Genomic DNA, 121,748 nt, shown 5'->3' with positions numbered 1-121,748 from the left:
TTTAGCTGTACAAAACAGCTTGTTTTGCTGCTTGAAATTGCAGATTGGTGTATCTTACCATATTACTTTAATATATATTATCTTAATTATGACAAACAATGGTTTGCAGTGCAAACAGTTTTATTGTTTACTGCACATTATTCTTCTAATTATTTCCCTATAGCGGCTAATGAACCGGAAGTCTCACCCATATGCTTGCTTCCGCATTGAAGAAAATGGTGGATAGCAAAATACAAAAAAAGTATAGTATTACACATGTACAACTTTAAAAAACAAATGAAAATATACAGGAATTGTTAGATTTACAGTGTTAAAATGGTCAAAAATACCATGGGTAGTATTCAGTTGGTCACGTGGTGAAAATGGCAGCCCGCATGAGGCGACCCGCTCCATGTAAAAATGTTTGTTTTCAGGCTGCTGATACAACTGAAATCATTTCATGTATGTGCTAATACTTTCAACATATTTCTCGAAAGCACTATTCATTTCTTTCTGTGTAAAAACTTTTTAATGAACAATTAGTAAGTCGTTTTTAAACGTCTGAGGATAAGTTATTTACACTACTTTACACTGAAAATACGGCTGATACTCAAAACCTACTGGGCTGCCTACATATCAGCCTATTAAGGCCAAAAATGCTGTTTCTGTATGCAAGTTCAAATGTGTGGCTGGAATGTCATCAGTCGGTCTGTTGCGACAGAAAGGCGATGGCAATCTCAGCAGCAACAGGAGTGGCATGAGGAGGAGGAGACTGAGAAATTCAGGCACATGATGAGGATGAGAGTGACTCAACATTCAGGTGCGGCGGCCTCAGATGGGCGGATCTGATCTTTGCGGCCGCTGGGACACTGTCCGAACTTCCCCTAACACTGGATTCACGGATCCCGGTACTGACTGCAGGACTAACCCGACAAGGACCGACCAGCCAAGCAGGAACTCATGCCAAGTCTTCCGTAATTTTCCCCAGCGTGCTCGGAATATGCGGTTTAAAGTGTTTTCGGTGAGCTCTTCTTTAGATCCGAGTTTGATCTTATTATCTTGGAGCATCTGCGGCTAGTTAAGTAGCTAGCCTAGCTGCATTTCAAAACAACTCCGTAAATTACAACCGAGGAGTGGTCGAGTTCAGTAATGGACACAAGTTTAATCAAGCGGTTAAAAAAGACGGAACTTAAGAAGAAGATTAAGGCGAGAGTTCAGCTTGAGGTTTGGTTAGGATCGCGTGTTTTTACAGGTGTGTCTGTTAAATCGCTTCATATGTCTGATTATGAGTTTCTATGGACACTGACCGTTTGCTTTTAATAAAGACGCGAGGTCGCTCATCTCAGAAGGACAGTCTGTTTGTGATAACCTTTTACAATAAAGTGGATCTGCCTTTATAGATTCTCCATTATTTTCTTTCTCTTTGAATTGATTTTTAAGTACGTTTATACTACATAAGTACAGCCCCAAATAATAGTTTCGCTTTTAATTTTGGCCTGCTTGTATTCAGGAATTTAACTGCGTTGGAAGCGAAAATGCTTTTTTTCCTTCTTGCTTGATAAACGGACCTCAGCCTAGGTGTGTCAATTTCACTTCTCTTCCACGTTTTTTGTGTTACAATGATCACATGTTTAACCTGCTACCTCATTTTATAGTAAAACTGTGTTTTAATGAGAAACCTGTGCCCTCCTCGCAACGGCAGTTCAGGAAAAACACGTCCCTTCCTGTTTTCATGGAACATTTTTGGCAGTTCATTGAATCTCCAGCTTTGTCTTGACTCAGCAGCTAGTTTTGTGTGGGGTTTAGGGACTGTTTTGGTTTTAATTGTAAGGGACAAGAAGTGTGTGGGCATATATCCTGATCTCTGTACATAAACCCAAGTATAAAGCTGGTGCATGTGGTTTCGAACTGTGTCAGAGAGGTTGAAGCTAAATTTAGTGGCACAGCTGCTGTTCTGGGTAAAAGGGGAGTGTGTCTAAATTTGTACAAGATTCGTAATACCTGTCTCTTCCTCTTTTTCTTTTTTTTTCAGGATTAAGTTTTGAAGAGGACCGGGGAGTTTTCTCACTTCCGGCTTGAACCTGCATTCCTACGGTGTTTTGGAGTAGCAGTGATCTTTCAAAGTGTGGGAAGCTACCAGTCCCTGCATGCATCTCTTAAACAGTCGAAATGGGATTGTTGTGACTGAGATGCCATCTGTATATCTCGGTAATCAAGATTTGGAGACGAAACAGCTTGGATCTCAAACAAACTGCCCTGTTTTCCGGATGATTTGGTTCCTGATGTGCCCATAACTGTGCATTATGAGCGCCGTCAGCGATTAAAGAACCACTCACTTTGTAATCTGAGTCATTTGATACTTAACCACAACAATGTGGTAATGTGTTTGCACTTGGGGGCGAGGCGACAAAGAGGAAATTTCACGTAGATTTTAACTGTAGATCCCCAACGTAATGGAAATATAACTGGAAATTTAAAAAGTGTTTTAAGATGAACTGAAAATATTGCACTGAGAGTGCAAACGTGTTACAGAATCGCTGATTCATGAATCGGAAAGCACTAAAATCATACCGCTGCGTCCTTTCGCACTTGAATTTTGAGGAAAACTGGAAGATGTTCACATGATGCTCACAGTATTGCACCTAAAACCCTCTGCATTAAACAACCTGGTACTTTAAGACACAGGAAAAGTGAAAGAGGAGTGTAAAGCTGGTGAACTTGTTTCATGAGGACACATTTTGAACAGAAGAATGGCGGGAAAAGACTACCATCATCTCTTCAAGTTGCTCATCATTGGTGACTCCAGTCAGTATTTTTGTTTTTCATACACATGCCAACAAATTATCCCTCGGTTTCACAGACAAGGCTTAAGCCTAGTCCCAGACTAAAATGTTAGTCTGAGCTGTTTCAATTGAAAGAAACTTGTACAGATTGATCTTGAAATATGTCAGTGCCCTTGTTTTGTCTCAAGATGCACACCAGTAATGTTTTTTTTCTAAGTCATGTTTATAAAAAATTACTTTAATGTCCTAATTGAACTATGGCCTGATCTTGGCTTAGTCTAAGCCCTGTCTATGAAACCAGCTCTATGTCTTTTTAGCAACTCAGCTAAAGCTACTCAGTCTTAAGTAGCATGGGTATATTTGTAGCAATAGCCAAAAATATATTTCATATGGTTGTTTCTCGGCCAAATATTGTTCTATCTTAAAGGAGAAGTCCACTTCCAGAACAAAAATTTACAGATAATATACTCGCTCCCTTGTCATCCAAGATGTTCATGTCTTTCTTTCTTCAGCCGTAAAGGAATTGTTTTTTGAGGAAAACATTTCAGTGTTTTTCTCCATATAATGGACCGATATGGTGCCCCGAGTTTGAACTTCCAAAATGCAGTTTAAATGCAGCTTCAAACGATCCCAGCCGAGGATGAATACTTAACCATGTGAAACGATCTGTTCTTTTCACTAAAAAAATAAATAATTAAATGCCTTTTAATCTCAAATGCTCGTCTTGTCTTGCTCTGCCTGAACTCTGTGTTCTAACTCAAGACAGTTAGGGTATGACGAAAAACTCCAGTCGTATTTTCTCTTCTTACAACCGCATTTGGGATCATTTGAATCTGCATTAAACTGCATTTTGGAAGTTCAAACTTGGGGCACCACTGAAGTCCACTATATGGAGAAAAACACTGAAATGTTTTCCTCAAAAAACACAATTTCTTTACAACTGAGAAAAGAAAGACATGAACATCTTGGATGACAAGGGGGTGAATACATTGTATGTAAATATTTGTTTTGGAAGTGGACTTCTCCTTTCACAAAGCATACATCAACAGAAAACTTATTCAGCTTTCAAGGGATTGAAATTGACTCTTATGACTGGTTTTGTGGTCCAGGGTCACATATGGCATAAGCCTAATTATTTCTCTAGCACCATATCTGCTAAGAATGCTCAAGATGTTGGTGCTTTTACTGGAAAATTTTCATGCGGTTTCACAATTTAACCGTAAACTGTAAAGCTGAAATGAAACTAGTGTGTGTGATTGTGTGATGTCAGTCCTCATCCCTTCAGTGAAGTGAGTCATTTGATCAGTTCACCAGTATAAACTTGGGTGGGACATGTACTGTGGTGAATGTTGGGTCAGTGCTTTGGTCTGTGAAACTAGAATTCCATCATTTCACTGGAAGATCTAGTTATGACATTACGATTAAATCTTACAAGGTCAAAAACAGTAAAAAAAAAAATCGGATACATATCGTATTCATAGTAAGATCAATAACATGCATTTTAAAAACCAACAGGGTGAATTTCCAATTTCATGCCATCTTTAATAATCCAATCCTGTTGATACATCCACTTTCAGATGATAGAACCCAGTATTTGGAAGCAAATATAATTAGTGCTATGTCACAGTTCATCAAGTTTGTATTTTAACTGTGGTATTAACCACAGCCGCCTCATTCAGTCCATTATGGCCACTTACACTTTATAACTGTTCAGCTAGTAGCATTCATCTCTGTAAAGACTGAGTGCTTTGGTTAGGATTTTGGTTGGTTTTAAACCTCAGATCTCTTGAGTATTGAGACATGTTAAAAGTAGGGTTGTATTGTGTAGACGAACTATATGACCCTGGACCACAAAACCAGTCTTAAGTAGGACGGGTATATTTGTAGCAATAGCCAACAATACATTGTATTGGTCAAAATGATCCTTTTTTTTTTTATTGCCAAAAATCATTAGGATATTAAGTAAAGATCATGTTCCATTAAGATATTTTGTAAGTTTTCTACCAACAATATATCAAAACTTAATTTTTGATTAGTAATATGCATTGCTAAGAACTTCATTTGGACAACTTTAAAGGTATTTCTCAGTATTTTTATTTTTATTTTTTTATTTATTTATTTTTTTTTGCTCCCTCAGATTCCAGACTTTCAAATAGCTGTATTTCGGCCAAATATTGCCCTGTCCTAACAAACCATATATCAACGGAAAGTTTATTTATTCAGATGACCCTTATGACTGTTTGTTTATGTCCAGGGTCACATAAGAGATATTTGTTAGTGCTGTTGTGTTCGCACTATGCTGTTTTTTTGTTTGTTTGTTTGTTTGTTTTTTTTACTGTGGGGATGTTTTTAATTTTTATTTTTTTTTGTATTTATAGTTGATAATTTTATATATTCATGTTTAACTCTTATTATAATTAATGTCTCCTAATGTTATGTTTAATTAACTAACACTAACAAAATAACGAGCAAACATTACTATCATGTTTATTTAATAATATGTCTGTGCTACAGCTGAGCATTTCACAAATGTTGCTTTGACTCTCTTGCAGATGTGGGAAAAAGTAGTTTGCTCCTACGATTCGCAGACAACTCATTCTCTGGTGAGTCTGCTTGACCCAAAGGGTGTGTCTGTGTGAGAAAGACAGAAAATGAGGCAAAGGGTCTGTAAATGTATGATCTAATTCACTGTGTTCTGATGTCCAAGACAAAGTGAGAGTGTATGTTTGCTCAAATTGTTAAAGAAGTTCAAATGCCACAACAAGATATAAAAACATGTTCTTGCACTCTTCGCAGGGAGTTATATAACTACTATTGGAGTTGACTTCAAGATCCGCACAGTAGAAATTGATGGAGAAAGAGTTAAACTCCAGATCTGGGACACTGCGGGGCAGGAGAGGTTCAGAACAATCACCTCGACGTAAGCCTCGTTCCAGTCCCACTGCTTAGTAAAGATTTTGTTTGACCGCTCTTGTGATCTCTGTCAGGCTTCCTCTTACATGTTTGCTGTAATTCTCTAGGTATTACAGAAACACTCATGGTGTCATCATTGTTTACGATGTCACAAACATTGAATCCTTTGGCAATGTGAAAAGATGGTTAAACGAGATAGCACAGAACTGTGACAACGTCTGCAAAATTTTAGGTTGGTTTTTTTTTTTTTTTTTTGGTTTTTACCTTTTATTTACAGAAGTTGCATTGTGATATGAAATTAGATGTTTTGGTTGTATATTCTGAATTTGTTGGAGTATCAAAGGAAATTTTATTTTCCGAACATTTTCTATTCCTTTCCACTGTCATCCCTAACAGTTGGAAACAAGAATGATGATCCTTCTAAAAAGCAGGTGGACACTCAAGAGGCTCAGCGCTTTGGAGAGTTATATGGTGTGAGGTTGTTTGAGACAAGTGCTAAAGAGAATATCAATGTAGAAGAGGTGAGATTTTTTTTTTTTTTTTTTTTTTTTTTTGCAATTTAAATGAATTTAAACTCATTAGTTCTAAAACATCAATTTTTAAGTTAATTTAAGTCTAAATTAATTTAGAAAATCCTCATTAAGTTTCTTCTTTTAATTAGAAATTTATTAAAAAATCCACAATACTTAAGATCAGTGTTGGGGGTATCGCATTACAAGTAACATGAGCTATGTAATAATATTACTTTTTTCAAGTAACTAGTAAAGTAATGCATTACTTTTGAATTTCTAAGAAAATATCTGAGTTACTTTTTCAAATAAGTAATGCCAGTTATTTTTTTCCCCCTTTATTGATTGAAAAGTCTCCTGTTGGGAAATTGGGAGTAAACATGATGTTACTGTATTCTAGACTAAATGTGAACATGCATTAATTCATCTCACTCTCAAAAAATAGATTCAGTAGTCCTCAAAATGAATAAAAACAGTGAAATGCAAACTCAGAATATGACGCAAACCTGCAAAAATTAAATGTGTTAAACAAAACGGATATCCATTATGTATTTAATCCCATTTTATTAACTAGTGTCTTTGCTGCTGACCTTCGATTATGCAATTCAACTATACTAATAGGCAAAAAATTACTTTAGATAAACTAACATATGTGCTTCATTTTTTTTTATAGTTGAAGAGTGATCTCCTGCAAAAATGCACTTTTCTTTCAGCCTGAGGTGAATTCATTTCACTTTTGGTGTAAAAGGGCTTTTGCATTAGAATTGTTTTGTATTAAAAACAAAGAAGCAAGCCCTGCCCAGATTTAAAAAGTAATGCAAAAGTAATGTAACGCATTACTTTAAATTAAAAGTAACTAAGATAATTAGTTACTTTTTTAGGGAGTAACGCAAAATTGTAATGCATTACTTTTAAAAGTAACTTTCCCCAACGCTGCTTAAGATTATATAAGCCCAAATTAATTTAAAAGTCCTCAGTATTTTTGTTCATTGCCGCTCAAATTCATTAATAATTCTTGATATTTTACTTTTTATGTTGGCTTGACTGGTACGATTATGGAAGCCTGTTTCTGCTACTGAATACATTTTTTTTTTTTAAAAATGCTATTGCGACTTTTTATCTCACAGTTTTGCCTTTTTTTCTCAGAATTGTGATACAAATTCACAATTCTCACAAACTCACAATTGAGTGTTATAAAGTCAGAATTGTGAGATATAAACTTGCAGTTCTGAGAAATTTAGTCAGATTTGCTTGATATTAACTCAATTCTGAGTGATATAAACTTGCAACTGCGTGTTATAAAGTCAGAGTTGTGAGATATAAACTTGCAATTCTGAGAAATAAAGTCAGAATTATGAGATATATTACACAATTCTCAGAAATGAGTTTATATCACTCAATTCTGACTTTATAATTCCCAGTTGCGAGTTATATTACACAGTTCTCAGAAATGAGTTTAGAACTCGCAATTGGGAGTTATGAAGTCAGAATTGAGTGATATAAACACATTTCTGAGAATTATGAGTTATGAAGTCAGAATTGCGTGATATAAATTTCACAATTTTGAGAAAAAAGTCAGAATTTCAAGTTATTTCGCTAACTTTTTTTTCTAACTTTTCCTCGCAATTGTGAGTTTGTATCTCGCAATTCTGACTTTTTCAGAATTATGAGACATAAACTCACAACTGCAAGTTTAAAAACTCCAATTTTGAGGGGAAAAAAGACTTGCAATTGCAAGTTTAGATCTCATAATTCTGACTTCATAACTTGCTATTACATGTTATAAAGTCAGAATTGCAAGATATAAATCCATAATTCTGAGGGGAAAAAAAGTCAGAATTGTTTATATCTCACAGTTCTGAGAAAAACATGACAATTGTGAGTTAGTATCATGCAATTCTGGAAGTCAGAACTGTGAGATGTGAACTTGCGAGAACAGAAGTCAGAATTTTGAGATAAAAAGTCACAATTACGTTTTTGGTGGAAACGGGCTTGCATACATAATGGACAATGTGTCTTTCAACTTATTCTGAAAATGTATTTTGTCTTTCTGTTCACTCTGTGTGTTAAATGTAATATGTATAATTTTAATGGCCTGTATTCTGTTCTGTTTGCAGATGTTCATGGCTTTCACCCACATGGTCCTTCGGGCCAAGAAACAGAGCCAGAGTCGAGCAGAGAGAGAGAGGGAGAGAGAAAAGGACACAGTCCATATCAATTCCCACAGGGACAGAGAAAGGAGGAAGAAAGGAAAGAAATGCTGTTAGAGCAGAGGTGTTAGAAAGGACGGAACAAGGGACAAAACGAACACCTTTGCAACTTTGTTCCTTTGGGTCGAGTTTTCAGCTCGGAAATGTGACTTTTTTTGTTAACACACTGCGCTTAGATAAAACCAGGAGGAATAAAAATAACTTGCTATTATGTGCCGAACATCAGCGTTTGTTTACACAGATGTTTATCAATGTAATTTTTTTTTTTTTTTTTTTTTTTTTTTTTTTTTTTACAAAAGGGGAATTGACTGGCATGGATTTACACTGGGATCAAACGCCTGGTCCAGGAGAGACACTATACATAAACTATCTTATGTGTTCCACTGTGATTAGTGAGAGATGTTTCTTGATGGATTAAAATTGACTTGATATGTCATAAATGTATGCAAATAATAAATTAGCAATAAAATATGATTTTAAAAATCACAAACGCCACAACAATGTTCATTTATAAAATCCTGCAGTTGTGAAAGAGACATGTCTGTAAGTGCCTACTGCTGGATTGACTACACTTGTACATACAACTTGTACAACTTGTGCTAAAATTCTGTTTTTTCAGCCAGAATCGTTCCTGGGTTTATCCTACTAAATAAATAATTTCTTTAAAAGATTTCATTTGACATCTGAGTCATATTTATGACTCAGAAATCATGAACCCATGAAACTCATATCTGTTTGTCAGTCAGGAATCAAAAGTTACTTCCTTTTTCCTAAAGACAAATACAAGAACCAAAGTATAGCAAGAACCGTACTATGCAAAAAATACATTTCTCCATAAAATTTAACAATGTATCATTGTTTTTGTTATTGACTATTAAAGATTTTCATGATGACTCCATTTCCTTTAAGAATACATCACAGTTAGGCATGTGTTTTGCAAATTTGTGTTTGTGGATGTGGTATTTACCATGCAAAATATATAAATTCACAACATACTCAAACCTTTTGCTTCTGTGTGTTTAAGATCAAGAGACAGCATATAATTAACATTTCTTGGGCAAATAAAAAAACTAAAATCAGGCCAAAATTTTAAAAGACAAATTACAGGTATAGAACAAACAAAAAAGCCAAGACTTACTCATCTTTAGCACAAAAAGTGCAGTTGTTGTCGTCAATGTTCATGAATTTCGAAAAAAATGTATCACATGGGTAAACCCTTACAAAAATTAACCATGGTTTTATTACAGTAAAAGTTTTGTAACCATGTTTTTTTGTTTGTTTGTTTTTTGGGGGGCGTATTGATTACCATTTGTAAAACCACAGTGTTACTACAAATACCATGGTTAAACTATGGTTAGAATACCAAAAACCATGGTTAATTTGTAGTTACCATGGTATAAGTATAGTAACCATGTTTAACTGGTTTTATTTGTTGTAAAACCATGATTAGTTTTGTACTCGAATCAAGTCGGCTTTTTGTTGGACTTTCCATATTCGCAAATTAAAGGACTGTCTTGTAATTACATTCGACATTGGTATTCACGTTTTTAATTTCTAACACCCTGGTGAAAAAACCAGCATATGCTGGTAGGTATGTTTTGATGCTGGTTTAAGATGGTCCTTTGCTGGTTTATGCTGGTCATGTTGCTGGTCAAGGACCAGCATAAACCAGCAAAGGACCAGCTTAAACCAGCAAAGGGCCAGCATAAACCAGCAAAGGGCCAGCATAAACCAGCAAAGGACCATCTTAAACCAGCAAAGGACCAGCATAAACCAGCAAAGGGCCAGCATAAACCAGCAAAGTACCATCTTAAACCAGCAAAGGACCAGCATAAACCAGCAAAAGGGCCAGCATAAACCAGCAAAGGGCCAGCTTAAACCAGCAGAGGACCAGCATAAACCAGCAAAGGGCCATCTTAAACCAGCAAAGGACCAGCTTAAACCAGCAAAGGGCCAGCATAAACCAGCAAAGGGCCAGCATAAAAGAGCAAAGGGCCAGCATAAACCAGCAAAGGACCATCTTAAACCAGCAAAGGACCATCATAAACCAGCAAAGGGCCATCTTAAACCAGCAAAGGACCAGCTTAAACCAGCAAAGGGCCAGCATAAACCAGCAAAGGGCCAGCATAAACCAGCAAAGGACCAGCTTAAACCAGCAAAGGGCCAGCATAAACCAGCAAAGGACCAGCTTAAACCAGCAAATGACCAGCATAAACCAGCAAAGGACCATCTTAAACCAGCAAAGGACCAGCTTAAACCAGCAAAGGGCCAGCATAAAAACCATCTTAAAGAACAAAGCATAAAAGAGCAAAGGGCCAGCATAAACCAGCAAAGGACCATCTTAAACCAGCAAAGGACCAGCATAAACCAGCAAAGGACCATCTTAAACCAGCAAAGGGCCAGCATAAACCAGCAAAGGGCCATCTTAAACCAGCAAAGGGCCAGCATAAACCAGCAAAAGGGCCAGCAAAAACCAGCAAAGGGCCAGCATAAACCAGCAAAGGACCAGCTTAAACCAGCAAAAGACCAGCATAAACCAGCAAAGGGCCAGCTTAAACCAGCAAAGGACCAGTTTAAACCAGCAAAGGACCAGCATAAACCAGCAAAAGGGCCAGCATAAACCAGCATAAACCAGCAAAGGACCATCTTAAACCAGCAAAGGACCAGCTTAAACCAGCAAAAGACCAGCATAAACCAGCAAAGGGCCAGCTTAAACCAGCAAAGGGCCAGCTTAAACCAGCAAAGGGCCAGCTTAAACCAGCAAAGGACCAGCTTAAACCAGCAAAGGACCAGCATAAACCAGCAAAAGGGCCAGCATAAACCAGCAAAGGGCCAGCATAAACCAGCAAAGGACCAGCTTAAACCAGCAAATGACCAGCATAAACCAGCAAAGGACCATCTTAAACCAGCAAAGGACCATCTTAAACCAGCAAAGGGCCAGCATAAACCAGCAAAGGGCCAGCATAAACCAGCAAAGGACCAGCTTAAACCAGCAAAGGACCAGCTTAAACCAGCAAAGGACCAGCTTAAACCAGCAAAGGGCCAGCATAAACCAGCAAAGGGCCAGCATAAACCAGCAAAGGGCCAGCATAAACCAGCAAAGGGCCAGCATAAACCAGCAAAGGACCATCTTAAACCAGCAAAGAACCAGCATAAAAGAGCAAAGGGCCAGCATAAACCAGCAAAGGACCATCTTAAACCAGCAAAGGACCAGCATAAACCAGCATAGGACCATCTTAAACCAGCAAAGCGCCAGCATAAACCAGCAAAAGGGCCAGCAAAAACCAGCAAAGGGCCAGCATAGGACCATCTTAAACCAGCAAAGCGCCAGCATAAACCAGCAAAAGGGCCAGCAAAAACCAGCAAAGGGCCAGCATAAACCAGCAAAGGACCAGCATAAACCAGCAAAAGACCAGCATAAACCAGCAAAGGGCCATCTTAAACCAGCAAAGGACCAGCTTAAACCAGCAAAGGGCCAGCATAAACCAGCAAAGGGCCAGCATAAACCAGCAAAGGACCAGCTTAAACCAGCAAAGGACCAGCATAAACCAGCAAAGGGCCATCTTAAACCAGCAAAGGATCAGCTTAAACCAGCTAAGGGCCAGCATAAACCAGCAAAGGGCCAGCATAAACCAGCAAAGGACCATCTTAAACCAGCAAAGAACCAGCATAAAAGAGCAAAGGGCCAGCATAAACCAGCAAAGGACCATCTTAAACCAGCAAAGGACCAGCATAAACCAGCAAAGGACCATCTTAAACCAGCAAAGGGCCAGCATAAACCAGCAAAGGGCCATCTTAAACCAGCAAAGCGCCATCTTAAACCAGCAAAAGATCAGCTTAAACCAGCTAAGGGCCAGCATAAACCAGCAAAGGGCCAGCTTAAACCAGCAAAGGATCATCTTAAACCAGCTAAGGGCCAGCATAAACCAGCAAAGGACCATCTTAAACCAGCATCAAAACATACCTACCAGCATATGCTGTTTTTTTTTTTTTTTTTTTTTTACCAGGGCAGTAAATTTTAAGTATTTTAAAGTGTACATCTTTAACTTTCTTCAGTATACAAAATTTGTATGGATTTAATTAATATCAGAGGTCTGTGCATTCCAAAAAAAATCGCTCTAGCAGAGATTTTATGTTTAGATTGAAAAATGAATCACATATCTTTATCATAGACTGTAAAAGTGTTGACTCTGTCAGCTGACCGATGTCGTCGGTTGTTGACGTCATTGCGAACATGGCTGCCGAGAGCGAGTGAGTATTGGGCTTCTGGTAAATACTGCCAGAAGCGTGTATTTATTATGAATTCCTGTATAAATCAACATTTGTTTGTTGTATGGACTGAAATATCTCATTTGTAAGACTTAAATTATTTGAATTATAGACCACAGTTGGTTACGATATGGGAGAGCTGTCATAGGTGACTAAATAGTACGTACCGCTTAAAACTAATAAAATAACTAGTGTTTATAACACAACTGGAAAAAATCATTTGGTCCGAGGCTAACATAAAGGAATCCGTAGTTAGGTTAAACCAGCAAATGACCAGCATAAACCAGCAAAGGACCATCTTAAACCAGCAAAGGACCATCTTAAACCAGCAAAGGGCCAGCATAAACCAGCAAAGGGCCAGCATAAACCAGCAAAGGGCCATCTTAAACCAGCAAAGGGCCAGCATAAACCAGCAAAAGGGCCAGCAAAAACCAGCAAAGGGCCAGCATAAACCAGCAAAGGACCATCTTAAACCAGCATAAACCAGCAAAGGGCCAGCTTAAACCAGCAAAGGGCCAGCTTAAACCAGCAAAGGGCCAGCATAAACCAGCAAAGGACCAGCTTAAACCAGCAAAGGGCCAGCATAAACCAGCAAAAGGGCCAGCATAAACCAGCAAAGGGCCAGCATAAACCAGCAAAGGACCAGCTTAAACCAGCAAATGACCAGCATAAACCAGCAAAGGACCATCTTAAACCAGCAAAGGACCATCTTAAACCAGCAAAGGGCCAGCATAAACCAGCAAAGGGCCAGCATAAACCAGCAAAGGACCAGCTTAAACCAGCAAAGGACCAGCTTAAACCAGCAAAGAACCAGCATAAACCAGCAAAGGACCATCTTAAACCAGCAAAGGACCAGCTTAAACCAGCAAAGGACCAGTTTAAACCAGCAAAGGACCAGCATAAACCAGCAAAGGGCCAGCATAAACCAGCAAAGGGCCATCTTAAACCAGCAAAGCGCCAGCATAAACCAGCAAAAGGGCCAGCAAAAACCAGCAAAGGGCCAGCATAAACCAGCAAAGGACCAGCATAAACCAGCAAAAGACCAGCATAAACCAGCAAAGGGCCATCTTAAACCAGCAAAGGACCAGCTTAAACCAGCAAAGGGCCAGCATAAACCAGCAAAGGGCCAGCATAAACCAGCAAAGGACCAGCTTAAACCAGCAAAGGACCAGCATAAAAGAGCAAAGGGCCAGCATAAACCAGCAAAGGACCAGCATAAACCAGCAAAGGACCATCTTAAACCAGCAAAGGGCCAGCTTAAACCAGCAAAGGACCAGCATAAACCAGCAAAGGGCCAGCTTAAACCAGCAAAGGACCAGCATAAACCAGCAAAGGGCCAGCTTAAACCAGCAAAGGGCCAGCATAAACCAGCAAAGGGCCAGTATAAACCAGCAAAGGGCCAGCCAAAGGACCAGCTTAAACCAGCAAAACCAGCATAAAAAGCAAACCAGCATAAACCAGCAAAGAACCAGCATAAACCAGCAAAGGACCAGCTTAAACCAGCAAAGGACCAGCATAAACCAGCAAAGGGCCATCTTAAACCAGCAAAGGATCAGCTTAAACCAGCTAAGGGCCAGCATAAACCAGCAAAGGGCCAGCTTAAACCAGCAAAGGATCATCTTAAACCAGCAAAGGGCCAGCATAAACCAGCAAAGGACCATCTTAAACCAGCATCAAAACATACCTACCAGCATATGCTGTTTTTTTTTTTTTTTTTTACCAGGGCAGTAAATTTTAAGTATTTTAAAGTGTACATCTTTAACTTTCTTCAGTATACAAAATTTGTATGGATTTAATTAATATCAGAGGTCTGTGCATTCCAAAAAAATCGCTCTAGCAGAGATTTTATGTTTAGATTGAAAAATGAATCACATATCTTTATCATAGACTGTAAAAGTGTTGACTCTGTCAGCTGACCGATGTCGTCGGTTGTTGACGTCATCGCGAACATGGCTGCCGAGAGCGAGTGAGTATTGGGCTTCTGGTAAATACTGCCAGAAGCGTGTATTTATTATGAATTCCTGTATAAATCAACATTTGTTTGTTGTATGGACTGAAATATCTCATTTGTAAGACTTAAATTATTTGAATTATAGACCACAGTTGGTTACGATATGGGAGAGCTGTCATAGGTGACTAAATAGTACGTACCGCTTAAAACTAATAAAATAACTAGTGTTTATAACACAACTGGAAAAAATCATTTGGTCCGAGGCTAACATAAAGGAATCCGTAGTTAGGTTGCTCGGACTTAACCGGTAATCATAGGCGTTGGATTGTCAGTATCTAAGCAAACAAATGGCCAAGTGTGTTACTGCAGTTGTATTAAACGTGGCTTTGGCCCTTTGGTTATCTGATGTGTCATACTCATGTTAATGTTACCTTAAACTAGTTCTGCACGAAATTAAACTCGCATCTGTTTGACACCACAGTGTCCTTTCTGAAATTGAAGTACTGGAGTCCATCTACTTGGATGAGCTCACTGTTAATCAGAGAGATGAAGGGTAAATATTTGAGCGTTTATTACTCTTGTAGTTATTCATAAATCGCTTGAGATAATTCAGTGTTATTAACCTGTACAAAAATAAATATGTCAAATCTGTCTTAATTAGAGGGTGGACGGTCAGTCTGGTGCTTTATCCCTCCACTGCTGAGGACTGTCTCTCTCAATTTGTCCGTCTTACACTGACAATGGATCTGGACTCTCAGGTTTGTTGATCAAATTGCTATATTTTTTGACTACAGTAATGGTAAAGGTACATGCCACTTCATTACCTGCAAATTTGTGTCACTGTTGGTCTTCTGAAAGTATTTTTTTATTCACTTCCAGTACCCTTATTCATCCCCTTGCATCTCTATTCACAATCCCCGTGGACTCTCGGATGATAAACTGCTCAGGTGTTTGATTATTATTAGAAATTATATTAAAACGTTAGATTGTCTTGTTTAGCTAAATACTTTTTTTTTTTTATAGTTTTCACATGCTCCTTTTCTCTCAGTTTACAGAGCAGTTTACAGATGGAGGCAGAGTCATGTATCGGGGCACCTGTACTGTATCAGCTCATAGAGGTTTGGAGGATACATTTTTAAGAAATTAATACTTTTATTCAGGAGGGATGCAATTTAAAGGGTTAGTTCACCCAAAAATGAAAATGTTGTCATTAATTACTCACCGTCATGTCGTTCCAAACCTGTAAGACCTTCGTTCGTCCTCAGAACACAAATTAAGTTTAAGGCCCAACTTCCTGAGAGAAGAAATTGTTGAATAAAGTTATGTTTGTTTTCTGTGCTCAAAAAAGTATTCTCATAGCATCATAACTTTATGTTGAAACACTGATGTCACATTTTAACAGTGGAAGATGAACGAAGGTCTTACGGGTTTGGAACAACAGAATATTCATTTTTGGGTGAACTATCCCTTTAATGTATTATGTTACAAAATGTTACGAACGGTGTCTATTTCAAATAAATGCTGTTTTTTTTTTTTTTTTTTTTACTATTTATCAAAGAGTCTTGAAAAAATTTATAATGGTTTCCAACAATGGTTTTCAACATTGATGATAGTAAGAAATGTTTCTTGAGCAGCAAATAAGCACATTAAATGTCTTAATACTCTTAATGTTCAAAAACTTTTGACTGGTAATGGTAGTGAATGCAGCCTTTGAGAGCACTTCATTCAAAAACAAAATCTTACCAGCCGCAAGCTATTGAACGGTAGTTTATGTTTGTCTCAAACCATTTCTCTACATCATCCTCACAGAGAGCCAAAGAGATCCTGACCGAGAGCAATATTCCTCATGGAAACTGTGTCATCTGTCTGTATGGCTTTAAGGTTGGTGTTTTAATTGTAATATGCACTTAGTGTGGTTTGTGGCTTGTTTGTAAAAATTGTAAATATTAATAATTGTGCTTGTTCCTCTTCCTGTTTTCTCTTAACCATAGGAGGGAGAAGTGTTTACTAAGACCAGCTGCTATCACTATTTCCATTCTCACTGTCTTGGCCGCTACATCACCCACTCTGAGATAGAGTTGAAGGACCGTGAGAGGGAGCTGGAGGAGGATAAAACCAGAGACAGGACGGAAGAAGAGGTGGGGCTTAATTTTTGGACACCTTCATATTTCCTTTCTTCAAGCAAAATGCTACTCAGAAATTCCAGTTAACAATTTTGTGTATTACATTAATAATACTATATAATTTATGTCCGTATTACTGTGAATGCATAACTAATAACAGAACCATAAAAAGACAATGAGGTGTGCTTGAATAAAAGGGAGTGGTTTTTGATATATTAGGTGTTTTTTGTTTCATTAACAGGAGTTGGCTGTTGTTTGCCCCGTGTGTCGAGAGCCTCTCACCTATGATTTGGATGCCCTCCTTTCCTCTCCTGCTCCAGTTTTCACCCAGGTAAGACACTTGTATCATTCTCTGTGAACACGGTGTTAGCAGTTCTGTAAAGCTAAACTGGCCTGACGTTTTTCATTGTTAGAAATGTCAAGTGGACAATGTTACCCTTGTGTTCAGTGCCAAGCAGTAGATTTTTTTTAAACAGTGTGTCATTGTCCCGTGTGCAGTCTCTCTTGTTAGCTGACTATGCCAGGATGTCTAGTTGGAAAGCTCAACACCCTCATGTATGTTCACTGGTCACATGCTGTGGATACACATGAACATTGTGTTTATTATTCCTTCACACTCAGCAGGAGGATGCAGTCATTGGTGGGGAATTTAAAAAGAAATGGGCAGCACTCCAGAAGGTTCTGGAACGGCAGAAGGAAAAGGGTGGAGTTATTGACCCTGAAGCAGAGTCCAATAGATTCCTAATTCACATTAATGAGGTAAATCTTTCCTAACAAACCATACATCAATGGAAAGCTTATTTATTTAGCTTTCAGATGATGAAATTAATATATAAGTATAAAAGTGTATAAATGGAAAAAAAAACAAAACATCGTCCAACAACAACACCAGCAGGTTTACAGGAAGTCCACGTCTTTCTCACCTCCCCTGAGCCCATTGAATTTTAACAGACCCCCTAAAGTGTGCAGTAAGTTTGGTGGGGGGTAATTAAGAATGAATGCAGGAAAGCAGAGATTTTCTTACTATAGGTAGTTGAGAAGGTCTGTATTACTTACTGTTGGAGAAAGCGTAAATTGGATCACGTTTTTCGTAATAACCAATCACATTACAGCCTTGGCGCCATTGAATTTCAGAGTTGTGTGACACTCAATCACCGTTTATGGATGCCATAGGAATGAATGAAAAGTGCAGTAAGCTGAATCACACCTGTCACAAAAAGTCAGTAACAGGATTTTTGTCCTGGTAAACTGTAAAAATAGTTCAATTTAAAAGTATTGTTTAGTGTAAGACATGTTGAAGATTAGCAGATAGGCTGTTGATTCATTAAATAATAAGCCGTTTCCTCTAAAAAGCTGTTTAGTAAAGCCTTTCCTCTATTGACATCCATTAACAAAAAAACAGTCTCTGATCTCCTTTCCCACGTCCGGAAGCGTTAGCTTCAGCCGTTGCGCTTTTTCAGCTAATGGTTGCAAACTTGCCTTCTAGTGGCTTTGGGGAAAGTCACATGAGAGGAGGCAATGCCTCCATCCCTATATGATTGGATATGACTGGTTATCTGGTTATGATCGCCTGTGATTGGTTCATGCGATAAATCCCGCCTCTTGTGTTTGTGTGCGTTTGCAAATCAGTCTGAATGAACAATATAATGGCATTAACAGGAAGACTAATTTAAAAAAGTAGGTAAATTACTCACACACTTAGATATAACCGCTTTATCACGTCAAAATAATATGTAAAATGGCATGAAAACATGATCTGTGAGAGTTTTTAGTGAGTAATCAGCTTGGTGAAATTTCCAGTAAATCTCTGTCTGTGACCAATACGTACTGAGCTTTGATGACTGATGATCTGCAAAATTCAAAAATAGTTAAAAGTGAACTATTAAAAAGAATAGCTGGACGTATGTTCACAAATAAAATATATTGTTTAAATGAGTACTGTCTTGAGTTATTATTTTGGAATAAATGTAAAATGCTTATAAACATGAATGTGGGATGTGTGTTTTTCCTCAGGCTCCAGCTAATGTTTCTGACACTCCTGGAACGGATGCCTCTGGTGCCGAATCTTGTCAGTCACTCCCTTCCTCATCCCAAGATTCCACTGATGCAACCCAAGCCTCTCAAAGTCACCACACCACGGGCCAATCGCAGCGCCCTTGCGCTTATGAGAGAAGGCAGCAAGGTGATTTCAAGAGAGGTCGTAGAGGAAGAGGAGGCGGGAGAGGTGGATCAGCACGTCACACGATGCCTACACCTGGGGTAGAACGACTGGGCATGCTCGTGCATTCTTCTGATAAGATTAATCATGTCAACTCAGGCCCACCGAACACCACGTCACAGGAAGAAAGTGCAGCACAAGGACAGGCATGTGAACTCGGTGATAATATAACACAGCTCAGGCAGCCTTTGACCCGTGAAGAAGAAAAACCCGTTTCTCAAGAAAAGGTTACTTCAGAATCTAACTGTGGACAAGATGTGAGCCAACAAAAAGTGTGTATTTCAAAAGATGTGACTCAGACAATTTTACAGGAAGGACACCCAGAAAGGGAATATGTGGGTAGAGGATGGAAACGTGGTGGTCGTGGCTCCGGACGACATCACGGACACTGGCAGGAGAGGAACTTTAAGGGACCCAGTCACTGGGATAATTCTGGAAGCGCCGGCCACCGCGGAGGAGGACATAGAGCCCGAGAGGGAGGGGCTGGGCATCATCACAGAGGGGGCGGGGCCTATAGAGGTGGTGGGAGGGGTTTGCATCAGAGAGTGGAAAAAGAATTTAGGAAAGAAGGAGTGCTCTGACAATGGCAGAGGGGAGGTACAGGCAGAGGAACAAGCGTACCTCCCAGTTTCACCAACTGTACCATCATGTCAGTGTCTATAATAAAATTCTCCACAAGCTGTAAACTGACCCATGTTTTTTCCTTCCTCTTTTGGGTACGTCATTGTTAGTGGAAATGAAGGAGTAGACATTGCAATTAGGAAGGAGTCTAACCACTGCAGAAGTTCAGTGAAGATTAGTTTCTGTAGCAATTGTGATAACCAATCCATAAATCAGTACTCTTAAAGAAAGTTTGTTTTTTTCTGTTATGCATGTACACACAATTTCAATATTTGAAATTTTAATGAACCTAACAAAATGTATACATAATGTATTTGTTATTGCTAAAATAAGTTCTAAGTAAAATTAAATTCTATAATTTATTATACATATGGGACCCTGGACCACAAAACCAGTCGTAAGTAGCATGGGTATATTTGTAGCAAAAAATCATTAGGATATTAAGTAAAGATCATGTTCCATGAAGATATTTTGTATATATATATATATATATATATATATATATATATCAAAACTTAAATTTTTATATAGTAATATGCTTTGCTAAGAACATCATTTGGACAACTTTAAAAGCGTTTTTTTGCACCGTCAGATTCCAGATGTGTGTGTAACGAGTGCGTAAGAACAGTTTCACACAAAGTGTGAGAAAACAACTTGTACTTATATGAATGTGTGTAAATATAAGGACAGAATATAGCACATACGCACCGATGATAAATGAGGCTCCAGGGTCTCATATAAAAGTGAACCAAAACAGTAGTATTACACAAGGCGGGCCAGGGCTGAAACCATACTGCGCATGCGCGAGTTAACGCGGTGTGCGCAATGTTTTCAAATGGACAAAGATGTCTGGCGTAGCGATGTCGATGTCCAACAATCGTCACCCAAACATGAACAATTCATACGATAACTGCGGTTCAGAAGAGCGAATGGATGTTGAAATAGACGCTGGTCACGCTGGGACAGACCGGGGAAGCTTGGAGACGGGAACGCGAGCAACATGTTCATCAAATGGCAGTGGCGGGGAAGAGGATGAGGCGGAGGCCGCGGATCGAGAACGAGAAGCCACGGGCTCGAGTACTCCGCCCTCCGGGGATGGAGTGTCGCACGGCGGCGGCAGAGAGCAGGAGGTGTCAGTGGAAATTGGGGAGACTTATCTGTGTCAGCGGGCGGACAAAACATGGCGTAAGCTCATAACGGAAAATACTTATTAGGATATTATTCCAGAAACACTTAATTTGCCATTTGTAGTTAAATTCTGTATTACTTTTGTATTATATTATTGTTATGAAAACCATGCTGATTGAGAAATGCATACGCGACAGCCCATGCAAATCCAAAATGTGCATACGTGTTCTGTGTACGTATTCATTTGTTTTTTTACTTTTCTTTCAGATTCAGCAGAGGTTATTCAGTCCAGGCTAAATGAGCAGGAAGGAAGAGAAGAGTTTTACGTCCACTATGTTGGATGTGAGTGGAGCTGTGTTGTATCATTCTGATCATACACAAATGTTTTACAGGATTCACTGAGCACAAGCTTTCTTTTGTCATTTGCAGTTAACAGACGTTTAGACGAGTGGGTTGGAAAGGCTCGTTTGGCACTGACAAAGACTGTGAAAGATGCCGTGAGAAAGAGTGTGGAGGAAGGTGGTGGAGGTGAACTCGTGGACCAGCCAGAGAGGAAGATCACACGAAACCAGAAGCGTAAACATGACGAGATCAACCATGTACAGAAGGTACCTGTCATAACATTTGTGACCCTGGACCACAAAACAAGTCATGGGGTCAATTTTTTTTAAATTGAGATTTATACTTTATCTGAAAGCTAAATAAATAAGCCTTTTTGTTGATGTATGGTTCGTTTGGATAAGACAAAATTTGTCGGAGATTCAACTATTTGAAAATCTGAAATCTGAGTGTGGGAAAAAAATCTAAATATAACCTTTAAAGTTGTCAAATGAAGTTTTTAGCAGTGCATATTACGAATTAAAAATGAAGTTCGATAATTTTGACCCATACAATTTATTGTTGGCTGTTGCTAAAAAAATACTCGTGCTACTTGTGACTAGTTTTGTGGTTCAGGGTCACATTTCTGCACATCTAAATTACACTGTACTCAGTTTGATCAGTGATTTGTCTGAAGTGGGCAATGTCACTCAGATAGCAATGTGTAATTATTTTTATTTTTATTTTTTTATAGCGCTTTTCATGATACATATCGTTGCAAAGCAACTTTAGACCAAATTAACGTTTTTACAATATATGTAGTAGTAGCTTACTAGTGTTGACTATGTCAAGTTGATGTACATACAATTATTGACTGCTTTTTTTCTTCTTTCAGACTTATGCAGAGATGGACCCCACTACGGCAGCCTTGGAGAAAGAGCATGAAGCGGTAAGAGGGGACAACATTTGCATAACACTCACTGGAGAAAAAAAAATCTGCTTTGCAGTATCACAGTGCCTACAGTGTTTTCCATCAATATCAGTAACAAAATATGTTATTGTTGCTTTTATTTTCAGATCACAAAAGTAAAATATGTGGACAAGATCCAGATTGGGAACTTTGAGATTGATGCATGGTACTTCTCTCCATTCCCTGAGGACTATGGGAAACAGCCTAAGCTTTGGATCTGTGAATACTGCCTGAAGTATATGAAGTATGAGAAGACATTCAGATACCACCTGGTCAGTCCACACAATGGTGTTGTTGTTGATGCACACAGTAACTTCTGTTATTAAACCATAGGGGGTGCTATACATCTTTGTTAATGAATGTAAAATGCTTGGAGTGTTGCAGTAATGAGGTATTTTTGTAGGCCAACCCAGAAGCTAGCATAACCTTGTTTCCCTCAAAAAAATAAAATAAAATGGATTTTTCCAGTGGCTTACGGAATTTCAGCTTGATTCTGACACGTTCATCAAGATAATTTTCACAAATGAACCCACCTTTTTATGAATTACATGTAAATACAATCACCAGAAATAAAAAGTAAAAGCTATAAACATGCTACACCACAGTTGGATGACTTCTGCCACCACCGCTAAGTTTGTTAACTCTTTCAATCTTTATTTAAAATCTACAAGTTGAAAAGTTTAGTTAAGATGGTGTGTTCTTGTCTTTCTTTCTTCAGTCGAAAAGAATTGAAGGTTTTTGAGGAAATCATTCCAGGATTTTTCTCCATATAGTGGACTTCATTGGGAGCCAACGTTTTGAAGGGCCAAATTGCAGTTTTAATGCAGCTTCAAAGGGCTCTACATGATCCCAGTTGAGGAATAAGGTCTTATCTAGCGAAACAATCAGTAATTTTCTAAAAAAAAATGTAAAAATATACAAATATATATACTTTTTAACCGCATAAGCTTGTCTTGTAGTAGCTCGACCTTGTGCATTACGTAATTGTATGACGTAGGCAGAAGTACCAACCCACTGTTTACAAAACAAACATGCAAACATCCCTTACAAAAACTGGTAAAACAACTATGTCGCACGATGTTGAAGTTGGAGGAGAAAATGAGATGTTTTTCACCCTACTCTACCTTTTTAAACTTAAGTCCACAGACGAAAAGCTAACCCTCGTGTGACTTCCAATGTGACTACATAAAGTGTGAAGTCGAGGACGCAGAGCTAGTGTAAGACATGGATTAGTGGTTGAAAAGTATATCATTTGTTTTTTTGGAAAATGATAGATTGTTTCGCCAGATAAGACCCTTATTCCTCATCTGGGATTGTGTAGAGCCCTTTGAACCTGCATTGAAAATACAGTTTGGACCTTCATCCTGTTGATCCCCATTGAAGTCCACTATATGGAGAAAAATCCTGGAATGTTTTCCTCTAAAACCTTAACTTCTTTTTGACTGAAGAAAGAACAGCACATGAACATCTTGGAAGACAAGGGGGTAATGCTTTAATTTAGGCATTGAACCATAAACCCATTCAAAAAAACAGGATGATAGAACCGGAAATGCAAAAATCCTGTCTTATTTGGGTTTTAGGGCTCATTCCTGTAGCACTTCATTTTACTAGCATTTGTTAATCGATCAGTGTTGATTTTAATTTGTGTTTTGTGATAGTTTTATAGCATTTCTGTCTTCCCAGAGTAAGGTTAATGTTCTTGAATTTATACTGTCTTCTGTTTTCCAATTCTTTGTTCCCCAACGGTTCCTGTTTCAGTCACAGTGTCAGTGGCGTCAGCCTCCAGGCAAAGAAATTTATCGCAGAAACAATATCTCAGTATACGAGGTTGATGGGAAGGATCATAAGGTGAGCCAGATCATATGTCCCGTTAAAACCTGGAAACGAATGATTTGATGACAGATTTCAAACTCCTATGCGGGTGTATTTAACAGTTTGTCGTTCTCACTGTCCTTCTCACTGTAGATCTACTGTCAGAATCTGTGTCTCCTGGCAAAGCTCTTTCTGGATCATAAAACGCTTTACTTTGATGTAGAGCCATTCATCTTCTACATCCTCACTGAAGTCAACAAACAGGGAGCACATATCGTGGGTTACTTCTCTAAGGTAAAGTGTATCTTCAGTTGTTTTTTGCAGTGAATCTGATCATTTGTTTCTTTATTAACAATGTATTCTTCATGAGCAGGAGAAGGAGTCTCCAGATGGGAACAATGTCGCTTGTATTCTCACTCTTCCTCCATACCAGCGAAGAGGATATGGAAAATTTCTAATAGCATTCAGTAAGTTTTGCCCTGATTTACCTCTCAGCAGTTGTTCACTAACCACTTTGATACACTGATAATTGTTTTTTGTCTCATATTCTTCTCAGGTTATGAGTTATCTAAGCTGGAGAGTACAGTGGGGTCTCCAGAGAAGCCTCTGTCAGATTTAGGGAAGTTGAGTTACAGGAGTTACTGGTCGTGGGTACTACTAGAGATTCTGCGAGACTTCAGAGGGACGCTGTCCATCAAAGACCTCAGGTACACATCCGTTCCCAAATACAAGAACAAATCTGCTAAGGCTTTGATGAAGAGATCTAACTAATGCATAACATCTTCACCCACAGTCAGATGACAAGCATTACTCAGAGTGACATCATCAGCACACTACAGTCTCTGAACATGGTCAAGTACTGGAAAGGTCAACATGTCATCTGTGTCACACCAAAACTTGTAGAGGAACATCTCAAAAGTGCCCAGTACAAGAAACCACCAATAACAGGTAACGGATGTGGAAAATGCATGTGATGCCCCTTGTTCTATTGTTAGCCTTATGTTTGTGTTATCACGAGTTTAAACATTTACATTTTGTTTCCACAGTGGACACACATTGTTTGAAATGGGCGCCTCCAAAACACAAGCAAGCCAAGTTCTCTAAAAAATGAGGCCAGTCATAAACATCACAAAAAATGAGTGAAACTGCCCCTTCACCCCAGATGTTTTTCACCGCTGACCTAAACGTCATGTAGAAATACTTTCTCCAAGAGGGAAATGTCTAAGATTGTACATTCGCATTGTAATGAGTCTGTTATTTTTTTTAATAAATGAATAGTAATATTCATGTCATTGTTTGTGTGTCAGCTTTTTTTTAAGTCAGCATTTTAGTGCATCAGTATGGTACTTCAGTTCTGTTATGTGAGGCAGTTTAATATGTATACCGGACTCCACTTCATTTTCTTCACGTGAAAGAAAAAAGTTGTAAAGTCAAGCTACATTATGCTTAATTATTTATTAGACAGTATGGAATTACCAGTTGCACATGCAGCACCTGTCTGGCTTTTAGGTGAAAGTTGATCTCTATATACACTGTGCTGAAAATAAGGTGTATATATATGTAAGATAAAGAGGATCAAATGACTGGCTTTTCAGTTTGAGGAACAATAGCTTGGTAACAATAATACTTAAGGAAGTGATTTTTATACCACTTATACTGAACTACACTACCACTCAAGTGTTTAAGAGTTTTTTGAGAAAGTGTTTTTTTTTTTATTTAAAGAAGTCTCTTCTGCTCACAAAGCCTGCATTTATTTGATCCAAAGTACAGCAAATATTTGTACTATTTAAAATAACCATTTTCTATTTTAATATATTTTAAAATGTAATTTATTCCTGTGATCAAAGCTACATTTTCAGCATCATTACTCCAGTCTTCAGTGTCACATGATATTTCAGAAATCATTCTAATATGCTGATTTGCGGTTCAAGAAACATTTATTATTATTATTATTATTATTATCAATATTTAAAACAGTTGAGTACATTTTTTCAGGATTCTTTGATGAATAGAAAGATCCAAAGATCAGGAGAATTTTTTTTTTTTTTTTTTTTTTGGAAAAGACATTAATTCAGCAAGGATGCTTTAAATTGATCAAATTAATTGATTTATGATGCTAAAAACATTTATAATGTTACAAAAGATTTCTATTTCAGATAAATGCTGTTTTACTAAAAATTCTATTCATCAAAGCAACCTGGAAAAATCTACTCAGCTGTTTTCGACATAATGATAATGATAAATGTTTTTTTTTTAACTTCAAATCAGAATATGAATCTAAAGGATCATGTGACTGGAGTAATGATGCTAAAAATCAGCTTTGAAATCACAGGAATAAATTACATTTTAAAATATATTCAAATAGAAAACAGTTACTTTAAATAGTAAAAATATTTCACAATTTTACTGTTTTTGCTGTACTTTGGATCAAATAAATCCAGGCTTGGTGAGCAGAAGAGATGTCTTTAAAAAAACGTTTTATTATTACTATAATAATATTTGTTATTTTTTTTAAACTAAAATGATAAATGATGTGTTCCAAATGTATCAGGTTAACTATGGTGTTTTGGCAGGCTTCTTTTTTTTGTTTTAATGTGAATAAGACGATTCAAATTTGGTTAATGTAGTGAAACGATAAATTAGTTGTTACTGTTGTTTCACTATAAATACCATTATTTAACTATGGTTACTGTAGTAAAAACCATAGGTAATTTTCATAATTGAGTAATGGTGAAAACGTTGCATCTAAATATAGAAAACGCTCTTACGAGATGTTAAAAATCTGTTTATTTAAAATGTCTTGAATATTAAATATTTTTTTTCAGGCTTCTGTGCCATATAATGTGCTGCGAATATTACCGTGTGGCTTAAGAAGAGATTACTAAAGGCTCAGTTTAGTTTAAGTTATTACCAAAAAAAAAAAAATCTCAGTGTAACCGGGCGGCACGTACAACAGGAATTCTGCTCTCCTCCACTGTGTGAATCTTCTTTATGTCGAGAACAACGGGCTCATTATTTGGGAGGAGATTGAGACGGCGCTTTGTGATTGGACGCTGGCAGCAGGTAGAAACGCACAGGTACTTTTCACGCATTCTCTGGCAAATGAAGATTCCTGCGTTTTCGCTCGCTGAGCTTTTCTTCCTTCTCAATCACATCAGCATCTTTGTCTTAAGCTCTCAGCGCAAATGTAAATTAATGCCGGAGAGATACGAATATGTTACGTTTTCAAGAGGCATCACAAATGTGTAATTTGGCGCGACCAGAGTCCTCGGATGTTCGAGGTTAAATCGTTTTCTTTGAGTCGTTTGACGTTTTTTATTGTTAGAGTATATGTGGCTGGATGATTTCTCCTTCGGATATTGGACCTGTGATATTACAAGTAAGTTTTTGGAGTTGTTCATAACCATGTTAATTGTTCTTTCTTGAGTTAAAGCCCAAAAAGAGTCACATGGGCAAAAATATATATATATATATATTTTTTTTTTTTTTTTTGTAAAACATTAATATGATTATTTACAGATACTTAACCAACTAAACAGAACAGAATGACTGATTCGTGGCTACAGACACTTTTTGTCTTGATGTTAACAGGTAAGTCTTATTAGGGTGTAGTACAGGTCTATTAGGACAACTATTTGATTGACTGCATTCATGAAATTCATAATTTGTCTTTCTGTGTCTTAAAAGCTTCTAGTCTGTCAACGTGTGTGGCACAAGGTAATTATTTTTCAGTTTATGGTTCAGTGACAGGATTTGGATATCTGAGATGAAAGAGAATTCTTTTACATTTTTAATTTAATTTTAATTTATTAATGTATTATTTGTGCCCTTAAGAATGTAACCTTTATGTTCTTTTAATACAGTTTTTTTTATAATGATTTAAGAAAATGATTAGAAGTGAAGAAAATTATTTAAATTAAGTACTAAATACTATACTGGCACAAAATACTTTATTATTTCAATAACAAAGTCTTCAAACATTTAAACAAGGTATTTAAGGCTACTCTATTTGATGTGAACAAGACAACTTTCTATTAAAAGGCCAAAATATAAAAAATGATTAAACTTTTGTAACAGTCATAATCGTGTCTATAATGGTTTTCTACTGTGGTTACTGTTTTCTTGTCACATGACCGCAAAATTGCCCTTCCTGCATGTCCATTAATTTTTTTCAAATTTTATATTCTATATATTATTATTATTATTTGAAAAATAAAATTGGTTTACTTATTGGCTTATTTTTAATTTTTTTTTTTTAATATGAACAAAATATCATGCTAAACAAGTTTTTTTTCATTGACATTATTGTATTCTGCAGATTTATTTATTTATTTATTTATTTATTTATTTTATCCAAAATGACTCATGGTTTCACATTTTGCCAGTTAATGTTCCCTAGAAATTGAACCCATGCTCTTGAGGTAGCTAGCACTATGCTGTACTGTTTGAGTTTCAATTTGCCAGTGACTTACAGCAAATCTCCTGACCGTCACACTTTAGATCATTTTACTTGAAGCCTCACATTACATACCTAAATGACATAAAGTGAAAATATGTTAATCACAGTTAGAAAAAAAAGTGTATTCAGGTCATATTGGTTTGAATTTCATTGGCATGCATTTTTAATAGCTTAATAGATCTGTATTTTAAAAAAATGAGCAACACGTCATTGACCTTTATAAACTTTCTCCTCCTCCTCTTTAAGTTTGTAACCTTACCCACAACTGTTTTCACTCACACCTATGCTCCTGTTTGTGTAGCTCCTTATTAATATAGTGAGAAGAAGTAATGATACTCTAGGGGTGTTGTAGGGCAGGTGTGATCTGGTAAGAACATCTCTGCTGTGTATGTGCACTAAATCTCCTCTGACCTGTTCACGTAAGTGTGCGGCAAGCCTCCGCTAGGGAAACGCATCGTGGGAGGAGTTGAAGCATCAGCGGGGTCATGGCCATGGCAAGTGGACATTCAGATGGGAGCCAACGGCCATGTTTGCGGCGGATCCATAATTGCAAAAAATTGGGTCCTCTCTGCAGCACACTGCTTTCCTAAGTAAGTAACCATATTATCAATGACAGTGTTGATTATAGAGAAGTTAATGTTCTTTATCTGCTATCCTCAGCCCCTCAGAAGTGTCTTCATATCGCCTGTACATGGGACGCCATCTGCTCAATGGCTATAACCAATTTGAGACGGTCAGTCAGGTGCAGCGAGTGGTTGTTCCAGAAGGATACTCAAACCCTCAGGAGGGCAGAGATGTAGCATTAGTGCAGCTGCGCTCTCCGGTCACCTGGTCAGACAGGATCCAGCCTGTGTGTCTGCCATATGCTGGATTCGTGTTCAACAGTGGAACCTTATGCTACGTCACAGGCTGGGGACACACACAGGAGGGCGGTAAGTACATCATAAAGGAAATAAGGGGTAACTAACTACAGCAAATAACAGATTTTTTTTATTGCCAAGATATTTAAAGGGGACATCGGATGCCCATTTTCCACAAGTTGGTATGATTCTTTAGGGTCTTCATAAAACGTCTGCAACATATTTTGGATAAAATTCCTCAATGGGCATGTAAAAAAAACACCTTTTTACTAGTCAAAACAGCTTTGTTCACAGCAAGCTGTTTCGGTGCATGTCTCTTTAAATGATGACGAGCTACAGCTCACTCCATCCCCTATCGTCTGTTTTTTGTGTATTTGGTAGCGTGTTATAATTGAAAACAAAACTAATCCACAGCGTCCTCAGTGGCTCTGATGTCGGGAGGAAATGAAGACTCTTGTGTTCGCTTAAACATCCAACTACAAAACACTTGCATTGCTTATGAGACATTGTTGTCGCTACAGTGGCTCGAGTGTGGAGAAAATGGCAGACAGGGACAGCATACAACTGGCTAAAGGCTGAAATGTGCTAATACGGGACAGTCTGTCAGTGGTCGTGGGCGGGGCTAGATCAATATGACATCATACTACTCAGAAAATCAAAATGGCTTGATAATTGAGACTCTTTAGTTGTTTTGGAGATTAAAAACTTGAGTAAATGGATTTTTATTATTGTAGGGTGGTTGTGCCCACACACTGCTAACACACATTTATATGCAAACTTAAAAGTTAATTTTGCATCCAATGTCCCCTTTAAGTGGGAAAGGAGGAGAAAGAGGTTTTTTTTTTTTTCATAAAATGTAAATGTTATAAACAGTTTTGTAGCTATGTTTTATTTCTGTGTCTTCTATGTTGTTGGCAACACTAAAATGACAATGTAAAAGCGTTGCCAAATTTATAAACGCAAATACCCACGGAACGTAGCTGAGAAACTGACATTATGAAGTACAAATAGAAAAAAGGTTTCTATTTAGAGTTTTTGCAGCTGCCTTCAAAGATGAAATAGAAATTTTATGTGCACAATATATTCCACAACACATCAGAGTGTGCAGGCATGTTCATGAATGTGAAAAAGTCATAAAATCACTGGAAGAGCATAAGTTAACTCAAAAATCTAAATGTGTCAGATTGAGAGCCAGAACATAACGTAAGATTCAGAAGTGATTCAGAGTGAGAAACGATTTCATTTATGCAAATTGTCCATTGCTGCTGAATGGAAAAGATAAAAATGATTTGACATGGAAATGATAGATAAGAGATAAGACTGCTTTCTGTCAGTAGCAAATACATGTATCATATAATGGTCATGCAAAGAAAAAAAAAACAATGTCTGGACAAAGCTTTGTAGCTTATTTTGTAGCTCATTTTATCTCATGTTAGTTTAACAATGTTTAGGATGTTTGGTAAAAAGTGTGACAAAATCAGTATTGTTATTTGCATTTTGTAATTTGCTTTCACTCTGTTATTCCTTTAAATAGTTTCCCTCACTGGAGCCGGGGCGCTACGGGAAGTGCAGGTGCCCATTATCGACCAGTCCTCCTGTCAGTCAATGTATCAGATTTTGTCATCTGATTTAGTAACAGTCGACGTCCTATCGGACATGATCTGTGCTGGATATATGGAGGGAGGCAAGGATTCCTGTCAGGTATGTGATACTATCACACTGCCATTGTACTGACTATAACACCATGTAGATAACATAACTGTCTCTTACAGGGGGACTCTGGAGGCCCTCTGGTTTGTCCTGGTGGCAATGGGACTTGGATTCAAGCAGGAGTTGTAAGTTTTGGACTTGGGTGTGCTCAGAAGAACCGTCCAGGTATCTATTCCAGAGTCTCGAGCTTTGCTGCCCTCATCCGCAGCACAGTTCCAGAAGCTCAGTTTTTCGGTCACGCTCGGAGGAACGAAAGTCAAACATCTCTTGTTTTAGGCCTCTGTTTTGCATTAGTACTTCTGTGGAGATAGTAGATTAGTTAAGTATATGCAATGTACATTTTTATCACCACAAGCTTTGTTTGTGTGGCACTGATTTGCCATGCTTTGAATGCTTGTACCCAGTGCAAAGGTATTGCAAATTATTTTTAAAAACAATGTGATACGTGAGATTAAGATTAAGAGAGTAAGATTTATTTTATGCTATTTCAGTAATGTCACCAAGACCTCAGAACACTGTAAAATGCCAATATCCTATTTAATAGGATAAGTACAATATGATTTTGTATTTCTTGTATTGATTATTTGTATTGAAAAAATGAAATTGATTTAATTGCATAAGGCATATTATTGCACATTACAGCTTGGTGTGTTCTACTGCTTTCACGCATGCATTCAATACCAGTGTTGTAACTTCTTAAAGTCCCCCTGTAGTGAAAATCAAGATTTTTATGTTGTTTATTTGTCTATGTGTTTTTTAATATGCTTTTAGACAAACCATGTGCCAGTCCATTAATCAACGCCATTGCTAAGTATTTTCTCCTTAAAACTGTAGTTTCCCAAAGGCTGTCCCAGAAATGCGGTTTGAAACAGCCTTTTTTTTTTTACTACGTCACATTGGTTACTAACTTCAGTAACCAATCACGTCAAAGGATAGATTCCTATCATTAGCATGCAAAACATACCAATATAATTATCAGCACAAAGCCAAATATTAAATAGTAGAGCATTTAATAGAGCACAACCACTAACCGCTAACCGCTAACTTGAAAAATAACCCGCGGCAACAGTGTAAAAGTAGCCCGGAGTCAGACGCACCTCTCCCGCATTGCCGTCTGCGCTTCACTCGCATATGGTCGCGGGCGCGAACTGGAATCACAAACTAGGCTTCATTCGAGCCTGCAAGGCATTTTGAGGGCACAACATCGTCAAGTAAGTAACTTTAACACATTTTACAGTATCCACTGTAGTTGTCCGCTAGTAAAAACATTTTGATGAACATTTTGATGATCACAGATCAGTTTTAAGGGATAAAAATCTTGACTACAGGGGAACTTTAAGTATGTTTAGAATTTATATTAAATTAGAATTCCATCTGTTTTCCCTTTTGTTCGTGTTTTTATTTATACATTTCTTTTTATTATTATTATTATTATTATTATTAGGATAAGCAGTTATAGTCAATGCAAAGCGAGATGAACTTTCACACATACCTAAAGATGCTTTGTTTAACTTTTCTTTAAAGAAAATACATTTTTAAGTCTGGATTTTAAGTGGTTTTAAATGTGTAATTGTATGCGTTAACTGTGCATAATGACTTACTGCAGTCTAAATAAGTTTGTAAACATCCCAAAGCTGAATGAATGGATGATAGTATGACATCACCGGTGCCGCCTACAGGCTCAAACCGACACAACAACGTCAGCCTCCGCTCAGTTGCGCAGTTTATATTGGTAACGGAAGGTGACTGCGCAACATTGCTAAAATTGGTCTTTTGCATAAGCTCCTAAAAGGATTTCAAGCGCGAGTATGGCGTCAAATGGTAAGATTAGTTCAATGCAGTATGATTCCGCGTTTTATTAGCTATAGCTTTTGCCTAAACGTAGCATCTGACACAAAACGTACCTCGTAATTTTCCACAAATAGTCTGTCTGGGTCATTCGCACCTGGTGAGGACATTTAGTGTCGTTATGTACATGTTACAAAAGCGATAGGCATACTCGGTGCCTTTATGGTTTATTGGTGAAAAGGAAAAAACGAAGAACATGTCGGCATCCGCCATTTTGTTTGCATCGCTTTCAGTTTTAACTGGCTTGTTCTACTGACCTATATTTGATCTGAGCCACTATACATCGACTTAAATTCAGACTCAAACAATTAAAAATGTTCCAAAATGAATTATTATCTGTCGTTCTCTGCGTCCCATACACACTGGAAAAAACTGGAACGATCCCGATGAATGAATTATGTGAATGAGATGGTTCATAAAAAACAGGAGTATGTTTAGTTGTATTAAGGGGGTAACGTTAGTCTATAAAAATGTGTTTTGATTACCACCGACTATTGTATGGAAAATAAGCATTTCTGAAAAAAATCTTTATGTTCCACACAGGACAGTCATACAGGTTTAGAATGACATGAGGGGGAATAACGTTAAATAATGGCTGTTCATTTTGGGGTGAACTCCACGCTAGTAGTCTCTATCTCCCTAAGACCAACGCAGACTGATTTTTGATCTTGCAAATACTTGTAAATTACCAAAAAAACCTGCCACCATTTATAATGAGCATTGTCCTTTCTTTTTAGATTATGCCCAAACCTCAGGCCATGGGTAAGTTTCCATGCATCCTTTGAGAAGTGTCATCATAATATTAAATGATTCCTCACATTTATGATTAAAATAGTGAATTTGTTGTGCCCAGTTATGGTGGTTATGGAGGACAGTCTAGCCAGAGTTACAGTCAGCCCTCTGGCCAAAATTACAGCCAGCAGAGCTATGGAGGATACAGCCAAAACTCAGAGAGCAGCTCTACTTATAGTCAGGGTGGATATGGTTCCAGCTATGGACAGTCCCAATCAGGTATTATTCATTAATACCTCTAATTATACCACAATAATTGACCTTGGACCACAAAACCAGCCATTTTTGAAATTGAGGTTTGTAAATCATCTGAAGGCTGAATAAATACATACACTGATGTATGTTTTTTTTTTTTTTTTTAGAATAGGACAATATTTGGTTGAGATACAACTATTTGAAAATCTGGAATTTGAGTGTGCAAAAAAATCTAAATATTGACAAAATCGCCAAGTTGTCCAAATGCAGTTTTTAGCAATGCATATTACTAATCAAAAATTAAGTTTTGATATATTTACGATATATTAATGCTAGTGAATGGCAGATTTTGAAGTGCGTCCATCCATCATAAAGCACACAGATCTGGGGGGGTTAATAAAGGCCTTCTGAAGTAAAATGATGTATTTGTAAAAGATATATATTTAAAACTTTATAAACCGTAATTTCTAACTTTCACTAACTGTCGTACACATGTACACGAGCGGAAAATCGCCTTTAAAGTTGTCCAAATTAAGTTTTTAGCAATGCGTATGACTAATCAAAAATTAAGTTTTGATATATTTATGGTAAGAAATTTACAAAATATCTTCATGGAACATGATCATTACTTAATATCCTAATGATTTTTGGCATAGAAGAAAAAAAATGATTATATTTTGACCCATACAATGCATTTTTGGTTATTGCTACAAATATACCCATGGTTTGATCTGGGTTTAAGACTGGTTTTGTTGTCCAGGGTCACAAATATTGTGCATATGCCAACTTCTGCTATCATATTTAAATCTTTTTTTTATAGGAGGATATGGGTCTCAGCCCCCCTCTCAGGGCTATAGTCAGTCCAGTCAGTCATACAGCTCTGGAGGATACAGTAGCAGCAGCCAGCCTCCACCAGCTCAAAGTGGAGGCTACACCCAGCAGTCTTCTTTTTCGGGCTATAACCAGCATCAGTCTACTCCTCCATCTGCCTCTAGGTGAGATTTAAACTGTAAATCAGGATGTCAATGTGTCTGAATCTAGTTTTGTTAAAGATAATGCTTGTGCTCAGTGTTTTTAGTGATAATATTGATTAGAATGTGTTAAACCCATTTTGTGTTCAGCAACTATGGCAGCACCTCCCAGCCATCTGGCTATGGTCAGCAGCAGCAGCAGGGTGGGAGTGGCTACGGTGGCAGTGGGGCTCAGTCTGGAGGATATGGGAGCACTGAAGGACAGAGTGGTGGATACGGGAGTAGTGGGGGACAACACCAGTCCTCTCAGCATGGAGGAGGGCCTTACAACCAATCTCCCAACTACAGCTCTCCTCCACCTCAAAACTATGGGCAACAAAGTCAGTACGGACAGGGAGGTGAGCTTGAGAAATTAGTTAAGCAAGTCATTATATATAAGTTTGATGGCAATTGGAAATAGAATGATTCAGTTTGTAGTCCAAAAATCAAGAATAGAATGGGAATTTTTCTCATTTAGAAAATTGTTAAAGGCTTTCAGAACAAAAATTTACTGATAATTTACTCACCCCTTGTCATCCAAGATGTTCGTGCCTTTCTTTAGTTGTAAAGAAGTTATGTTTTTTGAGGAAAACATAAGGATTTCTCTCCATATAGTGGACTGTTTTCTAAAAAAAAATTTGCAATTTCTACATTTTTTTTAAACCTCAAACGCTCGTCTTATGTAGCTGTGCGTGAAGTCTGTGTATTCCAGTATAAGACAGTTAGGGTATGTCGAAAAACTCCCATCTCATTTTCTTCTCCAACTTCAAAATCGTCCTACATCACGGTTTTACCTTCTTTTTTTTTTAAATAAACGGTGTTTGATCTTTGCACGTTCACTTTGTAAACACTGGGTTGGTACTTTTGCAGTAATGTAGGACAATTTTAAAGTTGGGGGAGAAAATGAGATGGGACTTTTTCGACATACCCTAACTGTCTTGAACCTGATTATATGACAAAGCAACTGTTGCAAATCATTTGTACTTTGTGTCAGTATGTCATAAATAGAACAAGGCATTTTACGGTTGGGAATTTGTTGTGTCACATTGCTCCGTGCTGCATCCAGTGTGAACAGCATCGCTGATTATAATGGATTCTATTGCCAAAAATTAAAATTGCCCCATGATTTATTCACCCTCAAGCCATTGTAGGTGTATATGACTTTCTTCTTTCAAACAAATACAGTCAGAGTTATGTTAATAGATGTTCTGGCTTTTTCAAACTTTATAATGCCAGTGAATGGCTGTTGAGATTTTGAAGTTCAATAAACTGCATCCATCCATCATAAAACATACTCCACACAGATCTGGGGGGTTAATAAAGGCCTTCTGAAGTAAAATGATGCATTTGTAAAAGATATATATTTATATTTAAAACTTTATAAACCGTAATTTCTAACTTTCACTAACTGTCGTACACGTGTACACGAACGGCATTCCAGAGGATGATGTTGGATGTAGCCGAACAAGGAAGTGAGCAAAACAAAACCCCATGAGTCATGAGTTAGAAGTACAAAACAAAGATTTCTAAAGGAAAATCTCAGAGGCTTTGATATAAGCCAAGAGGAGACTGATTTTCCAACAAAACATGGCTCTCACGAGACTAGCATATTCTCACCTGAGCTTACGCTACGCCTATGTCCTGTATCATCCGCTGGAGCGCCACTCTCTCATGAACACGTGTAGGACAGTTAGCGGAAGCTAGAGCTAGAGATTATAAAGTTTTAAATATGGATATTTTTCTTACACAAATGCATTGATTTGCTTCAGAAGGCCTTTATTATCTTCTGGAGCCATGTGGAGCACTTTTTATGATTGATGGATGCACTTTATTGGTCCTCAAAATCTCAACACCCATTCACTGCCATTATAAAGCTTGGAAGAGCCAGGACATTTATTAATGTAGCTCTAATTCTATTAATCTGAAAGCAAAGAATTATATACACATAAGATGGCTTGAGAACGAGTAAATCATTGGGTAATTTAAATTTTTTTTAATGTTTAAGGCAGACATGTAATGTATTTCAATGTCATTGTGTTGTATTTCAATTCTAGGTTACAACCAGGATACCCCCCCAATGAGTGGAGGTGGAGGAGGAGGCTATGGTGGTCAGGATGGCGGATATAGCCAGGATGGTAGAGGTGGACGTGGTCGCGGAGGTGGAGGTGGCTTTGGAGGTCGAGGAGCGGGTGGGTTTGACAGAGGTGGTCGTGGAGGACCCCGTGGCAGAGGAGGAATGGGGTAAGCAAATATTCATGTCACGCACTTTTCCCATCTCCTTCACCACATAAAGTCCACCTGTATGCATCAGTGTTTCATTTAGGGAAAAAGCAACAGGTAAAAGGTTAAAATAGAATCAAAGGTGTTGCACCGTATCAACTGGCTGGGCTGAAAGTAAATGGTGGCCCTTGATTAACTACAAAGTCTTGAGTTGTGGTGTAAAGTTACGATCTACCTAAAACATTAACATGGAGTAAAACCCGATGCAGAAAATTCATCCAATTATGAGCCAGAATGCTCTGGTGTATGATTTATTGGTGATTCTCATATTCATGTATTTACCTAATATGATACATGATGTTTAGTTGGTGCCAGTGTGCTGAATATTTCCATGTCTTCATCTTTCACAAGACGGAACCAACCAAAGGTTCACATAAAATTAAACAAACACTAATTCGAAGTTGCAATAAATGACCAGGTCTTTACTTTAAATAAGAAATCAGTTTATCATTGATTTATCAATGGAAAAAAACAAAACAAATGAATTATGGGTTTGGACGTGACCTGTCCTGTGACAATAAGTTGTACCATTTTACTACTTGTCAATGGGAGTGCATCACATCACATGTTTGCCTTCACACGTCTGCATTGCACATTGTGACCTGGAGTCTACTAATGTTATATATATTCATTATATTTGAGGTTTTATGGACATTTTAGTATGGCATATTGTTTTCATTATGATTTCCCGTTTTATCCGTCTTTTTTATAATGTTTTAGTTTTGAAGTAGTATTCAGGTATTCGGGTTTGATACTATGTCAGTATGTTCTGATACAGTTAAAAAGAGTTAATATGCAGAGTATTGTGAACGACTGTATTGATTTTGCTTTCCTAGACTTTTTTTTATTTATTTATTTATTTAGAATTTCAGTAGCAATGAGGTGTTTGACTTATTCGAGTGAATTGATTCGGTATGATGCTTTAATGTAAAAAGACCTCAAAACGCTACTTGAAAGTGAGGAGATGAGTGTTAGAGTGCTAAAACGCTTGCTTGTTTCTGCTTCTGCTGCATTTTTTTTTTTCCTCCAGATGCCAAAAACTATTGGTATTGGTACAACCATGGTATCAAAAACATACAGTCTTTCACAACACAAAGTTGTATTAATAGGCAGGTTAAGGTTAAAATGTTATATTTAACATAATTATTTGAAGCAGCAGATGATAAATCCCGTCTGGCTGTGGTCCCGTATTCTGGTAAACACAGTAAGGTTCTGTCATGTAAAAACACTTGTTCTCTAAATCTTCTCCATCCTCTCCTACAGGATTATTGTGTGTTGCAATGCTTTAATGAATCTTTAAATCTCCTCCTAGGCTGTTGTCTACAAGGTTCAGCGATTTTAGGCTTTTCCTTTTGAAGGCTCTAGAAAACTGGGAACTGGGAAAGATTAGTTAAGAATAAATTAGGCAGGTGTGACTATTGATAAAAAAAAACTTAAGGGCGAAAAAGAAAAAAAAAGGTTTTGCATCAGGGAATGTTTAAAGATCCTTTCAAATCTTAAAAGGATCCTAAAACAGTATGGAAAAGTTGATTTAATCCAAAAGGGGGGAGAGTGGTCACATCAGTTACGTCTCTGTTAATTTAAATGCAAAACTGAATGCAGTGTATGCAGTTTCTGTCTAAAGTAACACAACATGGATACTGTTTGGGTGAAGGTCCTGGGATAAAGATGTACCTTCGATCTGCTAAAATAAAATTATTGATTTGGTGAAAGAAAATGAAAAATTGAGTTCACAGATGCACTGCAAATCTGCATGGTAAAAATATACGGTAATTCTTTTGAACAAAATAGGCCAAATGGTTATGATATAGGGGCCTGCATGACTTTGGGAAGGAAATATCAAAAGGGTTTCCAGGAAAGGTGAACCTAGTGAGAGGGGACAGCAGGGAAAGGGGGCAATTGGGATCTTGGGGGCAAATTAGAAAAGATGATGGAGATGGGTGGGGCCTTTCCAGCCTCAAGAGTGAAATGGGGCACTACCCTCATCAAGCTTCAATTCATCTTGCTTCTCTCTTCTTCTCCGTCAGAATGGGCGACCGTGGAGGATTCAATAAGTTTGGTGGTAAGTGACAAACTCTTTAAACAAGGAACTTCAGGGGTTTAAAGAGAGCCTGGTCAAAGAGGGAGGAGTGGGTGTCTGGTCGTGTCTCAGAGAAACTTGCACTTACATGTATTTGTAAAAGAATACACTAAAACGAATATGGTAAACACTTGATGTGTGTGGTAAACAACTATGCTTTAATACATTTAGCAACAGCATGCCATTATGGATGGTTAAGGAAGAAATACTCATTTGAAAACTCATAGGAAACCTAAAAGGAAAAAAGTAAATTCTGTAATTTACTCAAACTCATGTTGTTCCAAATCTAAATGACTTTTCTTATGTGGAACACAACAGAAGATATTATAAAACTTTAATTTTGGGTGAATTATTGGTGTAAGTACAGTGTTTCAAAATACTCTTGTTAATGTCGCTACACGGTTGAGAAAACATTCCCAATAAGGAAAAAATTAGTATTTACTAATTTTCAGATGTTAAAATTAGGTGGTTTTTTTAAATGGTTTGCACTGTGAATCGCTGGAATAGGAAACTATTGAATTAGAGTCTGAACATGGAACAAAATGGTAGATACGTCTTAGTTTTGGCAGTGACATCTTACAAAAAGCATGTGACTCTAATGGTTTGTTGTGGTTTTATGCACTTTTATCAAAAAGTGGCTTACAGTGCATTCAAGATCAATGTGCCTTTCTTTGGTTGATATGCAAAAGTGAAAGTCGTGACATTTGCCAAGTAACCAATACCATAACCAATGGTAAACAGTACTCGGAGTTTGTGCTTTGCATTTCACCCATCCAAGCGCACACATACCCGTGAGTAGTGAACAAACACACACACACTGTGAACACACACCCGGAGTAGTGGCCAGCTGCAGTGCACGGGGAGCCATTGGGGGTTTGGGCATCTCAGTCATTGGTATTGAGCGTGGAAGCCCTACAAGACTCATACCCACGAGTGGTACTTGGACCTGAACCTGCGGCCTTCGGGTTACAAGTCCGACTCTCTAATCATTAGGCCACGACTACCCTCAAAAAAATTCAGTCAGTTGTGTTGCAAGAAGGACATTTTCAATGCTTGCACCTACTGTGGCAGTGTTGTTTTGTGGTGGTTGAACAGTAAAAGTGACATGCACATACCTCAGTTGTTATCTGGTCTTACAATGCATGTAATGCCTCCAGAAGTCTTGGAGAATGTTAAATAATTTTTAAAAAATTAATTAAATAAATAAAAAAATCCTGTTACCGTTACTGAGATTTATTTTGCGCGGACAGTTTTTTTATTTTTTTATTTTTTAAAAATCACACAAAATTATATTATATTTCACTTTTTGTTGCACCCAACTTTTGCTTCTGAAAAAAGGTGGATTCAGGTCTCCAACAACTGGATTCTAGAGGTTGTTCAAATCTATCGGTATCATGTGGTTTTAGTGTTGTACTGGTCTGATGAAGGTCCTAAAGGAATAATTCAACACACAAACAAGTATGTGATTCAAAACAACAGGAATGGAGACCTGGAGATAGGAGTCAATATTACATAGCATGTTCACAATATAAAATACGGTCTGAAACATGTGTAACATGTTCATCTAAACATGTCAGCATCAGCTGGAAACCAGCATGCTTGTGTTCTCCACATGGTTTCTAACCGGTAACTACATCAAATGGCATCTGAAGGTATAACAAGGTGTTGAAACACATCTGGCTAGATCAAATACAATTTGAAATGCAACCAGATTCAGTGAAAATTGTCATGGGTTTCGTATGGAAGGAATATTTGCTGAAGATGGTGGATTGTATGGTGAAATTAAAGGTGATGTCAAAGCCTGATACACTTTGGGGTTAAGGAATGGTCATGGTCATTTCCTAATACTGAAAGAACACATTTGGGTTTTGGTATTCTTTACGACGTCTTCAGATTAGACTGGTAAAATGTGTGAAATGGTGATTCATCGTTGATCTTTGTAATGTCTTTAAAACGTCAGTGGTGTTGACCAGAAGGTTGTTGACCAAATTGCCTGAAGTTGTGAAAAAAGGTTGCTAACCTGGGAAAATCTAGTGTCTAGATGTACTTACAGAGCAAAAGCAATGACACAACCCAGTGTCTGACTGTTTGGAAATCTGCTTTTGTGGGTTGGAAGAATGAGAACCTTATCAAATGGCCCATGAACATATGGTCATTGATGTAATGTGTCCTAATATCGCTTATTACCGAGATGTTCAGTGCTGATGGAGTTACTCCTCAATAAAAAAGGTGAATAATACCGGTTGCAAAGTGATACTAAGTGGTAAAGTTGTCTATGCATGTTTTAAAGTTGAACAAAAAACCTACAACTAATGAAGATGACAAAAAACCAACAACAACAACAAAAAACCAATAGCCGCTTTTTGATAAGCAGACTGTACAAGTATGGTTGCAGGGGTTTGAACTAGGCGGTTATTGCATGGTTTGTCGCTTTCCAGAAAATAAGAGCCAAAAAGCCAGTACATGGAGTTGTCTGATATGTATTTTGGATTGAGTACAAATCAAGCTTCTACTGTTGGTATGTGAGGAAAGAATCTCCCACTTGAGACCTTGGACTCATTCAAATGTTGGCCAGTTTTCTTCAGTTTTGAAAATGCGTAGCATTGGTTGTTGCTTGTGGTGTTCCTGTCAAATCCTTATCAAGTCCTGTTTTCTATATTTGGAGCATTATTTCATATATAATTAATGGTACAGAAGTATATGACCTCAAAAAGTCAAAGAATTTAGAATGAGTAATATAAGTGTGTGTAAATTGTGTACGTATATAATATTAATAACTGTTCCTTTCACTTCAAAGGGCCCAGGGATCATGGAGCTGGTGGGCCCAACAGTAAGTCAAATACGCAACTAACATAATCATATATTACTTAGATTATTAGACAGTTTTCAAGCCTGATTATGAATTTTTGATTTTTGTTACAGTGCAAGAGCAGGATAACTCTGACAACAACACCATCTTTGTGCAAGGTCTTGGAGACGACTATACAGTGGATTCAGTAGCAGATTTCTTCAAACAGATCGGCATCATCAAGGTGGAAATCTGAGAGAAAACTACCATTGTGCAGCAGCTAACTTAGCATAGTTCACTTTGTCTTAATGTTGATTTATTCACACAGGTCAATAAGAAAACAGGATTACCTATGATAAATCTGTACACAGACAGAGAGACAGGGAAGCTTAAAGGAGAGGCTACTGTTTCCTTTGATGACCCTCCTTCTGCAAAAGCAGCCATTGATTGGTTTGATGGTATGTTGAAGTATATCACACTAGTTTTGTTTACACTAGTGCCTAGAGTCTGTTTATTTTCTCCTTTCCTTGATGTCTAAATCGCATACAACTTTCTTCCTTAGGTAAAGATTTTAATGGCAATCCTATAAAGGTGTCCTTCGCTACTCGCAGAGCTGAATTTGGACGTGGCGGCGGCGGTGGCGGCGGCGGCATGAGAGGCGGTCGTGGTCGAGGAGGTAAAATTATACCTCCCTGTGGTATTTTACATGATCTCCTTTATTTTTTGTCTTTGTTTTCCAGACATGGTTTTCTTCTTTTCCAGGGCCAATGGGCCGTGGGGGATTTGGGGGAGGAAGAGGTGGTGGTGGTGGTGGTTTCCCAGGCAACAATGGTGGCGGTGGAGGTGGTGGCCAGCAAAGAGCAGGAGACTGGAAATGTTCAAACCCGTAAGTGTTGGTTTGTAAACTTCTACCAAATTGTGAAGTGTTTAGAATTACATAACACAAATTATGTACTTCTACATGGTGTTTGCGTATGAGTGTCTTAGCAGTGTGTGGACACAACCACCTTACAATAATAAAAATCCGTTCATGCCTGTTTTTTAATTTACAAAAAAACTAAATAGTCCTAAATAGTCTCAAAATTATCAAGCCGTTTTGATTTTTTGAGTAGTATGACGTCATACTGTTCAGGTCCCGCCCACAACCGTTGATGGACTGTTCCAATATTAGCATATTTCAACCCTCAGCCAGTTGTACATCAGAGCCACTGAGGACACAGTGGATTAGTTTTGTTTTTGATGGTAACAGGACATCAAATACACACACACAAAAAAAGAGAGAGAGTGGAGTAAGCAGTAGCTCATTATCATTTAAAGAGACATGCACCTAAACAGCTCGTTGTGAACAGAGCTGTTTATGACAAAGTAAAAAGGGTGTTGTTTTACATGACCATCGAGGAATTTTAAACAAAGTACGTTGCAGACATTTCATGAAGACCGTAAGAATCACACCAATCTCTGGAAAATAAGCATCCGATGACCCCTTTAACAATGTGTATTGAGTGTAGCATTATGTAAATAACTTTGACTTGACGTTTGATATTTTCTGTGCTTTTTGTGTTTGGACAGAACTTGTGGCAATTTGAACTTCTCATGGCGAAATGAGTGTAATCAGTGCAAAGCTCCCAAACCGGAAGGTAGTGGAGGAGGAATGCCACCGATGGGAGGTAAAGAGCAACATTTCTGCAAAAAAGAACAAGATGCTGCAGTCATATGTGAGTTGATGTGTTTAATTGTATCTGTTTTTGTAGGTGGTTTTGGTGGAGACAGGGGCAGAGGCGGTTTTGATCGAGGTGGTTTCCGCGGTCGTGGTGGCGATCGAGGAGGCTTCAGAGGAGGGAGGGGAGGTGACCGGGGAGGATTTGGACCCGGCAAAATGGACTCAAGGTGAAATTACTGATGATTTGCACTCATGCACATCGTAAAAATGTTATTTGGTAAAAAAATGTTATTTCAGTGCCTGTGCTGTGTTTTTCAGGGGTGAACACAGACATGACCGCAGAGAACGGCCTTACTAATGGAAAATTCTCTTTTGTCCAAATAAGACTCTAACTCAATGTGGGACCAGTATTCACTCCACTTCAACATGTGTTTCCTTGTTGCTCATGTTTTGTGTTGTGTGTTGTTTTTGTTTTAGTTTTGGTAAGATTATGTTTTTGTATTATTCTCTCTAGATTCTGATATTCTTAATCATGAAATTTTGTGTTTTTCCTTTCTGAATTTGCTGGTGTTTAGGTCACAGTTGTGACGTTTGTGCAATTTATTAAATGTACTTTCGTTGATATTTTTGAAAACTGTGGTTTAAAATTAAAAAATGTTTGAAAAATAGCAAGCTTACTTTATTTCAACATCTTTTCATAAAACATTTACAAGCCTTTTGCTTTTGACAATCTCACTGATTTGAACAGTAGTAAACAGTTTATTTCTAAATAAATAATATTTCTTAAATACAGAGTTATTATAGTTTTTAAAAAACACTTATTACGTTTCATTAAAATAAACATTAACTGAAGTCATTTTTTAAAAATAAAAATTTTACTTCATTTCAGGTGTTTACTGAGGTAACATTTCTCATTTAGTTCAACTTTATATAGTAAAGTAATTCAAACTAACTGAAAATGAATTAAAACTATATTTAAAAAAGAAAACAATAACAAAATTACAAAAAAAACTTGTCTATAGTTTAAAAAGGAAGAAGTTTCAGTTTGTCAAGAGACAAAAGCGATGGTGAGTTTGAGGTGCGTCCTGGTTACTCAACAGTTCACACTTATGTATAGAGGACCCAGATGGATTAAAGTGAATAATAGCTATGAAATGACAACATCAGCCCTCTAAATAAAATTACTACTAATCATTCCTGGAACTAATAATGCAGGCACCAAACCACTGTCCTTTGAAAGGTGAATGAAGGTGAGACCACAACACAACAGTTCTTGAGGAACTTTCAACTCTCAGACATCGAACTTGCACCCCAGGAATCTCTTAGGTTGTTGTGAACACTGGCATCAATAAACAGGAGGCAACAAAAGTACAGGTAAGAGAACGAGATTATACTTACCTAATGTTATATGTGCTACCTTTTATTACACTATTCATAGTGCAAAATACCCTTCACAGTTCTATTAAGGAATAACATACAATGTATCAATAAATGTGACCCTCGGCTGCAAAACCAGTCATAAGGATCAATTTTTTGAAACTGAGATTTCTACATCATCTGAAAGGTGAATAAATAAGCTTTACATTGATGTATGGTTTGTCAGAATATTTGGCCGAGATACAACTATTTGAAAATATAGAATCTGAGGGTGCGAAAAAAAAAAGAATATTGAGAAAATCGCTTTTAAAGTTGTTCAAATTAAGTACTTAGCATATATGACTAATCAAAAATTAAGCTTTGATATATTTACTGTAGGAAATTTACAAAACATATCTTCATGGAACATGATCTTTACTTAATATCCCAATGAGGAATAAAAGGAAAATCGATTATTTTGACCATACAGTGTATTTTTGGCTATTACTACAAATATACCCGTGCTACTTAAGACTGTTTTTGCGATCCAGGGTCACAAATGTTGTTTAATTACCTGTAAGATTGTAGCAGCACCACCTGCTGTTCACCAACGTGTAGGGGTGTCTGAACTAGTGGATAGAATAAGTAAGAATAAACGAATATATTTAAAATAAAACGAAACGTAATAATAACGATGGAAAACATAATTTGAAACCTCGGATATCGACGAGCTTGTGTGCTGTGTATAATATTTTTATATCCTTCCGTATCTGAAACACGCACGGCACCAATATGTTAGACAAATTAAATTAATCTCATAAGGCCTTCCAGGCGTCTACAGGCATAAAAAAAGGTGCAGGGCAACTTTATATAGCATACTTTTTTTTATTTCTTTGCATTGTTTCTTTGAGTAAGTTGTGCAATTATAAGAGTTATTTAAAAATAGAAACTACATTTAAATTATTATTATTATTTTAATTATTAACATTTATTTAGCAGCTCGTTTTACTCCTAAATTATCGGTTGTGAGGAAATTGTTTCTGCGCATAATTCATCATTTATCATCTGCTGCACAGTTCTTCTAAACTTTTTTTTACTGTTAAATAAAATAAACAGTATTATAAATGTATCGTGCTGAATGTTTTGTTAATCACAAGACAAAAGTCTTGCTATATTTATGTATAGAAAAGAACCTTTTAAGTACACGCAGCTATATCAAGTTCGCACTTCGATGACGTAAAATAAAACGAAAATGCAGATTCGCCATAAAGAAGTCACGCTTACATCGGCCAAAAATATTTTGAGCTATTCTGAAAAAAAAGTAAAGGCGAGAAAATAGTTTGAAGTGAATGTATATTGCAGTTTTAATTTTTATGAAAACAAAAAACAACTATCTATTTTAACATAATTTGTAAAATATAGCATAGCAAAGGCGCATAACCGCGAATTATGTGGAAAGTGCGAGTGCCATTGCAACGGTTAGTATTTCTAGTGACTGATGGCGAGCAGGCGAGGCTCTCAGGTTAGTTACGCGATGGCCGCTTACTGTATTATGTTATTCTTTTTAGTACATTTCATTTTCTGGCGGAATTTAAAGACGCGTGCTGCATCGATATTGCACCGGAATACAAGCGACGCCGTTTTAGACCAGATTTAGGGCGCACACTTCAAAACGGAGCTAGATTTTAACTAAGGATTGTCTGTTTTTCCCCGTCCGATACAGGCCTAGCTGTAGCGAGCTAGCGGCTGTCGAAGCGGGCAATCCTCCTCAAGACGCGGGCGCCGTTGTGTGAGTCTTTTGGCACACCGTGTAGGAATATTTCTTTTTAGTATTAGGAATGGGTCTAAATTCGTTTGCACGAAGTAACTGGCATTTGCTCTGTTTTGTACTGTCACATCATTTGAAGTTGAACTTTAGCTAGCTCACGCTGTGAGCAGCTAGCAGCTTCAGTGTTTGTTATGTTAGCTTGTTGTTGTTGTTGCTAGTCGATATGTCAGATGGTATATATTATACGAAAGCTGCGGTGCTTTTAGTTTATCACTCCTTAAAAGCACGCCTTCCCGCTGTGTTTTATTTTCCACGCTTTGTTGTGTTTAATAAATGTGATGTTTTAAGTTGAATATGGCATATTTGTCTAACTCAGATATAAGAGACGTAAAATCAGCTTGTCAGATTGACAACAAAATACTGGGCAGCATCTAAATAAAGAGGTGACAACAAATTACAGCTTCCTAAATAGAGACCTCACCGTGTGTGTTTTTATAAACAAAGTGACAACTTTTCTTGTGGAACCTTGTATGTCACGTTGTTTGCTATTATTGTTTTGATTGCAGTGTAAGGTTTTAAAGATTATAGTGTTTGCTGCAATCTTGCATGTGGACACTGTCTGAGCTGAATGAGCTATAAGTGAAAAGCTTTTCTTACTGCGAATTCAACATGAGTCATTGAGTGCTGTGAGCATCTGCCCAACATCTCACTCTCGTCTCTTTCTCTGCAGTGATAGCATGGATCCGGACAGTGGGGCGGACACTCAGCGAACTCTCAGTCTGCAATGGAAGAGCTATAAGCTAGTACAAGACCCTGCTCTCCGACGGGTTACTCAGAAAATCTACAGATATGATGGGATTCACTTTAGTGTACCGGTATGGGCAGGCATATACACTGGCGCACGCTTTTGTGTGTGCGTACTTCTCTAAAGTCTGTGTTCTGCTTGTTTTTAGGATTCAGGATTCCCGCCCGTGGGGGACTTGCGTGATCCGAGACCCCGCAGAATCTGGTCTAGACACACAGAGCTGTCGCTGCCAGTGCCCAAATTTAAGGTATACCTCTCTTTTTGTCATTTCACTTTATAATGTTGCTTTTCTGGTGAGCTCTTTGTGCTTTTTTGTGTTGTGCATGCTAACCCATTTTTCTTTTTCGTAGTTGGATGAGTATTACGTAGGTCCTATACCACTTAAGGAAGTGACGTTTGCGAGGTTGAATGATAATATCAAAGAGCCGTTCCTGGCTGAGATGTGCGCCAAGTTTGGTGAGGTTGAAGAAATGGAGATTCTGTTTCATCCCAAGACTCGCAAGCACTTGGGCTTGGCCCGCGTCCTCTTCACCAGCACTAGAGGGGCCAAAGACACCGTCAAACACCTGCACAATACTTCTGTCATGGGAAACATCGTCCATGTCCAGTTAGATATCAAAGGTGTGTTTCTCTCTTTATTGTATTTGATCATTAATATTCTGAGGTATGTGCTTTTCAATATATACTACTGTTCAAAAAAAACTTTGAATTGATTAAATAATCCTGAAAAAAAAAGTCTTATGATGTTTTGACAAAAATGTAATGCAGGACAACGGCCTTCAGTGTTGCTAAAATTAAAAAATGTTTATTGGCCACCAAAGCAGCGTATTACATTGACAGATTATGTAACACAAGACTGGAGTAATGGATGCTGAAAATTCAGCTCTGTAATCACTGAAATAAATTACGTTTTAAAATATATTGAAATAGAATATGATTTTTAAATTATAATAATATACCACCGTATTACTGTTTTAACTGTATTATTAATCAAATAAGTGCAGCCTTGATGAGCATAAGAGGCTTCTTTTAAAAACATTATTGGATGTTTAATCATGCATGCTCATCTTTCACCTTTTTTAATTTTAAATGACTTTTGCCTTAATCTAATGCTCATTAAAAATTAATATTTAATACCACTAATCATTTAATAACATTAAGTTTAATCCTTAAATCTCTAAATGAGTATCTGTTCTTTGTGCTTTAGATTATAATGTTATGATGCCTAAATCCGTTTGTAGCATTTGAAATGTTTGATTTGAGTTATTATACATTTTCCAACAGAATAAAATTGTAATATGTTTGCATCCCTACTTGCAAAGAAATGTCAGCGTTCATTACTTATGTAGAATATATTAGGCCTATACATTATATATTATATAATCAATGTTTGAAGGATATATAACATATCCTTCCATCTCTACATTTCTTAAAAATATGAAGCGTAGTGATATAATGGAAAAGCAGGAATGTCCAGCATTGCATGATGCCACTCTGTAGTTGAATATATATTGTGTGTTTTCTAGGCCAACAGAGGATGAAGTACTATGACTTAATAGTGAGTGGCTCATACACTCCTCAGACAGTGCCGACCGGGGGCAAAGCTCTCACCGAGAAATTTCAGCCCCCAGCCCCGACTCAGCCAGATACGGTGAGTACACAAACAAACATTAGCTCAGCCACATTGGAAAGAATGATTTGCTTTCCTATAAGTGTGTGCGGTTACCAGCCAAAGTTTCTTGGCGTCCTTGAAGAGCATTGGCCTTTCTTGGATTGAGTTGTCTTGTAGTTTATTCTACACATTTACTGTAACTCTCAAACCCTTGTCTGTATTATTATCGTGACCACTCGTGCACCACAAAATGTCTAAAAGAGAAAGAGCCATCAAGTCTCTCACAGTGCATTGAGATAATCCAAATGCAGCTGAAAACTGTTTTCATCTGTAGAAGGCGGCTGCTGGCGTTGGGGATCTTAACTCAATATCAATTGGACATTTTTTTTTTTATAGAGCTGCAAAACAATGTCATGATTAATCTATTTAAAATAAAAGTTTGTTTACATACTATATGTGTGTGTAATGTGTGCATTTATGATCTATATATAAATAGACACACATATGTATATATGAAGAGTTCAGATGTAAAAGCCTCTAAATCTGATGTATTTCTTTAAAAATAGCTTTACCTTCTGGCTACTTTGTATAGGTTTATATGTAAGTACTGGTACTTCTGATTGGGCTGAGGCTGGAATTTAGCGCGTTTGAAGTAAAAGTATTTGAATGACTTATTATATGTGTCAGGAGCATTCACTCACTATCGTTATCTCATTTTTGACCGAGATGGCTTTTAGCTGGTTTTGCACCTGAACTCTTCATATATAAATATTTGTATATACTGTATGTAAACACTTCTAACATACTTTTCCTTAATATATATGTGTATATGTGTGTATTTATATATAAATAGTAGACACAGTACACACACATTTAGTATGTGAAAATCAACTTTTATTTTAAATCGATTAATTGCAACTAATCGTTTTGCAGCTCTACGATTTTTTCAGATGTCATGTTTGTGACATTGAGTGCGTTTACATGCACGTTCTTAAGCCGATTATGCTTAATATGCCGAAAATGCACATGGTCATGTAAACGCGGTAACCTGCTTTCTTTTATCGCAGTAAAGTCATAAACGGCGTGCACAAAAAACGGTCGGCACAGGTAGTTTTTTTGCCTCTTACCCCAATTTCCCACTTTCTGTCGGCTTATTTAAGTACGCAGGTGTGATACATGACAGATACGCTTCTTTAGTGCAGATTTAAGCGCATCTAGACAGAGCAAATGTTTTGCAGTAAAGAAAGAAGGAAATATCATGAGCAGACTCTTTCATGACTCAGAAAATGATAAAAGTATTCTCATCTCGTGCAGCAGAAGTACTAGTGGTTCAGTCAAAACGCTGCATTTATAAGTGCATAAGAGGACAACATGAGCTGTACGTTTCACGCTTACATGTTACAAGCTTTATTTAACATCACAACTGACAAAAATATGGAATACTCAGAGTCAGATATACATAATTAAATATTGACATCACTAAAAGGAAGTAACTTGTTTTATTAATAGTCATGTAAACGCAGCTTACTTGCCTTGTCAGCTTACTGGTGTGCATGTAAACATGCTCATTGTTTTACCTCTGTATACCAGCATTAATGATGTTTAGTGACCAATGTGTTTCCCTCAATTATCTGTAGGAGTTTTGGGTTGCTTGAAATAGCGTTTCCCTTAACAGAGCAATTATGTAGCCACACCCTTGTAATGAAACAATAATAGGGGCATTTTTTTGGTCATACTGTATTTTATAAGATTTTTTTTTTTTTCTCTTCTTGATTTGAGACAAGGCTGTTTTTATAGCTATTTTCCTAAATATTCAGTGTAAGTGGTCCAGTCACAGTTCAGGGCCTTATATTTTATATAACTGTGGGCCCTGTTTAGCACACTACTGTAGTTTTATTAGGACTGATGATGCAGGTGAAGGTAATTATTTTCATGGCCAATAACTTATATATTTCTAATATTAATTCTTTACCTTTTTTAAATGCATAACCATTTAAACATTTTTATTTTTGTGGGAAAAATCTCATTTGCAGTAAGGCTGCATTTATTTAATAAAAAATACAGTAAAAATGGTAATGTAAAACATTACAATTTAAAATAACTTTAACTATTTTAATATATTTTAATACAGTTCATTTTAATGTGGTTGTGTGCATAATATTTTTGTGGAAACATTTAATCTTTTTCAGGATTCTTTGAATAGAAAATTCAAAAGTGTGTTTATTTGAAACATAAAGCTTTTGTATGGTAATATAAGGCAAATGAAAAATGTAAGATTTATACAATTTTACACTGACTGATTGTTAAATGATGGCTTAATTGGTGGAAACTACACACATAAACTGTCAAATAATGCCGATAATTAAAATTGTGTGTATCACTAATTCTTATTTTTCATCATCTCTAAATGATTAGCTGATTTTTATTTATGTACACAGTGTATTTGTAGCAATAGCCAAAAATACATTGTATGGGACAAAATGATCACTTTTTTTATGCCAAAAAATCATTAGGATATTAAGTAAAGATCATGTTCCATGTAATTTTTTTTTTTTTTTTTTTTTTTTTTTTTGCACCCTCAGCTTCCAGATTGTATAGTTCCAGATTCAAATAGTTTTATCTGTTGTCCTATCCTAACAAACCATACATCAATGGAAAGCTTATTTATTCAACTTGTATAAATCTGGAACCATGCATAAATCTCAATTTTAATAAAATGTACCCTTATGACTGGTTTTGTGGTCCAGGGTCACATTTTACACTGGTGGACTTGATGGCAAAGATCCTAAAAATGTAAAGTCTACATATATACAGTATCAACCAGTACCGAAAATTAAAAACCCTCTCCAAATGATCAGCTGATATTTCTTTTCTTCTTTTGCTAGTCGTCTGATATCCGGCGGAGGCTCTCCACAGACCAGATGGCAGCTCCCACTGCGCCTCTAAACTCTGGCAGCACCACCCCCTGTTCTGTGGACACTGGATTTGGAGACCAGCGCCTAGACACCCCTCCATCCTCACTGGGGGGACCCTATACGCCGGGTTCGTCTGCTTCTTCACAGGGTGGCGGAACCCCTTACACGCCTCGCTCTGGAACCCCTTTCTCCCAGGACTCGGGATACTCTGTGGGCAGGTTGGCTTTCTGATTTACGCAAAACCTCAGTTAAAATTTTCTTGGTTAAGTTTCTTTTCAATGATTTGAGAAAATATCTTTTTCTTTCAGGCACGGTGGTTATAGCGGCACTCAGAGTTTTTCCCAGCAGGATATGCTTCCATCTTCCTCCTGCTCCTCTTCAGCAGTCTCCTCATCATCGGGATTCAAGCCCCCTCGCTTTCATGAGGACTTGCATGCTCCACCTCCGCAAGAACCTGGCGTGTTCCACAGAGGTCGGCCGGGATATCCTCCAACAGCGCCTTTCAGGCCTAACGAACCTCCTTATCCGTATCCCAATGTTGGAGGTTCAGGGATGCACATGCCACTGCATCCACCCATGCCGCCTCCAGGGCCTCAGTTTGAGCCACCTCCGCTGTCTGACAGAGAGAGAGAACGAGATAGAGAAAGGGGACACAGGGATAGGGACCGGGAGAGAGACTCAGGAGGCCGTTATGGAGGCGGGATAAGCTCCCGACGTTCCTCTTACCACTATCAACAGGATACAAACTCCTCATCCACCTCCAAATCCTACCATTCACATCACTCGCATCATGCTGATCGGCGAGAGGACAGGGACGGCAGGGCTTATCGGCGCGACAGCTCGGGATCCCGCTCGGGAGATCACGGAAGGCATCGGAACCACCATCACTCCCATAACCACCACAGCGGCGGTGGAGGTGGATCAAGCCGGCGGAGGAGCAGCAGAGACCGGGAATGGGAGCGAGACCGAGAAGGAGACTATAACAGCTCTGATCCACGTTACGGAGGTCACTCGAACTCCAGCCACCACTCGTCCAACAGCCTCTCCCCTCCCTCTGCCACCTCCTCTTATGGAGGATACTCGTCATCTAAAGACCTGTCCCCCTACGACACACCTTCTTCCTCCCGCCTAGAGCCCTCGCCGGCTTTCCGTCCTCAGCAGGGTGCGAGCGAGAGGGCTTTTGGGATGGGAGGAAGCATGGACAATGACTACCGTGCTCATTCTCACCACACTCCCCTTGCGCCGCCCCCTCCTCCTCCTCCCCTCCCCCCGGCCTCCGTCATCGCAGCCGCTGTGGCTGAAACGCTCGGCTCTCTTGATTTTGGTCAGGACAGTCCCATCCGAGAAGAACAGTGGACCAAACCCAAACGCTATCCCAGCACCCCGCCCCATCCACCTCGGACACCTCCGACCTCTTCGCCTCCTCACGCCTCCATCCCGTCATCCTCCACCTCCCCGTCCTCGACCTCCCTGCCTCACCACCTCCCCTCTTCGACAGCATCCCTCTCTCCGCCTCCTCCGCAGCGTGACTCCTCCCCGGAGCCTGACTCCACCAATGAGAGCCTGCCGTTCATGCACCACAGCAGCAGCTTGGACTCACGTATTGAGATGTTGCTGAAGGAACAAAAAGCAAAGTTTTCTTTCCTTGCCTCAGATGATGAGGACGATGACAAGGAGGAGGACAGAGGGAGAGGAAAAACAGGCGAGAGTGCAGATGATGGGGGAAACAAACTCAGAGAGGAGAATGGTGAAAGGCCTGGTCACAAGAGACAAGGAGAGACGGAGGGAGGCCAGCAGAGGAGAAGAGGAGACAAAGATGGACGCCGCAGCAGGGGCAAAAGACAAGGTGGTGCAGTGGGTGAAGGCAGGAAAACACCTCCAGAGGTGGCCTCTTCCACACCCACCACGCACAGTTTAGTGTCAGAGTCTCTTCAGGGCCAAATGCCGCCGCCTCAGGAGGAGCACACGACCTCTGACTCACACAGGGCTCCACACACCCCACCCACCTACAATGGAGAGGCACAGGTGAGACCCACTGAGTTACATGGTAATATTCACCTTATTTTTAAAATAAGAGTAGGTGCTGTTATTTGTAATTTGAATGTGCAAATCTGCTTGCTAATTCTGCTGTCATGGGCCACCTTTTACAGGCCCAGACAATGTCGGATCCCAAAAGTGCACACCAAATGGTGCATATATGGTGCGAAAAAAAATTCTAGCCTTTATCTCCATTCCAAATTTTCAAAAAGCTGAGCTTAAAAGGATAGTTTATTAAAAAACGAAAATTCTGTCACCCTCATGTTGTTTTAAACCTGTAAGACCTTCGTTCATCTTCAGAACACAAATTAAGATATTTTTTGATGAAATCTAAAGAAAACAAACAATAAAGACTTTATTCAAAGTATTTTTTTTCTTTCATGTCAGTCAACTTATATACACGAGAGTACAACGAAACATGCGTGCGGTTCTGCTTACACGAAAGCCGGTGTTCTGAAACTATTTAAATGGTTGACATAGATGAAGAGTGCTCATAAATGACTGTTGAGATTCTTACTTTAAATGGAGTGAAGACTCGTAAACGGTAAGACGCAGAAACAATATTCAAAATAAGACTCAACCAGCAAATAGCGGCTAATAAATCAAAGAAGTCTCATACAAAATGGCTTGCTTCTGCATTGAAAAGTAAGGTGGATATATTCATCCTAGGGCTGGGCGATATGGCAAAAATTTAAATCATACATGTATGTTGAGAAATAATATGAGAAAAATGCTTTTAAAAATCCTCAAAAGTCAGGGTAATTCAATTTCAAAATGACTGAAGGTATAACACCAGTAGACTATAATTAACTATAAATGTTCTGTTAAAAACAATGAACAGCAGCTTTCAGCCTGTGCCATGATGCAAACATGAAATATTAGACATACAGTAGTAGTTCTTCGAAGGTTTTTTTTTTTTTTTTTTTTTTTTTTTAATTCAATTGTGCTGCTTTTTGTTTTTTTCTATGTAAACATGGACATGTTTGACTGTTGCACTCGCGTCACTTGCAGAGTCTTACATGTGAAACGCCATTCTAAAATCTCCCATCTTCTTGCATGTTTTTCCTATTCCACTGCCCACGTTGCATCTTTGTCAACACAAAGGCGCATTCTGTGTGAATGGTGTTTAGCGACGTGAGCGGTTAATCATGTGCGCCAACATGCAATTCTTTCTTTTCTCTTTACTGTTATCATTGCCGTATTGTCAAAGTGTCTAATTCTAATGTTTGGTAATATTTCTATTCAAAATCACGATTCCTCGATTGCTAAAAAATAAAATCCTGGCAGAACATTCAATTTGAATTAATCAATAAAATCTGAAAAATCGCCCAGCCCTAATTCATGCTAAATTATAAAATGCTCTGTGATGTTCATGTTCTAATTTCTGATGAAAGATTAATTTCTGGCAATGCTCAGCAGCAAAAGAGATAAGGAATGCCTTCCCTTCTCCTTTTTTAAAGCTCATATGCCTGTTTATTTTGCTGTTATAACTGTGCACTGTTATTATATGGTTGGTTGCATTTTATTTGCATTAGCATTGTTTCTCTCTGCCATTCACATTCATATCAGAACAGACCTGTGGTCCATTACTGATAATAAAAAATGTTCACTTTTGATATGAAACAGTATTATGTGCATAAGTAGCTCCATGACTACCTTAAAAGGATAAGTTCACCCAAAATATGATGTATACCATTATTTAATGAATCATTTACTCTCGTGGTTCCAAACCCATAAGACATTAATTTATCTTTGAAACACAAATTAAGATACATAACGAAATCCAATCCACTTGCTTGAGTGTGGTTGATATTTAAAAATATCTTTCTTTATTTGTGTTCCGAAGACAAACAACATTCTTATGGTTTTGGAATGCATGAGTAAATGATGCTGGAATTTTTATTTTTAGTAAGCTATGACTTTAACGGTTGAAGTCGTCTTTTTTTTTTTTTTTTTTTTTTTTTTTTTTTTTTATAAACTTTGGTCATTCTGACATGACGTAAATGATCCAGTAAGTTAACAGAAGTGAAACACATGCTTTTGGTGTTTTTTCATAGTCCACTAGTCTTTGATATGTTCTTTTCTGTAGTGTGAAAGCATTATTTCTCAGTTTTGGTGCACCACTAGATTTGTTTTTTAGCTTGAAAATGTCCCTCATGTTTCAACCTGTAATCTTCACACTCTCTTCTCTCCAGCCTTCTCCTCACTCCTCTGGGGAGGATATGGAAATATCCGATGAGGATGACAACGCCATCACCACAGCGACACCCCATCCCGCAGCCTCTTCGTCCTCTTCACCGGCCACCTCCTCGCAATCTGCCCTCCCCTCGCAAACCCCAGACCCCTCTGCGAGTCCCGCCCCGGACACCAACCAGCACTTCAATGCTACCATGCCACCCCCGCCCATTCCCTCTTACCCTCCCCACCTCCCTCCCCCACCTCTGCCCGGCTTCTCCCTGCAGCCTCCGCCACCCCCTGGCATACCACCTCCGCTTCCTCACATGGAGCTGCACCCAGAGTACCCTCCTCCGCTGCCGCATCACATGTACGACTACGCCAGCTCCATGGAGCTCATGAGCCAGTACTGCGGAGGAGCACCCATGTCATTCCAGATGCAGACACACATGCTCAGTCGTCTCCACCAGATGCGAATGGCCTCCTCCAACAGCTCTACAGCACCCCCTGGAGAAGTCCCACCTGCCTCTGAATATCCCCCGTCATTTCACCTCCATTCAATACCCCCTCCGCATGCACCGCCACACCACCCGCACCACCCATACATGGACCAAGATGGGAATGTTGCCACTCACTATGACCAGGACCACCGCTACATCCCTCCTCACTTACCGTACGCCTACCCGGACCCTCACGCCGCACAGCTTCCGCACCATCACGCCATTCCTCCTCCCCACAGCCCCTGGCCTCCTCACCTGCTACCCCAGCAGTTTCCATCCCACTATCCTCCACCTGGCTTCGGCACAGTGTCTGGCGTAGATGGAGAGCTGTACGGAGCGGCAGGTGACCAGATGGCCATAATGGGCCACAATCCCTATGAGGCCGTAGTGCAGCAGGTACTGGCAGCTTTGATCGAGGAGATGAAAAACATCATGCAGAGGGACCTGAACCGCAAGATGGTGGAGAATGTCGCCTTCGGCACGTTCGACGAGTGGTGGGACCGCAAGGAACAGAAAGCTAAGGTAACGTCAGAGAGTTTTCTGCATGTTTTTTTCTGAATGACCTTCAGCATTCACAAAGTGTACTATCTTGCTCTCGTTTGCTTCAGCCATTCCAGACAGCCATGCGGGGAGTTGCAGTGGTGCGCGAGGAGGAAAAGAAGGACGAGAAGACCAGCAACCGACCTCGGGAGCCACTCATGTCTCTGGTAGACTGGGCCAAGAGTGGAGGCATGGAGGGTTTCTCCCTGCGGGGGGCCTTGCGTTTGCCTTCGTTTAAGGTGCTTGACGTTATTTCCCTATTCTTCAAGGAAAGCCTTGGTATTAAAGGAGAAGCCCAGTTCCAAAACAAAGATTCGCACATAATGTACTCACCCCCTTGTCATCCAAGATGTTCATGTCTTTCTTTCTTTAGTCATAAAGAAATTGTTTTTTGAGGAAAACATTTCAGCCTTTTTCTTCATATAATGGACTGTTATGGTGCCCCAATTTTGAACTTCCAAACTGCGTTTTAAATGCGGCTTCAAACGATCCCAAATGCGGTTGTAAATGATCCCAGCCGAGGAAGCAGTGTCCTATCTAGCGAAACGATCAGTTATTTACATAAAAATAATCCAATTTATATACTTTTTATTCTCAAATGTTTGTCTGGTCTTTCTCTCCATGAACTCCATGTGTATTCTGGTTCAAGACAGTTAGGGTATGTCCCTCAACTTCAAAAATAATTTCAAAATCATCCTACATCACTGCAGAAGTACCGACCTAGCCTTTGCAAAGTGAACTGCAAAGGTAAAAAAAGATAAAACGGCGATATAGGGCGATTTTGAAGTTAAATGAGAACATGAGATGGGAGTTTTTTGGCATACCCAAACTGTCATGACCCGGAACCATATCAGTCCATTATGTGGAGAAAAATGCTGAAATGTTTTCCTCAAAAAACATAATTTCTTTACGACTGAAGAAAGAAAGACATGAACATCTTGGATGACAAGAGGGTGAGTACATTATATGTGGATCTGTTTTGGAAGTGGACTTATGCTTTAAGACATGTATGGATTAATATAATGTAAATTATGTCTCTTACTGAAATATGTAGTAGAAAACCCATAAAAGATTTACACATCCACATTATTTTATACATATTTTGGACTATGGGGAGTGCCATTATTACAATAACATTAAATGGTTGCACTCAGTGAGCTACTGGCACTACCTGTTGCTATTTTTACCACAACACAACTCCACACTGTGTGGCTTTTGGTGTAATTTTCAGTTAAAAGGGCAACAACAGAAGCAGTTTACATCTTCACTGTTTTCCTTGTGATAAAAGGAGGAGAAAAGAATGGGCAGATGCCTGTGGACGTATAAAACTTCCTAAAGACCCGCGTCTTTGTTCTCTCCACTTTAGCCCTGATGCCTTTGAGGCCTTTAGTAGACCACAGCTACTGAAAGAGCTTATAAATGGCAGAGACAAAACAATGCTAGATGCCATCCCGGTCTAATTTGAACATGACATGACACCGCAGCCACTGATAAAGTTTTTCAGCACAGATTTCATTCAATATCTGAGGGCGTTTGGACTCCTTGTGTGGAAAAATTGATGGTACAGAATTTGGTTTAAGCCTCACTTATGTCTGTCACCACCTGTAAGCTCTTTCAGTAGCTGTGGTCATTGTATCAGTATTTTATTTTCAGAGTTGTATTGCATCAGGTAAGGCCAGTAGCTCACTAAGTGCAACCATTTTGACCCCCCCGTAGTCTAAAATATGCATAAAACTTAGCTTTTTTAATATGTAATGTAAATCTTCCAGGGGTTTTCTACTACATGTTTCAGTAAGAGACATCATTTACGTTATATTAAGCCGCACCCGTCTAAATACCAGGGGTTCCCTTTAAACATTTAAAAATTACATCTAAAAACATTTTCTGACATTTGTGTATGATTTTTTACATTTCACCCCCATAGAACTTTCAAATTGGTCTTTACCTTTCATTTAGGCTTAGTTGATAAACAATATCATATTGTGACTGAGATTAAAATTTATGTCGATAACGATGATAAGCTCTGATCTGACCATTTTTACTCAAACTTCACCAGAGCAGTTTTGAGAGTCTTCAGGAAAAACTACCATCAAATACACAGTGAAACTGAAATATCCCCACAGCAAACCATCAAAGTAAAAGCTTGGTTTACCTTGAAAAAATGAGAACAGAAATACATTAGTGTTGTATTTTAAAGAGGAATTCTTAAGGTAATAAAATATAGATAGGTCCACCGTTTTAGAAGTTGACATTGAGTGGTGCTGCTTGTAAAAGTTTAAATTCTGTTAACTTGACACGTCAAGTTTCAAGTCTTAAACATGCCACTCATGTGCAAGACACTGCAAAAGACGCGAGCACAATGGTTATACACATCTGTATAATGCCGACTGCACATGTGGTAGTATGTTTTTAAAGGGAAAGTATTAACAGGATTAAAAAAAAACTAAATAACCGACATGGGAAAATTGCGTCAATTAGAAGTTCTGAATTAATTTGACTCTGCATGCTGCACAGAATCAAAAGAGACCAGTTTTATGAATCTTTTTTTCTTTTCTTTTTTTTTGACAAACCATTCAGAAGTTACAAGCAAAAAAGCCATTTCTCATATATCCTGACCAGTAGATGGCGCTGTGTAAAAATGTAGCCTCAGGTGATGCTTATGATGACATGCACCAAGTTTGGTCTCAATACGCTGAAGCCTTGAGGAGATATAGCCTTACGTCCATTGTGGCATGCTGTTCTTCAGATTTGTTTACACGTTTTTTTGAGAACGTCAGGGTTTACCAAAACTCTGGTGCATGGCACAATAATAAGTTTAAGCACTAAGATTTTTTTTTTCATTAATTTTATACTGTTCTGTTGTGTGGCATCTTGTGTGACAAATACAATGTTTTGTTCTAACTTGTTACATTTTCAGTATTTTTATATAACTTGTTAAATCGCACATTTCATTACGGTGATTTGAAATAATCGCATATGAAAACTGTTACTAATGAGTAATGTGGTGTTCAGGTGAAAAGGAAGGAGCCTCAGGAGCTTGTCGAGGGTGGTGAGCTGAAGAGAGCCAGACCTTCCACTCCACCCGATGAGGAAGATGAGGGTATGTCTCTAAAGCTGTGGTTTAGAGCTGGATTAGCGACATTACCGTAAATTCTCTCAAAAGTTCTGTTTTTGATGGTTACATAATTGTACTTCTGTAACCTCCCTACATATACTTCTTTTGCCATCTACTCTCTTTCTCTCTCAGACTCGTATCAGGGGAAATCTGTCGACACTGCTGCTGGAAGAACAGAGGATCGACGCGTGGCAGACAGAGGAGCAGCCAGGAGAAGAAGAAGAGCCAAGGCACGTAAACCATACGACCTCGACAGCGAGGGAGAAGAAACATCAGATGGTTCCTCCTCGGAAAAGGTTGGTTTCTTTACTATTATTTCCATCCCTTTTCTGTGTCTCTGTGTAATAGAGAAATGTATTTACTTATTTTTTATTAGTATTTGAATTTAAACTTGTAAAATTTGTAGAATAATTTTTTTTCTTCATGTAATTTTTGTGGTTTTTTTACCTCTTTATTTCAATTAACAGCTATTATTTTTAATTGTGTTACCTTTTAGGTAATGTGTAATAGATGTGTGTGTGTGTGTATATACACTGCCCTCCAAAAGTTTGGAAACGCCCTAGAAAAGTGGGGTTTTGGACAATATTGGCATGAATCCTTTTTAATTTGTAATAATTCTGCACTGATAAGGGACAACACAAACTGCTAAAACATACTTTATGACAAACAGTTTATACATAGAAAAAACGTAAATTTTAGATTCATCAAAATATCCAACATTAGCAGCTGTTACAGCTCTGCATAATCTGGGCCTAAATTCATTTAATTCTAAACTTAATTGGCAATCAATTGTTGACGCTATTAAGGTGTGCTGACCCAAAAATCTTTTAAAAACCTGGGCCAAGTTTAAACCAGTAACCAGGCGTCACAGCTGGCAAAGGGGCATGTCTGACTTTGACATGTATATATTGCCATTATTATATAATCAAAATGAAAATTATTATTGCTGCTCTTCAACGATAATGTCAAGTTACTTTAATGTATTTGCACCAAAAAAATAAGGATTTATGCTGATATCGTCCAAAACCACACTTTGCCAGGGGTGTTTCCATACTTTTGGAGAGCAGTGTATATGTAATTGTATGTATTAATATGTACATTATAATATACAATAATAATAATAATAGTAATAGATGTGAATTTTTTTTTTTTTTCTCACATTAAACTTGTTATGATACAATCTTTCGAGGTCAATAGTTGTGTAGCTTTTGACTTTTGAGTGTTGCCATTCTGAGATTTGGTTTTGGGTTAGGGTTAGGGTTAGGGTCTGCAGAGTTTTGTACTTAGTTGTTGTTTCATTGAATAATGGCTAGATGGCAGCATTTCTTTTCCACCAAATTCTACAGAGGAATTCTCACTCCCAGGAGATGAGTTTAAACATGTTATTGTGACCGGTGATTCCTCACTGTTTTTTTTTTTTTAGGAGGATGAAGACAGCGACAAAGTCGATGAGTCAGAAGGTACGAACTGTCTTGTTTATCTTTCATATTGTGCTCCTTGATTTGCGCTCTTGTTGCCATTATTTCATGTTTTAATGTGTCTATCCAATTGTATCTTGTAAATCTGTGTTTTGCTATCTAACGATTTTCTCTCTTTCTCACGCTTCTCAGATGAAGCCCTTAGCGCAGACAGTGATGACGAAAGCATTTCTTCCTCTTCTTCTGAGAGCTCATCATCATCGTCCTCAGCATCGTCCTCTTCCTCCGATGAGGAAGATGAAGAGGATGGTGAACAGGCCGCTGAGAGTGAGTCAGTGGACACAATGGATGAGTCTACGATGGACAGTGTGGCGGCTATAGACGCCGAAAAGGATGAAAGGTACGTCACGCTTTGAAAACTGATAATGAGAAGAAATGTGTCAGTGGACAGATACGTTGACATGCATTATATCTGTTACAGGGACAAAGCAAGCCTTGAACAATCACCAGTGACTGCTGCAGAGGTCAAACAAGGTCAGTTAAAGATCCTTCAAAGGGATAGTCCACACACAAATGAAAATTGTTGTCACTTACCCTCATGGCATTCCAAACCTGTTTGACTTTTTCCTGTTTGACTGTTTGATATTTTGAAGTACTAGACAGCTTCCTTTCTCTTTGACTTCCATTGTATTTGTCAGTGGAAACAGAAACAGTGGAAAAAGAGATTGTCATCATTTTTCAGGATATCTTCTTTTATGTTCCACAGAATAAAGGAAGTCAAAACGGTTTTAGAATGAGGGTATGTCAGTGATGACCGAATTCATGAGTTTGAAAGTGTGAATTTTGATAGCAAATTTTCATTTAGTCTTTGTCATAGTCTTTTGACTAAAATGCCATTTAATTGTAGTCCTATGTTAGTCATCTGAATTATTTTAGTCTAGCTTTAGTCAACTAAATATAAGATTTCAGTCAACTAAATCTACAGTAAATTTTGTCGGCTAAAATCTAATGGGTTTAGTTACAGTGTAAGGCATTTATCAATAACTCAATATATAGATTTGATATTAAGACAAACGCAAACTTAACTGCTGTGATGCGCAACATCCTTTTATATTAAAATTAAATTAAACAACTCATAAAGAGACATAAACATGGTATTCTTTTCAATAAAATGCCAGCGCTCACCTAAGACATAACAGAGTGTGTTTATGTGAATACTCATCAAAACGGACAATTCTGCGTAATTTTTTGTGTGCTTCTCCATTCATGTGACGAGAAAGTACTTGTGCACTGTATGACAGGTGCTGCTTCGATGTCTGCGCTCAGAAAACCGGACCAAATTGATTTCTCTTTTGCGTCATCAAAATTATCCATATGTCTGTTCTTCTACTCCCAGATACTGACATTTTTTAACGTTTTATGAGACGTGCAGCAAATGTATGCCAGCTTATATCCCGCCGGATAGATCAATAAGCTTTCATACAGTTCAAATGTACGCATCTAACCTCCCAACCAAGAACCAGATTCGTTCTGAATGAGTCTCTTCCCAAATCGTCCCTCTCTAACATTTTCAACTCGTTTTTACTCGTTGTTGAGAATGTCAGTAGATTTTCGTCATAGTTTTTGTCATTCAAAATGAGCTTTTGTTTTATTGTTCCATTTTCATCAGTGACAAAATGTTGCTGACGAAAATAATTAATCAACAAAATTAACACTGATTTAAAATGTATTTATTTTCAGAAGTGTGAAGTTTTGTTTACTCTGTTCTTTCTTTCACTACCAGAAGAAGAGAAAACGCCTACAGCTGTGCCTCCATCTTCTCCGTATCCCCGTCCTTCTTCACCCATTCTCCTCCTTCCCCCACTCAAGAAGCGGCGCAAGACTGTTTCTTTCTCGATGGAAGAGAGCGAGGCCAAGCCCTCCGTTCTGTCATCTTCTGCTCCCCCTCCATCACCCACTCCTGTCTCGCAAGCCTCAGATGTTCCTACTTCCGCTTCTCCTGGAAGCACGCCCACAGCAGCTGTTCCAGCTGCCACCTCTAAGCCCGTCCCGATGCTCCTTCCGTTTGCGTCTCGTCCCAGCGAGAATAACGCTGTTACTTCCCCTGCTTCCCCTTCGGCTGTTCTCACCGTCCCTCCACCGGTGCGTTCCCTGCGGCCTGATGAGCCCAAAAAGAGTCCGGGTCTCCCTCCATCCCCACAAACTCCCACTGCCAAAACCCCCTCCAAACGTGGCAAAGAGTCTCCCAGAACACCCCCGGCACCCGTCTGCCTCACCGTCCAGAACCTTCCGCTGGACCACGCCTCCTTGGTCAAAGTGGCCTACGAGGACCCCGTCCCTATTCCGACCACGCAGAAGGGCCGTGCACGCGGTCGCCCTCGAACCCTCAGCCAGTCGGCTTCCGCCCTGCATCCCGCTCTGGAGGAAGAGGACGAGGATGAAGAGGAGCTGGAGCAGCGGCTGAAACTCAGGGAGCAGCTGGGAGTTTCCAGCCTGCTGCAGCTGGCCTCTGCCCCCAAGCCTGACCTCTCTGTGCTGGCCGACGTGGCGCTGAAGATGGACCCGGAGGCAGATATCGACTCTGAAGAAACTGAGACCTCAGATGAGGCAGAGGAGCACAAGCTGGAGGAAGAAGAGGGAGACTTCTTCGCTCCGCACCCACGCCAACCACTCCAGGATCCAGAGGGTCTGTTTGTCCTGCAGGAACACAACTATTCTAAAACTCCTGCTCCTCCACACCTCACATCTCCTCAAAAGAGGACGAAACAAGACTCCACTGTCCTGCTTCCTGCAGACCTCAACCAACACGGTGTTCAGGAAGCCCCTGAAGAGGTCATCGGGGAAGCTCTAGCCGCAAGAGCAGAGGCTCCAGAGCTGTACGGGGACCTTTCTGGGATGCTGTGTGACTCCAGGGACACGGCTGAGACGCAGACCAAGACCCTCGGCCCAGCGCACAAGAGGAGAGGATCGATTAGCAAAGAGATGGAAGTGGAAGAGAGGGGGAAAGGGAAGAGCAAGAAGAGAAGCAGGAAAGACAAAGAAAATGAGGAACTGCAGATTACTAAGAAACAGAAGGATAAACAGATCAAGAAACAGAGGAAACGAAAGTTAGAGGTTTGTGTTTTTCTTTGGTTCTCATTAAAGAACTTGTTGTGTGAGAATTTACCCTTAAGCATCAATTACATTAATTGTCGTTAGGGGTTTTTGCACTAGAGACGTTAGAACCTTTCCCTCTAACAAGCTGCTACTACTTGACGTGGTGATATAGCACGAAAAAAATGATGTTGTTGGTTTGTCATTGTGTAGCATTTGTTGCCAGTAGAACCGAGACAAACATGTAGTCCAGTAGGATTAGTTAAAATATAGATTTCTAATTGTGACCGTAATTTGAAACATCAGATTTTTTTTTAAATTTAATTTTCCCTTTTTACTCACATAGATAGGCTCATTCTTTTTGAAGCAGATAAATACCACTTGCAAAACAATTATAATCTGACATGTCAAGTTTTTTTTTTTTTTTTTATTAAAGAAGTCTCTTCTGCTCACCAAGCCTTTATTGATTTGATCCAAAATACAGCAAAAGCAGTCATATTGTGAAATATTTTTACTATTTAAAATAACTGCTTTCTAGTTGAATATATTTTAAAATGTAATTTATTCCTGTGATTTCAAAGCTAAATTTGCAGCGTCATTACACCAGTCTTTGTTATTATTATTGTCAGTATTTAAAACAGTTGAGTAATTTTTTTTCAGGATTCTTTGAATAGAAAGATCCCAAAATCAGCATTTTTCTGAAATAAAACACTTGTATAACATAAATTATACCCATTCAAAAGCTTGCGGTCAGTTTATTTAGCAAGGATGCTTTAAATTGATAAGAAATGATGATAAAGACATTTATAATGTTACAAAAGATTTCTTTTTCAGATAAATCATAGAAACCTGAAAAAATTAAACTCATAATAATAATAATAATAATAAATGTTTTTTGAGTGGCAAATCAGAATATTAGAATCATTTCTGAAGGATCATGTGACTGGAGTAATAATGCTAAAAATTCAGCTTTGAAATCACAGGTAAATTACATTTTCAAATATGTTGAAATAGAAAACTATTATTTTAAATAGTAAAAATATTTCACAATTTTACAGTTTTGTTCTGTGCTATGGATAAAATAAATGCAGGCCTGGTGAGCAGAAGATGCTTTTTTAAAAAACGTTTAAAATTTTACTGTTCAAAAAATTTTGACTGGTTGTGTATATATTATAATTTGTTATAGGATATAAAATCAGGGGAACCAAACTACCAGAATGTTTAAGATATTTCTAATTAAAACACCTGATTCATCAGCTTCTTAATTTGTTGAATAGGGAGACATCTAAAGCATTCTGGGAGGTGGGTCCCAAGCACGGTAGCTGAGAAACACAAATATAAGATGCACTACTGTTCAAAAGTTTAGGGTCAGTTGAATTTTATGTTTTAAAAAAAGTGACAAAGCTCACAAAGTCTCTATTTATTTGATAAAATGACTAATATTGAGAAATGTTGCATTTTAATTATAAATAATCTATATTATAAATAATCGTTTAGTTATTTGATTGATAGCTCAATCACATTGAAAAACTTTTATGTGAAGAACTTAATCAATCCGACTCGATTGAAATGGGTTTTGTAGAATTTTTCGAATACAATCAAGAGGACGTGAAGAGTTCAGATGTAAAACCAGCTAAAAGCCATCTCGGTCAAAAATGAGATAATGATACTGAGTGAATGCTCCTGACACATTTTACATCCATCAAATACTTTTACTTCAAACTCGCTAAATTCCAGCCTCAGCCCCATTAGAAATACCAGTACTTACATAGAAACCCCTATACAAAGTAGCCAGAAAGAAATGCTCATTTTAAAGAAATATTGATCGGATAGAAAGTACTGTGCAATATACTGTGCGTGTGCAAAGATGTCATGATGATGCATGACTTATGGAATGACCTGTTGTTTTTGTAGAATGAAGTGTTGTAAATGATTGTCATTTTATTCAAAAATTCCCCTTCCACTCAATGTCTGTGAAGTGAATGGTATCCCATCAGTCCTCACTTGATACTTTTATCCACAGATGGCTTGTTTTGGCAACAGTGGTCGATTTTACTACTTGATGAATGTTAGCAGCACCGCACTAAGCTTTATGTGCTTTTCGTGTCCTAATTAGGACTTAAAATGGATGAATTTGAAGCCTGCTCTTTTAAACAAAGAAAAGAAGCAGTGGTAGGAGAAAAGTATGTGCAAACAGTAAAAAAAAACAAAAACAAAAACAAAACACTGTATATTCATGTAGTGTGCACATGTCAGATCTGAAAAGCTTGTGACAAACACACACATCAAAACATTTACTTTACTTAGCATTGCTATAAACACCATGTTCAGATTCCTTAATCAGAATGATTTAATTCTGGTTGAAGCAAAGTGTCTATGTAAACATCCAGTCTCAATCCTTCGGAAATCATTTTAAAATACTGATTTAGTGTTAAAGAAGCATTGTCAATGCTGAAAACAGTTGTGCTGCTTAATATTTGTGGAAATTATGATAAAAATGTCAGGATTTTATTATTTAATAGAAGGTTCAAAACAGTAACATTATAAATGTCTTGATGTATCAAAAAATCGAATGCATCCCTTGCTAAATAGTAGTATTCATTTCTTTTCAAAAATTTTACTGATCCCAAACAAGCTTGAAACGCTACAGTTTCAAGTGGCGTTGCCAGTTTTGGTCCATGTATAGAGCAAATCCAGCATTATGGATGTGTTACCAATGTATGTGAACCATCTGTTTACATTTTAATAAACCCTTGTTGATAGAGTGTAAACATCAGAAAAATATCAGTCTATGCACAAATTTTCTATGTTAAAAAGGGAAATAATTATGCGTTATGGATGTGACAAAAAAGGACACCATATTTTGGGAGACTACATACTTGGTAGGATTTCTGCGAATTAAAATGCACAAACCAGAGCTCACATGGGTGTTCAAACCACCAAATGTTGACATCTGTGCTATAAGTATAGTAAAAACCTTTGGTTAAAAACTTGACTATATTTTCTAAGTGGTCTGTATCCTAATCTGGCATTGTTGCGTAAAGTTTACCACACGGGAATGTTTCAGGCAGTTGCGACGTAACAGACCGTTTGCAAACCCACAGAACTGGAACCGCTTTTAACAGTTCTACAGTGTTGGGTAATATGGTTGTGTTTGCCAAATAGTGGCAGAATATCCCTCCATTTGGTTTGCATTTTGTCTGTTTGCTCATTTTTTCCTAACATACTCTATTGTCAGGAACTGGAAGAAGATGTGGATGTGGAACAATTGGAGTCTGGTGAGCTTTCCAGCTCCAGTTCTGACTCAGGAGATTCTGACTTCGGTCTGGAGAGGTCGCTGGAGTTTGAAAAGGAAGAAGTCAGAAAGAGCGAACGACTTTTCTTGCAGGAAGCTGGCTTGACCCCCTCCACTCAGCGGCGGTCCAAACACGTGCCCACGGCAGCTCCCTTACTACGGCCCTCTTACAAGAACCGCAGCGAGTTTGAGCAGATGACCATCCTGTATGACATCTGGAACACCGGCCTGGACCAGGAAGACATGAGACTCCTAAAGAGCACCTACGAGAAACTGCTGCAAGATGATCATGGCACCGACTGGCTCAACGACACACACTGGGTCCCTCATACCAATATCCTTACAGCTGCCTAAGAGTAAAAATACATAGTTTATACAAACAAACAGGTGCTTTTATTAGCAATACAGGAGCCAATAGTATTATCATCATCACAATGCCAAATTTAAACACATCCATTTACACATTGATGCTGCTTTCTAAGTGCATTTTTACAAGGTTTTCTCCCTTAACCTTTTGTCTGCACTCACCAACATCCCCAACCCCCGGCGGAAGAAGAAGACACCAGATGGGCAGCTAAGACAGCACGTCACGGGCTGTGCTCGTAGTGAAGGCTACTATGCCATCAGCCGTAAGGAGAAAGACGTCTATCTTGAGCTTGACCAGCCGGTGACTGTGCAGGAAGCTGGAGACTATGACACTGCAGTAGGTTCACTTAAAGTTTTAATAACGCAAATGTATGTTTCGTAATTGTGACCTTGGACCACAAAACCAATCATAAGTAGCACAGGTATATTTGTAGCAGTAGCCAACAATACATTGTATAGGTCAAAATTTATGCTAAAAATCATTTGGATATAAAGTAAAGATCATGTTCCATGAAGATGTTTTGTACATTCCTACCGTAAATATATCAAAACTTAATTTTTAATTCGTCGTATGCATTGCTAAGAACTTCATTTGGACAACTTTAAAGGTGATTTTCTCAATATTTTGACTTTTTTGCACCCTTTGATTTAAGATTTTCAAATATCCTCTCCTAACGAACCATACATCAACGGAAAGCTTATTTATTCAGGTTTCAGATGATGTATAAATCTCAATTTCAAAAAATTTGACTTTGATGACTGGTTTTGTGGTCCACACTTGCAGTTGAATTATTCAACTCATTCAGTTATTTTGTTCAGCATGAATGTGGCAGACAGTTTGTGTCAGTAGTTTGTGTCCATCTGAGCAGCTCTTTCTCTGTGTCCGTCATAGGGCTCGAATCGCCTGCTTTCGGAAAGGCGCTCCGAGCAGCGGCGTCTCCTCAGTGCTATCGGCACTCCAGCAGTGATGGACTCTGACCTGTTGAAACTGAACCAGCTCAAGGTAAAGTTTCTGAGTTCATTGACACAGCCTTGACTTTGGTCAAACTTTCAACACTTTGATTACCTTGACCTCGCCGTTCCTTCAGTTTTACGAACTCCCCCCTTAACGTGTTTTCGGTGCAGTAATTCATAGCATTCTATTCAGTGTTTGATGCAAGTGCAATGGCCGTGTAGTCAGTGGCATCTGTGGGCACACTGACCACATCTTTTTATAGTTTAATTCATGCCCTCCAAACAGCTCTGTAAAGTCTACTGACTTATATGTCAGTGACCCTGAATGGCTGAGCATTATCAGCAGTTCTGGCTCTATTTGATAAGGTCTTTAAGATTGAGTTCGTGTGTTCAAAGTTAAAAGGTGCTCCTTTTGAAAGCAGTTTTTACCTTTGAACCTCCTTAATTGCATATTCTTTGAGTAAAGAATGAATGAATGCTCTCCTTATGTTTGAAAAGGGCAGACGTTTGTCTGGTTGGTTTTTTTATGCAGCATGTGTGGAGGTACTTCCACACAAAGGCTGCCCTATGGGCCTTTTATGTTATTTTCCACTTAAAAGCCAGATTACAATCAGTCAATGTACTTCCTGCTGTAAAAAAAAAAACAAAAAAAAAAAAAAAAAACATTAACCAGTAAATTTATCTCATTTAAAATCTGTTTGGAGCAGTTACTAGGTGGAATTGTCTAAACTGTTTGTTTGGGGAAAAACATGTCTAGAGTGATGTCTGTATGTGCTGGAGCATTCCTAACCGGTGATGTTAATTGTTTAGTCTGTTGTCAGTTAATTATCCTTGTGTTATTCTAGTCGAGTCAGTCAGCAACATTATTTTATTTTTATTTTTTTTAAGAACTTTTCCCCATCAAGGAAGCATTACATTGATCAATAGTGACAGTAAAGACTATCATAATATTATAAAATATTTTTATTTCAGATAAATGCTGTTCTTTTGAACTTTCTGTTGATCAAAAAGAATCCAGAAAAAAAAAAAATAGTAGTTTCCAAAACTAATAACATTATTTTCAGCATTGATGATAAATGTTTCTTGAGCAGCAAATCTGCATATTAGAATGATTTCTCAAGGATCATGTGACACTGAAGGGAGTAATGACTGCTGAAAATTTGTCATCACAGTAATACATGATTTTCTATTTTAATATATTTTTAAATAATTAATTTAAATTACAGTATTTCTATACTACCATTTTTAACTGTATAAATAAATGCAGCCTTGGTGAGCATAAGTGACTTCTTTCAAAAACATTCAAAAACCTTACTCACCCAAAACTTTTGAATAGCAGTGCAAAAGATAATGAAAATGTGTGTATAATCCAAATTTAAATACATGCACCTGTCTTATTTTGAATTTAATAACCAAAATATTTTCATAATTGTGACCTTGGACCTTGGATAACAGCTATTTGACAATCTGGAATCTGAGGGTGGCTATTGCTACAAATATACCCGTGCTACTTATGACTGGTTTTGTGGTTCAGTGTCACAATTGTCTTCATTCATTCTGAATATGGCCAAATTTGAGGTTAATGTTCATGCAGTATTCTTGTGCTTTTCAACATAGCCAATCCTATAGGTATTTACATGTCTTCATGCTTGTAATTCATCTGCCTGCAGTTCCGTAAGAAGAAGCTGAGGTTTGGCCGCAGTCGTATCCACGAATGGGGTCTGTTTGCCATGGAACCCATTGCTGCAGATGAAATGGTCATTGAATATGTGGGACAGAGTATCAGACAGGTAACCCTTCATGCTTAATAGCTATTAATTGATCTGTACTAGGAAGTGAGTTTGGTTCCTCTTGAGGAACACGTACTTGTTGATTCGTTGGTAGTAATATTGTGTGTGTTTGCACCATTTGTAGATGGTTGCCGATAACCGGGAGAAGCGATATGCCCAAGAAGGCATCGGGAGCAGCTATCTATTCCGTGTCGATCATGACACTATCATTGACGCCACCAAGTGTGGCAACTTGGCTCGATTTATTAACCACTGCTGCACGGTAAGTACCGTCCTAGTGATGCATGTGGATCCACATATCTCAAATACCACAGGGCTTCTGATAAACACATTGCTGCCACTCCCAATGTGAATAGCTACAACTTTTATATAAACCCACCAAGAGTATTACATTAAACTGAAGGAGATCTAGCATAGTCATGCTAAATCAAGGTTATCCAAGGTTAACCAAGTAATAACACAAATAAATACAGTAGAACAAAGCTACAAATGAAATAATCAGTGCTTTAAAGGGGTCACAAACTGCCTTTTTTATTATTTTATACTGTTCTCTGAGGTCCACTTATGACGTTTTTACATTAAAAAAAATAATAATAATAAATGAGAACAAATAGGATATTTTCTGGGAAGTAAATGCCCTCTGCTACGATTGGCTAACACTTGTGTATGTTTGACAACCTACATCCTTCATAGATTGAATGCTACTGTGTTTTCGTTTTAAAAAAAGGTATAAATACACAGTACATATAACGTGATCTGTAAAAATAGACAAAGCAGAGTACAAAGCGAAAACAGTTACTCACACTTGTGTGGTGTGACATTACTGTCAGATCAGATATATTTATCACAGCAGCTTTTTTTAGTTTCAATCTTTCTGAAAATCATGTGTCAAATTGTTTAAGGAAGTTTTGAGTTCTAAAACTTACAGGATGTTTTTATAGTACAGTGACCTCTTAAATGTCAAAAGATTTTGAATTCTCAGTGTGGCAGCGCACAAGTATTCGATTGAGTTCCCTTTTCTGTCGTCTTGGGATTGAATGGTTTAAAGTCACTTAAATGTTTACATTGGAGACACGTTGCGCCAGTGAAAATCCCCTTAACTGTCAAAGGGACAGTCCCTTTTGTCAAGTCCTATTATGAATGTGAATATTTACTAGAGATGTGCCAAAATTCTGAATCCGAATTTAGAAAGGCATTGACACATTCTATAGAGCCTCTAAAGGGAGATAATAAGGAGAGATGATAGGGCTGCAGTGGTAAATTGATGCACTGCAATTCGTGGATTGATTCTGAGCTTTTCTGAATGCATCTCGATTCTGAGCTTAGTTTTTAACAGCAGATCTTAAATAAGAAATGCTGGAGGTTGGAGCTAAAATCTGCAGGAAATTAGATCACCAACAAATATCTTATCTTGTAAAATCAGTACCACTGCTCCTGATTCATAGTGCGTGGGATCTTGAAATTTGAAAGTGAAAGTAAAAAAGCGAGCACACATTGGAAAGCATACTGATAGTGGCTCCCCACAAATTATATACAATACATTTACCCAACTATATTATTGCAAGATAACACACAAACATTGAAACTCATTTTTTCCCGTCATGTATTTTTTCCATCAACATGTCCTTCCAGGGAGGCTCTATAGAACGTTTAACTTCCTTAGTATGATATTTGGCTTCAGGCACATCCCTTATGTTTACAGATGGTCTTCCAGATCTGCAGATTTTGTCTTCTATCTGATGTGCTTCGATGCATCTGCAGGATTTACTCATTTATTGCTGATAAGACTTGCATCTCGTCTTTTACATGCTTTGTAAACGCCATTTAAAAAAAAAGCATGTGTTGTTCCCTCTCCAATGGCGATTGGAATTTGTTTTGCACCATGGTGATCATCCCCTCCAGCAACTGAAACTTAGCTCATACATACCCCACAGAGCTATGCCGAACATGCCAGAAATGCAACATTTAAATTTCCCAATTCTCCTAGGGGAGGGAATCTAATACAAGAAACGCGTATTAGTTCTGCAGCTTGTTCATGATTTCATGTACTCCTCCCTCACAGCCGAACTGCTACGCCAAAGTGATCACCATCGAGTCCCAGAAGAAGATAGTCATTTACTCCAAGCAGCCTATCGGTGTGAACGAGGAGATCACGTACGATTACAAGTTCCCCATCGAAGAGAACAAAATCCCATGTCTGTGTGGCACGGAGAACTGCAGAGGAACCCTCAACTAAAAGTGTCCTAGACCTTCCCCTGATACATGACTTGCCAATCAACTTTTCCGCTTTTCTCAGCGCACAACGATGTAGGTATGATGGGAGAACATTTGGTCAGACTCTTTGAAAAGCTTCTATACGGACACAGATGTGTCAAGATGTTTAATCAGATGGTCATTGGGATGTCAGCACTGCCTCAAGTTGTTTATTTTTTTTTTTTTTTTTTTTTTTTTTTTTTCTCTCCTGACCTGGCTCTTATCTGAGTTCGTTCTTCCTGTTGCAGCTGTGTTTAGTGGCGTTGTTTTGCCAAGGTCTGTGCTTCAAAGTTGTTCAACAACTGCACACACACATTTTGCTCACTTATGCACAACGTTTGACAGTGGCAAACACCCTTCAAGTGCTAGGTTTTTTTTTTTTTTTTTTCAAGGGCAACTTTTAAAGACCTACCTAAAGACATGGGTTTAAGACTTTCCACCCTTTCGTGAGAGAGAGTGATAGTTTTAGTTTATTATTTATTGTCCCTGTTCTGATGCCTGTCCGTTCATTTAGGTCAGATCTTTTTCAGATTATCTGCGTGGTATCACCTCTTCCTATTTTTTTTTAATACGAAGCTGTTTTGGCGCACACATTTCTTTTGAAACTTTTTCAACGCTGAACCGATCTTAATTAAAAATGTCTCCTCTTCCAGCATCTTCAAAATGGTCTAGTAAGTTGTTACATTATACATTTACTGCTTTCTGTTATTTTTCACAAATTAGTTGCTACGATGCCAGTGCACTGTAAAAGCAGTTATTCTAGAGGTTATCATGTACCTGCCATCCTTTTAATACACCCCTTATATGAAGTGATAGCCCTTCTATTCATAGTTTTTAGCAATACAAGGAGGACAGATAAGGTCGTTGCATAAATATATGCACATTGATATTTTAGCAAAAGAATGGAAATATTGAGTTTTCCTTTAGCATTATTGCAGACCACTAAGGAATTGTGGAGGAATTTTAGGGGGCATATGTTTAGAGACAAAGCACTCCTCTGCTAAGGAGAATGTGATTGTAAAATATACATTTCCTAATAGCTCAATGTCAAAAGAGCCAAGATCCAAAATTAGGTGTGCATATTTCACTACAAATTGGATGTCCCAATTCCCAATGCGCATCTGCAGAGATACTAGAACAGGTGGTTGTCTGTTTCTTCTGTTTTGTCCTTTCGTATTAGTGGTCGTGTCTCTCTCTCTCTCTCTCTCTCTCTCTCTCTCTCTCTCTCTCTCTCTCTGTTCCGCTCTGCCATTAAATTGACATGTTGTCATTAAATCTTTGCTCCCCTTTTCCTCACTTTGTCAGAGGGCCTCGCCAGCATTCTGTTCCTTTGAGAGGAAGACCTGTAAAATATGTAGATTTACTGCAGTCTTTCAGTAAAAACTGATCCACAGAAGTGTAACCATAAAAAAAGCGAAAAGGACAAAAAAGTTAAAAAGAATTACCTGTAAATATTGTAGAGGTGTTTGTTTCTCGTAGAAACACACTGGTTCTAGTCTGTAAATATGTTCATCCTTTTCCTACTTCCCATTGCAAGAAAATAATTGTACATACCTATCATTCAGTTATCTTATTTGTTTTGTTTTTGTTGTTTTTCCTTTTAATTTGATTTAAAGTTTTAATATTATTTGCAATATTTCTCTTGTATTAATGCGTTGGACCCTTTATTAATGGTGCATTAAACTATTTTTTAAAAAATAATTGCTGTTCAGTTTTTCTTCCCCCACACTTTTCAAACAGAGGCGTGTTTGTGCGTGCACATGCATGGGTTTGCAAATTACAGGCCTTCGTTGCACGTTATTTCAGACGTGGCCACTGCCGTGCATTTATAGTTATACGAAATATGACCCATCAAGCGTTCTTACATTCAGGCATGAGCACTGCCAGGGCTCTTGCTGCATGCAGAAAAAGAAGTGTTTCCAAGGCCTGTTTTAGCCTAAAGGTAAAGAACAACACAATTGTTGAACAACTTGTTTGACAGATGCTTGCCTTGGGATGATTACCAAATATTGGCATATTATAGTTGTATCAATGTTACATTCATAGCATACTGCAGACTATTATTTTGTTTTACAATCCAATTACATCACCCCACTGACAATCAACAACAAAACAGCACTGAAATGCAATCTTTTGTCATGTTCAACTGTAAGTGTCACTGATGTCATTTGGCAGTATTTTCCCCACCTCCAGCTCCTGCATAGAGTACACTGTGCTCAAATTTTAGTTTTCAAGTCTGCATCATGGCTCCTGGCCAGCTTCCCAGCAGGATTTAGTTGGATAAGCATTATCTCTTTTGCTGCTGACAGAGGCATAAACAACTGAAAGTGAGTAGCATTTCTAAACTGTCTTTGGATTTTTGTAGATTTGGGCTATTGTTACAAATATAAATAACAGACTCTAAATACACTGTAGATGTTTGTGATTGTAATTGTATTTTTGCATGCTAATTTTATTTTGATTCTATTATTATTATTATTATTATTATTATTATTATTTCTCTCACTAACCATGTTCCTGTATTCGAGCTGTAAAAGCTGAGGCGGAAGCATGCAGCTCTCAGAGAGGAAGACACACACCTCCTCAAAAATGATACAGGAAATGGAAACGTCAATGTTAAGCTCACAGGATTCATTGAAGAAAATGAGGAAATATACTGAGGTAAGGGGTCGTTTTAAAGTAGGAATAGATGTTTTTGTATACACCTGTCTATGAGAATATCTTCCATGGCTGCAGCTAAAAACATTGTTTTTAGACATTAAGCAAAGATACAGGAACCAGAAGAGAGAGAGTGAAGATAAAACGGTTTAAAATATTGAGGATGTTTATTTAGGGTTGTTTTTAGTTTACAAAAGAAGGCAAACCCGCTGTGTGAAATGTGTGGTTGCTGTTAGGTGGGGTCAACTGATGTGAGAGATGCTGCTGTGAAACACAAAGCCGCATTCACATGTTCAGTCATCACCGACTGCGACAACCTATTTTGGTTGGCCGTGGACACAAAAGACACTGGTTTAGCTTTCACGGAAGCTGAAACACTATAACACGCTGACATACATACTCTGTCTGTAGAGGAAATCTAAGAGCCGACAATGCTGCGATGACGAGTGCTGTTTTGGCGGTAAATGACAGGATGTGTTGACACAAACCATTCATTCATTCATCCATTCTGAAAACCCTGAAATAGCCATTACTCTTTGTTAGTCGTGATTGTGTGACATCATTCTCACTTTCCTGATCGGAAGCGTTCGACAGGCTACCGGGATGACGAGGGTTATAGCTGCGGGACTTGCCACCGGTGACGAACCGCTAACGCGGTTAGTAAAGCTCACACGACAGCCGCATTGCGTGCTTATAGATGGCAACAACTTCCCTTTACCTATGTATATGGTGTGTGGTGGGGAAGTCCTCAAAGGTAAATTGTCACATTTTCTTCATTTACATTATAACGCTGATTACATTACTTACAGAAAAAAAAAAAAAAAAACAATTCTATTGTGCATCACAGCCGAACATAACCCGTCATATCCAATCATGTCGCGATGGAGGCGTTGCCTTTAGGGGGTCTGTTCAAATGCAAACAAAAGCACGCACGTCAATCTTAAATGGGTGCTTGACTTAAAACAAGACAGAAGAATAATAAAACAAAACAAACGAACGAAAAAATTAAAAAGAAAAGTTTTATTAAATGTGTTTAGTGGGTCTTTTAAAACACAATGGGCTCAGGGGAGGCGAGGGATGTGGACTCCCACTGTAACTTTAAAGCTGGTGTCATTGTTGAACAATGTTTCTTTAGAAAAACGAGTAATTTATAGACTTTTTTTTCCCAATGTTATACTTGTACGTTGGCGTTGTTTTATTTTTTTTTTTTTTTTTTTTTTTTTTTTTTTTTTCTCATCCGATATTTTGAGGAGACTGCGTCTTCTGAAGAAAGACCCCTGAAGTCGTTTCTGTAGTTTTGGCTACTTGCATGTTGATTGAAAACATGTTCATCGTAGCTGTATTTAAGTCATTTTGTTAATCCATTTTTGAATACGAAAGTGTGTCACATCATTGCATCATCATAAGATGATGATATTTGGTTAAATTTCGGTTACAGCGTCAGGGGACCAAAATTCAATATCAGTTCAACATCTATGGTCAATGTCAATTTGATGTCCAATACTGATGTCAGCTGACGTTGATATTTTTATTTATTTTTTTTTATAGGTTGTGTAACCACAATCCAACATTAAGTCAACGTCAAATGGACGTCAGCCCGATTTTCATTCTCAACCAAAATGTAACGTCTGTCCGACGTTGGGGTCCACATCAACCTGAGGTTACGTTGACGTCCGGTGGGTTATAGTCAGTCATGAAGGGATTTCTGGAACATTCTAGAGCAGGGGTGCCCAAACTCGGTCCTGGAAGGCCGGTGTCCTGCAGAGCTTAGCTCCAACCCCAATTAGACACACCTGAACCAGCTAATCAAGCTCTTACTAGGCATACTAGACAAAGCCGCTGGATAGAAAGCCTGCAACCATTGCCCAAAATAGCGTAACGGTTACAGCTAACGTTTCCGGTTGGGCGGTATGTGGGAAAGGAGACCAAAGGCAGTTTTTTTTAATGGATGTCAATTTACTACACTGAATAAACAGCTTTTTAGAGGAAACGGCTTATCATTTAATGGATCAACTGTCACAACTCTGACTGAAATTCAATGACGTAAAGGCTGTAAGGCAATTGGTTATTAAGGGACACGTGATCCAAGTTAGCCGTTACGCTATCTCCAATAGTAGGTAATACAGACCCTCTCATCTCCCTATAGTAAGAAAATCTCTGTACTAGAAACTCCCCGGGAGGTGTGTTGAGGCAAGCTGTTGGAGTTAAACTCTGCAGGACACCAGCCCTCCAGGACAGAGTTTGGGCAACCATGTTCTCGAGCCACGTATCATGCTGCCAATGCTTCACTAATGTAACACAATAAACTTACTCAGCTTTTTAAATTGAGAAATGCGAGAGAGGAGAAACATAGATAAATATACAGCACCACAGTTCATCAGGGAGTAGTGGAATTCTCTCTTTGGCTTTTCAGCTCCTGTGTTGAGAAACCTCATTGTTTTTCCATGTCTTTAAATATTGCGCTGTCATTTACTTAGATATTTGTCTTTTTTAAAAGAAAAAGATTCTCTGATAGCCCATTAGGGTCTTAAGATTCTTTTGTTTATAATGTTTCAGCTCCTAAATCTAGTTAAGAGCTGTTGACCTTATGTAACCAGTGAAGTAACATAGCCCAACCGCTAAAAAGTTTTGCAAATCCTCTTGCCTAAATTTCCTTTCATCTACGATTTTATCCCATGCAGCGTTTGATTATGCAAAAAAAAAGTGCTTTTCAAAGTTTTGAAAGTGCTGGTAGGGTTTTTTTTGTTAAATATATTTGTTTGATATTTGTTAAATGGCCTTGTCCTTGACTAGAGATTGTTTTTGTGATTAAAGTTATGATCTTTGTTAATTTTTAACTAGGCACACATTTTGATTTCGGTGCAGAAGGCTTTGTCCTATCAAACAGGGCAAAATAGTCTATAAATAAGTCTATCATTTCTGTCATACTAAAACAAAACTGACTCAAATGTCTTGCATTGATTGCTTCAGACGTAACATGCAACACCACGGTGTCAGAATGAAACTTTGACTTTGCATGATGTTTGCATTATTCATGCCTTATTATGGGTTGGCAAGTTGTTATCTGAGATTTGTGCTAAGCATTAACTGCAGAGTAGACAAAATGTGATGATGAATGAGTGATCATGCATAAAAAGACACTAATAAATGAGGTCAAATGGAAAACAAAATAATTAGGTCCTGTGGGATGGATGAGCTCCAGATCTAAGTCAGTATTTGTTGCTTTTTGTGGACAGTCATCAATATTTGCGAAGTTGACGCATAAGCAACACTGAAAGGTTGACTTAGGTGAAATGTATCAGTGTGTAACATTTCTGTCCTTTAACTGATCACCAATTCTTGAACTTTTTTTTTTTCATTTTTAGAGACATGAAAAGGCTTAAATATGAAAAAATCTTTTTTTATTGCTCATACAAAATACTGCACATTTCTTTGTGAATTTGAAATATCTTCTGTCATATAACACAACTAATTTGAAAATGTAAAACATCCTAAATCAATTCAAATAAATTAATAATACAAATAAAATAATCTTGATATAAACAAACTGCTCTTTTCTAGCTTGATTTTTTTTTTTTTTTTTTTTTTTTTTAAGAAATATCAGCATGTCCACATTTTTCAGCAGATACCTTACAGTAAAAGCAGCGATGTGATCTCCATGGCTGACACACTAATCGATTCTGATTGTCGATTTTGAATATTTTTTTTGTTTTGATCAAGAGCCTGGCGAAATTTTCGATCAGAACCAAACCAGTGCAGAAAGTTTATCTGGAGAGTGAATATCGATAATTATCATAGTTGAACTTTCAACTCCCCATCGCAAAGGGATGCCAAAACTTTCGAAAGGAAACATTCCACTTTTAGTAAAATCCCTATAACTCCTGAACGGAATGAGATATCTTCACCAAACTCAGAACAGTTATGTAGGAGCTCAATCTGAGGTCACGTTAAAAATTGTGGAGCTTGGCCACTTGGTGGTGCTATTAGCGGGGGAAAAAAAACCCATACAATGTCTACAACTGCGGAACAATTTGTCCTATCATCATGAAAATCGCTGTACACAGTCTTGGTCCAAAGTCCTACAAGCATCTATAAGGACATCTGTGTGTTAGACAAGGTTAACGGAGGCTGACCGGAATGAAACTCTGTGGGCCTGCTCAACCCACAGCCCCAAAGTTCTGTGAGAAATTTAATATAAATTGGCCTCTGGGAAGCGATATCACATTTTTCAAGGAAGTAAACGATTGTACGTTGCATGTTGTTTTTTTTGTTTTTGTTTTTTTTTTGCATATACGCATGATATTCACTCCTTGTTCCAGACAACTTTGCCTCTAGAAGCACTGCTGTTAATCAAATCATTTGTTAAATTATTAAAATTGTTAAAAAAAAAAAAAAAAAAAAAAAACTTTTGCGAACTAGTCCCAGGTTTTTTACTCAATCTGGAAAAAAAAACACTGCAGTACAATTCTCTGGACTGCTGAATGTTAAAATTTACCCTTTGGGAAGCTATAACAGGGTTGTTTAGAAAACGGGCCTGTCCAAATTTACTGAAAATCCTATAAAGCCTAAAGGAAAACTCAAAACTTCACAAAACCTGGTGAGCACATGCAACAGGTGATTCTTAACAAGCGTGCAAAGATTTAAAGAGATCGGACCACAGATGGCGCTATAACAGTCATACATGTTAAAAAACGTATTTTTATGGTAAATTGCCATTTTGGATTTGCCAAAAATGCTTTGATTTAGATGTGTACAGCCTTGCTAAATAATATGTAATGTCTTTGCCCTTAACCATGAATAGATATGAAAAGGCAAAAACAGTGGGATTTTTGTTTTAATCACAAATGAATATTTATTTCTTTATTCTCTATAAACTGTATTTAATTTGTGTTTTGGGGGCAAAATCTAATAAGAAAAAAAAAAGAGTAACAACTGGCAAATGTTTCATAATATCTAATTTCATAGGAATATTGATATAATTTATTTCACTATTAACTTGTGTTTCCCAAAATGACTAATAAACATGCTTTAAGTCCTGGTGTCCTGAGATGTTGATTTATGACAAACAATTTGAAGATTAGTCATATTTAAATGATAATTGCAAAAAAAAAAAAATAGCTTTTCATAAATTAATTAACTTAATGTCAGCAATATTTAAAGACCAAGGAGAGGGAGTGGTCATGGTGAAACTTTCAAACATTTGGTCTCTCTGAAAAGCCCTGAATGTGCTCTTTACGGACCATCCAGACTTAAAACTGTGATATGTCTCAGAAATCGATAAAACAAATATTTTCCTCAACAGAGGACAAAACTACCATAGCAAAGGAGGAGGAGCAAATGAGCCATCCCAGAGTCTATAGAGGAGAAGAGGCACATGGGCTCCCCACTCAGACTGGCATATGTGATAGTGTCTAGTGGTAATTTAGTAGATTTGTTCATTCTCAACTAGTCTCGTTGAACTGTACATAATTTAAGTTGGACTTTTATTTTCTGTTACGTGCACAGAGTGAACCAGCTGACAAGTGTCGGTAGAAGCTGACGGATAAACACTTCACTCAGCACCGGGAGAGAATTCAACGGAGAAATAATATGTCTGATGAGAAATCGAAGTTGACTTACGTGATAACTGGAGGATGCGGTTTTCTCGGCCAGCATCTGTTGAGAGTTTTATTGGAGAAGGAAGAAAATATCAAGGAGATAAGGCTTTTCGATAAAAACCTTTTCCCAAGTCTGCAAAGTCACAGTACAGGTAAGAAACGCTTGCAACAAACTGTTCATTATGTGCCCACAGTGATTTAAAATGGATTTATACCAGTTATTACGTTCATGGTTGTGTCTTACGATGTTACCCCGTAGTTACCCTTCACACCATAATGTTCATTACGTACGTGCGTGTTTTACGCACGCTTGAAGTCATAACCAGATGTTTCTTCGATACGTTATACACATGAACTGGTTTATTCAATGTCCAACAATACATATAAATCACAAAAGACGTTATTTTGCAATGTTTTTTTTTTTTTTCCATTACGTCTCAAATCATGTGTTGTGTTTTTAATAACATTCTATGATGTAAAAGACATTACGAGATAAAGACTACTTTATCTCGCTGTACCTAACTTATCTAACATTTATTATTGCATAAATCGACCAAATTGTTTATTTGAAAACCAAAGTAATAAGTTAACTCTTATTTCTCAGACTGACGCGTTGGTAACCAAGTGTATGTGTTGTAAATGACGCTACAAAACTGAGACAAGTGGAAAAAATGTTATTTTCACACCATAAATATCGTATGCTACTAGTTGCATTCGTGGTGTTCACATTTTGGGTGTAGCTACTGTAATTGCCCAGGGAAACATCTGTTGTTTCTATGACTTCAGTAACGGGAAAGAAATGACAGAGGAAATGGAAATGTTCGAGCATGTATTTTCATAGCTTTGGCTTTTTACGTGAATTTGGGCTTGGTTCATACGGTAAGGTCAGGCCACACCAGTTATTTTCATCCAGTCTCCTTTTCACAACCAGGATGCTCCATTCAGTTAATGTCCCGCTCTGTACAATGGGATCTTATTCTTTGTATTCACCAGCCCTCACTGATCACATTATTATGGAGAAATCTCATTTTCAGCAGTTACGCAGCTCTACTTAGCTGGAGCACAATGTCCTTTCGCCTATATTTTTATGCAACATTAGCCAGATGAACAGATGCATGAGGGAAGTTGGACTTTTGGGTTAGCTGGTTCTAATTTGTTTGCCAAATGTTTTTTTATTAGCCAGAATTTGCTTACGCTTTTATCTAGTGGATCTAATACGAGTATCCATTGTCCTGTCGTAATGTATGCTAGACCTCACATACATTGCTAGTTGTCTTGGGGGCTAATGGGTAACAGATACTTCCACAAAGATGCTTGAAATTGACAACAGCTTGGCATTAGATTAAAGTCCATATTGCAACAAAAAGAAGTTAGGTAACAATTTCTTATCAGAAGCGAACACTGACCTACATGCTAGTTAGTTTTTTGTATGTGACTGATTTTGTGTGACTACTTGGAAAGCTTTTGTTCATAGGCAGACTTTCTCATGTTATTTATTGTGATTATAAAGCTCAGCTAATTAACCATCAAACAGATGTCAGACATCCTGGAGACATGTTTATTTGGACGTCTACAATGCGCAGCAGCTGATACCACGTCACACTAATTACAGCTTGTGCAGTGGTTCATTTTATAGAGTTGTTAAATGCATATGTGGAAATAAGCAACAGGAAACTTCAGAGATGCCGCAGCAGATCTTCACACAGCAGTTTTGAACGACCGTTCATTGTTCGAAAAATAGCAGCAAGTAAGGACAATGCACTCTGTTTACTGGGACAAGGGTGTTGCTTCCACCAAGTATATGGAGTTTATTGTTTCTTTCCTGTTTTAGATAATTGCGTCATTGTAATCAAGAATGTCACAAATTTTCCTAAAAAATTAAATCAGGAAGCTTTGCAAGGTAAACCATAGAGATAGCAGGATGCTGTCCAAAGTGGCCTTGGTGACTCCCTCTTTCACTGGAATACATATGACGCACATACTTGTGTTACAGGAATATAGATGTTTGTCAGTAGACTCCACTGCTACCAGTCTATTTGCGTAACAGCTACCTTATTTTAGATGATAACCTGTTATATAAATAAGCATGCATATGCTTTCAACAAGGTATTATATGTCTTTCAATTTTATTCACAGAGCATGTGAAGGTGGTGGGAGTACAGGGAGATATAACAGATTATGGGAGTGTGCGTGATGCCCTTCAAGGAGCAGACCTTGTTTTTCACGCAGCTAGTTTGGTTGACGTGTGGTATAAAGTCCCTGAGAAGGCCATCTATGCTGTCAATGTGCAAGGTGAGTGAAGAATGAGACTGAAAAACAAAAGGACATGATAGAAGTGATGTCAAAGTTTTGCACTTTGTATAAACACTTTTTTATATATATATATATATATATATATATATTTATTTTGTCTTTGACGAACAGAAATGTCAAACATCTGTATTTTTATCCATTTTTAATGCATTGCTGGGAAGAAAGGATGAATTTCTTTTAATTAATTCATACTGACCCCAAACGGTAGTGTTTTTTTTTCCCCTCTGATTGTTAGAGTAAATGTTAGTGGGCCGGGTTGTTTTCGTTTCTCCCACAGTTCTCTCACATTTCCAGTAACCTTAAAGCTTTAATGTCAGTTCAGTATGGAAATGCATCATTTACTCTCACAAACAAGGCAGGAATGAATGTAATGCAGGTAATGAAGTGAGTATAATAGCATCAAAGTTGTGTTTCTTAACCATAGACCACAGCTGTTGTTCACCTGCTAGTCTGGACAGATGGTGTGGCATTTTTGAGAAATGGAGCCCACGCTGCCTCATTAACTTCATTAAAATGTATTCAAACCTTAGATGTTTACTAAGTTCTTTCTATATTATCTATTGAAACCCACAATTATATTTAAAGTGTTAGAAAGCTTAATATGTAAAATCATCATTTAGTAGGTACTTTCAATTGGGAGGTGGCTTCCAATTCATGGAAATGATATCGTAATATAATTTATATATATTTTACAAATAAAAAATGGATTCAAAATACAACAAATCTCATAAATTACACTTGGAAATATTGTTAAAAATGTACTTGTTATTGATTTACCTCTAAAAATGTTTTAAGAAAAAATATATATATATATATGTATTTACAATGTAGATGTAGGCAAAATCTTAATAGGTCAATATAACCATTCTAATTACATTATTATTACTGTGTTTCGGTAGTGACAAATTTGGGGAGAGGACAAATATTCCAAAACTTTCTGAAAATACTAGAAATGTGTATCTTGGATATTATACAATTTGCGCAAACAGAATTTTTTTGGTAAAAAGACACTCTAAAAAAAAACTTTCCCACTTTAACTTTGGACCAGTTGTGTAGAATAGCCCATATATAATTACAGATTTGTTTATTTGTGTTTTGATTGGTTTTATCCCTTTTCTGGTTTTACACTACTCATTCACATGTTTTTAATTTGACTGTTTGTGGTAAAACTTCAGAGTTCCTAGCATATCTTTAAGCCTGTCTTTATAGCACCAATAAATACAGACAAACCCACAGGAAACAGAGGAAAACAACTGCAAGACATGATGAATGTGTTTATTCTAGAAGTTTGGATCCTGCCCTATCATATCATTCTTTCCTTTGCTGTAACAGCCACATTCCACCTTAGCTTCTCTAGAAAACTCCTGTTCGAATACTACTGAATGTATCTGCATAGTCAAAAAAGCCAGTGCGTATTTTGTTACCTTTGTTTCACCACGCATCACTTGACACCTGATACTTCAGAAAGCATTTGAATAGCCAATGGGTTTCTCATTTAAACTATCTGGTGCTTCCGACTGCATCAAAGCATTACTTGGAGTTTAGGCTTTGTGTCAATTTTAATGATTCTCATTCATGTAAGATAAGCAAAAACAGCATTGTATTGGGTCTTTTATTTAGATTTGTTCCTGTTTATTCACCCTGTAGCTGTTTGTCATGTGTTTTTAATATTAATTATTTTTGGATGTTCTCCATCAGGGACAGAGAATGTAATAAACGCATGTGTGGAAATCGGTATTCAGTATTTGATCTATACAAGCTCCATGGAGGTGGTTGGTCCAAATGTAAAAGGAGATACATTCATCAGGTAAGAGTCTTTATTTAAACACATGTAAGAACTCTTTACAAATTGATGTTTTCAATTAAAAAGATTCACTAAAAATAAATCATTAAAAGTGTTTAATGGATTTATATCTTGGAGAGAATGTCTGAGAGAATTGAAGGGTTTTGCACATGTTGGACACACTCTGGAATTTCAACATTCCGTTTAGAAATGATGTTACAAGCTGAAGGATTGCAGGCCAAGGTCATGATGGACCCAGTCTGTGAATGCTATTTCCATTATCTTAACTTTAAAAACTGTCTACCATATACCGGTACTAAAAAGGTATCGCCATACCCTGCTTTAAGAAACAGTACGATTCCGCATTTTACTAGTACCGGTACTTTAAGAAAGTATTTAGATAAGAGCCGTATTAACACTGTTTATTTAGGGTCCTATGATTAAAGTGAATAAGAAAACATGGACGGAATCGCGGGATCCAGTCATAAAAACAGAGTTTATTGTATAACACATAATATTAGGGGTTTTGCCTGTTTAAATATGTATCCTGCACATTCTGCGCGTCTCTGTATGAATGGACGCGCAGTTTACTGTACACATACTGAAGCGCACTGGACCCTCGCGGTGTTTTCAGCCTCTGACGCCTCAATATATGAGTACATGAATACATAAACGTAGTCTCTAGAACTGCTGTGGAGTCATGAGCATTTTACCATTAATTTTGAGAAAACCAATTCTTGTATCATATACAAACAGAAACGTTAAGGCAGCAACCCGTCAAAATTCGGACGGAAATATTGCTTAATGTAATGATAGTACTACTACTAAAAATAAAACTATTAAAGCAGTATCTAAGGAATATTTACAAGACATTTACATTTAATTTTTTATATTTACGAGAAAATTGTAAATAGACAACAGTATTTCTGAAAAAAAAAAAAAAACATAAACCATTCTTTATAAATTAATTAGACAGGCTTTTGACTGTTTATTAAAATCTAATGAAACTAATGGAATGCAGAAAATGAATAGAAAACAGATTCACAGAATTTGATCAAAATAGGACTCAGTTTGAGAAAAATACTAAAACATATTTTATAGGGCCTTAAAATGCCATTTCTGTTAAACTTTTAATTGCTGTTAAATTGTATTTGTTTCATTATTTCATTTAATTAGACATGCTTTTGGTTTAATATTTTTTAATGTAACCACACTGTAAAAAAAATAAACACAATTTGTTGAGTCAACTTAAAATAATTTGTTACCCTGCTGCCTTAAAATTTTAAGTTCAGTAAACTAAAATAAGTTTAGTCAACTTGAAATGTTAAGTTGTACTAAGTAACAACGTAGATATTTGTGTTTGCTAAACTTAACAGATGGGTAAGTAACCCAGCTGCCTTAAAATTTTAAATTGATTCAACTCCAATATCCAAGTTGTCACTTAGTGTAATTTAACATTTCAAGTTGAATAAACTTTTTTTTTTTTTTTTTTTTTTTTTGAGTTGACTGAACTTAAAATTTTAAGGCAGGTTGCAAATTATTTTAAGTTGACTCAACAAATTGTTTTTTACAGTGCAGATTAAAACGGGAAAAACGGAATCCAGAAAAATTAAGATGAATTCAGAAAAAATAAAACAGAATTTGGGAATAAAACAAATTTCATAGGGCCTTGTTTATTTCTTTTGTGTCTTTTATTGTATTTGTCCTTTAGTTTATTTTATTATTTTTTTTAAAGAGGGATGAAATGCTTTTTTAAAATGGATAAAATAACTATAACCTCCATTTGGATCATCTATTATTCGTTTACTTTACCTCTCATTCTGTGTTTTTGTTGTAGTATCTGGTCAGTAGTAGTATCGAGATATTTTAGTTAGGTATCGTATCGGATTTTAAATTTTGGTATCGTGACAACATTACTATATATATAGAGAGAGTCTACGTTTCTGCTGTTTTTATATTAGTCATCTGATAAATGACACTTGTGTCTCAAAGCACATCTTGTGATGTTGTGTCATGTCTTCCAATGTTGCGCTTTCTAGACTAGCCAGCTCTGTAAATAGTCAGCCCAGCACATTTTTGTGTGTTGGTTTTAAAGGTAACCCATTCATTTTGCTTCTTGTGATGTTAAAATATGGGTTTACAAGTACTACACTGTTACTGAATGAGGATAAACATACATGCTAGCGGCGAAGGATGTGTACGAGATTGAGAATGCTTTACTGTGGTTTGGCCCATAAATCAACCAAAGAAAAATTTGTCACTCAGTCCCGACAAGTGAGCCAAAAGACAACTTGTCAAAAAGTGAAAAATGACTCTTAAGTGCTTTGTATTTGATTGTACAATAGAGGCTTTTAATTGAACTCCTGCCTGAAACTGATTAAAACAGCACACAGAGCAAAGCTTTGAAACCTTTCCATTACTGCCACGTGCTAGAAACATTAACATTTGCCCTGCAAAGTGACTAACACACACACACACACAAACACACACACACACATACTTGGTTATTCTTTTCAGATGGGAATATGAGTACATGGAAATGTTTTTCAGTTTTTTGGAAACAACATCCACACATTCACATAGAAAATTTGATTATTTAGAAATATCAAGATATATTTCACCCCTTCTCTCCTTTTCTCCACATTTTTATCAAGTCCCTGTGGAGTATTTCGATATTTGATATTGCTGCTAAATATTTTGTTTGGCTCATAGGTAAGGCCTATCTAAGGCCTATGATGATAAAAATTCTTTTTGACAGTGCGTGCTGCCAACTATTAAAAAAAAGAAAGAAAGAAAGAAAGAAAGAAAAGAATAAATAAATAAATATACCCTCCAAAACAGTATTGCACTCGGTGCACTCTGATAAGACCCTGTGTTGTAATATCTATGCTTCTTTTACATTATATTGAAGGTTACAGTAAAATAAAACAAAATATTTCTGTAAATAACCCAACTCAAATCCCAAGTTATACCAAGTTATTCCTGTGATTTCAAAGCTGAATTTTTAGTGTCATTTCTCCAGTCACATGATCCTTCAGAAGTCATTCTGATATTTTGATTAGCTGCTCATTTTTTCAGGTTTCTTTGATGAACAGAAAGTTCAGAAGAACAGCATTTATCTAAAACAGAAAAACGTTTGTAACATTATAAATTATTTTATTCTTTATAGTCACTTCTGATCAATTTTAAGCATACTTCCTAAATAAAAGTATTAATTTATATATATTCTTTTGCAAAATAATAATAATAAAAAAGTATACTGTCTCCAGGCTTTTTTTGGTAATAGTGTATAATGTTACAAAAGCTTTTTATTTCAGATAAATGCTGATCTTTGGATCTTTCCATTCATCAAAGAATCCTGAAAAAATGTACTCAACCGTTTCAAATATTGCTAATAATAATAATAAAAAAAATCTTGAACAGTAAATCAGGATCATGTGGCACTGAAGACTGAAGTGAATTACATTTTAAAATATATTAAAATAGAAAACAGTTATTTTAAATAGTAAAAGTATTTCACAATATTACTTTTACTTTTGTTGTATTTTGGACTAAATAAATGCAGGCTTTGTGAGCAGAAGAGACTTCTTAAAAACAAAACATTAAAAATCTTACTGTTCAAAAACTTTTGACTGGTACTGTTTACATATATACATAAATCCAATATTTTACTACACATTTTAGATTTTACACTCACTCTGCAAGCATAGACAGGTATCAACATCAATATTTTGGCCATTGTCAGGATATAGTGTAATTTTGTGCATGCATTTCACATTCATTCTGTGCAAGCTGTAGGAATGCATCACTTTCTGCTTGTTTGGAGGATAGAGGATATACAAAGAGAGTGAGCATTATGTGTCTGAGTTTGGGTATAATTTGACAGCACTGATCGAGCCGGGCGCATGATTTCAGTTAGGACCTGGTTTAGGTTTTAGCTTAATGCCTGCTGTGTATTAGTAGCTCTGCTATCTATTGCTCTACTGCTATCTATTTTAACTCTTGGTGTTGTTCTGCCTTGATACAGAGGGAATGAAGATACTCCATATAATATATTCCACGAGATGCCCTACCCTAGGAGCAAAGCTGCGGCTGAGAAAATGGTGCTGGCAGCCAATGGCACAAAGGTACACAATCCAGTGGAGTGCAACAATCACACATTGATTTAGAAAGGACCCTGACTTTTTATTTTTGTGTGTTTAATCAAAGAAAACTTAAAGTCAGAATTTACAAACTCACAGAGTTTGATTAATGTATGGAAGCAGCTTTCTCGTGTTTTTTAAGCTGTAGGAATAAAGATGTAAGAATTTGATGATTAAAGGAGAAGTTCAGTTCCAGATGACGTGCATGCCTTTCTTTCTTCAGCCACAAACAAATTATATTTTTTGAGGACAACATTTTAGGAATTATCTCCATATAGTGGACTTCAGTGGTGCCCGTGAGTTTGAACGTCCAAAGCTTCAAAGGGCTCTAAACAATCCTATCCAATCCAATCGCATCCCGCACATCGCATCTCTGTCCGCCCGCGCCCGCACCCGCACCCGCACCCGCACCCGCACTCGCCCATCAAGTCTTGCCCCGCGCCGCTCTCTGTTGCGTTGACGCGCGGTCCGGGACAAGACTTGACAAGACGGGTGCGGGGAGCGGGCGGGCAGAGACTCATGTGAAGACAATGATGTAACGCAGCAGTAACGCATGCTTGTAACTATACTCTAATTACTCATTTGGAAATTATAACGCGTTAAATTACTACATTACTAAAAAAAAAAAAAAAAAGAATCAAATTACAGTAACGCGTTACAAAGTAATGCGTTACTGCACAATACTGCTCACGGTTACCATTGAAGTCCACTATACAGAGATAATTCCTGAAATGTTCCTCAAAAAACATAATTTCTTTATGACTAAAGAAAGAAAGGCATTAACATCTTAGATAACAAGGGGGTGAGTACATTATCTGTACATTTTTGTTCTGGAAGTGGACTTCTCCTTTAAGATGATTAAATTGCTGTTCTTCTAAAATCACATGTTTACATTCAGGAGATGCATACTACACTTTTGCATTTTTGCCAATCAGGCAAGCTCCTTCACATTGTCTGCAAATGATTAATGTTATTTTTTAAATCATTATCTTACATAAGCTTGTACATGTGTTTTATTCATGAGCAATGTTATAATAGCATCCAAAACATCCAACAGCATGTTTATATTTAAGTTTAACAAAATCTACTCATTTCCATGAAATTGGAGCTCATGCTTCTCATTTCCGTTGGTCTAGATGCTTTTTTCCAACTTTGCACAAGACTGCATCCACCCAAACCCATAGGAAATGAACATCACGTAGCACTCAAACTGGAAGCCTTAAAATTATTATGTACGGAAGGTTATAGTTACGCCTTAGTCCTTTTTTCAGCATACCATGCATTCACTGGCGTTTCCAAACAGTGTAAATCTTCATAACGCTGTTGATTTATCTTCTGTATCTAAGTGACTTGTAATGTAATGGAAAGACAATCTCTTTTCTTCCGCAATCAATTATTGATTTCTTTCCATCTCCTTTGTCCTACTCTCCATGAATAGGTAAAGGGAGGGAACACTCTCTACACATGCTCTCTGCGGCCAACAGGTATCTATGGGGAACAGCATCAGCTCATGAAAGACTTTTATCTGAATGGGGTCCGTACGGGTGGTTGGGTGATCAAAGGAGTTCCACAGAGCACAGAGCACGGACGGGTCTATGCAGGTAACCATGATGATGGCAGAACACAGTAACCATGTCAACAGTTGAAGTGAAAAAAGGCCACATTCAAACAGCAGCAGAAAACGGTTGTCAGTCCTGTAATACGGTTACATTCACACAGTACGGTATTTACAGGTGACTTCTGCACCCGTAAATGTTCAGGACTCACAACTGCATTCTCTGGAAAAACACGCACTGTGTGAACAGAACAGGGCTGGACAACTAGTTGTCAGTCACGTCATACATTGTGAGAGATACGCTCTGCTGCACAAATTCCCGTCTGCCGTCTTCCATGTGTTTTCATGTGTGGTTTCAGTAAATTAAAGTGATGGAGAAATGAGCTGTGTGTCATATGAAAGTTTTATATCCTGTTTCCACTGGAGCTGCTCCCACCAGTTTTGTGTTCTGTGCCTGACTCAAATGCTCCGCTCTCCACTCAAATATAAAAGCTGCTGTCGGTTAATGAAGGTTTGATGTAGGGCTATCACAAACGATTATTTTGGTAATCGAGTAATCTGTTGTTGATAAAAATAGACCTACGCAAACAATAGTCTTTAAATTCACTGAGAATACATATATAATAGCAATGAAGCAATAACAGTTGGTTCAGATAAAGAATCGAAAGCAAGTAATCATATGGTTTCATTAAACAAAACTGTTAAAATACATGATGTGCATTATAAACACAGAGCTAATGTACATTACACATTATAACAAATGACTGCAGAGGACGCCAACAGCCTGACCATTGTTTTTACACTTCACTGCACGGGATCTACGGTAATCCTTGTTTAATACTGACTAAATATCAATTAATTTAAATATCCACTTAATCTGTAATATTTGGCCATTTCTTGACAACAATAATGCTACAGCCACTGTAATTTCTTGAACATGTAGACATCAAACTCAAACGTATATAAAAGTGAACAGTTGAAACCACGATAAACAGTTGGCATATAGAGAAAGATACTGATGTATTCTCCTGTGATTGCATAGATTTATAAATGATTACAAAAAAAACTGAAAGTGTAAACATAGCCAGTGGCTTCAATGAATAAAGACAAGAAATCAGATTTGAAGTTCAGTCAGTTTACGGAGAATTTACTAAAGACAGAGTTCTCTACACTTCCAAAAGCTGTAGAAAATGAGTAAGAAGAGCCAGCCTGACTTAACTTGAACTAACTTAGGATGCAGAAACACTACTCAGCTGATACTCTACTCTACAGGTTCTGATAGAATAACAGTACAGACAACTCTAACCAAACATGGTATACTGTACCCAACACAAGCTGAAGACATTATTTGATTTTATTCTGAACTTTTCTGTGGTCCCTTCAGTACTCCCCCAACTGCTCCCCGGGTGCCGCAGCGATAGCAATATGGCTGCCCACTGCTCCGGGTGTGTGTTCACGGTGTGTGCGTGTATGTGCGTGTGTGCGCGCACGTGTTTGTTCACTACTCACTACTGTGTGTGTGCACATGGATGCATTAAATGCAGAGCACAAATTCCAAGTATGGGTCACCATACTTGGCCACACGTCACGTCCTTTCCTCCTTTTTCCTTTCCTTAGCAGTGTGTGGACACAACCACCATACAATGATAAAAATACATTCACTCCTTTTTTTTAATTCCCCGAAAACCTAATCAGTCTCAATTACCAAGCCGTGTTGATTTTCTGAACTGTATGATGTCATACTGCTCAGACTCCGCCCATGACCATTGATGGACTGTCCTGTATTAGCATATTTCCACCCTTAGCCATTTGTATGTTGTCCGCCATTTTCTCCGCTCTTGAGCCGCTGTATCGACAGCAACGTCTCGTAAGCAATGCAGGTGTTCAGTAGTTGGATTTGAAAGTGAACATAAAAGTCATAAAACATAAAAGTCTTCATTTTCCCCCAAAATCAGAGCCACTGAGGACGCAGTGGATTAGTTTTGTTTTTGATAGTAATGCCCCACCGAATACACAAAATCAGAACAGAGTGAACGGAGTGAGCAGTAGCTCATTATCATTTAAAGAGGCACGCACCGAAACGGATCGCTAAAAAAAAGTGTTGTTTCCATTGAAAATTCCATTGAGAAATTTTAGCCAGTGTATGTAAGACATGTCATGAAGACCCTAAAAAATATCAACATCTGAGCAGTCCTAGCAGTACGTAGAAAGTGAATTCATCTGTGATGCTTATATATTTATATAATAGCTTTTAAATTGCTGTAATTAAGTTGCATAAGACTCTGCCCTGTAATCTCTTAAATACCTTGAATGTGTTTTTCTGCATGCAGGGAATGTGGCATGGATGCACTTGCTAGCAGCACGTGCTCTGCGAGAACATCCCGATAGGCTGGGTGGGGAGTTTTATTTCTGCTATGACGACTCACCATATAAGAGCTACGATGACTTCAACATGCAATTCCTGTCGGCCTTCAACTTTCGCTCGTTGCACATGCCAGTGTGGGTGTTGTGGTTCATAGCATGGATGAATGACATAATACGCTGGCTGCTGAAGCCCTTCTACAACTACACACCGCTGCTCAACAGATACACACTGGCTGTGGCCTGCACATCCTTCACCGTCCGCACAGACAAGGCGTTTTGTCACTTTCAGTACCGACCACTCTACAGCTGGGAAGAGTGCCTGGCCCGCACACAGAGCTGGGTCAACACATTCCCTTCAGAAACTCGCACTAAAGACACTTAACGGCTGCTTCAGTGTCAGGAGGACAGTTTGTTTAAACACATCTGGGGTCAAATATGAAAGATGAGAGCGTGTCATGACGCATGTCATGACTTTTCGCCTGATGATGAATATTTGATTGTGTTGCAGTATTAAGTGTGTATATTTACATAAGTACACTTAAACAGAACACCTCTTAATCAAATATAATGTGATACAACTGTTAGATGAATAAAGAAAATATTTAATTATTGATGTAACAGTAACAAATGGGAGCATAATCTTTACAAAACATACACGCACTTTCACGCAAAATGCACAAGAGGCTATTTTGCTAGTAATACTAAGCATTTTGTGTTCTGTTGATCTGATGTACTGAATGTACTTTATCGTTTAATAAGTGTCATATAATCCACCATATATAGGTGTATATTTATACATTTATTCGTCCAAATGATTTCACAGTAATATTTCATAACATCGTTTTAAACTTTTTTTAGACAATTATGTGCTTATAAGTACAAGCATTTAAATTAATTGTTTATTTTGTTTTAAATAAATATTTAATTTTTGTATGTAACATTGTAAAAACACTTAAATGTACAACAGCATCGCTGTCAATAGAATAAAATAGTTGTGATTAATCTCATGATTTCCAACTAGTTTTTAATTGATTAATCTTTGTTGTTGTTGTTGTTGTGCTTATTTATTTATTCATTTATTTACATTTTACACTCAAAAGTTTGCCCCCCTAGCACTTTTGGATTGAATAACACAATTTGCAGTACATAAAGCGTCTTAATGTACTGGTGCTTTTATATATTTAATAATTTTAAAATTGCTATAATTAAGTTGCCAAGTCACTTGTGTGTAACATAATTGCAGTTTTGCTCTCTGAATCACATTCTAAAAGAATTATTAGTGACTCACAAAAACCTCTCTCAGTCTTCTGGAAATTCAGACTTTCCATGTCTGCCTGGACAAGAACAGAGCCAGATGTTCCACATCAGCTTCTATGGTTATAGACTCTAGAGGTATCATAGCAACTACATATGGAAGATTATATCTGTTCACACTAAAGATGAAATACGCATCCTTTGCTCATTTAGTTGGAAAGTATAGTTTTTGTGTGCGTGTGTTCCACAGAAGGAAGAAATTTACACATGTTTGGAACATCATGAAGGAGAATAGGCTAAATCATGACAGCGTTTTCATTCCCATTTGGACTATTCCCTTGAATGTAGTCAGAAACTTTGGAGGGGCAAAGAAAACTGACAGAAAAAAACAAGGGTGTTCCCAACTGGCTTCGGTTCAATGGCATTCCCTCAAAATGTATTATGACTGTGGGACTCCCTGGTAACAGAGCTTCTATAGTAACTAGCATAATATTTATGTAATGAATGAGTAAAAGTTACCAGTGACACTAACACTAAGTCAACAGCATAACACTAACTGTGATTTGACCTCAAGTGAAATATACTCCTGAACAAAACCTTAAGACCAGGGGAAACATTACAAGTATTCGCATTTTGTGCTGGTGGATCGTAACCAGGTTTTAAGTACTTCTTCGAAATGGCAAAAGAAAAAACAGGAGCAAGAGCCAAAAAATACAGAGTAGGCAATTCATAGAAAACTGAAGAAAACTCAAACAGGCTGTTCATCAGCTGATCACAAGTTTAAGACCATCGCCCAAAAACCCCCACAACAGAGCTAAAAGTGCCAAAAAAGGACTCAATAGTGAGTAGCCCCAGCACTCTTGCTGATTACTTAAAGCATTCATTTTGGTATGCTTGATGTGACTGTTTCCAGGAGGCTGGTGGGAATGTGTGTCCATGTGGTGAAGATGGCTTCACAAAGGGCATCCACAGTCTGGAACTGACGTATTTTTTTGTAAACTTCCCTTGCCATCCATCCCCAAACATTCTCAATGCAATTTAGATCAGGGGAACACACAGAAAGGTCCAAAAGAGCGACGTTACTCACCTTCGTCAGGTGGGCGTCGTGAACTGCAGCGCTGTCCTCGCACAGACGAGGGCCCTCGGTCAAGAGGGATGCCCACTGCAACATGTCTACAAAGCCAGCGGCTGTTTGACGCCCCTACACAACCTGAAGCTTCATTTTCCCATTGAAGGAAAAAGCACCCCAGATCATGATGGAGCCTCCTCCACTGTGCTGCTTAGAAAACATCTCTAGTGGGATCTCCATGTCATGCCAGTAACATTAGAAGCCATCATGACCATCCAGGTTACAATTTTTTTCTCATCAGAGAATAAAACTTTCAGTGACCCATGTGTGGTGCTCCCTTGCAAATTCCAAACAGGCAAGTTTGTGGCATGGGAGGAGATGTGGCCTTTGAAGACGTTTTTTGTTCCTGTGGCCCTTCTGTTGCAGATGCTATCTTATGGTTATTTGGCTGCAGTCAGCATCAGTAAGGGCCTTAATTTGGGTCTAGGATCGGTCTTGATCCTCCGGCTCAATACAGGTGAATTTTCTTTGGGTCTACCACTACTTTCTACTTTTTTGTCTCATAACTCTCAGGATCTTTTGAGAAATGTAAAATGGCTGTCTTACTGTGTCCAATCTCGGCAGCCATGTCGCGTTGTGCGAGGCTTTGGGCATGCAGCTCAACAATCCTGCCTTTTTGCCTGTGCCATCAGGAGGTCATGACAGTGTGACTGCCTGAAGAACAATGACATCAAAGCCATATTTTCGGCAGATTTTAACTTTTTAAGGCTATGGTCTTAAACTTTTGATCAGCTGACAAACAGCCTGTTTGAGTTTTCTTAAGATTTCTATGAATTGCCTACTCTCTATTTTTTGGCTCTTGCTCCTGTTTTTTCTTTTGCCATTTCGAAGCAGTACTTGCAACCTGGTTACGATCCACCAGCACAAAATGCGAATACTTGAAATGTTTCCCCTGGTCTTAAGATTTCGTTCAGGAATGTATGAAGTTACATTACAGATTAAACTGTATGTCCACTGCGACATCTAGTGGTTAACATAACACATAACATATCCGAGTAGCCTTAATTCTGGTATGTGCATTTCACAAACAAAGCAACAGTTCCCCCACACCCACAAGATTTAAATCTTGTTTACATAAAACTATTTTATCAAAAAGTGAAGACCAGTTCGTTCGTTCTTTTTGGTGTTCAATAAAGTCATTATTTATGTTTTCTCAAAGTATTCTCGTAGCTTAATAACATTACGGTTAAACCACTGATGTCAGATGGACTATTTTAATGACATTCTTACTACCTTAGTCTGGAAGGCCCTTGGATTTAATCAAAATATCTTAATTTGTGTTCCAAAGATGAATGAAGGTCTTACGGGTTTGGAGCAACATGAGAGTGAGTAATTAACGACTGAATTTTCATTTTAAGGTGAAATCCCGGTCGCCGTGATTTTGCCAAGTAAGACATGTTCCTGAATCAACATCATTGTTGATCCTGGATCAACATAACTGTCCAAAAATATAGACTTAACCCAATCCCTACCCCTAAACCTAACCATAATTTATTCCTAATATCAGAGGGAAATGATAGCTGATTAACAAGGGTCTAGAAGAATCTGACTCTGATCATAAGCCTAAACTGACATTTCCTGAAATGTTGTCCCTCAATTCTGATTGGTTGATGGAAATGTTGTTCCAGGATCAACAAGGATGTTGAACATATGTTGTGCTTGGTGATTTTGCTAATTACTTAACAAACAAAACTACTTCCATCAGTATAGTTTCAGCTCTACTCCTCCAGGAACTCACATCAAACACAACTGACCATCTCCTCTTTCGCTCCTCTTAAAGAGGATGAAGTCTCAAAACGTATCCTCTCTAGCCACCCTACAACTCGCGCTCTGGACCCCATCACCTCACATCCCCTGCAAGCTGTTTCTAATGCACTTCTGCCTTCACTCACACACACCATCAACACATTTCTTCTCACAGGCATTTTAGTCGCAGTCTACGGTCCTGTGTCTCTCCTCCCTTTCACGGCAAAATCACTTTCTTTCACAGAACAACAAGATGGGCAATATCCAACCTGGATTTAAAAGTGGCCATTCAACTGAAACTTTCACCTTGGTGTCAGTCACTGAATTGTTACGGATGGCAAGACTCCAAATCATCAGTTTTCATTCTGCTAGATTTATTTGCTGCTTTTGATAGTGAATCATCAGATTCTTCTGTCCACCCTCTCATCACTGGGTGAACTGCACTTCGCAGTTGCATCAACAGGTCACTGGTGTTCCTCAGGGATCAGTTCTTGGACCCCTTCTTTTCTCTAAATACACTACATTACTGAAACCCATCATACAGGCACATGGTTTCTCCTACCACTGCTATGCTGATGACACGCAGCTTTACCTCTCATTTCGACCAAATTATACAATGGGAGCATCATGGATCTAAGGTTGCCTGGAGGTCATCTCAGCATGGATGAAAGAACATCACCTGCAGCTCAACCTGGCAAAGACTGAGCTTCTCATCTTTCCAGCCTCCCCATCAGCGCCAGTTTACCATCCCGCTAGGTTCATCAACGATAATCCCTTCATGTTCAGCCAGGAATCTTGGGGTGATCCTGGATGGTCAGCTGACCTTTAAAGATCATATTGCAAAAACACCACAACATTAGAAAGATCAGACCCTTCCTAACAGAACATGCAGCACAGCTTCTCGTCATTTCTAGGCTGGATTATTGCAGTGCTCGTCTGGCTGAACTTCCATCATGTGCAATCAGACCTCTGCAGATGATTCAAAATGCAGCAGCACGTCTTGTTTTCAATGAGCCCAAGTCACACCGCTTCTCATCTCTCTACACTGGATTTCAGTCGCATTGAAGACTTTGGTGCTTGCCTACACAACAGGCTTGCCACACACTCCTACCTCCGCTCCAACGAGTCTCTACCGGCCGGCAAATGAGCGACACCTTGTGGTCGCATTGCAGAGACGCACAAAATCACTCAATGTGGAATGACCTACCTTAGCTGAATCCCTCACAAGTTTCAAGAAACAACTGGGAACTCATCTCTTCCGTGATTATCTAACTGCCTCCTCCTATTTAAAATAAATAAATAAAAATTCTTTCACTTTCTCTGTGCTCTTATTTTCCCTTAATCTCTTCCTGTCCCAGCTTTCATTGTTTTGAACAATTACTGAAAATGGTGTAACGGGCACTTCTCGTGTTTGATTGCCATTTTATGATGAATCGCTTGCTGTTTCCTCATAGCGTAAGTCGCTTCGGATAAAAGCGCCTGCTAAATGAATGAATGTAAATATGATTAACGATAATTGCTTCACTGCATTGACAATACTCATCATTATTTATGTATGAATTTATTATTGTTAATATTATTATTATGGCATTAAAAAACAATTTAGCTACAGGTACACCACATACTATAGTAATATTAGTAAATCCTAACTCCAATCCTACAGTGAGTCGCCTGTTGTTTATTAATATTAGTCAGTATTTTTAGTGTAATTACACTGTTACAAGAAATAAAGTGTAACCAAAAGAACTATTAATATTTAATTTGTATATAGGCCATTGCCAAGAGATGGAAACGTCTTGAATAAAATGTGCCTTTTTTCACAATTTTTTTATGTATGCAAATTGTATAATATCCAAAGTACACATTTCTAGTAATTGTGCAGTTAATTCTCATTTATAAAGTTTTGGAATATTTGTCCTCTCCCCAAATTTGTCACTACAGCCACACAGTAATATAGAATTAAATTAGTAGGGTTATATTGACCTGTTAAGATTTTGATCTACTGCACATTGTGTGTGTGTGTGTGTGTGTGTGTGTGTGTATATATATATATATATATATATAAAAAAACCTTTTTCAGAGGTAAATAAAAATTGTTAACATTTTAAGTGTTTCAAGTTTGATTTATGACAAGGCAAAAAGTTGATCATGCTGATTTCAAACGTAAGGATTCATTAATTTGAATATACATTAAACCAAACACTATCACAACATCTTAGTTGATAATTCAGTGTACTTTATTTTTGACAAAACATCCCATGTTTCAGTCGTGACAGCACATTTTTGGTATTGACAGTAATGTTTTGGTTGCAACTACGTCACATTACAGAATTTTAACTCAAACAGTACTAAAACATACTAATTTGCATAACTGTACTAAAATTGTGTGTATTTCCCCCAAATAAAGCATTATTTGTTCCCTTTTGTCACTACTGAAGATGACATGTTTCGGTCGTGAGTGTTACGGTCATGACAAATCTATGGCATAACACCCAAAAACCCCCCAAAGATGTCACTACTGAAACTTCACCAAATGTTGTGCTCGTGACTGTTATGGTAGCGACAATTTTAGATACTTTTAAAGCTATCTCAAAGATGCTAATCAGCACATTGTTAGCTAGCACAGTTCTGAACAGTGGTACACATATAAAAACTACATGCTATGGAATAATTCCCAAAAAAGTGTTTAATTATAGAAAAAGGGTGTTTGGTAGTGACATTCTTTAAAGTTACACACAGATTTTTCATATACCTTTGAACAAATTTACCTCAGAATGGGCCTATCTACTCACCATGTAGCTATGAGAGAGACATAAATATTTCCTAATCATAAATGTAGGAGTGTAGTTAAAATCAGTCTCAGCCAATGGACTAAAACATACACTGTTTAGTAGTGCCGTGAAAATGCGGGGCACTTTTTTCCCCCTTAAAAATTCATAATCTACAAAGAAAAAAAAATTAACTTCATGTTAAAAAAATCAGAAAGATATTTTTTAAAACAACAATGGAATAAAATGCAAAAATTATTTCAATATCATTTTCATAAGTTGAAATTTAGGGGTTAGGCGTTGGTACAGTACCTCCCAACTAATATTACTGATATTTTAAATATTATTGTGGATTTCAACATAATAAAAGGATCTTAGTAAACTTTTTAAATGTATTTTGGTTGTGGGACAGCAGTTTGGACCAATTCTGTAGAATGCCCCGTTTGACAGTTACAGTTAAAAAAAACTAAATTGCTCTCACGGATAAAGAGATCTACTGTCAGTGCTTTGTCTTTTTTAATTAATGCTCAAAACAATATACAGACAAAATGAGAAGTAAACCAAAGAACAGATAAAAGAAAAAATGAGAGGAGGAAATTAATACGGTGATATAAATTGAAAAGTACTCACAGGTTTTGAGAACAACAAGTCGTTAAAACTGTTCAAGAACTGAAAATTAATTTCGCTTTTTGTTAAAGCATTTCAACGCCACTGACCAGGCTGGGCGTCGTTGCGTCATTGCGCGTTCGCGCACGTCGCTGTCACTCAGAGTTGGTTGTAGGAAATGCGGACACGGCGATATGTCAGCAGGGCCGTGTTTATCTCTTCCAGCGATGCTGCCCATTTCACATTTCAGGGAGGTTTCCTGACTTTTTAAAATGCGACGCACAAGTCTACTCAATGCCAGCGGTACGGATCTGTTTGCGAGCGGATGAGTGGGAACCCAGTGCGGAGCGGCAGTGTTTAGCTAACACCGTTAGCCCAGCAGCACACCACCCTCCACACTCAGACCCCCAACCGCACTTTTGGCTTTATCATTAGAACTTTTCTATCGGGCCAGCGGCTCACCAGCGGCCTGCCTCGCTCAAGCCTTTACATCCGTTCAGCGGCGGCAGCGGCGGCGGGGGGGTCACGGTAACCGGAGCAGACAGAAACCCCCCCGGGACGGACGGACGGACGGACAGATCCCACAGCTGCGGGTGAGTCTGAATAACGAGGATGATGAGCACACTCTTCTCTTTTACCTCTTCTCAGAGGGAAAAGATGTGACAAAACTGATGAAGACAGTTAATATCACTGTTTTTCTGCGCCGTAAACCGGGAAGTTGAGCTGATCGGCCGCACTGGATACTGTAGACATGAGCTAGCAAGTTAGCAGGCCAATTTCAGCAGCTAAACGAGTACATTACAATTAAAACCTTATCAGTTCTGTACACATCTTATGTCCTGTGGAGAGAATGGTGATCCTTGGCATAATAAAGGCACATCTGTGTTGTCGAGAGGCTGTTTCATGACAGATCGGGCAGCACGATTAGCAGCTTTGGGTTAAACTTGGCAATCACAAATCCAGCGACTCCTGCGGGTTAAGCAGTCTCAGGTGCTGTCTGCTCACTTCTTGACCTTGTGTGTTTTTTGACTCTAGTCTTGGGTTCAAAACAGTAATGTGTTTTGTGTAACTTGGATGTTGGCCTTCCTAAATGGAGGTTTCCCGGTATCCGGTATCGTATTATTGTCCAGTCACCTCACATGTGGTTAATCACACTTCAGCTGACAGCTCACACGTTTTTAACATTGGCTTTTGGAAATACTGGCACTGAAAGTACGCATGTCTGGTTTGTTTACAATTCATTCGTCCTCACACGATAGAGATTATAGGCTTGGATACCCGGAACGAGCACAGTTCATGTGTATGGGTGGAGTCCCACAAAGTAGCATTGTCCGATTCATGAACGAATCGTTCTTTTGGATAGAATCTTTTTATTGAGTCGATTGAACCACTATGAACGACTCTTTCTTGATTTGGGGTTCTAATCGTTTCTAGCTGTTTGCGCGTCAACAACCTACTGACTGATCAAAGTGACTGCAAGAGTGTTTGGAGGATTTGACTTTTGGGGAAGAAAAAATACATTAAGAATCAAATAGCATAGATATTAAAAACGAATGGGAGTTTTATTACCCCATACAGAGTTAGTTTTGATAAATGCTGTTTTGTTAAAATGCACTAAATATCTTTCAGCCAGGATGTAAATTAGTATTTCTTCATGGCAATGATCATTTTGAATTAGATACCAATAGACATTGGTCTTGAGCATAATTAATTACACTGAATCAAATCAATCACTGAATTTTTTTGCACCTGTTTGCAAACAAGAAAAGATTAGTAGGACTTCCTGTCTCTACCACAAACCTGCTGATGAGATTTGCATTGAGGTTATTGATATCTGGTTGTGAGATAATGCTTTACGCATTACGTTTTAATAGTCATCTGACTATTTCATCAGCTTTTTGTGAACAGCCCACAGTTTGACCATCACCCGTGGGCTGTGTGTCCAAACCCAGTGAGCTGTCTGCCTAGACAGCATTTGGGCTTCACAGGCGTGTTCAAATGTTCAGCCACAGTTCTTCTGTCAAGGAACCACTTCCTTTTCACCTCCTGTACTTGGACACATTTATATATAGATCATGCGGAAGTCTAGGAGGCAGATCTTAGTGTAAGAGGAAATAGTGGTACCCTGTTCCTATACACCTAAACTGGATTTGCAATAATAGTGCAGCTTTACACTGTAATCAAATCTCTATTGTTTGCATGTTTATAATTTACTACACACAAGACTTTCTGTAAAACAGTTCACCATTGTCTTTACCAAACAATACAAAGGTCCTCTGAATGTCAGTTACTCTTGAGGATATAGTTATATACAATGCTTCATGTCACATGTTGTTACCTTTTATTTATTTTAATTCATAATTCTTAATTTAGGTGTAGACTGATGAATCATCTTGTTAACATTGTTTATGTGTTATAACCAAAACTATTGAATGGTGGTGTGTATTCGGGATTAAAGGAAAAGTTTACATCCAGAATTAAAGGAGTAGTTCATTTCCAGAACAAAAATGTATAAATAATGTACTCACCCCCTTGTTATCCAAGATGTTCATGACTTTCTTTATTCAGTTGTAAAGAAATTATACTTTTTGAAAAAAAACATCTCAGGATTTCTCTCCATAATGGACTTCTATGGTACCCGTGAGTTTGAACTTCCAAAATGTAGTTTAAATGCAGCTTTAAAGGGCACTAAATGATCCCAGCAGAGGAAGAAGAGCCTTATCTAGTGAAATGATTGGTAATTTTCTAAAAAAAAGACAATGAGGGTAGGTCGAAAAACTCCCATCTCATTTTCTCCTCCAACTTCAAAATTATCCTAGTACACTATATGAAGAAAAATCCTGAAATGTTTTCCTCAAAAAGCATAATTTCTTTATAACTGAATAAAGAAAGACATGAACATCTTGGATGACAAGGGGGGTGAGTACATTATCTGTAAAATTTTTGTTCTGGAAGTGAACTACTCCTTTAAAATTTCCTGATAATATACTCACCCCAATGTTCATGTCTTTCTTTCTTCAGTTGAAAAGAAATTAAGGTTTTTGAGGAAAACATTTCAGGATTTTTGTCCATATAGTGGACTTCAGTGGTGGCAGACGAGTTGAAGGTCCAAACTGCAGTTTCAATGCAGCTTCAAAGGGCTATACATGATTGGCCGTTTTCTAAAAAAAAAAAAAAAAAAAAAAAATTAAAATTTGTACACTTTTTTGGATAGTCGTCTTGCAATAGCTCGACTTCACACATTATCAGGTTGGAAAGGTTACACGTGACGTAGGTGGAAGTACCGACCCAGTGTTTACAAAGCAAACGTGCAAAGAAAGTCAAACACCCTTTACAAAAAAGGTAAAATAACAATGTCAGACAATTTGAAATTGGAGGAGAAAATGAGATGGAGTTTTTCGTCCTACCCTACCTTTTTGAACCAAAGTACATAGACGAAGAACTAACCGCATGTGGCCTTTCAAACATGATTACATAATGTGTGAAACTAGTGCGCAAAAATGTGGTTCAATTTGAATATTTTTTTTTTTTTTTTTTTTTTTTAGAAAAAAAAACGATAGTTTTGCTAGATAAGACCCTTATTCCTTAGCTGGGTAGAGCCTTCTGAAGTTGCAACTACAATTTGAACCTTCAACCCGTTGATCCCCATTGAAGTCAACTATATGGAGAAAAATCCTAGAGACATGAATCTTGGATGACATAAGGGAGAGTAAATTATCAGGAAATTTTTATTTTGGAAGTAAACTAATCCTTTCAAGTTAACAATGCTGTCATTACTACAGTAAATATTTAAACTCCTGTTGCAGTATGTGTAAGCAAACAAGAAATGTGTGGACAGTTACCCAATGAATCTACAGTGTTTCACACAATGTTTCACAATGAGCGCTGCTCTCCAAACTTTTTTTGTGTGTGGTTTTGCTTGGGATTAGATTTATGTACAGCCTCCCACCACATGCAGCTCCTCTCACACAAAATACTTCAGATTTTTATAAAATATGACATTTCAGTATAGTTTTTCCCCCTCATTTATTTTAATTTAAAGGATAGTATGAAGTGTGACTTGTGATAACTGTGAAAAAGAGAGTCAAAGTGCGCATAGATTGTTTTTGGCAACGCCTTTTTAGTTTAACGCCTTTTAGGCGTGTATGTTATTATTTATGGCTAAAACAAATGAGAATATTGTTTCTTTGTGTGTGAGACATGCTTGTGGAATTTCACAAAGGATATATCAGGTACATAAATTAATGTTTTCTTTCATTTCCTGCCAACTGTGAGAGTATTAGTCACATCTAAACACCTACTTCACTGTGAACCATTCACAAAATGGGTTCATGCAATGATATTGCGGTGTTTGTATTCTAAGGAATAATTACTGACTACATTCTTTTCATTCATTTTTTTGATCAGCTGTATCGGTGAGGAGCAGCTATGGCTGAAATTACCGCCCTCACTCCTTCCCCTCCTAGTATGGCTGATCAACCGGTGCCTGCTTCCTCCAGTCCACAGCCTCTCCCCTCAGAAACTCCCATCCCAAAATCATCTCTCTACGGGGATCGAGCCATGATGGGAAACCCAACATTACAGACAAGCGGAAAAATCTCTTCTTGGGAGAGCACACCCGGCCCAAACAGCGCTGATCTCACTTCAGCAGCAACAGAGAGCGTTGCTGCTCCACCGGTAGAGGTACTAGCTGCTAAAGATGGAGAGACTAATGGGAAAAATGATTTAATTGGCCACACTGAAGCACAGGATAAACAGATGCCGCCCTCGCCTGAACTTAATCCCAGTCCTAATCTCTATCCCAACGTTCAAATCAACCAGATTTTCACTCCTGCACCCCCTGTGGACATTCCTCCGCATTTTACACCTCCTGTTCCTGTTTCCAACCCGGCTCCCTCTTCACAAGACTCCAGGCAAACAGAAGCACAAACAGAGCCCGAGTCCGCCCAGAACCCCGAACCTAACACTCCCAATGCCACCAAGATGACCCCTGAGCCCCCCTACACGCCCACTAAGGCTGACCCCCCAGCCTTACTGGTGCAGGAGTCCTGCGGGTCCTTGGTTTTGCCCTCCGCTTACTCGCGACCGGCCCCGGACACGCTCAGCTACCTGGAGTCAGCCAGCCTAATGTCAGGCACGCTGGAGTCTCTGTCGGGGCTCGGCGAGGACGGCAGCTCGGTGGGGTCGGACTCGGAGATCAACGGTCCGGTGAGGCGTACTGATAAATATGGCTTCCTGGGAGGAGCACAGTACAGCGAGGGCAGGTGGGTGTTAGCCGAATAACACAAAACCACATTCTCACATGCTATTTTTACAGTTTCCTTATAAGCACTTAGAGCAGAGAAAAACCACTCGAGTTTATAAGAACATTTGACACATTTCAGCATGTTAATGTGTGGTATGAGAGTATTCTCCACTGTATAAATGTATCTCTTTCCTGCAAGCATATTATTTGCGCTTTGACTGAACAGATTCATATAATAATACTTTTATATAATTTTACTTCAAATTAATGTTGCTTATGAAATTATAGTTCAAGTCAACTTGAAACACTCCATATACCATTTTGCTGATATTCTAATGTTTTTTCAAGTGAATCAATATATTTAGCTTATTAAGCTTTCTAAAGACCGGACTGGTTTTGAGATTTTCCAGTAGCAAAAATAGTGTTAATACCTATTTGCACCAAGAACACTAGCTTTAACGTTAACTATCAAGATAACTATATTAGCATCTACATTGATGCACAACAGCGCTCTGTTTATTGTAAGCGCATGCTGCGGTCATGTCGTCGGCTACTATAAATGCTCATGCTCTTTAACATCCGCTGGATTCTGACTGGTCAATGTTTTTATTGCTAATCAGTTTGAAAAAGTAGGTCTGAAAGTGCTCTAATATGAATCCTATGTCATGTTTGCGGTGGTGTTGACTTTCCTTAAAAATTCTTAAAAAGTCTAATTTCTTCATTAAATTAGACTTTTTAGATTATTAAAACGTTATAGTTATTGTCCTTTCTTGGTTGCGAATTGGACTTGAGAGTTAGTCAATTTGATATTTTTTTTATGAATCATTTCAAACTCTCAGTTACAGGGAATTAGTTTAAAACTATGATTCATTTTCATGACTCATCATTACTAAAATATTCCCAGAAGTCAGTTTTGTATGAATAAAGTTTATTAATCATAATTTAGTAGTGTTCATTTATTAAAGAATATTGGTGGGAAACAGCTTTGATTGTTTTAAACTAGTGCTTCAGTGTTTCTAAACCATTTTTTAACAAGTGCATGAATGTGTACACTACCGTTTTTTTTTTTTTTTTTTTACGTTTTTTAGTTTTTTTAATGTTTTTTTTTTTTTTTTCTTTTAAGAAGGCTCCTTTTGCTCACTAAGCCTGCGTTTATTTGGTTCAAAGTACAGCAAAAACAGTCAAATCTGAGTATATTTTAAAATGTAATTTATTTCTGTAGTTTCAAAGCTGAATTTTTAGCATCATTACTCCAGGCACATGATCCTTCAGAAATCATTCTAATATTCTGATTTGCTGCTCAAAAAACATTTATTGTTGTTATTATTATTATTATGTTGAAACCAGCTTAGTAGAATTTTTTTTCCAGTTTTCTTTGATGAATAGAAAATTCAGAAGAACAGCTTTTATCTAAAATAGCAAACATTTGTAACAATATAAATCACTTTGATCAGTTGATCAACAAAAGCGTTTTATTTCAGATAAGTGCTGTTCTTTGGATTTTTCTATTCATCAAAGAATCCTGAAAAAAATGCACTCAAGTGTTTTAAATATTGATAATCATAGTAATAAAAAATGTTTCTTGAACAGCAAATCAGGACGCAGGATTTCTTAAGGATCATGTGACACTAAAGACTGGAGTAATGATGCTGAGCTTTGATCACAGGAATAAATTACATTTGAAAATATATATTTAAATAGAAAACAGTTATTTTAAATAGTAAAAATATTTAAAAATGCTGTTTTTGCTTTACTTTGGACCTAATTAATGCAGGCTTAGTGAGCAGAAGACACACCAAAAAAACATTAAAAATCTTACTGTTCAAAAATTTGTATGGTGATTCAAATGGTAGTGTATATGGAAAATTGTCAGTGGCAGAAAAATATTTTAAATCAACCATCCCCATTAAGATTATAATTATGAAAGTATTGGATTTGACTGTAATTGTATATGAGGTTCATCATTGAAATATTTATAATTTTCAATTGAAACTGATATATTTTGTCATATTTTGTTATTCGCATTCTTGTGAATGGCTCAGGTTCATTGCTTGGTTTGATAAATCGGAGTACGCATTTATAATGGATGTGAATGACAGGGTAATTGGCAGCGCCTGATGTGAAGTGTGCTGCTGGGATATTAATAATTTACGCCTACAGCCAAGAGCAGGATGAGCATTTGGTGAATTTTCCCTGCGTCCATCTCTTTTGCTCTCATCTCTGTGTCCTTCATGTGTTTGTTGTGAGTGACTCATATTGTGCTGAGAGGGCTCGTCTGACTCAGAGTGCACTGACTGTCTCACTTTTTGTCTCTCTCTTCCCCCGACTGTCTCCGCTTTATCTCTAGTACTGACTAATTCTGCTAAAACGGGCACTAACACTGTTGTTTACGGTTGAACATTTCCTTTTTTTTTTCAGCATTAACTTATTAACCAGCACATGCTTTTTCAGCTATTTAAAAATGGTCAAGCTAATGGTCAGCTATTTAAAAATGGGTTGATCTTAAATTAGACTTTCTCATATGGTCCGCATGCCTTTTGTCAAATTTAGTTTTCTGCTATTTCTGTTTGTAAGCCATTGTGTCAATCAGACAAGCTCACAAGTACCTGATGTGGCATCTAGGTTTCAAGGGAAAACCAATCTTAAAGCCTGTTTACTAAAGTCTCATATTTGCTACAGATTCATTCAAAAATATATTTTTATATTTAAATGTGTATATATAGGGTATTTCCTTGTTCATCAAACTGGAAATGTTGTTTTTTTTATTTATTAGTACACGTAGTAAATAATAAATTATTAATTTTATTAACAGTTTTATGAAATTCAGTACATCTAAACAGTGTAGCCATGTTTAGAGACATTATTTCTTGCTTGTAAGCTTGTTCACAACAATTTTTTCAGATCTCTGCTACAGAATTCAAGTGAAGGCTAACGTTTACTGTTAAGTAAAGACATTTTTTTTTTTTGGTCCAAAAGCTTTCCTCAGTAGTGTAAATATTGGCTCTGTGCTGCTATCGAAACTATGTTCTGTGTGTCTGAGCATCTCAGCCAGAAATGGCGGCATTGGCTTCATCAGTGGTGTGAGTGACTGTAGTTTTTTTGAGCAGTGATAAATTAGGAAGAGTCTGTCATCATAAAACGTTTTTGGCGCAAAATTTGCATACACCGCCTTTAAGTAGGACTCAAATCTGAGCCTCGTCTTGTACAGTGATGGGAATTACATCGTTATAAATAAACGGCATTACTAATGCCGTTATTTTCTTCAGTAACAAGTAATCAAACTAATGAATGTTTCCCCTGTTACAACGCCGTTACCATTACTAACAATAATAATTAACAATAATTTTTTTGTAATATTATTAGGATATAATTTTATTTTTTAGTTCAGCTGAATGGAGGCGAAGCGTAACGTTATCTGTATTTGGCAAACTGAAACCTCTATTCTGTAGGCACACGACCAGCCGCTGCTTTGTCTCACACACATGCAAAGAAAGAGACAAAGCGCGAGTGTCTTATATACCATGCAGAATTGACGCTTCATGTAAACGATACTCTTGGTTGTATTTTCCTGTCTAAATAACTGAGTTTTTTTGGAATTCTTCAGCTTTTAAAATCTGCCGGTGTCTCCAGTAGTAGGCGGAACTAATGCACAAACGACAATCTCATTGACTGGTGATCACCTGTTATCGTCACGGTTTTGATTTTAGCAAATCAATTTGACCGAACAGACAACATGGTTAATATTCATGAACCCCGCAGCTCATTAATTCGTAGTAGTATTTATATTTTTTTATCTTATCAGTATTGTTTTTAGTTTTTTCCATTCTTTATAGAAACACTAAATGACAAACAATCTCATAAGCCAATATGCATTCATACATGGTTATTCTAATTACTAAAGTTGTAATTACTAAAGTTTCATGCTAAATTATCAAAAATGTACTAGCCAGTGGCGATTCTATTGCCAAGTTGTCCAGTTAATAATAGTTACAATAATTTATTACATTTGATAATTGTCTTGTGCCCACAGTGACATTTAAATAATGTGTATAGTAGTGTACAATGTTTTATAATAATAATTGATTCTATTTCATTTATTTAAAATATTTAATATTGGGGACATCCAAGTTATTTGACATATTTGAACTTCTTTTTTTTTAAACTAACACAATAGAAACTTTCCCTGGTAATTAGTTACTTTTTTAATGATGTAACTCAGTTACTAACTTTTTGTTAGAAGTAACTAGTAACTACTAACAAAAGTAATTACTTTTTTAAAGTAACTTGTCCAACATTGGTCTTGTATCAATACACAAAAAATGCTGGGTTAAAAACAACCCAGCGCTTGGTGAAATATGGACAAACCCAGCAATTAGGTTGTTTTCACCCAGTGTTTGGGTTAAGTGTTGAACCCAACCTTCTAGGTAGTTTTAACTCAACTATTGCTTAAAAATTATTATATTTCTTGCTTAAAATTAAGCTAAAATAGGATGAAAATGAACATGTATTATAATGTTCATAAAATGAACATTTATTAATAAGTTCAATAAATAATAATTAAAAAATCAACCTTTTTTAAATGAATAAATGTTCACCTTTTGTTTATTGCTGTTGCCTCTAGTAATTATGTGTCTGATTTATAATTTTCATTTTGGATTCATTTTAAACCAGCCGTATTGTAATTTTAAATAAAACTACCCAGAAAGTTGGGTTAAACATTTAAACCGCTGGGTAAAAACAACCCAATCGCTGGGTTTGTCCATATTTCACCCAGTGCTGGATTGTATTTAATGCTGAATTTTTTAGAGTGTACTACTGAGCAGTGTTATGCTTGTTCATTTGGTAGACATAATTTCTTCACAAAGCTACAAAAAAACCTTGTCATTATTAATTCATCAAGATTTCAAGGGTTTCTGATTAGATTCAAGAGATTCAAATGCAGTAATTGCCTGTAATTTACAGGTGTCTGTTCTCTTAGATTCAGAACAAAATCTCTCAGGATTTGAGCCATTTGTCAGAAGCTCAACATTATCTCAGGGCATTGGTGGGTGCTTATAGGTTTATTTGATGTGTGTGGATTATATGTCTGTGAATCCCTTTCTGTCTTGTAGCGAGGCGGACATCGCTGTGGCCGTGGCGAGGCAGAGAGAGATGAAATGGTTGGACATGTTCAGAAACTGGGACAAATGGGTATCTCGACGCTTTCAAAAGGTCTGTTTCTCACTTAAAGGATCACGTAATTCATTACTGACCAGGAACAGAAAATACTGTGCCTATGAATGTTTATACATGCCGAGTTATGGTTTGTTTCTGATGCAGGTTAAAATACGCTGCAGGAAAGGAATCCCCTCATCACTCAGAGCTAAAGCCTGGCAGCTGCTCTCCAACAGCCAGGAGCTACTTGACTCCAATCCTGGAAAGTTTGATGTACGGTCAGGTTTGATACGTCTTTTGTGCTAAATCAACTTCTGCCAAGTTCATATATGACCCTGGACCTAAAAACCAGTCTTAAGTAGCATGGGTACATTTATAGCAATAGGCAAAAATGCATTGTATTTGTCAAAATTCTGTCAAATATCATTAGGATATTAAGTAAAGATCTTTAGTAAAGTAAAGAATATTTTGTTAATTTCCTACCATGAATATATCAAAGCTTAATTTTTGATTAGTAATATGCATTGCTAAGAACTTAATTTGGACAACGTTAAAGGTGGTTTTCTCAATATTTCGATTGTTTTTGCACCCTCAGATTCCAGATTTTCAAATAGTTGTGTCTCAGCCAAATATTGTCCTATCCTAACAAACCATAAATCAATGGAAAGATAGTTTTTCAGCTTTTAGATGATGTATAAATCTCAATTTCGAAAAATGTACACTTAAGACATGTTTTGTGGTCCATAGTCACATATGCTGTTGCTGTAAAGCAGTGACCACTAACAACACTCTCAAGAAAAATACTCACAATCTAGAGGCCTGTTCTAGTACTTACTTAGCATGTCATGTAAATCTCAGTTTATCTGCTCAGCTTACACCCTCTCATATTTTTTTCCACTTTTCTTGTCTCTCAGGAGTTGGAGCAAGAGCAGGGAGATCCAAAGTGGTTGGACATTATAGAGAAAGACTTGCACAGGCAGTTCCCGTTCCATGAGATGTTTGCTGCTCGGGGAGGACATGGGTAAATACAGATGAGGTTTTTATCAAGGGAGAGGGTGATGTAAGGCTTTTATTTAGAGCATTACACAATCTGAAGGAAGGGATTTTTTTCCTTTTTGTTTTTTAGTCTATTGTGTATATTGGTGCCAGTTTTGACCCTCAGTTTTATGCCTTCCCTCAATTTTACCCCACCTCTGCGTCTCATTATATCTATTATATATTGGGGAATAGTACTGTTTGAATTGGGCAAGATATTATTTGCTTAGATATTAGGTGTAGATATATAGTAGTCAACATTTGTAGTGGATCAAAAAAGTTCTTCAAAGCTGTCCTAAGATAAGAACAGGTATTTTTATTTTGGTTTTAAGACAACTTTGATCCACTTCAAATGTCGACTACTATATATCTACACCTAATATCTAAGCAGATAATATCTTGCCCAATTCAAACAGAACAGTACACTTTTATTGTTTTATATATATATATATATATATATATATAATATACACTACCGTTCAAAAGTTTGGGGTCAGTACATTTTTATTGTGTTTTTTTTTTTTTTTTAAGAAATTAATACTTTTATTCACCAAGGATGTATTAAGTTAATAATTAAAAGTTAATAATAAATAATTTACATTGTTATAAAAAAATATTTTGAATAAACACTGTACTTTTTAAACTTGTTATTCAAAATCACAGGTTCCAAAAAATATTTGGCAACTGTTGATATTATCCAACATTGATCATTCTAATAATAAATCCGCATATTAGAATGATTTCTGAAGGATCATGTGACACTTAAGACTGGAGTAACAGCTGATAAAAATTCAGCTTTTCATCACAGGAATAAATTCTATTTTAAAGTATGTTAAAATAAAAAACATTATTTTATATTGTAAAAACATTTTGCAATATTACTGTTTTTTTTCTATATTTTTAATCAAATAAATGCAGCCTTGATGAGCATAAGAGACTTCTTTAAAGACTATTACAAGTCTTACTGACCCCAAACTTTTGAACGGTAGTGATATATATATATATATATATATATATATATATATATATATATATTTATATATATATATACACACACACACACACACAACAAAAATAAATATGTAATTGTCTAAACTTTCATTAATTAGTTCCATCATTATTTTTAACCTAATGTGTGTATATGTATGTGTTCAGGCAGCAGGACCTGTACCGTATACTGAAGGCCTACACAATCTATCGACCAGATGAGGGCTACTGTCAGGCCCAGGCGCCAGTGGCAGCAGTGCTGCTCATGCACATGCCTGCTGAGGTAAGACAGAGTTGAATAAAGCTAAACAGCTGTCTGTGTTGTTCTGCTAGCTTGTTTTTCTATGAGCAACAGGGAGAAGATAATATGAACCCGTCATCATCTTCACTGTCATTTTATTCTAGCAAGCCTTCTGGTGTCTTGTGCAAATCTGTGAGAAATACTTGCCTGGCTACTACAGTGCTGGGCTGGTGAGTATTGCAACTCAAAGAGACTGTTACTAAGACCAGAGAAGTGTTTTTTGTGATTTTTATTTTTAACTTCTCTTTCTTCTCTTCTTCTGTCCCTCAGGAAGCTATTCAGCTGGATGGAGAGATTTTTTTCTCTCTTCTGAGGAGAGTCTGTCCCATGGCATACCGTCACCTGAAGAAATTTAAGATCGACCCCATCTTGTACATGACAGAGTGGTTTATGTGCATTTTCTCCCGTACGCTGCCTTGGTCTTGTGTCCTGCGTGTCTGGGACATGTTTTTCTGTGAAGGTCAGTCACACGCATTAGAGAATAAAAGCACCTGTGATAAGTGATGCTTTTACTGTATGGCGTTAAAAATTGTTCTGTTTGTGCAGATTGTTTATCTGTAGAGGTCACGAACTGAGAAATCAGAATTCCCTTGATCTTTTGACATGTAAGAGATGTTAAAGTTGTATTTATTTTTTTGTATTTCTGTCAGGAGTGAAGATTGTGTTCAGGGTGGGTCTGGTGCTGCTCAAGCAGATGTTGGGCTCTGTGGATAAGCTCCGTGAGCTGCAGGGCATGTACGAGACCATGGAGCGACTGAGAAACCTCCCCCCTGAAAGTATCAGGGAGGAACTTCTGGTGCAAGAGGTGCGCCCTCTTACGAGAGAGCACGCAATAGGGAAGTAACAGTAGACTTTGCCGTATCCTCATACTCTCTGCTCTGTTTCAGGTCGTCTCTCTGTCTGTGACAGAGGCCCTAATTGAGAGGGAGTGCGGCATTCAGGTTCGCAAGTGGCGGGAATCTCGTGGAGAGTTGACTCACCAACCTGGTCGGCGTTTGCACGGTACGCGGGCCATCTTTGAGCAAAAACACCGGGCCGCTGCAATCAGCTCTGGCGGCAGCCTGTCCTTCCTGGCCAGTCACATCCCTCCCCCAGGACCCTTACGTGCGTCATCAAGCCTCCTGTCACTTCCTGGTCTTAGAAAATCCAAGACGCCGTTCCATTCACAGAATAAGAAGGGCTCCACGTCTGGCAGCTTTGGCCAGGATATCGTCCCACTGCAGCCCCTCAGTGGCGGTACCACCAGTGCAGTGGCCTCAAAACCTCCTATTTCATCTGCCTCTAATGCAGGAGCCAGTGGGCGGCCGCCAGCACCGCACGGGCCTAGCCCGCTAGCTACAGCGTCATCTACTACCACGCCACCGGCTCCAACGGCACACGCGTCCAGCGCGACCATGCTCCAGCCTTCGCCCAAAGTCGTCTCTGAACACATCACCCCCACAATCCCATCACCCACCGCAAACAACGCACCATTACCACCTTGCCCAGAAACCTCAAAAGTGGAGGAAGATGGAAAAAAGAAGAAGAAAACCAAGGAAGACAAGAAGCGAGAGAAAGAAGAGGAGAAGCAAAAGTCAAGGGAGAAGAAAGAGAAGGAGAAGACGGAGAAAGAACGGCTGAAGAAGGAGAAAGAGAAAGCCGAGAAGGAGAAGAAAAAGGAGAAGGGCGGTAAGAAAAAAGACAAAGACACTGAGGAGAAGAATGGGGCCGCAGCAGCAAAAGATTCTGCCTAATTCCTGCCCCGCACAAGAATGGCGTAATAAAAGGACAACGGCTGTAGACTGGTGAAATGAGTGAGACAGAGGGAAAGCGAAACGCCTGCAAAGTACATTTCATCTCAAGTACTCATTTCACAAGAATAACTGGATCACTGCATCCGCCCCACATCTCTCATCATCTCGTCTGCACTGTGCTTTCACCCGATGCCGAAACAGGAAGCCGTTATTAACTTTCGTTAGTTTTTTTTTTTTGAAGGTAGGTATCTGATTGCTGAGATCAGCTGTATATTTAATAGTCAATTCTAGTGTACTGGGTGCCATGGTGTACATAGACCTCTAGCGCCATCTGTGCCAGTCCAGCCCCACAATCCCCCCTCTGTCCGTCACCCGAGAGGTGTCTCAACCAGAATACCTGAATAAAACTTTTCTGTGGCGAGAAAAGCGAGGTGGTGACTAGTAATAACTTATCTGTGAGTGTTCTGGAGGATCTATTTATTCATTGTACTGTTGAGTGTTAGTGTGTGTTTGTGTGTTCTCGTATGTCTGTGCCTTGGCAGTGTAGTGAATCGTGTCACAGTCTCGTGCTGCGGACCGGTCTCGTCTTTCTTCTCTCTTTTCGCTCTCTCAAAAGAGTGGAGGAGCTCAATTGAACTGGGGAGGAAAGGTACGTTCTCCTTTACAGTGGTAAAGGAGTGGAAAGAGCCACTTTTAACAAAGAAAAGTTTGGATATCCAAGTTAACGATTACTAAAAGTGTCAAAGCCCCTCAATCCGACATCAGCCTCACCAAAAATTAGCTTTTGACGCCGAAGATTTCTTTCTCCTTTTCGAACAAGTTGCATCACATGAACCACAGTAAACATTCTGCCAAGCGTCAGTCACTCCAGATATCTGTGTGGTTTGATGTTAATTATCTCGATGTTGATATGGATGTAGGATTTTAATAAATTTATGCACTGAGGCCTGTTGATTTTCACCACTAACCGATGTAGGGCACTCTCTAATCCAGCTCGCATGACTCCTGAAGTCTGCGCCCATTGTTGGATGGTGCAGCACTGTAGCATTAACCTTTGATCTGTGAAGCCCTTGGCTTCAGGCTGTAATGTTTTGATGTATAAACTATTAATTTAATCGGATGAAACCATATACTATCTATTACAGCTACTATTAGACTTGTTTTGAATTAGATGTTTTTTATTTTTCTATGCAAGAGGCCTGGTAGACTGGAATGGCAGTGAGCTTGGTTTTAGGAGAGTGATGTATGTAATCACATTTTATTTCGAAGCGCTGAAAGTTATTTTTGCACATTTCTCTCTCAACATCCTGGAGAACGAAAACAAGCAAGCAAGCAGTTGTTATTTATTTTAGCCTTTTTGTAATCACTAGCTTGTTTAATATTATTGCAGTATTTGCGTTATGGGAGATAGTGATTTCATACTGATTATTTCATTCTGAGCTTTTTTTTTGGTATTATTATTGTTATTGTGTCCCATCGAAGGGGGAAGTGATCCCAAAGAGTTGTGTGAGAGAAGAAATGGATCAATAAAATGTGTGCTAGGCATTTAAACGTAAAATATAATCCTTAACAAAACCTTCACCTCTTGATGTGAAGTGAACACTGGCGAATCCACCGTAATCCACTGACCCCTCAGTATTATGAATTATTCTGATACATTCACCAGGTGATTGGACCATACTTACTAGACTGCTACTCGATATGTAGTATTTTCTAAGACTTGAAGTGGATTCTAGGTTGCAATATGCTAGGCAAACCCTCTGTCGATGTTTTAATGGTGTCTGCTGTGTTTACTGGACTTGTTCAGTCTCAACTGCAGGGGGTCAAGCCTCCGCCTCACCTGTCAGTGGTGCCCTTACTGACCTCAGCGGTCGTTGCTTCCTCTAAAGGCACTACTGTACAAATGGAAAGCAAGCAAATTATGTCTATGCAAATTTTATGTTCCTAACTCTGGGCGCAATGTAGATGTTGTGGCACCAGAGCTCAGACTACCTTCACTGTTGACAGCAGCAAAGGAACTGTTGAAGGAAAGGTGGCGTATGATGTGTTATTATCCTGAAGAATTTCTCTAAGTTCCAAGCACTAGCATAAACCTGGTTTTGCGCCTGTCGGACCACCTTCACTAACACCATATTATCTGTATTGCCAATCAAGGTGGACTTAACATGATTTGGACACTGTGCTCAAGTGTAATTAATGCAAGGCCATCCAGTGTTGGTTTACTAACACTCCTGAGACAGCTGGGACTGGGTGTGAAGTAGTTTGACTTGTCATGGATTTCTGCATTGGTAAACATGACCCAATGTGTGTTGTAGGACTGTTGTAAGATTAATTTTAAATCATTTTAATTTTCGTTTTAACGTGTTTAGGTTAGTTCTCTCATCCTGTCCTTTGTATGTCTCATGCTTGTTTTTATGTTTACATGAAACCATTTACAGTTGAGAATGAAATAAATTCATAGATGAAGACAGTTGTTCTAAAACTGCAGAAGAGGAAGTTCACAGTGTATTTAATAATTACAGTTGTGATGAATAATAAATCATAATATATTAAAATCTCCCTCAAGGGTGTGTTTCTTTCTGTTTAGTGTCACTGAACTATTGCGACACAGTGAATTGGTCAGATTACAATGAAATTGTGAGGTGTTGGGTTATGCCCGGGTGACGTGATTCATGCGTCATGTGCTTCAGAATACATATCCTAAGGGGTTTTCCCTTCCGAGAACTAAAGTGTGTTGGGTGCCGTTTAATCGAAAATCTCATTTTTAAATGAGAACTTAATTAGGATACTAGAATCTATGAATATTGATCTTATGTGTTAATGTGCCTAATGTACTTTTGATTGCATCGCATTGACTCCAGAAGCAGAGTTGCCATGTCCGCCTATAATAATGGATATGCACTTAACGTCACAGTTTGGTCAGTTATCTGGATGCACGGCCTTATTGGAAATACTATGATGTAAACAATTACATGGACTGCACAGTCATTGTACTACTGTTCTGCTCATTTTTGCTGTCTAACCCACAGAAAAAATGTGTGAAAGCTGCTAAAGCATATGGCGCAATATTTTGACAAACTAATGTTGATAGGTGTAAGTTATTAGCCTAATATTTCACCTACCTGTCCGGAAATGATAAGAACAGACACGAATGTTGTCAAGATTCTTGCCCTGGAAATCCTGCTTCAGTTTGGTCAACCACAAGCACAACAAAGTTTTTGCACTCTTCTCCTTGATTTGTTATACATTTTGGCAGTCTATAGTACTCCAAATGTTTTTCCTGTTCTGGCAGATTAGTACAGCCCAAAATATGACAATAATTGACCATGTTCAGCAGCAATAATCAGCAAAGAATGCAAGTTTGATTCGGTTCAGTGGTGTTGTTTGTTCATTGCTGCCAATATGGCCAATTGATGACACATTGTGAAAACTCTGTACGTGACTTTGGGCTGTTTTTTTGTTAAGATGCTATGTTCATCGTATTGTCCAGTGCATTGATTCACACTCTGTCTGCTCACAGTAGCCAATCAGTGCAATGCGTAATTCGTCAAAAACCCAACCTCCCCTTCCCCTACTCCCCCTTATTGAAGATTCACGTAATAGAGGAGTGGAATGACTTTTCTTTTATAAGGTAAATTTTACAATTTTACAATGTTTTTGTAAGGTGTTAAATAATCATGGGCTATAATAAAAACAAGTAGGCCTACACTATAAGTGTATATATACATTTGGTTAGAATACAATTTATTAACACACATTTTCATAAGCCCACATATAAATATGTGGCTATGTTACAGCTCCTTAAAGCTTGTCTTTTTGTCCTTTTATATCTCCAATCCTATCCTTTTTCCGTAAATACGGGCACGACCATTTGTAAATTTTATTTGTCTGGCTTTCAGTCTCATCCACGCCCAGCTATTTTTAGCTGTACAAAACAGCAATTTTGCTGCTTGATATAGCAAATTTTTGTGTCTTACCTTATTTTAATGTATTATCTTAATTATGAACACAAACAGTTTCACTGTTTACTACACATTGTTATTCTTCTGGTTATTTCAATATATTGCAGCTAATGAACTGGAAGTCTCACCTATAGGCTTACTTCTGCACTGAAGAAAAAGGTGGATTCTGCTCACAGGTCATTGGAGATGAGTGTAGTGTATACCTCCCACTTTGTTGCAGTTAGCTGATTATTTTTTTTTTTAATAACTTGTTGCTTTTTAAATAAAAGAGTGGTTTCAGTTTAATATATTAGAAATGTTGCTTATTTATTGGTATAAATAAATTATATTAATAATAAGTCATTTAATAAAATTGAGCTTGTTTTTTATTTGTCTCGCGAGAGTCCGTGTCTAGAAGCGCGCACACGGAGTCTAGAAGGAATGGCGCGAGTTTTTGAGGTGAGACAAATTTACCTCTTGATAAATTTGCCTCTAGTTTACTTTTGGAAACTTGATACTCTGTCGTAATTTTCTCTCCCTCATGTCATTTAAAGTTCGTATTTTTCTTTTTCTGCAAGTGGAAGGAGGAGATTTTTAGAAGAATGTCGATGAAAGGGTTTGTTTCGACCAAATAAGGGCAAGCGATAAACCCTGACAAAGTGATCTTGTATAACCTCGGTAGGGCTTGATTTTGCTATATTGTCTACATTACAACTCTTAACCAATACATATAGGGAACGTAATAAAACTAATTATTTTTTTCGTTTAAGACCTTAAATATCTACATCAACTTGACGTTTAAAGGAGAGCTACACTTCCAAAACAAAGATTCACATATAATGTACTCACCCCATTGTCATCCAAGATGTTCATGTCTTTCTTTCTTTCTTCAGTCGTAAAGAAATTATGTTTTTTGAGGAAAACATTTCAGCATTTCTCTCCATATAATGGACTGATATGGTGCCCCGAGTTTAAACTTCCAAAATGCAGTTTAAATGCGGCTTCAAACGATCCCAAATGAGGTTGTAAGCAATCCCAGCGGAGGAAGAAGGGTTTTATCTAGTGAAACGATCGGTTATTTTCATTAAAAATGAATACAATTTAAATACTTTTAATTCTCAAACGCTCGCTTGCCTTGCTCTCACTGAGCTCTGTGTATTCTGGTTCAAGACAGTTAAGGTGTGTCGACAAACTCCAATCGTATTTTCTCCCTCAACTTCAAAAATCATTTTAAAATCATCATACATCACTGCAGAAGTACCGACCCAGGTTTGCAAAGCGAACATGCAAAGAAGATCAAACACCCTTAACAAAAAAGGTGAAATAGCCATATAGGTCGATTTTGAAGTCGAGGGAGAAAATACGGTCGGAGTTTTTCGACATACCCTAACTGTCTTGAGCCAGAATACACAGTCCAGGCAGAATAAGACAAGACGAGCATTTGACATTAAAAAGTATATAAATTGTATTATTAAATAACCAATCGTTATGCTAGATAAGACCCTTCTTCCTCGGCTGGGATAGTTTACAACTGCATTTGAGATCGTTTGAAGCCGCATTTAAACTGCATTTTGGAAGTTTAAACTCGGGGAACCATACCAGTCCATTATATGGAGAGAAATGCTGAAATGTTTTCCTCAAAAAACATAATTTCTTTACGACTGAAGAAAGAAAGACATGAACATCTTGGATGACAATGGGGTGAGTACATTATATGTGAATCTTCGTTTTGGAAGTGGACTCCTTTATTAAATTCTCCTTTAATTTAATTATTAATAAAAAAAAAAGTATGAAAACAGTTGTACTGGGTTAAATGTTAAATCGGAAATTCGCAGTTGTAAACAAAAGCTTTTTAGCCAGATTTAAACATTTTTGTCTATGAATAAATAGAAAACGAGCCCTTAATGCTGAAAATATTACACACCGTCTGGTCTGATTTGGAAGCGAATGTGACGGAGC

At 37.8% G+C, this 121,748-nt stretch overlaps 8 protein-coding genes across 17 annotated transcripts; all 8 read left to right on the top strand.

The window, feature by feature from the left end:
• The first annotated feature begins 742 nt into the window (after positions 1–742).
• si:dkey-16l2.16 (ras-related protein Rab-35) lies at positions 743–8,673 on the top strand. 2 transcript variants are annotated; one of them, XM_051106801.1, is made up of 7 exons: positions 743–1,000; positions 2,012–2,784; positions 5,315–5,365; positions 5,559–5,682; positions 5,783–5,907; positions 6,072–6,196; positions 8,302–8,673. In XM_051106801.1, the coding sequence occupies exons 2-7, from the start codon at positions 2,730–2,732 to the stop codon at positions 8,449–8,451; spliced, it is 630 nt and encodes a 209-aa protein (XP_050962758.1). In that variant the 5' UTR covers positions 743–1,000; positions 2,012–2,729; the 3' UTR covers positions 8,452–8,673. The 2 variants fall into 2 exon arrangements, with proteins under 2 accessions (XP_050962758.1, XP_050962759.1); XM_051106802.1 differs by lacking the exon at positions 743–1,000 and adding an exon at positions 1,372–1,557.
• A 3,955-nt stretch (positions 8,674–12,628) lies between these two features.
• On the top strand, positions 12,629–19,645 carry rnf25 (ring finger protein 25). Of its 4 annotated transcripts, none has more exons than XM_051106780.1 (10): positions 12,629–12,645; positions 15,096–15,167; positions 15,276–15,372; positions 15,494–15,561; positions 15,663–15,732; positions 16,424–16,495; positions 16,606–16,752; positions 16,979–17,068; positions 17,359–17,496; positions 18,751–19,645. In XM_051106780.1, the coding sequence occupies exons 1-10, from the start codon at positions 12,629–12,631 to the stop codon at positions 19,534–19,536; spliced, it is 1,557 nt and encodes a 518-aa protein (XP_050962737.1). In that variant the 3' UTR covers positions 19,537–19,645. The 4 variants fall into 4 exon arrangements, with proteins under 4 accessions (XP_050962737.1, XP_050962739.1, XP_050962736.1 ...); XM_051106782.1 differs by lacking the exon at positions 12,629–12,645 and adding an exon at positions 12,819–12,822; XM_051106779.1 differs by lacking the exon at positions 12,629–12,645 and adding an exon at positions 14,569–14,629.
• A 709-nt stretch (positions 19,646–20,354) lies between these two features.
• On the top strand, positions 20,355–25,093 carry kat8 (K(lysine) acetyltransferase 8). Its single transcript, XM_051106784.1, has 11 exons — positions 20,355–20,761; positions 20,972–21,046; positions 21,134–21,312; positions 21,918–21,971; positions 22,100–22,264; positions 23,751–23,840; positions 23,958–24,098; positions 24,178–24,271; positions 24,361–24,511; positions 24,598–24,752; positions 24,851–25,093. The coding sequence occupies exons 1-11, from the start codon at positions 20,422–20,424 to the stop codon at positions 24,913–24,915; spliced, it is 1,509 nt and encodes a 502-aa protein (XP_050962741.1). The 5' UTR covers positions 20,355–20,421; the 3' UTR covers positions 24,916–25,093.
• A 1,785-nt stretch (positions 25,094–26,878) lies between these two features.
• Positions 26,879–32,204, top strand: si:dkey-16l2.17 (serine protease 33). Its single transcript, XM_051106791.1, has 7 exons — positions 26,879–27,183; positions 27,324–27,395; positions 27,492–27,521; positions 28,688–28,853; positions 28,924–29,195; positions 30,658–30,824; positions 30,896–32,204. Exons 2-7 carry the CDS (start codon positions 27,350–27,352, stop codon positions 31,142–31,144), a joined length of 930 nt encoding a protein of 309 aa, XP_050962748.1. The 5' UTR covers positions 26,879–27,183; positions 27,324–27,349; the 3' UTR covers positions 31,145–32,204.
• Positions 32,205–32,500: 296 nt separating this feature from the next.
• On the top strand, positions 32,501–44,154 carry fus (FUS RNA binding protein). 3 transcript variants are annotated; one of them, XM_051106771.1, is made up of 15 exons: positions 32,501–32,654; positions 33,419–33,443; positions 33,535–33,692; positions 34,489–34,663; positions 34,790–35,037; positions 36,733–36,919; positions 38,986–39,020; positions 41,836–41,868; positions 41,961–42,070; positions 42,155–42,284; positions 42,389–42,502; positions 42,589–42,712; positions 43,396–43,493; positions 43,578–43,713; positions 43,805–44,154. In XM_051106771.1, exons 1-15 carry the CDS (start codon positions 32,642–32,644, stop codon positions 43,842–43,844), a joined length of 1,626 nt encoding a protein of 541 aa, XP_050962728.1. In that variant the 5' UTR covers positions 32,501–32,641; the 3' UTR covers positions 43,845–44,154. The 3 variants fall into 3 exon arrangements, with proteins under 3 accessions (XP_050962728.1, XP_050962727.1, XP_050962729.1); XM_051106770.1 differs by having other exon boundaries at positions 33,517–33,692; XM_051106772.1 differs by lacking the exons at positions 33,419–33,443; positions 33,535–33,692 and having other exon boundaries at positions 32,505–32,654.
• A 2,179-nt stretch (positions 44,155–46,333) lies between these two features.
• setd1a (SET domain containing 1A, histone lysine methyltransferase) lies at positions 46,334–75,179 on the top strand. 2 transcript variants are annotated; one of them, XM_051098941.1, is made up of 21 exons: positions 46,334–46,364; positions 47,341–47,485; positions 47,564–47,662; positions 47,766–48,036; positions 48,942–49,066; positions 51,913–52,160; positions 52,251–53,967; positions 56,175–57,176; positions 57,263–57,433; positions 60,207–60,294; positions 60,442–60,605; positions 61,733–61,769; positions 61,920–62,127; positions 62,209–62,261; positions 63,511–64,841; positions 68,059–68,449; positions 68,640–68,818; positions 69,374–69,484; positions 71,106–71,225; positions 71,350–71,487; positions 73,288–75,179. In XM_051098941.1, the coding sequence occupies exons 2-21, from the start codon at positions 47,348–47,350 to the stop codon at positions 73,459–73,461; spliced, it is 6,765 nt and encodes a 2,254-aa protein (XP_050954898.1). In that variant the 5' UTR covers positions 46,334–46,364; positions 47,341–47,347; the 3' UTR covers positions 73,462–75,179. The 2 variants fall into 2 exon arrangements, with proteins under 2 accessions (XP_050954898.1, XP_050954906.1); XM_051098949.1 differs by lacking the exon at positions 46,334–46,364 and having other exon boundaries at positions 63,514–64,841.
• A 2,505-nt stretch (positions 75,180–77,684) lies between these two features.
• Positions 77,685–94,897, top strand: hsd3b7 (hydroxy-delta-5-steroid dehydrogenase, 3 beta- and steroid delta-isomerase). 3 transcript variants are annotated; one of them, XM_051098967.1, is made up of 8 exons: positions 77,685–77,812; positions 81,439–81,553; positions 81,642–81,885; positions 83,870–84,025; positions 85,745–85,853; positions 89,857–89,956; positions 91,410–91,572; positions 93,857–94,897. In XM_051098967.1, exons 3-8 carry the CDS (start codon positions 81,726–81,728, stop codon positions 94,270–94,272), a joined length of 1,104 nt encoding a protein of 367 aa, XP_050954924.1. In that variant the 5' UTR covers positions 77,685–77,812; positions 81,439–81,553; positions 81,642–81,725; the 3' UTR covers positions 94,273–94,897. The 3 variants fall into 3 exon arrangements, with proteins under 3 accessions (XP_050954924.1, XP_050954932.1, XP_050954915.1); XM_051098975.1 differs by lacking the exon at positions 77,685–77,812 and having other exon boundaries at positions 81,365–81,553; XM_051098958.1 differs by lacking the exon at positions 77,685–77,812 and having other exon boundaries at positions 81,365–81,885.
• Positions 94,898–101,531: 6,634 nt separating this feature from the next.
• On the top strand, positions 101,532–118,407 carry LOC127162944 (TBC1 domain family member 10A-like). Its single transcript, XM_051105891.1, has 10 exons — positions 101,532–101,986; positions 105,801–106,657; positions 111,750–111,849; positions 111,958–112,065; positions 112,707–112,813; positions 113,983–114,097; positions 114,220–114,285; positions 114,386–114,575; positions 114,766–114,920; positions 115,003–118,407. Exons 2-10 carry the CDS (start codon positions 105,822–105,824, stop codon positions 115,846–115,848), a joined length of 2,523 nt encoding a protein of 840 aa, XP_050961848.1. The 5' UTR covers positions 101,532–101,986; positions 105,801–105,821; the 3' UTR covers positions 115,849–118,407.
• The last annotated feature ends 3,341 nt before the right edge of the window (positions 118,408–121,748 follow it).

This window comes from Labeo rohita, chromosome 3 (assembly GCF_022985175.1).
Source record: "Labeo rohita strain BAU-BD-2019 chromosome 3, IGBB_LRoh.1.0, whole genome shotgun sequence".
In the NCBI taxonomy this organism is placed as follows: Eukaryota; Metazoa; Chordata; class Actinopteri; order Cypriniformes; family Cyprinidae; genus Labeo; species Labeo rohita.
The sequence above is the reverse complement of the archived record's forward strand: the minus strand, read 5'-3'. Positions and strand labels throughout refer to the sequence as shown.

What these genes read in the sequence shown, in the direction of transcription:
- fus (XM_051106770.1), top strand. An exon ending in AGCCATTGATTGGTTTGATG is followed by an intron (nt 42,285 to 42,388) that starts GTATGTTGAAGT and finishes TTTCTTCCTTAG; the next exon opens with GTAAAGATTTTAATGGCAAT. An exon ending in GACTGGAAATGTTCAAACCC is followed by an intron (nt 42,713 to 43,395) that starts GTAAGTGTTGGT and finishes GTGTTTGGACAG; the next exon opens with AACTTGTGGCAATTTGAACT.
- setd1a (XM_051098941.1), top strand. Translation starts at nt 47,348, where the DNA reads ATGGATCCGGACAGTGGGGCGGACACTCAGCGAACTCTCAGTCTGCAA. An exon ending in TCGGGATACTCTGTGGGCAG is followed by an intron (nt 52,161 to 52,250) that starts GTTGGCTTTCTG and finishes TTTTTCTTTCAG; the next exon opens with GCACGGTGGTTATAGCGGCA. An exon ending in ACCCGATGAGGAAGATGAGG is followed by an intron (nt 60,295 to 60,441) that starts GTATGTCTCTAA and finishes TTTCTCTCTCAG; the next exon opens with ACTCGTATCAGGGGAAATCT.
- si:dkey-16l2.17 (XM_051106791.1), top strand. Translation starts at nt 27,350, where the DNA reads ATGACTGATTCGTGGCTACAGACACTTTTTGTCTTGATGTTAACAG. An exon ending in GTCAACGTGTGTGGCACAAG is followed by an intron (nt 27,522 to 28,687) that starts GTAATTATTTTT and finishes TGTTCACGTAAG; the next exon opens with TGTGCGGCAAGCCTCCGCTA. An exon ending in GGGACACACACAGGAGGGCG is followed by an intron (nt 29,196 to 30,657) that starts GTAAGTACATCA and finishes TCCTTTAAATAG; the next exon opens with TTTCCCTCACTGGAGCCGGG.
- kat8 (XM_051106784.1), top strand. Translation starts at nt 20,422, where the DNA reads ATGTCTGGCGTAGCGATGTCGATGTCCAACAATCGTCACCCAAACATG. An exon ending in TTACGTCCACTATGTTGGAT is followed by an intron (nt 21,047 to 21,133) that starts GTGAGTGGAGCT and finishes TGTCATTTGCAG; the next exon opens with TTAACAGACGTTTAGACGAG. An exon ending in TGGAGAAAGAGCATGAAGCG is followed by an intron (nt 21,972 to 22,099) that starts GTAAGAGGGGAC and finishes TTTTATTTTCAG; the next exon opens with ATCACAAAAGTAAAATATGT.
- LOC127162944 (XM_051105891.1), top strand. Translation starts at nt 105,822, where the DNA reads ATGGCTGAAATTACCGCCCTCACTCCTTCCCCTCCTAGTATGGCTGAT. An exon ending in GCACAGTACAGCGAGGGCAG is followed by an intron (nt 106,658 to 111,749) that starts GTGGGTGTTAGC and finishes TCTGTCTTGTAG; the next exon opens with CGAGGCGGACATCGCTGTGG. An exon ending in GGACATGTTTTTCTGTGAAG is followed by an intron (nt 114,576 to 114,765) that starts GTCAGTCACACG and finishes TATTTCTGTCAG; the next exon opens with GAGTGAAGATTGTGTTCAGG.
- si:dkey-16l2.16 (XM_051106801.1), top strand. Translation starts at nt 2,730, where the DNA reads ATGGCGGGAAAAGACTACCATCATCTCTTCAAGTTGCTCATCATTGGT. An exon ending in TTCAGAACAATCACCTCGAC is followed by an intron (nt 5,683 to 5,782) that starts GTAAGCCTCGTT and finishes GTAATTCTCTAG; the next exon opens with GTATTACAGAAACACTCATG. An exon ending in CAACGTCTGCAAAATTTTAG is followed by an intron (nt 5,908 to 6,071) that starts GTTGGTTTTTTT and finishes CATCCCTAACAG; the next exon opens with TTGGAAACAAGAATGATGAT.
- rnf25 (XM_051106779.1), top strand. Translation starts at nt 14,583, where the DNA reads ATGTCGTCGGTTGTTGACGTCATCGCGAACATGGCTGCCGAGAGCGA. An exon ending in TCGGATGATAAACTGCTCAG is followed by an intron (nt 15,562 to 15,662) that starts GTGTTTGATTAT and finishes CTTTTCTCTCAG; the next exon opens with TTTACAGAGCAGTTTACAGA. An exon ending in GAGACAGGACGGAAGAAGAG is followed by an intron (nt 16,753 to 16,978) that starts GTGGGGCTTAAT and finishes TTTCATTAACAG; the next exon opens with GAGTTGGCTGTTGTTTGCCC.
- hsd3b7 (XM_051098967.1), top strand. Translation starts at nt 81,726, where the DNA reads ATGTCTGATGAGAAATCGAAGTTGACTTACGTGATAACTGGAGGATGC. An exon ending in AAAGGAGATACATTCATCAG is followed by an intron (nt 85,854 to 89,856) that starts GTAAGAGTCTTT and finishes GCCTTGATACAG; the next exon opens with AGGGAATGAAGATACTCCAT. An exon ending in TGGCAGCCAATGGCACAAAG is followed by an intron (nt 89,957 to 91,409) that starts GTACACAATCCA and finishes CTCCATGAATAG; the next exon opens with GTAAAGGGAGGGAACACTCT.